Here is a 144179-nt window from a genome sequence, read left to right as displayed (position 1 = left end):
ACCTGATCTTAAGAACACTACTGGTGAGTTCAACTCATCCAGGGGCCTGGGGGCGATCCGCACAGTGGAAATGCTGGAAGACTGGCCATATGGCACACACTGGTTTAAAACATGTCCCGTAAAATGGGTTCCGTGATCACTATGAAGCTCGAGAGGGGTACCCCAAGTAGAACTTATCTGTTCTACTGCTGAGGCAGGGGCTCATCTCTATGGGAATGCAACCCAAGATGAAGACCAAAACATATTTGAATCCATGTGTGGAAGGTAGCTGGATAAAATCCATCTGCCAAGCCTCGAATGACCCACTTGGGAGGTTAGAAAGGCCAAGAGCTGGTGCTCACGGGCTCTCCAGGATTGAATTTAAGATGTGGGGACCGACAGAACAGCATTTTGGCCACTTTACCTCACCACTATTGTTTCATAAAAGTTGTTGTCTTTTTTGTAGCCCAGTGTTTTAATTCACTTACAGTAGTTAATAATGGAAGCTTCATGGAGTCTAGTAGGATAGGTGTTTTATTTGACCTGCAGCAGACTTTCACATTATCACTGAACCAGCAGCCATTATTTTGCCTGTTTTTAAAGAAATATAAAGTACTGTTCTTGTTTCATCTTCCCGAGTCTCGAATCCCAAACAAATTAACAATGAGATCAATTTTTGTGCTGGATGCAAAAGCCATGTGCTCACATCTCCAGAGCAGTGTTTCTGTAGTCTGAAAATTAAGGAGGGAGCAGCTAAGTTTGAAACAGAATCAGTCAACACCAGAACCACCTCCACCCTGGCCCACAGACACATTCCTGTCCAGATCATGAACCTTCTGCACGTGTGGGTACTGCTCAGCCCTGTGGCAGGCCATGAAGGCATTGGGGACCTCTGACCTCCTCTTCCTCCTCTTGCACTGAGTCATGCCACCCCTGGGCCCTGCAGCAACCAAGCTCCCCACCTTCCTGCCTTCTCCTGGAGACATGGCCTGGCAGACAGGAGGAGTTCATTGCAGGGGACACTGATATTCTCTCCCTTTGAGCTTGTGAGTTGCTCCTTAATTATTTCAATGCAGATGGGAGATGAAAGAGATTCTTTATCATTTCCTCTCTCTATCTCATATGTTCATGGGAATTCCCTTTTCTGTTTGCAGTTGGACTTGGAATGTTAAATTTGAAGCAACCAAAAATGTTAATTCCAGAGCAATAGAAAAGAGTGCCTGCATATCTTGTACGGTCTCCATGGAAGGCTTTGTGTTACGTAATGGTACCAGGAGAAAAAAAATCAAATTATAGGACATCTGATATACACCACTTCAGTAAACACCCAGCTCGAGTTCACGTAGATGTGAAAAACAACAAACGTGAGGCAAGAAGAAACATTCAGATGTCTCTTTCAGTCCTTACCATAAACTTAGGGGAAATCAAGATGTGCCATGTACTACTGTGCTGCATGGGACCCACAGCACCAGAGGTGCCAAAGTGTCCCACACAACAGCCTCTCTTGAGCCTCTGCCCAACCACATCCGCCCCACAGGAGCAAACCCAACAAACTCCTCACGGGGCTTCCAGCCTCAGCCCTGCCTGCTCCACAGCACATCCTGAGCTTTCCAGGAAGCTCTCTTGGGTTAACGTCAGTGCAGGAGGAAGCATTCCTGACCATGACGTCCCCACATCTTCATCTAGCACTGCTTCCTAGTGAATTAAGGTTTTCTCAGGGAATGAGTGGACACAGGCTAAGGCCCCACTCAGATCAGCATCCAGAGGCTTCCACCCAGTGTGAATGGCTCAGGCTGAGGGAAAGATCTCACATGTAGTTACCACGATGCCCCTGTAAAATATCTATTATTTCTCCATTTTACAGATAAGGAAATTAAAGCTTAGAGTGTTAGTGATTTTCAAAAACAAAATGACGATGTTTAAAAACTGGACGATGAAGCCACCTTGCACATTCAAAGCTCACAATTCGGGAACGAACAGAACAGATAAGGTAAGTTGGAGTGGATCGAGTGTCTTCTTTCTGGGGGAGGAGGAAATGGTTCTTCACTTGCTGTTGTAGGCTGTGCCAACATGACATCATCAGAACAGAGCTCCCTGCCACGGGGCTGTCAGATGAGCTCAGCACAGTGTGGGCAGCCTTGGTTCTGCCCACGAAAGAGGAGAGAGTGGGCCAGGAGCACAGCTGGTAACTCTGTGTGTGGAAGAGGTCCCTAGTAGTGGTCCCAATCCTTGCATAGATTAGCTCACTACACCCTTCAGCCACCTGTGAGGTCCTTTCTGTTATCCTGAAGTGCATTTGACTCATGAGGTAAGTGACATACTGTGTGTCTCAGTCACTTGTCCAAGCCACACAGCTGGTTCGTGGCAGAGAAGGGTTGGACCCATGCATTTTGGCTCCTAAGTTGTTGTCTTAACTGGAGGAGGGTGGAAAGCAGTGGTGGACGCTGCTCCCGCCCTCACGGGAAGACAAAACTAACCTCCATGAAACATTTGCTGTCCAAGTCATTTTGTGCTAAACCATGGAGCAGGATTTGAGTGATTAGGAGTCTTCAACAGAGTAAGTGAAATGCCAATAAATTATGTTTGTCTTTTAAAATATAAAATAAAAAAATCTGTATTGATTTATGATGCCTTCCTAAAATGTTGTGAAACCGATGAAGGATACCCTCAATCCATGCATTTTTAACGCATCCTGACCATCACATTCCCTCAGCGTGGGCCATGGCCGAATTCTTGAGCCCATATAGAGCCTTACTGGCCACCTAAATGTTTAATACAGGATAGAGTATTGAGTTCTTGAGTCCATATAGTTTTGGATACAGGATAATGTATTGAATTCTTGAGCCCATATAGGGCCTCACTGGTTACCTAAATGCTTAATACAGGATAAAGTAAAGAGAAAGACTTGAGAGATACACAAAAATTCTGAGGACATAAGCTCTTTTCAGACAGGAATGCAGAGACCTGCTGTGGAATCACGTGTGCCACCTTCTTCCCACGGTTGTCCCACCTAGTCTCCAAAGAGCCCAGAGCACAGTGAGATACCCTGTGCTCAGATCTTAGAAGAACTTACCAGGCATCGGACAACATGATGAAACACAGGGAAAGAGACACCTGATTCATGTTGCATTCAAATAATAGAATACTACGTAGATTTTGAAAACAATGCTTTATGGATTTATCAATATAATTAGAAAATGTTCACAATATAATATAAAAAAAGATTCATAAAGTATATAATAACCTCTTAAAAATATGTCTGTATCAATACAAGAATTTCTTTTTTTTGAAAGGGAAGGGAATTCTCCAAAATTTTAAGAATTATTATTCCTGAGTTAATAGATGGTTTTAATTTCTTCTGTGTACTTTTCTTAATGTTACATGTTTTCCCTAAATGAGATACTATTGTTTGCTGTAAAAAATATTTAACAAAATACTTTGTTCTTATTTTCTTAGTAATACCAAGACGTGATAGCATCACTGAAGACTCATGATATGCTAGTTACAAATATCTGAGCATTTTATGCATTACCCTTGTGTAATGTTATAATATAAGCCACTCGACCTCCAAGAAATATATATGTAGGCAAGAGACCTGTGTGGAATCTGAGGCCCACAGAGCTTAAATAACACATTCAACATTCTACAGGGTTAAGTGGTATGAAGTGTGTTTAATTTTCTCTGGTCATTAAAAATAATGTTCATATAGATTATTTGAAGACCTGCAGTATTGCTCATGATAACAAGTTAATCAAAAGAAGAGAATATTAAGCCAAATATGCAAATTCCACTCTTATATATGTATAAATAATACCAAGCAATTCTACTTCTATCTATAAATATGCAGAGAAAAATTCAAAGGAAAAGGTAATGACGGGTACATTTATTGTCATTATTGTAACTCATTTTATCGAGATTTCCTTTAATGAAGAGTTATTATTTATCTGAGTTCTTATATGTACCAGCTCTGGGTCTTGGAATGAGTCACTTAACCTCTCTTTGTCACTGTCCTCATTTGTCAAACAGAGATTACCATAACACCCATTGCACAGGGCTGTTGAGGTGTTAAATAAAATAATATAAGAACACATCAAGAATAATGCCTGACAAGCCGCAAGTCCTCTATGGACATTAGATGCTAAATTAATCTCAAACCTTATCGCTACACATTAAACATAACATTTCTTTGAAAATACTCCTTCATGTGACAAACATTCAAGACACAGTTCCAAGGTCCTGGGCAAGTAGAAGCTGATTTCCACAGCCTGCTCTGCCTCACATCTGCCAGCAATTGTAGTCTAGTCTATTATTGGATGCATCCGGATTACAAATAAAATTTGATTTTTCTGAGTCATAAGCTGCTTGGTGACGTCTCAATTGATTTCAAAAACACTAAATACCCCAGTGCTTGTGTATATGGCATAATAAATAATGTCAATGACATATTCCAGCATCTAACTTTTTATTCTGTTGTGTGTTATGGAAAAATAAAGATCAGCATTCTTAGGTGAGTCCTGAATCAACAGCAAATCACAGAAATATAGACATAGGGACTGAACACAGCATGTATGTCCTTATATTTCTAGAACAATGTTTCCACAGTATGGAATGTCAGTGAATGACTGAATGGGTAAGAGAACAAGCCTTGCCCCACCCCGCGATGTGCACATTCATGCCAGGGATTTCTTTCCAGATGCTTAACTCACTTACCCTTCTTCCCAGCACTCGTGGGTACAGGAGACCTCAGAACTGCTCAGAACTGTAGCAGTTCATAAAAAGCCCCAGGGAGCCACCTCACCTACCACTTCTCCGGAGACACCAGAACAGCCCCGCCTGCCTGTCACTGGCCTGTGACCTCCGGCTACCGGGTGCTGGGGAGCCCGCCTGGGAGGCAGGATGCTGCTGCTGGAGATGGTCCTCTTCTCTGGCCTCTGGGCATGTGAGTAGCCCCCAGTCATTTCAGTCTACAGGAGAGACAGAAGTCACTCTTCATTATGGCCTCATTACATATCGTTTGCTCATGGGGATTTCTCTTCTTTGCTTGCAGGTGGACTTGGGCGGTTGGAACAACCTGAAATGTCAATTTCCAGAGCAACCGGCGAGAGTGTCCAAATACCTTGTAAGGTGTCCGTCCAAAACTTTGAAAGTGCAGTTGTACACTGGTACTGGCAGAAACCAAATCAAGGTTTAGAACACCTAATGTACATTTCGACAACCACTGCTCAAGGTCACTTAGGTGGGATGAGGAACAAACTCGAGGCAAGTAAAAATTCTCGTACTTCCACTGCGACCTTGAAAATACGTTTCTTAGAGAAAGAAGATGAGGCCACATATTACTGTGCCTGTTGGGTTGAGCACAGCATTAGAATTGCTGAAATAAGCTACACAAGAACCTCTGCATGTCTGTGCCAACCCACATCCTTGTCACTGTGGGCAACCACAGCGGGCAGCTCCACAGGGCACCGGCCCGGGCATCCCCTCCCTGCAGCACTTCTGGAACTTTGCAGGAAGAGTCTCCGCTTCTGCTTCCACAGCGAGCCCCACGTGGTGGCAGCAATTACGGTCCAAATTAAGGACTATATTTGACACTATTTCCTACTAAATTAGTCTGTCTTGAAACTCTGACAATATGGGGTGGATGGGTCAGAGCAAAACCCATTTGTCCATCAGTTCACTGCACAGACAGTGATTTCCAGAGATTGAGTGCTTTTGAATGGAGGCAGGGCGGGTGTGCACACCAGGGGAGGGTGTGCATGCAACATAAGTGTTTCCCGTTGTTACTTTTCATCAGCATTGGAGGTTTTCAGAGGTAGAATGATCTGTCAAATGTAATAATCTCATGACTTTTATTAGCACCCTGAGGCCATCCTGAAGAAATCCAGAGACCCTAAAGCTCTAAGTAAACCATCAGCTACTTGCGGCACTTGAGAGACAGAAGTACGAGTCTTCTGTCCCAGGGGAAGAGGCTGCGGTCACTCCACACTCAGGGCTCCATCGGAACCGAGCCCCTGGGCACAGTTGGTGACGCCAATGCAGCACAGGTGCCTTCATGACCTTATTCTCCAGGTTTCTGCCAAAAACACCCCCCAATCCTGAGTAAGATGCGATCACATGGTTGGAAAGAAAGATAATTCATGCCCCCTGCATCTGTAGAGGAAACAAGTGTGATATTCCTCACAGATGAATATAATAAAAAATAATTATTGAGGATTATTTTGTTTATTCTGTGATTCATAGGTGAGTGGTAGGGAACTTTCAGAGAATTGTGAAACAAAATGTAAAATGTAAAACCACAGAACTCTTTTCCCACCTCCACTGTCCACTTCCAAACAAGGAGGAGATTAATGAGGGAAAATGCTCGCTTTGGAAATGGTCCTAACGCCGCTGCCTTTAGTAACACGATGTCTTACCACCTACTTGCCACACGTGCGGTTTACATAGAGCTCTTGAAATAACCGCCACGTGCTCACTCTCCATGTCTCCCTTCCAAGGATCAGGTGTAGCACGAGGAGCAGAGATGCTGCTGAACGCCGCATGAGGGGACCCCGGGGGCTCCACAGCAGCGTCACCCTGGGGTGTGTGTCCCAGTCCCATCCCGACTCCTGACCCTGGTGCTCCACAGTGGGATGTCCCCAGTGCCTGAGTCTCAGCAGTCCTGCCTCTCACCTAACGCGTACATAGGAGCACAGGTGAGAAGAGGATCGTCACAGGGAGAAAATTCTGGGAACATCAACGCTTTCCTGACAGGTGTGAATAGAAAGAGGGGACTCAGCTTCACACGATATCCGTGCTAAGTCCTTTCCACAGATTATTTCATTTCATCTGCAGAGCAGTGCAGAGTCCACTGCGGTGGCCACACAGGGTCAGATCTCAGGAGGAGAAGCCACCTCGACGTTTCCACACACCCCTGGGATATTCACGGGGATGCAGAGCTGGTGACATACTGAAGTGATGAGCAGGAGGGACAGGGATACCTTACCTGTGTGGCTGTAAAGGGATGAAATGCCATGCAGCCATTAGTACAATGTTTTCTGAAAAATTATAAGTAAAATTGAAAATATTTACCACACATTAGCAGGGACACAGAACTGGTTTACACAGTAAACTCTCAAATCCATAAAGGTATACAGAAGAACAAATAGTAGGAAATTCTCCAAAGTTGACAGAGTGGTTGTCTCTGGAAGGATGGATCGTTTTAATTACTTCTTGTCACTTTTACAGATTTCACACATTTTAGTGAAAAACTACTATCAATTCAAAAGACACATATGCAAAACAGATTCAATATTTTATTGATTCACCCTTTTAATAATGAAACCTCTTATCTAACAACACATACTTGAATAAGGCACACAAAATAATTTTGTATGTTTATTTTCCCACGTAATCGTATTACTACTCTCTAGCTTTCAGAAAAGAATAAATAAATGAATAAATAAAACTCAGAGCCATAACTAGCCTTAATGGCAGCAGTGATTACCATGGAGCAAAGGGTCACACCCTGCTACCAGGTCAGTGACCACGGGTGCATTAACACACCGCCCTGCCCACTCACTCACACCCGGTGCCGGCTGCTGCTGCAGTGCAGGGGACAGTGCAGTAGCTGCCACTTGAAGCCAAAATATTTATTTTTTGGCCCTTTATAGGAAGCATTTGTCAATCACTGTCCTAGATGATGTACTTATGAGAGACATGTAATTTTATGTTTCCTAATTTCTCTGTTTTCTCAGGGATCGTTTCCTATATATCTACCCTCTCCATATTCACTGTGTGACTTTGGATCAATTACTTCACATATCATTGATCCATTTTCCTCATTCAAAAATAGAGAACATCATATTTACCTGAACTGTTGCAAAGAGTAATCTAAATAACACATGAAAAATTCTTCCGAGTGCTTGGAGCATGCCTACTGCTCAATAAATGGAGGCATTTCATTGATTACAAGGGTTATTATTGCACATTACAAAATAAACTCATGTCGAATAATACTTTAAGTCCTCGGGACTTGCTGTCTGGTTTGTGAACCAGCAGCACCTGCTTCACCTAGGAGCTTGTCAGAAATGCAGGAAAGCAAGCCTCAGCTTGACCTGCTGAGTCACAGTCCCATTCACAGGATCCCCAGGTCCTACTTTCTGGTCTGGGGAGCAGGGGTCCACATGCCAGGCTGCTCAAGAGACCAGCCCCACAGGCCAGGACAAGTGCAACTGACCCTGTTTCCACAGTGTCCTCTCTCATTTCTAGATGGGAACACAGAGTTGATATTTGGTCTCTCTGAGGCTGAAATGAATGGTGACCTCCGAATTAATTAAAAAACAATGTACCTCACTGTCCAAACATATGTACTTTTGCTATCATTGATAAATTTTGTTATCAAATAAGAACACATTTTCAGTCGTTATTTTATGTACTGAGAAATACAGGCCTTATTTCAGTATCTTAGATAGAGATTTTGATCCATAGCCAATCCACAGGGAGAGAAATTTTTGCATCGATCACAAAAGACAGGACCTCATATCGCTAGGGCAATGCTGCTGTGTAAAACAAAAGAGGAGAGATCAGAAGGGGAGGGAAGTAAGTTAATTGCCACCCTGTCCAACCACCCACACCTCACCCTTCACAGGAAGAGCTCTTCCTAACCAGTGCCCTGTCACCACATCTGCAGGGCACTCCTGGGGAGTGGGGGATGGGCAGAAACTGCATTTCAGACACACCCGCTCTGCACTCCACAGGGAAGAGTGTACTGGAGTCCCCCTGACTCACCCATTCTTTCCATGGCACCGGCTCGGGCCATGCTGCCTCCTGCCACCTACATCTCTTAACCACTGGTGTCCTCACTTTCCTGCTTCTCCTTGGGGACACAGCCTGACAGACAGGAGCTGTCAGCACCAGGAGCATTTACTTCTCCCTCTGGCATTGAGAGTTGCTCCTCTGTCCCTTCAGTCTGAACCACAGACGGAGAAATTCTTTAATGCTTTCCCTTTATATGCCAGGTGCTCATGAGCATTTTCTTTGTTCACAGTCATTCTCAGGGAGTTAAAGTTTAAAATATCGATTTCCAGGGAAAAAGACGAAGATGCTTTTTTATCTTGTAAAATATCCAGCCAAGACTTTGAAAATAAAGCCATACACTGGGATGCTGACACCAAAGTCAGATTTGGGCTCATCTGATATATGTTTCCTTGACAGTGACACCTGTCATCGGGTGCTGTGGCTGACGGTGATGTCCACCCTTCCCCCCGAACCGCAAGACTAAATTTCATGAAGACGAAGAAGCGAACACTTACTCCTGTTCCACTGAGACATCTGGGCGTTGAGACCTCACTTTCCTGTCTTTCTCTTGCGACACAGCAGGATGTCACTGTGGGAAGCACTCATCTGGGCTCACAGCTGCTCCCCAACTATTTCAACTCTTGAAGAGAGAGCAAAGGAATCCTTTAATGCCGCATCTTTATATATCAGATGTTCATACAGATTCCTCTTCTTTGCTTACAGTTGGTTTGGGACAGTTAAGGTTGGAGCTACCTGAAATATTCACTTCTGGATAAGAATATGTGGTGATCTCGAGCCACTTATACTGGTTGAAGCACGACCTGACACATTTTCCTCAACAATGTCACCTGCTCAAGTTCAGGTAGGTGCTGGGGCCAAAAATGATGTTCCCAGTTCCACTGTGACCTTGAAGAGGGAATGTGGGTATTTATGTGCTTGCTGGAACCCCAGCTGGAGGGGCGCCAAGACTAGTCACACAGAAGCCCCTCTCAGGTGTGTCCCTACCACATCCGGCCCAGCATGAGCACCAGCCCTCAGCCCGGTTCCCAGGTTGTCCTCCACCTCCCAGCACCCGCCCCCTCAGCTTCAAAAGGCCTGGATTACCTTCACGCATCAGGATCTTCTGAGATCAATCATGTGCCGTTTTCATGTCCGGAGACTTCCTGGAGGTTTAGATGGCTCAGAGTCCAGGAGGCATCACTGAGCAGCAGGACACGTGCTGGTACGTCACGCATCTCACACAGTTGTCACAACACTTTTGTAAAGTACTGCTCATTTCTCACACTTTCATATGATTAATTTGAGTGATGAAATTGCGTTTTAAACCCAAAGACCCCTGCATCTTCAACTTTGCCCTGTCCCCCTGAAGCAGTTCTGTGTCATTCTTGTAGGGGGTGAATGTGGTAGGGGCTCAAGCCCTTTGCTCTGGAGAGGAAGACACTGAGCATTTCACACCCAGGGGTCCTGTTACAGCTCAAAGCACACAGTCCTTTTGCACAGTCCTCAGATCCTCTGTGGAGGGGAGAGACCCCCACCAGCATGTTCTTCCTTGCGATTCTGCCTGTGAGCCTGCCTGATGGCCCAGTGGCCATTTATTCAGTGCCTCGTGCTCCTTATCGGGCAGTGTGGTGAATGCTATACATGTGACTCATCTCATCCTGGTGACAATCCTTTGCCATTGGTGCTCTCATGATTTTCATTTTATAGATGAGGATGCAGAGGTATAGAGATTTTATTACTTTGTGTTCACAGAGCTACAAAATTTGGTGGGAACTTTTCTGGCTCAATATCTGAACCACACTACTATCCTGCCTCTGAAGCACAGGAAGAAAAATGTTACATAATATGTGGTCCCTACAGCTAAAGAGAAAACTGGTATGAAGATGAAACTAGAAAGTCTTAGTGAAATAAGAAGGGCTGAGTTCAGACTAGTGGGAGAATGGAAACCCTTGGGGACCACACATACAGGGAATTTCCCACCATCTTTTAGGCTTTTTCTTCAGGAACCCCAGCAGGCTCTTGCATGAAATGTCATGGAGAATCCAGAGAAAGCTCCCTCCTTGCCACTGGCCAAAGGAGGGGAACAGAAGCCCCTGCTGAGACTCACCCAGACCCATCCCAGCCCCTCTCCACTTCAGAAGAGAAGACTTAGTCTGCACTAAGGAGAGGGCCCTGGTAGAATCTTATCACAGGTGTAGGGGGAGAAAGGAGGCCCCCACCTAAACTCTGCCCACACCCACCTCTCCGAGCTCCACAAGGGCCAGGCTTTAATCTGCAGAAGGTGGGTATCCAACCACAGCCCGGGGGCACTATTACATGCCTGTGGCAGCTGAGGGAGGGCACGAGGAGAGAAAGTGCAAAGCCATGACCTCAAGCCCAGTTCCACTCTGCCTGTTTAAGACAGAAGTGTAATGAAAACAGCGGAGCACGTCCCCCTTCCCCACCTCTCACCACCATGCTAACAAGCCTGCAGTAAACACAGCAGTGGGATACAGCTAAGAGAGCTTCAGGAGAGACAGGCTCTCCGGGGAGCACAACAAAGGGAAGACTCAAAGGCAAGTGGGGAGACAAGAACCGGGTATGGCTGAGACCCCCGAAGTCTCTGATGCCCTGAGAAAACCAAACTCCTATCCTGATAACTTAGTCTAAGGAAAGTAGAAAAGTCTAGTCAGGCTTGTTCTTCTGCTCCCATATTTTGTGGGACTGGCCATATAAAATGAAAGCAATCTGTGGAATCCCAAGTGATCTGCTGCCCAACATGGCGGTGAACCGGGGGTTCTTGCCAAGAGTCACAACATGGCAAGGAAGTGACTACAGAATATCCCTGCTGTCATCTTAAGCAATGAAGATGGAGCATGCAATTGAATGCAATGGTCTTATGGTATCTACGTGAAACAAATCAGAATTAGAATTATGGGCAGAGACCACCACATGAGGAGTACAACCAGCATTTAATAGTCGTTGTCTCTGGATGGTGGGACAAAGAGTGACTGTTTTCTCTCCTGCTTGTGTTTCTTTATATCCCTGTAGAGGATGTGCTCATTTTGTAACAGGAAATAACAATGACTTTTGTGCTTAAGGTGTATGAAGACACCCTGAGGACACAGTATCTGTGAGGTTCCCATTTAATGGTAACAATCAAAGGTAAGAGAGGCTGAAATAATTTTTCCCTGGCTGAGTCACATAATGTATAAAGCAGGGTCATACCTAGGTAGGCTCCCTTCCTAGCCTGTGCCTGTGGTTTCCAGTGAAGTGCAGTGATGGGTAGCGATCTCACAACCCTTTCCCAGGAGGCATGACACATGCAGACTTTAGGGTCCCTCTCTCTCTGTTTTAGACCAATAAGAAACTTTAGACCTTTAACATGAAAATGGCTTCATGACACCAACATCTTCAGATGGTTAGAACCACACAGTAATGAGAAAAATGTGCTGATAAACTGAGTTGGAAAACCAATTTACACAGGATGTGCGGAAGCGGGTCCTGTTCTATGCAGTCTGCAGGGCTCAGCTCTGTGCTCAGTCTGCCACCTCGTCACTCCTCACACCTCAGAGCTGCTCAGTGATCGCCGTGCTCGGCACCTCTCTGGACAGGTGCTGGCAGAGGCTGCTCCTGCTGCTGGTCACTGTGGTGGCCACCATGCAGACTCACAAGTGGCTTTAGCCAAAGGACATCACACCACATCCAGGTGGAAGAAAGCCATGTGGTCACTCAAAGTCAGCTGACAAATTCCACCATGACCTTGAATTCCTCAGGAAGAAAAAGTAATCTTCAGACCCCAGTCTCGTCATTATAGAAAACAAATGCATAATATCTTAATGGAACTCAAAATTTCACAAGTTTGAAAAGTTTCAAAATTTTTGCTTCTTTGTCCCCCAGAACAGGTGGAGACATTCTCATAACACAACCTGTAACATTCATCACCAAGAAAAAACGAAATACAGCATTTCGTGAATGCCAAATACAAACAGCTTACAGAAGAAGGTATATGTACGCTGGTACCACTAGAGCAAGAACAACCTATAAAATGAATTCTGTGTAGTTCCTCAGATGAAAGTGTTGTCTAGGAACAAGGGATTAGGAAGCACACGAAGCAAGGAAACCAAAGATCAACTTGTCCTGGAGTCTCAGGGTACACTGAGGGGCTGGGGAAGACACCAGGATGTACGGCTGCACCTGCTGGTGTACACTGCATCAGAATTTGCCACTGAACTGAACAAAACCCCTTCCTTTCCAGTCTGACCTGTGCAAGCATGCACCTCCTTACTATTTCCCAGAGGGACCTGACTACTGTGCACACAGCACGTTCTCCTGCACAAATGTCCTGAGCATGGTCTGAGCAAGAACTTCGGGGCCCAACCTGTGCTGCTGCTTTCAGTGGGGAACTTTCCTGTCTGTGTGCATCCCTCTGGGGGCTGGGCTGGCTTCAGTGTCCCAGATTGTTTCTGCTTCCATATCTATGGGAAGCTTCCTGGGAACAAAGTCATGTGGAAGTCAGAATCGTTGGTTGACTTGAATGAATGAATTACAGAAAATACAAGGCCTTTTGTGTGACATGTTCCTGGGTTGCAAATTCCTGCTGGGCCACTTACTGACAGTGTGATCTGGGAAAGTTGCTTTTTCAATCTGCTTATCCAACTTTAGGTGGGGATAGGATGTACGATCACATGGAGTTGCTGAGGACTGAATGAGGTTTCATATATGAAAATTCAACAAATGAGTTTTCCTTTCCCATTATAACTAAGTCACTTTAGCCAGCTCAGTGAAAACAATGATGCTTAGGAACGCGTTTTCATCTTTTTTTCACATTTCTAAAACTTTTTAAATTTATTATTTATTTATTTATTTATTTTAATTTATCAGTATAGAATGTAGCTGATTTTTGTGTCCCTTTACCCAATTCCTACTTTTCCCCTCCCCCTCCTGCCCCCACCCATCTGCCTCGTACCTGTTCATTTATCTTCACAAGTTCAAGGAGTTGTTATAATTGTGTCTTCTTTCCCCCCACCCCACTATTTATTTATTTGTATAGTTATTTATTTATTTTTATTAGCTCCCACAAATAAGTGAGAACACACAGTATTTCTATTTCTGTGCCTGTCTTATTTCACTTAATATAACTTCCTCTGTCCATCCGTGTTGCTGCAAATGGTAGTATTTCATTATTTTTTTATAGCAGAGTAGTATTCCATTGTGTAGATAGACGTTTTCCGTATCTGCTCATCTGGTGATGGGCAGTTAGGCTGGTTCCATCTCTTGGCTATTGTAAATACTGCTGCTACAAGTTTTCCTTTGACACGATGATTTCCATTCCTCTGGTTATATACCCAGCAGTGGAATACTAGGTGATATGGTAGATCTATCTGTAAATGTTTAAGGAACCCCCATAACATTTTCCGTAAAGGCTGCACCCTCTGGCAGTCCCACCAACACTGTAGGAGGATTCCGTTTTTTCTGCATCCTCACCAGCATTTATCATTCTCAGTACTTTGGATTTTAGCCATCCAAACTGGAGTGAGATGGTATCTCAAAGTGGTTTTGATTTGCATTTCATGAATGCTGAGTAATGTTTAGCATTTTTTCATGTGTCTGTTGGCCATTTGTGTACTTTCCTTTGAGAAATGACTCTTCAGCTCTTTTATCCATTTTTAAATTGGGTAACAGTTTTTTCTGCTGTTAAGTTGTTTGACTTCCTTGTATATTCTGGATATTAATCCTCGGTCAGATGTATATTTTGTAAATATTTTCTCCCATTATGTTGGTTGTATTTTCACTCTTTTAATTGTGTCTTTTGCTGTGCAGAGTTTATTTAGTTGGATATAATCCCATTTGTTTATTTTTCCTTTGTCGGCCTGTGCTTTTGGGGTCATATTCATAAAGTCTGTACCCAGTCTTACTTCCTGGAGTGTTTCCCATATGTTTTCTTGAAGGAGCTCTACTGTTTCAGGACATATATTTAATTCCTCAATCCATTTTGAGCTGATTTTGATATATTGTGAGAGGGACAGATCTAGTTTCATTCTCCTAGATATGAATGTCTAATTTTCCCAGCACCATTTACTGAAGAGACAGTCTCTTCCCCAGTGTGTAGACTTGGTACTTTTGTCAAAGATAAGATGACTGTAGGTGTATGGGTTGATTTCTGGATTCTCTATTCTGTTCCCTTGGTCTGTGTGTCTGTTTTTATGCCAGTACCATGCTGTTTTGGTTACTATAGCTTTGTAGTATAGTTTAAAAGCCAGATAATGTTATGACTCTGGCTTTATTGTTTTTGCTCCGTATTCTTTTGGCCATTTGTGGTCTTTCATTATGACATATGAATGTTAGGTTTGTTTTTTCCAATTCTGAGAAAAAAGTCTTTGTAATTTCCATGGGGATTGCATTGAATTTGTTGATCACTTTGGATAGTGTGGACATTTTCATAATGCTAATTCTTCCAATCCAAGAGAATGGGATATCTTTCCATCTTCTTGTGTCCTCTTTGATTTCTGTGAACTGTGGTTTGTATTTCTCATCATAGAGATTTTTCACATCCTTGGTTAAGTTTGTTCCTAGGTATTTTATGTTTTTGGTGACTACTGTAAACGGTCTAGCTTCCTTCATTTCTTTTTCTGCTAGTTCATTGTTGGAGTATAGAAATTCTAGTGATTTTTGCATGTTGATTTTGTTTTCTGCAAGTTTGCTGAAATCATTTATCAGCTCTAAGAGTTTTTTGGTAGAGGCTTTAGGCTGTTTGATATATAGGATCCTATCATCTGCAAAAAGGGACAGTTCGACTTCAACTTTTCCATTCCGGATGCCCTTTATTTCCTTCTCTTCTCTGATTGCTCTGGCTAGTACTTCCAACACTGTGTTGAACAGGAGTGGTGAGAGTGGGCATCCTTGTCTAGTTCATGTTCTTAAGGAAAAACTTTCAAAGTTTCCCCATTCAGGATGATATTGGCAGTGGGTTTGTCATATATGGCTTTAATTGTGTTGAAGTACTTTCCTTTCATACCCAGTTTATAGAGAGTCTTTATCATAAGTGAATGCTCAATTTTGTCAAATGATTTTTCAGTGTCTATAGAGATGATCATATGGTATTTTTCTTTTATTTTGTGGATGTGGTATATCACATTTATGGTTTTGCATACATTGAACCAACCTTGCATCCTAGGGATGATTCCCACTTGACATGGTGTATTATTTTGTGTATGTGCTGCTGTATTCTAATAGCTAGTATTTCATTGAGGATTTTTGCATCTATATTAAGCAAAGATATTGGCCTGTGGTTTTCTTTTGTGTTTTATTTTTGTTTTTGGTAACAGGGTGATGTTTGCCTCATGGAATGAGTTTGGGAGAATGGCCTCTGTTTCACTTTCTTGGAATAGTTTGCACAGAATTGGCATTAATTCTTATTTAAGGTTTCATAGAAATCTGCACTGAAGCCATCGGGTCCTGGGCTTTCTTTACTGGGAGACAGCTGATAATAGCTTTAAACGCTTTGACTGTTATTGGTCTGTTCAGATTTTCTGTGTCTTTTTGGCTCAGTTGTGTCTGTCCCAAAATTTATCCATTTCCTCCAAGCTATCAAATTTGTTGGCCTAAAGTTGTTTATAGTACTCTCTAATGATTCCGTGTATTTCTGAGGTATTGTCTGTAATAGCACCTTTTTCATTTCTAATTTTTGTTATTTGTATCTTCTCTTTTCTTTTTTTAGTTAGCCTTGCTTATGGCTTGTCAATTTTATTTCTTTTCTCAAAAAATCAACTGTTTGTTTCATTGATCTGTTGTATAATTTTGGGGAGATTCTATTTCATTTAGTTCTGTACTGATCTTAATTATTTCTTTCTATCTATTAACTTTGGGCTTGGATTATTCTTGTGGTTCTAGTTCTTTAAGGTGAAGTGTTAAGGTTGTTTACTTATCATCTTTCCATTCTTCTGAAGTAAGCATTTATTGCAAAAAATTTCCCCCTCAGTACTGCTTTTGCACTATCCCACAGGATTTGGATTGATGTGTCATTATTTTCATTAGTTTCAATATATTTTTTGATTTCCCGTTTAATTTAGTCTTGGACCCATATGTCATTGAATAGAATATTGTTTAATTTCCATGTGTTTGTATTGTTTCCAGAGTTTCATTTGTTATTGATTTCTAGTTTTAATCCATTGTGGTCTGAAAAAAATACATAGAATAATTCCAGTTCTTTAAAATTTGTTGAGACTTGATTTGTGACCTAACATGTAGTCTATCCTGGAGAATGTTAGATGTGCTGATGAAAAGAATGAATATTATGTGCTCGTTGGATGAGATGTTCTGTAGATATCTCCCAATTCCAATTCTTCCAAAATGTTTCTCTGTTGATGTTTTGCCTAGATGATCTGTCCAATGGTGATGGTTTTCAGGTTCCCTACGATTATGGTATTAGTATCTATCTCTTTGTTTAGGTCTAATAATGTTTGATATATAGATCTGGCTGCTCCAATTTTGGGTGCATATATATTTATGATTGTTATATCTTCTTGTTGGATAGATCCTTTTATCATTGTATAGTGGCCTTCTTTATCTCTTTCTATGGTTTTTGGTTGAAAGTCTATTTTACATGGTATGAGAACAGCTACTTCAGCTCATTTTTCATTTCTATTTGCATGGTATATCTTTTTCCATCCTTTCACTCTTAGTCAAGGTGTGTCTGTACAGGTGACATGAGTAACTGGAAGGCAGCATATTGTTGGGTCATCTTGTTAATCCAGTCAGTCAGTCTGTGTATTTTGCGTGGGGAATTTAATCTACCTACATAAAGAGTTACTATTGAAAGGTGTTGATTTACTCCCAGCATTTCCTTAAGTTTTGTTTGGAAGTTTTAAATATCTTTGTTCCTTTCTTTCTGATTGAATGTTTGTCTTCTGTGGTTGTTGGTTTCTTGGGATGGTAGATAAACTTTTTTCCTCTTTATTGTCAGCATTTTTATTTTACTGGTGGGTTTTGTTCTTTCTCATGTATTCATGGTAGTGATGTTTGTTTTTCAGGTACCAGACCCAGTACTCCCTTGAGAATTTCTTATGAGACTGGTCACGTGGTAGTGAGCTCCTGCCATTTTTGTCTGTGTGGGAAACATACTATTTGTCATGCTGGGTAAAGTATTCTTGGCTGGCAATTTTTGTCTTTTAGTATTTAGAATATATCATAACATTCTCTTCTGGCTTTTAGGGTTTCTGATGAAAAGTCTGCTGTTTGTCTCATAGGGGCTCTCTTATAGGTGAGGACACTTCTCTCTTGCAGCTTTTAAGGTTCTCTCTTCGCCTTTGAGTTTTGCCAGTATGACTATAACATGTCTTGGAGAGGACCTTTTTGGGTTGAATATGTTTGGGGATCTTTGAGCTTTCTGAATTTGAAGATCTGTCTTTCTCCATAAACCTCGAAAGTTTTTTGCTGTTATTTCATTGAGCACGTTTTCAATGCCATTTCCTTTTTCTAACCCCTCTGGAATACCTGTGATTTGGATATTTGAGTGCTTAAGGTTGTTTGTTGTATCTCTTAGATTTTCTTCAAGTTTATAAATTCTTTTTTTTCTTTCTTTCTGTCTTCTTTCTTTTCTTTCTTTCCTTCTTTCTTTCTTTCCTTCCTTCCTTCTTTTCTATTCTTCCTTTTTATTCTTCTGCCTGTGTTATTTCAAACAGCCCATCTTCAAGGTCAGAAATTCTCTCTTCTAGCCTGCTGGTTTAGCTCTCTGTTGTGTTTTTTATTTCATTGAATGAATCCTTCAGCTCCACAAGCTATGCTACATTTTTTTTCAGGGCATTGATTTCTTTGTATATTTTCTCTTTCAGGTCCTGTATACTTTGTCTCATTTGGTTGTCTTTTCTAACTGAGTGTTCTTTTATCTCATTTAGTTTCTTTAGAATTGTTGCTCAAAATTCCTTGTCAGTCATCTCAAAGACTTCCTGTTCTATAGGATCTAGAACCTGAGAGTTATTATATTCCTTTGGTGGTGTCATACTTTCTTGGTTTTTCATATTTCTAATATACCTCTGTTGGCGTATAATCATTGTGGTAGAGGTTATCACAGTCTACTTGTTCCACCCTGGTGTCTGCAGCCATATCAGGGAGTTTTGTTGACACTTAACTGTCGGTTGCTGCCTTGGGGCCAGCGGGTCATTGGGTGGGCCGTAGTGGGGAAGGGACTCTCCTGGACTGGTGGCACGGAAGAAACTCATTTTTAAAAATTGCATCTTATTTTGTCCTCCAAATAACAGTAAAGCATAGCTTTAATTCTGAAAAACTAAGAATTATGAATGGGAAAAGAGTGGAGTGTAATGAACCAAGTGGAATTTTTTTCCTACAAAATTTTGCTTCACTAACTACATAGTATAACAGCATCACAGTATCTAAAACAATAACTACATAGTTGTTAATATTTTTCAAACTGTGAACTTTGGGCAAACTACCGATCTATAAAATGTACATACTACTACAGAAGGTTGTGAATTATTATCTGACTTGTTACTATATCAAGTAATAACACTTTTCTCCCAATACTCATGATAGCCGTAGATAATTACAGCTGTTACAAAATATGAAAAATGTATACCTTGGGGGCCAAAAAACAAGGTCAAATATAGGTGTGTTGGAAGGAGTAAGTAAAGGAAAGATGGAAGGGGATTGCTTCCAAGGGGGAGTTAACACTGAATTATTGTGAACTGGGTGTTTCAATGAGGTCTTCTGGGATCTGATGCATATTTTACAACAGAAAGCTCTGGCGTATAGTGCTGGTGTAAACCACACTGTGACAGCACTCACAGGAAGAGGCTTTCATTGGTTCTAAAACAAACCTCTCCCTCCCCCCATCCTTGCCTTCACAGAGCAAGGGCTGCTGCTACATCTTTGGTCCTAATTCACGTTCTCTCATAGGGTCTGTTCTGACTACTCACGGGCAATGTCAACCCCATGGCTTTTTCTTGTGTCTGTGGCTTGGGTTTGTAGGTGGACTTTCCACCTTTCTTGTCCTTTCATTATGCTTCTGTCCAGAGTCAACTCTTTAGTGCCTCTGATTTCTCTTTCTTGTTTTTCAGGTGGAGACACCAAAATGAGACTATCTCAGTATCAACTCTCCTTTACCCGAAGTCCCAACAGAACAGTGCACATAAGCTGCAAGCACTCCGGCGTTCCCCTCAAGAATGCCATTGTGCACTGGTACCAAGAAAAATAAGGGGAGCCTCTGAAATGAATCTTCTATGGCTCATCCAAGAATTACAAGCATGAGAAGCCCAATTCCTGCTTGGAGACAGATAAGAAAGATGATGGTATCTTATACCTGATAATTAATAATGTTGCTCAGTCAGATGAAGCCACATACTATTGTGCTTGCTGGGATCTCACAGTGTCACAGAGCCAGAAGGGACCTTTAAGAAAACCTCCCCAACACCTCCAATGGCTTATACTCATCTGACCACAACAGACTCTCTAATGCTCTTATTCTAGGAGTAGGCTTAGGCACAGGATGGGCCTTGGGACAGTGTCCCTACTTCAAATGAGAAAGCTGGGGCGCAGAGACAGCAAGTGACTTGTCCTGAGCTGGGTAACCACAGAGACAGGGCCACACTCCTGCATTTCGTATTCTCAGTCCAGTGCTTCTTCCTGTCTTGCTGCGGTCAGTGTTGAACCTCTTCTTCTAGCAAAGTTGCATTTCTTACCAAAGGAGCTGTCACAGCTGTGTGTTATCTTCATAAGTGATTCCCCCAGAACCCAAGCAGGTCTGACATATAGGGCAAGTGTGTGAAGACCACAGTGTTGAGAAGGGGATAAAGTCCGCAGGGCATGGACTCCACCGGCCAAACCAGGGCCCACATTTCCTTCTCTTCACTCTGAAACCTGGTGTCAGTCATAACTGCATGGCCGTGCACTTGGTTCAAGTTCGGCAGCACTGCCCCACTTTCTGCCTTGTTAGAAAGATGCAGGATGTCTTCATATCCAAGATCTTACCAAACACACTGAAAATAACAAGAACAGCAGTAAGAACAGTTTCTATACCATTACATTATAACTAAATACCTCTCCTTTTGGTGTCTAATAAGTGGTCAAAACAAAATTATTGATTCCAATGCCAACATTCATTGACCCCAATCCCAACTAATTCTCATCCTGATCTCCACAACATGTATTACTTTTATCCCCAAATTCTCTTATCTCAGTAAGTGGCAATGGTATTTTAGTCACATCTCACAATGGCAAGGATGTTTTGTTGAGCAAATTATGCTTTCTTGACCATCCCCTGACTCTTCTGATAAAGAGAGAAGCAGATATGAGGAATCCCAGCTATTCCTGAGTGTCCTGTGATCTGAAAGGAGACATGAGAGCCTGGAACTGTGGTGTCACTTGCCAGAAAGTCAACCACAAACCAGTCCCATCTCTGCATGACACTCCTGAGACTGGAGTTGGCTGTCAAGACCAAGCCCCAACCAAACCTGAGGCTCCTACACAGACAACTCCCACTCCTCTATCTAAAAGGAAGGAGGTTTAGAAATTCTTTATGTTCCCACTGGCATGTGCAGGGTAACAGACAAGCCCATGACGCCAACAACCACCTAATTGTAATTCTGAAGAGCACAGCCCAAATGCTCCCATGGACACTATAATGTCCCATGCAGTGTAACTCAAGGACAAATGGAAAAGGTAAATCATGGGATTCAGTAAGTAGACCCAGTGCTCACAGATTCTTTTGCTGGGTGGGTGCACTGACTGTTCGTTACTTTTCAGAATATGCAAATCAACCTTTTCATCTACTTTTTATTTAGGTTGATATTTCCTGTGATTCTCACAAAGCAATACCCAATATTTTATATTTGGCCATTTGAGATACAGATCCTCTATACTTCAAAAGTTAATAGAAAAAAAGAATTAAAAGATAATACAAATCTTACCATGAACTTTCAAAGTTCCCTTGTATAGACCTGGAAAAGACCTGGAAAATGTGTCCCTGTCAGAGATATCTGCCCAACTTCACCCCATCAGAGTGAAGTGGCTGATCAAACTGGGCTCAGGATCTTGCAATCCTGAACTCAAATCCCAGTTCCCTGACTCTAAGTTTCCCATTTGACTTCACATAGTAATCACCGTTTACAGGTGAGGCTGAAGGAGAGACATGTATGAATGGTGCCTGACTCATCACAGACTCTATAATCATGAGTTGTCTTTCCTTTCACTACCAGAGAGTGCAGGCATGGCTCTCACTCCTTGAGCAGGGAGAAAGGAAGGGGAAAGGAGGTTTGGAACTGAGGGAACACCACTAATTCCCCAAGAGAGATTCTTGCACATAGAAGGGCCTCCATGCATACCTGTTCAGAAAAGACAAGCATTTCTTGTTTGCCAGAAAGAAACAAGTGCTTCAGCAGGAGTGTCTGCCTATGGATGCTGTATAAACTGAGAAGCGTCTGTAGTGTACACAGTGGTATGTTAAGCACCCAAAGTGCGAAAGAAGCCTGAGAGACCAGAAGGTCTTCAATTCAGAATGAAGATCAATGGCAAAATCCCTGAAGAGAAGAACATGCTTGAGAGTGAAGTTACCCAGCTTCTTCCACACACTTCTGTGTTTTTATACACAAGTAAACTCCAATCTTTGAAAAGATCCATCTGAGACAGGAGGTGCTCAGGCTCCCCGGGCTTCAGTTACAGGACACACATCTGGGTTTCCAGCCACTCCCCAAAGCTTCCGGCCCCTCCTCTAAGCCCTCCCCTGAGGAAGGTCACTGTTGCCAATTAGACCTATATTCAGCACCAAGGTGGGGAAAATGAGACCACAAGGGGCTGGCTCATGCAAAACCACTGGCTGGTTATGCTCAGTAGAGAGGGGTTGTGTAACCCTGGTGGCTGAATGACCTTCTGCTAGGGGTGCTAGCACTAGAGAGCACAGAATATTCCTAAATATGTCTGACGCATTTGATAAGATTTGACCAATGAACACGCTCCACAAAGAGACCAACTGAGCATGTGTAAGACTGTGTTACAGGACTGGGAACCATCCCCTTAACTGAATATTCATTAGACAGCAAAAAGATAAAAACCAAATCCTAGCAGAAGGTAGGGTTGCTGCTCACTTTCCTGGGGTCAGTGCATACTTTGCAGGCCAAATCTGTATCTCTTATTCATTATAGTAAATGTGTTCTCACTTTCTACTGTGACTCTGCTCTCGATTTCTTTCCTTGGTAGAATCAAGAACCTAGTAAGTGTCATGAAAGTCATCTACAGTGTATATTGAGAAGTTAAAATAAAAAATAAATAAATAAAAGTAAATAAATAAATAAGTTAAAAACAAAGAAGAACCTGGTAAGAGGATGGGCTGGGTTGAGGCCCCAACTATGAAGCCCCACAGACTCTTCCTCCAACATCACATGGTAGCATAAAGGAACACATCTCGTATCTAAGTCATGACGTATATGAAATCAAGATTATTCCAGACTGAAAGTTAGTGGTTCATTGAAGAAGAAAGTAGTTTTTATGTCTAGCACATGAAATATAATATGTTTATTTTGCTTCAGACAATGGTGTTCATTTTTCTTATTGGGAGTCTGTAATTGTTCATGTACAAAATTTCATTAAAAGCTATCCAAATTTGTAGAAGATAAAACAATGTGAAAGAAATGTATAAATTATTATTTTGTTTCAAGATGGCAACTAAACCCTGAAATGAAAAATGTGATGTATCTTCACACCTTTTGATCATCTAACACATTTGGTTGGTCAGCTATGAAAATTACCAACATCAAACTTGAAAATGTTGTGGAAAAGTTCAAGCAATTCAGGTGAAACTTCTACTTCACCTCACTTGACTTGGTTGCTATTTTTATATATGTTTATTAATCCCTTACCCTGTTTGAAGTAGGATTTAAATTGCCCCAGTTGTAATCTCAGCAGATGGTGTGTGTCTGTGTGTGTCTGTGTGTGTTTGTGTGTGTCGTGTGTGTGACAGAAAGCAGGGTTAGAAGCAAAATTACTAATCTTTACACACAAGAATGAGATGTTTCCATTCTTAGGAAGTGAATTCTCCATGTCTGAATTTTTGCATCAACAATAAGAGAAAATTACTCATTTTTTGAGCACCTACTGTGTCTCAGGCTCTATGCTAGATACTTTGCAAAAGTCCCGAGAACTAGTCCATCTTAAAATTGAGGAAGCCAAGGGTCCGAGAAGTGTTTTTGCCCAAGGACACAGCACCAGGGGTGGAAGAACTGAATCGGAACTGGGTCTTTCTGATTTTGAAGAGTCTTTTCATTCATCTCCAACCTCTTGAGATGGTAAGATGATTTATTTAATAAGAATCTTTTTGAAACCCTAATAAACTAGTTAATGTTTATTGTGCCAGCCTCTCTGCACATCTGCACTGTCACTGCAGCAGCGTAGTCCTTGGTCACCTGTCGAGTGCTTGATGGGCGTCATCTGTGAAACGTGTCTGCTGCTCCAGAATCGCTCCTCGGGGCAGCGCCCTTCCCTCTGCTCACACGTTCATCTTATCACAGTGCCTGTGAGATGTCACTCTGCTCCCTAAAGCCTTTCGTAAGACCTCATTGCTGACTCTTCTTTCAAGAATGTTTAATTGAAAATACTGTAAAAAGTAAAAGTTCCCTATATTTCTACTATTTGAAAATTGACATAGTAAGTGAAACCATCCATTCCACACTCCTCAACCCAGTGGATGCAATTATTGTCCTGCATGTTCTTTCTAGCACATGTGTTGCTTTTAAATTTAAAATTTAAATTAAATTTTAATCTACTTGGAACCTGTTTTATATGGTATAACGTAAAGGGCTTTTGTTTTCCCTATAGATAATCAATAGTCCCAATGACAGTTTTTAAATAACCTATCATTTTCCTACAATTGAAAAATGATGCATTGTATTTTAAATATGCACAAATACCTGGAACATTTTCTATAGGATTTCTGTTTCGTTTATCTGTTGCATTATTTTTATATTATTATATTATGTTCATAGATTTGTAGTAAGTAGCAAGATCCAATATGCCAAGCGTCTGTTTGCTATCATTTTCAAAAAAATCTTTTTCAATTATCTCATTTTTATTCACCCTTAAGACAGAATGTAAAATAAACTTATCTAGCCCATTTCCGACCCTCATACCCCAGAAAAAAAATGTTGTAGAAATTCTGATTGAATTGCAGTGAACTTATATATAAACTTAGGAGGGTGTTACCTCTTAACAACAGTAGTTTTTCCTTCATGAGTATATGTCTCTCCATTGATTGAAGTTTTATTTTAGACCTTTAGTAAAACCTTACTTATAATTTGTCACTTATTCAATTCTTAAATTTTCTGTAAATTTAATAAAAATTTTATAATTCATTACTCACTCTTTTGCATTTGATTAGCTAAATCTCTCACAGTTCTTCAAATATAGGCAACTCTTAAGGCTTCTGGGGACTTCCTGTCAAGATGGCAGGCTAGACGGTCCCCAGCATCACTCTCTCCCACAAAGCAACAAATTTACAACTATAAAAAAGCAACGACAGCCAAGCTAGAACCATTAGAGCTCAGGGGAAGAGGAGGAGAGACCTACGGAGCTCATGAAGGTGGGAGATGCCACAATGAGAGAAACAGAGAACTGCTTCAAACATTTCGTATCCTGGCTGCTTCCAGGCTGGAGCTGGTGAGCACACAGAGCAGGAGCCAGCAAAAGCCGCAGCTGTGCCCTCCAGATGAAGTTGCCTGGAGGTGGCAGGGGAGAAGAGGGCCTTGGTGGCCCCCAGGTCAGCAAGACCACTAATCAGGTTCTTGTGGACTCACATAGGAACAAGGGGCCACAATAACTGAAAAAAAGGAGCCACTCAGAGGCTGGTGGGTCATTGCAAGGGACCAGAGCATGGCCCGTCCCATGGGAAGTGTTTTGAGCATGGGCCTTGGGACGATGGGCCACTGGGTGAACACTGTGGCACAGCAAGGAGAGCTGATCTGCCCCCCCAATTGGCACAGAACCCTTCAGAGGAGACTGGACAGGAATACAGAATTGCATGGGGGACAGATTGATGAAAAGACTCAGGCCCAGATCAGAGTTTCCACACAACCCAGGTGTACTGACCTCACAAGAGCTGGAAGGACATGTAAAGTCAACCCCTAAAACCTGAGCTGCACAAAAAGCATTTCCTAGGAAATCAGCAGCAAAGCAGCAATTTAGCTCAACCACAGAGCTCAAGCACTTTTCCCCACAGTAAGTTCACCCAGTTTAGAAGTGAGCAAAGGACAACAAATTAGTTCCAGTGCAGACTTTAAGTGGTGGGAAGAGCAAATAACCCAAAACCAAACTGAAAGAAAAAACAAAGTACTTGCAACCAAAGACAAAGTTTGATATTCTCTAGTAAAGGTCTCATTTCACCAAAGATCACCTATAACACCTAGAAGGACCAGAAGTGCCCTGGGCTACCAAGACAGAAAGGGGCGAGGGCCGGGGGCCTCAGCCTGGCACCCCAACACCTACAACCAGTCCTGAGGGTCGGGGCCTAAGGCCTTGCCCACACCCCCTGACATGCACAACCACCCCAATGACGAACTCCGAGCCACTGCAGGAAGCACCCCAGGCTCTCCCAAGCGAGGGCAGTGGGAGGCTTCAGGCTTCAGCCACGCCCCCTTACACACACAACGAGCCCAGTGACTACTACTGAGCCACTGCAGGAAGCACCCCTGTCTCTCCTGAGCTGGGGTGGCAGGGGTGAGGGCCTTTGCCACACCCCTCTGACATCTGAACTCAGCCCGGCAATGACCAAGCCACCACTGGAAGCCCCCAGTCTCCCTGGTAGGAATGAGGGGGGTTCCACAGACCTCAATCCCACACCTCCTTCTTCATCCCAACTGCTCCACAACTTTATAAAACGTAAAAAATATATATATACATTAATTTTTAAAAAAGTAAAATCTATGAAAAAATGTTTAAAAAAAAGTCTTCTAGTCATTCTCCTCTTGATCATGGAATAAGGATAAACAGAGGACAAAGCATCAGCAAGGGCTCCAGTGGGCATCAATCACATCCACAGTGGGTGCAAAGGGCACTCGACAGCTCCAAGTAGTAATAACTTGGAATTCTCAGTTTAAATAAAATCTTTCCAAACATAATCTTCATCTAGTCCTCTTGTCTCCTCCAGTGTGGTTGGTGACTGGAGGATCTGTGAATGCATATTTGCCACTGTGACCACATCCATGCTGTCTTCCTTGGGACAGAGACAACATCGGCTCATGGGACTTAGGCTGGGACAGGGTGGGTCTGGAGTGGACAGAGGGTCAGCAGAGCCTGTGCTCCTTGGTTTTTGCGGCTGAACACCTCATCTGATTCTGGCAATTTCTATTTTCCCTGCTCCCAGATGAGTGACATAAGATTGCAGAACAGACTTCAAGAGGTTTCTTCCTCCAACATTTCACAGAACTGGAGTTTTTTGTTTTCTTTTTTTTTTTTTTTTGTTGTTGTTTACACAAGGATTTCATGGAAGGTAGGATTCTGCAAAGTTCTTCTGCTATTCCAGGAAAATAATAAGGCATCCCAGAACTTCTTTTCTCGTTTGGCATCGCCATGGTCGAGAATCACGTTACCAAATGATAAGAAGTGGCTTTATTAAAAATGAAAACTTTGATTCTCTGTTCTCAAGTATGTCTGTGTTGGCACATTTGCATTTTCAGTTACTAAAGAGCTTTCTTCTTTCACAAATATATTCTCAAATTGCTAAGAGAGAGGCCCTGGTGTTTGTGAGAACAGAAGGTCCTTTCCTTTGATGCAATTTCTGAACAGTTTCAACACAATTGAACACCTGGAAAGGAAAAAAAAAAAAAAGAAAAGAAAAAAAGAAAGAAAGAAACACAAGACTTGATTCTCTGAATACTTTTCTTCGTAATTTGGAAAAATAGCTGGTTGAACAGTTGAGACGACTCTCCTCTTTTCCTTTTCTTCCCATTTCTGTTCTCTCTTGGTGCTTTTCAATAATGACTGCCTTAGTGGAAAACAATTTATGAAGTCAATTCATAAGGAAAAATTATAAACTATCAGATGCCACAAAACCTGTATTTAAGGACTTCCAGAGGAACCCAGAGGATCAAATGGCCAGTACGAAGTTGTTACCCTGCTAGTCACATGATGATTGGAACAGGCTGAGATTTTTGTAGAAGCCGTGACCAGTGTGATAACAATGTCTGGATCAAGATATTTGGAGATGGCACTAAGCTCACAGTAACTCCTCCCGGTGAGTAACTTTTTCTATTTCTACTGTACTATTGAAAACCTGATAGATACTTTCTAGAAAAAAGACAATTTACTACCAACCTTGTCTGTCATTGCCACATTCTTGGCCTCAGTATGTGAATAGCAATTTTGTAGGTACAGGCACAGGACATGGAAAGAACACTACTTTGTAAATGCTTTCTCCCTTCCCTGGCTGTAAGCAGATTAAAATGCTATGTTTAGAGCACACACACATACACAAAGAATAGACTCAGGCTAGAAATTAAAATGACTTCGGGATCATGTCAGTGAACCACTGGCATAAGTTATCGGTCCAAGGTACTTTTTTGTAGAAGGACTTTTGAGTGAGAGGCATCAAAATGAACTTTGTTAATTACCTCTTCACTATATTTTAGGATATAACTTAGTGCTTTCTCCCTAAAACCTGCAAACCCTCCCTCTATTATTTGTTTTATTATTATCTCATCCCTAACAACAGTGCAAAAATATTTCTTATAGTCAATTACTGTAGAATCTCAATACATTCTACTTGTCATTGACCTAGCTTCTTAGAGGGCAGGCTGAGATCAGTCAACATTTCTGCTACTGTGACTTTTGTTACGTTGCCTGCTCATGGGCCAGTTTCATGGAATTCCCATGTCCAACGAGACATTTCAGCTTCAACGTCAGTGAAGAGAGTCTTGATGGTTTACATCCTCATTTATTCATTCTTCTTTCAGCAAATATTTATTAAAGACAATTTTGTGCTGGATGCTGAAGATAAAAGAGTAAGCGAGACACAGTTTCCACACCCAAAAGCTTCCAGTCTAAAGGATAAATCTTCTAGATTTTGGCTTGATTCAGTTTGTGTTCTTCAGTCTGTGGCTACCAGACAAGCAGGAGGTCTTGGGTCCATTAGCTCATTTCCTTCCTTAATCTGTGTAGTAGTTATTGCTTATAAAATCCATATATTGTGTTTAGTGGAAGAATTTGATGTAATTGCCCTTTATCATCCCATTAAAGAGAAAATTAATATCAGGTAATAATTATCAAGAGCCAGACACCATGCTGAACAGTTTCAGTCCCTTGTCTCCATCCTCAAAAGCCCTAAGCGGGAGATCCTCATGGCCATTTCACAGATGAGGAAACTGAGGCTGACAGAAGTTCGGTGACTTTCCTAAAGTCATATGAGTAGTAACTGTGGCAAAGTTTGGGATCCAGTCGAGACCTGTCTATTCCAAAGTGCATGATCGGGACCAATATGTGATTTTAGAAATATAAAATCATGTCTTTTTATTAGGAACATTTCCTCTTTTGTATCTGAACTTTTAAATACACTCTTTAATTGACTATTTCTTACTAATAGCTCACTACTAAAGTGTGGGAACAATGCTTCTGCTGCTAATCTTGGCATTGAAATTACATCTCTCCCTCCAAAAAACATCGTGGAAGTCATATTAAATATGTATTTATTAAATACTCAAAATATAATCTTGAGATATTTCTACAGAACTTGATAGTTATTTTGACACCATTCCACTGAATTTTCTTTTTGTATTGGTTTCAAATTTGCTAGAAATGTTGACGATGGTCAAGGAGATTTACCAAACTCTTAGGGTATATTCAAGTCACAAAGAACAGTCTGTCAGCAGTAAATGGCTTCAGAAATCAACGTTAACAATTCATATTTCATAACAACTCATCTGGTCTACTCTCAATGGGAACTGGATTCTGAAAAAAGTTACTTCAGAACCAATCCAGATACCCATTCCTCCATACACATAAATCACAAAATACCTCTAAATAATATTGAGTATAAATTTAGTCAATGTTCAAACATAAAATTTCTATTAGTTTCTCTTTGAAAAGTAAGGAAATATTAATTAATTCTAAATTACAACTCTAGACAAAGAAGTGACTTTATATAAAAAATACATAAGGAGGAGATTTACAAGGTTCAGGAAAAACCATGAGAAAAGATAAGATCAGACTCTCCAGTGTACGTGACACAGGAAGGGAACAGACATACCCCAGGCTGATCAGGCAGAGTGAAATCAGTTCTTATATTACTGATTACGTGCAGATCTAGTCTGATTTTATTTGAGATTTGTCTTTCTTTAATGTCAGCGCGGCCAATTTTCTTGTACTTACATAAATATTGAAAACATATTGGCACAATTTTAAAATAAGCAAGAGGGAGATTTCTTTTAGTGAATCAATGTCATGGGATTTATTCCAAAATTATAGACATGCTCAGTTATGAATGTGCACTTTCAGGATTAGCCTGTGGATACAGGAACCAATGTGTTCAAGTGTTCTCCTTCCCAGAACAGTAAAATATGTAGAACATTGTGAGGCTTAATTGCATAAAATGTCACCGTATACACACACATTCCTAAGCCTATAACTCCCGAGAAGTGAAACTTCATCAAGAATTCATGAAAACAAATTTATTTCTGCCAGCAATGTTGTATGAAAACCTAATCCAGGGCAGGATGATATTACTAACACCTACACTCTTTCTCTTACTTTCACATTTGCCCCTAAGCTAATTTTATTTTATTTTATTTTAAAAATTTTTTTATTGGTTATTCATGGGTAGAAAGCTGACTGTCACCACTCGTGCCCAAGATCCATACTGGCAGCATGTCCATTACCACACATTGTGTTATACCCCATATCCCCCACCCAATTAATCCCCAATCTCCCACTCTATCGCCTTTCCCCCTACTCCACTTTGTATTCCTAGGTCTGTTCTCTCCCTCTGCAAGTCCAATGCACCACTGTGGTCTTTCTTTCCTTCCTGCTTTCTGTCTTTGCTCCCACTTATGAGTGAGGACATGAGGTATTTTTCCTGCATGAGGGAGATTTTTATAAAGTCTTTTCAGATAGTGGGCAATACAAGGCCGCAGAATCAAAGTGTTTGGTCCTGGCACAAAGCTCATTGTTACAGGTAAATTTTCTTTAAATTCTCCAGTGTATTATAGGGAGGAGAGGCAGGTAGGCAAGTGCTGCAGGCTCTGGTGCAGGTGCTGAAATCTCCGGTGCAGGTACTGGCTTGGAAGTCTTGGAATTGCTCCTGGTTTGGTCCCTAGCCATGGGGGTATCTCCAAAGAGTTCAGGAGACGGGCCCAGGTCCTGGGAGGTAGTGCTATTCCTGACCTTGCACGGGAGACATGCAAGGAGTCTAGAGCAACTTTAGATCCTAAAGAAAGGAGACAGGTGGTCCTGTCAGCATCTTTCTGTTGAAAGGCTTGTAAGCAACTTTAGGTCATATATCTTACTTATTTGACTTTTAAAATAACCAATGGAAAAAATGAAAAAACAAACAAACAAAAAAACTCATCTTCTAGACTCATCATTTGGTCACAGAAGGATTAAATAGTTGGTAATTTGGCCATAAGTAATCAATATCAAATGGCAAAATATTTCTCTGTGTAACCATATTCAAGAATGACACAAGCTGCCCTCATTTGTTTTTAAAAAAATCCAGTCCCATAAGTTTCTTTATTCCTCATGAGCCTTAAGGATGTGGTTTTGCCTGGATGAGGGTCAGATTTACTGAAATGGACGTTTTCAGAGAATTTTCACAAAGGTGATAATATTAAAAAATAGCACTGAAAAAAATGAAAGGGATAGTATATTATGGGCTTTTTAGCATTGGATATTATTTGAAGAAATGAACTCATAAAAGGAAAAGTGACTTTTCTTTCCCCTTTTGACCAACTGATAGTGTGTATTTTGGCAATAAAGTTAATAAAGGTGGCACAGATATAACTCACAAGTTCTCCGAGAAGTGAATTTTTGGGAAGTGCAGTGCAGGAAAAGGGAAGGACTTTGATCCTGAAATAAGACTTCTGGGGTACCACTTTCTGTGTACGTGTTCTTTAGCAAGAAAATTTAGAATCACCAATTATTGAATAGCCAATATTAAATATAGTTGGAAACTTGTTATAAACCTGAAATACATATTTAATTATTAAATAGCTATAACTATTTATTTGATAAAAGAGAAGACAAGAAATAGAGAACACTAAAATAAATATACATATGTAGATTTGAAATATTTACTTTCAATTGAACAGTAGCTGATATTTGTTAACTTTATATACAATTCACAGTGCTGCAACTTAATAAAATACAAACAACTTAGGGAATTTGCCTCGAATATATTATTCGGTTATGTAAATGAATGTACATAAATGAATTGGACAGGTTCATTTATTTTTAAGAAATGTGAAAAAATACATCATGAAAAAAATTTTAACCATGAAAGTCACTCTTAAAAATAATTTTAAAAAACCAAAACAAACATGCAACGTAACGATCCAGAATATAGGTACTAACCATATATAATCAAATGCACTATTTAATGTTTAGTCAACTAATACATTGGGAAGTTATGAAGGTTCAAGATTTATTTTATCCTCATAAGAATGAAACTAAAAAATCTAGTCAAGAAAAAGAAACAAGAGACAATAAACAGTGCGGTACCATGTAGAAAATTTCCTTCATCATGTGATTTTCAATTTCTGGAGTACAATAAGTGAGAAGTATTCACATGAAGAAACACAAGTTTCTAAGATGAAAATTAGATTTGCTAATGTATTGACTATAGACTAAAATTATATTATTATAAAATACTATGGAAATATTAACCTTATCTTTTGTAACATGCTTTTAAAATTACAAACAATGTATACATTTAGAGAAATATACAGTATCTTACTATTATAATAAATAAAATACTATCTGCACTAAAAGCAACATACATAAAATTAAAATAAGCACATTATGACATAAGTATATTTATAGCATGCTCAAAAATTAATAATATATGCTTACTGATTTTGTATCAAAATCAGGAGTTTTGCTGCATAGGCAGAAATCATGAATAATTTTTTTCCTTTTCTTCTCAAATGTGAAATTCAATTTCTATCTTAAGAAATTGCCTGTTGAATTATTAAACTAACTTCAAAGTAGCCCCCCAAATATTAGCAATGCATTTGAGTTTCAATTGCAAATCTAATTAGAAAGCATTCTAACATTTATAGTTTCAGTATTAGATTAAAATAAACATATAAGCAATTCACATTCCAGATTCAAGTGACATGCCTTTTTACAAAGGCATATGATGATTTGTTTATATTATATATTATGTAATATTTGTTATATATTATTATAAAGGCATACGAGGCTTCATTATATATTTTGACATTATATGTGCAAAAAACACTGGACCTATAACTTTTTGGGGGGGAGCTGTAACTTTTAACATTATACTAATTATATTTAAACTTTATTCAGTAGATTAAGACAAAGGGAATACGGAGCTGCAAAACAGTTAAATGCATACGGGGTAGATACAAATTTTTGGAGAGACACTGAGAGTTGAACTATGGATATACTGATATGTATAGACCTTCTCACTGATGGAGTAAATCCACATTAAAGCAAATATGAAAAATACACCCCTACTGTATACTTAGTTGTGCTTAAACTTCAAAGGAAATTCCAAAATAAAATGTGCCTTAGGTGAATGTTTTTTAAAGCAAAACATAATTTTGATAAGTGTATGACTTGGTAGGAGTAACACAAGAGCATTTCTGAAAATAATAACACTTTTTAAGAGAAGTTTTGGAAATGTTGCTATTTTGCTTCTAAATCCAAGACATTGTGAAAAATTTGGAGGTACAGCTTTAAATACTGCCCCACCCAAAACCTGGAATGGTCCAGATGTGAAAGTGAGATGTTATGTCAAGTTAAAAATTAACTTGGAAAACCCCATGAAATTCAGAACTGCGAAGGAGATCCACGTTTGAAGCTAAAAGTTCAACCCAACAGATTAAAAGCACACAGGAAAGCAGATTCCCATTGAAACAAGTGACTGCATACTGTTAAAAATAAAAATGAAAAACTTCTTCCTGACATTTATTCATATGGGAAATACGACAAGTGTGGTGCATTCCAGAAGCCGGTACATGAAAAGGGGGGATGCACAGAGTTGTGCACCATGAGGACATGAGTTGTTTGGCCAAAGAGCATAAGTTACAAAGGACGGGGAAGGGATGCACTTTGGAAGGGGCCAAAGATTGTCGTCTGCAGAGAGATCATCCAAGTTACCTGGCCTCCTTCCCTCTTCTCCTGCCACCCACCTGGAAACCATGCTCCAGTAAAAAAAAAAAAAAAAATAAGACAAAAACACATTTAAAAAGAATGTGTTCATGAATGTTGGAAATCTTGGCATGAGGCAGTTAAAAGTCATGCACCATCACAGCATGTGGAGAAAGAGCAAGTCCTGGTTTTGATCCAGGCTCTGAAACTCAATAGCTGTGACTTCTGGAAGTTACTTAAACTCTTGATTCTCTTCTCACATCTATAAAATAAGGACAATAATAAACAACCTTGCAACCTATTGGAGATGAAAGGCCATGGCAGGTGCTAATCCAATGGCAACTTTTCCTCCTATTGCTGTGCATGGTGTTGTTTGCAACAATCCAGGGTATTTACATTTGTCTAAGAATTCCATTTAACTGATATTCCGTTTTTCCCCACAGGTAAAACCCCTGGTGGAGACATTTTCCCCAAGCCCACTATTTTTCTTCCGTCAATTGCTGAAACAAACCTCCATAAGGCTGGAACATATCTTTGTCTTCTTGAGAATTTTTTCCCTGACGTTATTAAAGTGTATTGGAAAGAAAAAAATGGCAATACAATTCTGGAATCTCAGCAGGGAAATACCATGAAGACTAACAACACGTACATGAAATTGAGCTGGCTGACAGTGACTGAAAAGTCACTAGATAAAGAACACAAATGCATCGTCAAACACGAGAATAATAAAGGAGGAGTTGATCAAGAGATTCTGTTTCCTGCAATAAAGAAAGGTATGTGTATATAAATGTAAGTGGAACCTCCCAGGAAACTTATCTGAATGGGAATGCCCCACCTTTTTCCTGCCAAGTAATAATAAAAAACAAATATAAATCTTTCTTAAATGTTGTTACTTTAATGGTAGCATCAATGCTCTGCTATTTCCCATAGAATTAAAATGGTATGGGTGTTGGAGAAAAAAAAAGGAAAAATTTACTTAAGCTTCCTCAGCTCCAGTTTCATCATTCAAAATATTAAGGTCACATGATGTTTTTTAGAACTTTTATATGGATTAAATGACACAAAATACGGGAAGCATCTAGCAGCTTATCACACAGTAAATGTTCAGGAAGGTTTCCACTTTTCGTGACTTTGCTTGGTCAGGAAGTAAGCACAACTGTATGTCTTGCAGAAATGTTCCACCAAGCAGGCAGCATCAACACTCCCTTTAATCTTGCTGTACACAAAGTTTAAGTACAAACAATGAGGTCTTTTTGTCAAAATGGTATTCACATGAAGGAACCAGAGCACGACTCAACGAAAAATGAAATAACCTTGGCTGCTGCAGTTTTATGGCAGCCTTGGGTTTTTCAGATTTTTATTTCATGTATCACTGTAAGTAAAGTTTCATGATTGAAGATGGGGTGAGGCTAATGTGCACACACACACTTCATCCTTCCTAGTGGATGTCTTCATTGTCATTGGTAAACGCAGCTCACCAAACTTCTAGTGGACAAGCCAGGCCTGCGTGGAAATGCGCAGGAATGCACTGCGATGAGCAGTCAAGACAGCACCCTCTTTTCCTAATCAACGAGGGTCACCGGGGTTCAGGCATGATGTCCAAAGCAGTCCCTTTGCTGCAGATGCTGCACGTGTCCAGGCCAAAGGCCCCAGAGTGGTCATGAGAAGGAATCATTTTGTATTCCTCCCTGGAGCCGACAAGCCCTCTTTAACCGGTGGGAACAGGCACATCGCAAAACGCAGGAAGGCCTTTGCCTCCCACCAGCCCCCATCTCTCCTGACGTCTGTATCCTCTCAGAGCCTTAGTTTCTGTGATGATTGAATGAGGTTTGGAGCATTGCCTTGACTTTCTCCCGGGGCTGTGATGGAGAGAAGTGGAAATGATGTCAGTGACAGTGCGTGCTTTCAAATACATGGAGTGGCCGCCTTTATTCACGCAGTCATTGTACTTATTTATATCCTCTCTTAAGTTCAACTAATACAACTATGATAGTGCCCCTTTGTTCTGTTTAATTGCTGAGAAGCGCAGGGTGCACAGACACCAAAGCACGTGCCCTGCAGACCCGCCACTCTCATGAGCCCAGTTAGGGTCCGACGTCTCCAGTGACAGGGACAGTAACAGTGCAGTAAGTTCCACAGCAGTGAGGGGCACACAGGACGGAAGTCCAGTCTTACAGTGGGCTTCACCCATCACTAGACACTAAATCCTAGCACAAGCGTCCTTCGTGGCTTCTCATGGCGACAGAGCCCAGGAGGACACTTCTGTTGATGTTACTCAGCAGCAAACTCTCAATGCCATGTCCTCGAAGTGTCCCCTCCCCCCTTTTTGATCAATGTTAAAAATATACATGGGAACATATCATTTTCAAGTGAAATAAAACTAATCTGGTCCAAGTTTTCAACCAACTTTGACTGAGAGACAGAACTTACGATACACACATAGATTTCCTGATGAGGAGTTGCTCGTTCAATGCACGGTGATATTTTTATGTACCTTTTAATGAACAAAGTCACTATAAGAAAAAGAAGGAGACTTTTAAGACCCGTCGAAGTCAGTTGTTGAAGACATTTGAATATCTGAACATGATTAAACTAATATTTTCATTCTTCAAACTTACCCTAAAACCTATTTTTTAGAGCAGATCAAGAAAAGGAAAAGAAAAGAAAAGGACTCGTTGAGTGTATAAAATTGCACACCAGAACCATATACATGTGGACAAGAACACATCCAGGAGAAGAAAATTGTGACTCTGTTTTCTTCCATCTATTTAAAAACATTTTGTCTTTGTATGTATGTTTACCTTTCTTTTCTTTTCTTCTTTTTTTTTTTTAATACATCATAGTGAAGTACAACTCTCATCTCAGGTTTTATTCAGAGAAACATAAATGTGACTGGGCCTGTCCTGTTCCCAGAACGAGTGGCACTGAGATGCTGAGCTCCTATAATAAAAAAGGCCACTAGCTAGGAATAATTAAGTTATCTGGAAAAGAGGGTTTTTTTTTTTTGTTTTTTTTTTTTTTTACTTTTTACGTGTCCACAATGTTGGAACTACGTTGTCTCTCTGTGAATTACTTTTTTATTTGTATAGATTATTTTTACAAAGTACTTTCCACATGCCCTATCTCACTTAATCCCCTACAGCTATCCTTTGGATACCAGCTCTGCCATTCACTGCTGTGACTCTCAGCAAGTTACCTCTGTTTTCTAAACTTTATTTCCTCTTTTCTATCATGGGCCCCGCATCCCACAGCTCACTGAAGTGTTATTTGACAGTGTTATAGAATCAGACCAATTATTTCTGGAATTGTGGGGGCTCATATTGTTAATGACTGTCTCGCTGTCAGAACATTTTATGTCTGTGTATATATACACACACATACATATGCACACACACATACGCACACACACACGCACCCGGTCAAATAACAGGCATGAACAACTGCCTAATACTTGCTCTCATTTCTTCTAGATCCTAAAAAGCCTTGTTTGGAAGGTGAAAATGGTAAGTATTTGTGCTTTTTCCCCTCCTGATCATCTTAACTATCTGAACTTCCCTGGCTTCAGGTAGAAAATAGACTGGCTTGCGGTAGCAGGATGGACTGAGTGCCATTGTATTAATCCTTCATTTCCTAGGAGTCACATTAGCTCAGTCAACTGCTGGTCTTGGTCTGAGATGACTGTAAATCAGAGGCTGCAGTGATGGGCTCTGAACTATCTCAGCAATGGGCTTGTTGATTCAACTCATGGATTTATCCGTATGTCTTCTGTTTCTGTAACTGGGGAAAGCATGATACCAAGAAGCTTCCAGATCATTTGTTTATGTTTTAGTCTTTGGTCCTTGCTGGCAGCTAATAACAGGAACTAGTGCCTACCGAGTGCTCTTTATGCGGAGGCTGTGGGCTGTGCTCCGTGTGGTTTTCTTGTTGAAACCTCACGATGTTCCCAGGAAGTGGGGCAATGTTGTTCACCCATTCCACACACGAGGGCAATGAGGGAAAATTAAGTCCCTGACACATGCCACCCATTCAGATCTGGGGTTTCAAATGAGGCCTTCTGATGAAGATTTCACACAGCAAGTTCTCTAGTCTTCCTCTGTGATGTAGTCACGGAGCAAGAAATTCTGCAGCTGAGGCACCAGGACATGAAGGACACATGGGGGGGAGGGGGGAGGGAGTGGGTTCTGACTTCCACAGACCGGCCCTCACCCTAGTTCTCTCAGTGACTAGTTGCATGAACATGGGTAAGTGACTTGCATTCTGTGAGTGGTACTTTTCTCAAATGCCAGTGAGAAGAATTACACCAAACTCGTGTTTGTTGAAGAGATAAGGGCACAGATGTGACATGTCTAGCACTGGGAATCTCATTTAGCAGGCACAGAATAAGCACTAGGTTCTGGCCCTTTCTCTCCACACGTGCACAGAGAACACGACTAGAAGCATGGGCTCCAGCCCTGCTGACCCTTCCTCTATTCCAGTATGCAGGGAGCTCTGGACCTCAGCTGCCACACAGGTGAGGACTGGAGGTAACATCTCGTCCCACCAAAGGCAGGGAGTTAGGAATCTTTCTACACCACGGACTAATGCTTCTGGAGTTTTGACACTGTGAGGACAGAACATGTAAAATGGAAATTTCCACAGGAAGTGACTTGGCCCCACGGCTCACCATGTAGCCACTGTGGCCCACCCGGGTATTTAAGTACTCCTTGACATCACGTGGGTCTTGCAAAACTTCAACTGGTGTTAAGTGCAATTACCCAATAACATCAAAGCCACAATGACACACTTAGGAAATACAGGTGAGTGTGTCACAACCACCTAACATCTCAGGGAATTTGGATTAACCCCATTCTCCCATTTTCTATAAAGCCCTCTTTACTAAAACCTCCTACCCACCCTGCTGCAAACACGACCAAATTCCCATGCACTGTACCCTTCCTAGAGGTCTCATTGCACGCACAGTGTGCGATGGCGTGGATGCTTCTAAATCAGCAACTCAACTTTGTATTTAGGCTTAACCTTTTGACGTCTGGTATGTTTATTGCACACGATGATGTAGAATTACAGAGCAGCTCCATGTGTTCTTTAGCATCTTGTTGCTGGGGCTGAAAGCTGGGCTCTGACACTGAATGCACGTCATGAGCCGAATTCCTTCTCTCTGTCCTCAGTTTCTTTGTTAATGGGAATGAAAATAATCTCCCTCTTTCCATCTCTCTCATAGCTTGTTATAAAGATTAAATAAGATAAAAACTTTACAAGCAAAGCTGTCAGAATAGTGTTTGCTATTTAGTTAGCGGTAATAAGTATTGATGTTATTATTACTTAGAACATTTTTGGGGTGAAGAAATTCTAGAATCTAATTATCACAACACTTTTTTCTTCATTGGACTCATTCATTAAAAACCCAACCTTATTCTTCTATACTTTGGAATGTTCTAAGTGAATTGAGCAGAGGTTAATCAACTTGACCTGTGAGCTGAACTGACTTGTCTTGCTCTGGTGCTGGTGGCAAATGCTTACTTTTGGGTTTTGGTGGTGGTGGGATATCACTTCAATGTAGATCATGAGAAATAAATATTTGTGATCCCTTCCCGATTAATGTGTCTTACCCTGTCCAAAGAACAGGTGAAAGTAGCTGAACGACTTTTCTCAGAAGCACTGGGGCAGCAGCTCACCGGCACCTCTGTCTACTACACCTACCTGCTCCTGCTCCTCAACAGCGTGGTCTACTTTGCCTTTGCCGCCTTCTGTCTGTTTAGAAGAACAGCTGTCTGTGGTGATGGGAAGAGTTCCTAACAGACGGTTGCAGAAAGGGGACATCTTTTCTGCATCATGTATTGTCCCTGACACAGTAGCCCACAGCAGCCATTAGCACCCCTCTCTCCAGTCTCCCCCAGCTCCTCCAGCCAGCCCGAGTCGTGGCAGCTGCAATGTAGACAGCGCACAGCCTCCAGCCGTACTCCAGTGCCCTCGCGCAGACAGCAGCGTGCAAACCTGCCCTTCGCACACCCTGGAGTGGCCTGATTGCTGTTCGAATTCTGTGCTTTGTTTTTCATAAGCACAATAATAAACAAACGAGCAAACAAACCCCAAAGTCTACTTTTGTTCATGTGTACCTAAACTTGATGAAATTGAATGGAAAGTTCAAGGTAACAAATAGCATGCCCACTGGGCCATGACATTCGGTGTTGGTTGTAATCATGGTCTGCTACCACATGCAGTGCAACTTCTGATCCTTTCCGATACAGTGGTTATGGAGCACTTGCTGCAAACACATGTTACTTCTCTTTTAAAGGTCAGATTCATTTCGTTTGGGACATTTCAATGGCAACAGGACAACGTCTACAGTGACTTGCACTGTGTGTGCTCAGCTCTATGCTAGTGTTCCACAAACAACGTGTTTCCTGGTCCTCACGACATTCCCATGAAAGCTGCATGCACCAGACAGGCAGCGCGATGGGGGAGCTAGGCACATAGGACTCTGGACCGAGTGCCAGAGTTCGATTCACGGGTCTGGTATTAGTATCTGAGTTGCCTCTGACAAGTTACTTGAACTCTGTGTGCCATAATTTCTTCATGTAAATTGAAGGTGCAGTGTCCTTTCTCCTGGAGTTGTTCTATGGATTAGATGAGTTAATAATGCTTGATACATGCGAGTCCTCAGCTGCACTGATATGTGCTCTTGATAGCTCTACTTTAGAAATAGTAGATACAGCCCCACACACACACATATGAAAGCACTAACAATGATTGCTATTCTTCTCTGCAGAGAGGTTAGGTGGGATGGAACAGGGATTCAGTGAGTTTCTACCATGCACTATGCAATCCATGAACCCTCTCAGAGTTCCTCAAGGTGGATACAATCAGGGTCCACAGTTTATAGATGGGAAAGATTAAGCTACCCACTCAAGGTCATGATTTCTTTTTAGATAATTTATTATACATAAATGTGGGGTACAACATTGATTTTCAGTAATTGTGTAGAATGCGTGGTGGTTCGATCAGTATAGTTAGCTTATTCATCATTACAGCAAGCAATCATTCTTTGTGTCCATTGACCAATTCCTCATTAGCCCCTTCCCGCCCCCCGTACCCTCCCCTTTTCCACCTCTCGTTTTCTAAAAGTTCAATGTATTAATGACTGTGATTGTTGTTTGCATGTTTCTTTTTCTGTGGAAGGTCACGGTTTTTTAAGTAATGGTCATAATTTAAAGCCAGGTATCTCTGAACCCACAGCCCCCTTTTCTTTTTACCCAGTATCATGTGTCTTCCACCCATCCACTTTCAACTGGCAAAAACAAAACAAATGAAAACACGCATTGCTTCTCTTCTCCTCCAAGCGGGCAGTGAGGATTTTCTGCTATGTTTTCTCCTCATTTAGACACCAGGCCACTGGTTCGTTACTAATTTCCCATTTCTCTTTCCCCTTCAGATAAAACTATGACCTACTCTGGTTTGCCCGTGACTGCTCCCCTTGCTATAAACAGTATAAATGCTCTGCCTCACTTTGTGATTGTGTGTCTCAGATCTGCACTGCTCTTCTCAGGGGCTGCCGATGAAGTGGACTGCGAGTCTCAGATGTAGCAGGCCTGTTAAAGGTGCTTTTGGGTGTGTACACCATTCTGATGCCCCAGCTCCTTCCACAGTCTGAGAGGGCCCAGAGTACCCCAGAATCACCTTGTGCAAGTATCCGGTATATCCAGGTGTACGTCTGAGGTAGGCACTAGGTTATACCTGCTTTTTGGTGCAGTGCGTTTCCACTACAGAGGGAAGCCCCAAGTATGTTGGGAGGAATTCTGGACCAGAATCCTCACTTCACAGCTGGTTAGAGCCCTGGCTACGGGGTTTGGCTCTAACGAGCTGTGTCATTTGTTGCTGACCACCCCACATTCCCTGAGTTTATCTATCCTTAGGAGAACGTGTTCAAACTAAATAATTTTGTATTTCTATCAGAAGTCGCAAGTTCAGTGATTGACATCCTAAGGAAGTACTAACAGCGATCACTTGTACAGTGCTCACTGTGCACCAGGCACCAGACTAGTACGTGTTAACTCATTTAATTTTGACGAGGACCCTATGGGACATGTACAGTTATCTCTGTCCTACAGATGGGGAAACTGAGGCACAGAGGGCTAAGACAATTCCCCATAACTACACAGGTACTAAGAAATAGGGCTGGGATTTGAACCCAAGCAGCCAGGCTTCAGAGCTCTTAACTTCTACATTATTTGCTCCTAGAGTGGGAACAGGTTACTTTCAGTTTCAATTAAAACAGAAAAATTTCCTTCCTTATTAAATTAAGGGCTGGGGAAGAGATTTGCCTCTTGACCGGTCCATATTTCTTCTCCTTCTCCTACGCTGTTCATACAATTAGAGGGTTCCAGGCCAACCAGTCACACTAGTGCTCATGCTGGGAAGGTTTCGAGACACTGGTCTCCCATCCACCACTAGGACCTCTGGGATTAAAGTCCACAGCACCTGCATACAAAATACATATCACAAGAACAGACGACATCCATACGTGTGCAATGGAAAAATTAGGCAAAGATTTACACAGTCCCACAGAAAACTCTCAGGTCCCATAGTCATTACAGAGCTAGAGAACTCCATTTGCTTCTAAGTATTAAAAAGGGAAACTTCAAGGAAACCGTTGTCAAAATTTTCCCGATTACAAATTCTCATGACTGTTTTGGGTTCTTTTCCTCCCAGATTAAATTTGGAGGCTTTTGGTCTAGGAAGCAGGCCATAACTAAGCAATACTTGATTTGCCCCATGATATTAACCAAAGTCCTGTATAACTGGAGATTCTGAGCCATAAGAGATGAACAGAGATACTGCCCCAAGATGATACCATCAGTCAAAAGGGTGGAAACTCAGCATTTCTGTTAGCCGTGAGCACATCTCTGAGTAGATGCTGGGTTTCCATCGTGTTCTGTTAGGCAATTTCTGTTTGTTTGAATGGTGATCACTGTGCACCTGACTGAGCACTGGGACCTCTGCTAGGCAGTCTGCGTCCTTTCCCTGTAAGGCTCCCAATGCGCCATGGGCACTTCACTCACTTCGGTGACAAGAAAACCAGGTCTCAGAGAGGCGAAAAGACACGCTGAATGTCAACCACCCGGAGTGCGCATGACTACAGCCCTGTAGGACTTAAGACCGGCGGCCCTATCTGTTCTGTTGGTGGCACTCCTCCTGGAGGACTTTAACAGTCATGGAGACCCGGACTTTGTCACAGGCCAGGCATGGGGACTTCAAAACTCCTCGGTAGTTCTAAGGTGCAGCGTGGGTTGAGGCCCACAAGTTACAGAAACAGCTTCTGAGCCACAGCCTTGCTGTCTCAGACCACAAGCCGGGGGAGCCACCAGAGCACAACACACGTGTGGACCTGCAGCACCTGGAAAGTCTTTTTGTCATTTCACCCATCAGTTACGTAAGGAAACACAAGGTGTCTACTAAGATTGATGTGCAAGGATGTTCAGTCACTACAGCACCACATACAGCAGGACCAAAGTAACCCAAATGGCCAATAAGAAATTCTTAAAATAAAGGATGTCATATGATAGGCCAATATGCATCTTGCAAAAAGGTAGATTCTTTAAAGAAATGGAAAATGATCAGGACATGGTGTTAAAAAATAATATGCATAGCATGATCCTGCTAACATTGTTAGATAATATATGCACATGGCTCAAAAATAAAAACACAAGTTTTCATGTACATATAAATGTACGTATACAAATATATGTGCATTTGTCTATGTTCTCATTTTCCCTCTTATGCTAAGACTGTACACCATACACGTCACGTGCTTCTCTTTCCATGTGTAAGTGCTGGAGCTCTTTTCGTGTCAGCGTACCGGGACATTTGGATGACAACAAGGTAGTTCTCTGGTGACCAACAAGATTTAATCCGTTCCCTGCAACAGACCCTTGGTTATTTCCAATATGCTGCTATTATGAAGAGCCCTGACATGAGAGCTTTGTATGACTTGAATGCGTGGTATTGGCAATTCTGACGGGCGAGGCAGTTCACCCTGTGCACTGGCCCCAGTCGTCTCTTCTCCCCCACAGGTGGGAACGCTGAGTGTGCACCATGCTGGGATCTGGCTGATGTGACAGGTGAGAAGCAGGGCCTCAATGAGGTTTTCCTGAAGACAGGCATGCTGCCACATGTTTAAGGCCTGTCTATATTTCTTCTTCTGTGCAATATTTGCTCACGCCTTTGACTGTTTTTCTGAGTAATGATACTAAAACATGGCACTCGTTTTGTGTGTCTGTGTATTTCTGCAGCCAAAGTTATAAAACAAAATATTCCATATATGATAGGTGGGTTCAAAAATGACTGCATTTTTCTATTTTCTCTAATAAACCTATTTAAAGTAAAAACTTATACATTAGAATTAAAACAATGTTATTTAACATTGGGAAGGATTATTTTCTTATTTAAAATCAGCTTCAGTTTCTGTGAAACAGATTCTCCTGGAAACCAAGTGAAGGATCCCGTGCCTTGACAAACATGGTTCATTCGTGGAAAACGCTCAAGGGCAAACCAGCCTCTACTGGTTGGGGCTGTGTGTGGGGTTGCTAGGGTGTTGGAAGAGAAAATAAGGTCAGTAAAATGAAGACCAAGCAGTCTCAAGAAAGATTAAATTTAATTTAGATCTGTTCCTTGATTCTTCTGAATATATCAGAGCTCTTTAGGCCATATACCTGGCCCCCTTGTTAGAGATCTGGACCTGTATCTGCACTAGGAAATCACAGAAGCAAAGAGGAAACTTTCAAATGTCTACTAGCTGTGTGCGACTTATGTCACTGCCTGGGGCACCAGCTAGCGTTTCCTGCGGTTTCAAACTTCTTAGCAACGTCCTTCCCCAGCTCGCCCTGGGCTGCCCTGAACGGCAGTCGTGCAGAGGGAGCGCAGTGGTGGAGGAGCCGGAGTGGGTGCTGGGAGGGCACAGTGCGGCTGATGGTGTTCAATTTTCTCAGGCTTCTTTTGTTTATATGCTGACAAATGTGGTTAACTCACGGAAAATACTAAGTCAAACCTGCCCCTACTGGTTGGGGCTGTGCACAGGGTGGCTAGGGTGTTACAAGGGAAAATAAGGACAGTTAAACCACAGCTAACTTTGCTCACTTCAAAAGGCCACAGCTAATGGGAAGGAAATCTCCATCTCCACACGTATGAGATGCTCTCAAACTTCATCTTTGTCCTGAGGGCAGGTTGGGCCCCCGGCATCTGATATTCAAAGTTCATTGGCTGCTGTGTGAGTTGGGAATGTGATGCCCAGGACTACTGGGACCCTGCACCTTCGGTCCAGTCCTACAACCCTGTTCTGAAGGACAGAGCAGAGAACGATGCCACACAGCACTGAGATGATCCCTAACGAGTGTCTGTGCTTTCAGGTGGTGTGTGATTACAGAAGTTAGTACCTTCGGTTTCATTTCTCAGTGTAGCAGGGCGACACAAGCCCCATGACTGTGAACCTATTAGCCTAGGTTGCTTCTGGGACTCAGAGATACAGATGCCCTGAGTTCAACCATGGAACTGAATGTCACGCACTGAATCCCTCTGCAGAGACAAAATGACTTCAGAGCCCACCGGAGCTTGGCTTAAGAGACGACACTAACGTCAGACAGAAGTGTGATTGGGGTCCATTAGAAGAGGGCTGTACAGCAACGTGAGCACAAAGAGCGAAGCTCCCCATCCCTGCCGCACTCCACATGGTGGGGAGCTGGTACCCAGGCCCTTGGGCTCCGTCTCTCAGTCCCTGGGGGAAGCGTGTCTCCATCACTGAGATAATCACTTCAGGCTTCCACAGCTGGAATTCCACGGCACATTCTAATCACATACCTCATCCCCCTTGGTCTGTGCTCTGAGAGCCCCTTCTGCACCAGCCCTGGCTTCCTATGAGGGAGAGACTTGTTTCTTAAGATAAATAAATAACCCGAACCTTGGCTTAGGGCATTGTCTGTAGGCTTGGTATAGGGACGACTCCACTCCTGAGACAGAACACTCTCACTAGAAACTCCACTGAGTTCCTGAGGTTTCGGTCCCAAGGCCAGAACCCAGAGATCGTCTTTGTCCCTTCTCTGCCATGAAAAGCTCCTCCTGGTGAGACCCCAGCCTCCCAGCAAGGCCGCCAGTTGCACCGCTGAGGTCTGGCCCACTCTTAGAACAAGCACAGATGGGTTGATCTGAGCTACACAGACAGTCACTGTCCCCCACACCAGCATCGTCACCACTATACTCAATTAAAGTTTTCTTAAATGACACAGAGACCAATGAGAGAAATCTAATAGACATCTTGCCTTCCAGGAGCATTAAGGAGAATATATGTTTTGGACAAAGTAGCTCATGATACAATTTAGTTCCTTTTAATTCAAATAAGCTAGAGAGGAAGGCAAAACGACAGCAATGATTTCATAGTGTGGATTCAATAAGAGTCTTCAGCGTATTTCAGAAGCACATTGCTAAGGCAGACACCATTTCATGACACAAATAACGCAAAATGTCTGGTGACATTTTACATGTATTCACAATCTCTCACGTGCCCCTTTCATAACTCCAACACTTTAGACCGAATGCATGACACAGAAGAAGAAAAATTAATCATTTTGATATGTTGGATTTTATTACTTTTTACAATTGTCCAAACGGCACATGTGCATGAGTTAAAAACCACAAGGGAAATGTAGGGTGTTAAAAAAGAAATACGAAAGAAATCTGAGACATAAAACAAAAAAAGTGTTTTGCCTACTACAAAACTGTTATTTCAGTATGTTAATGAGTCTCTTGATGAGGAACCCAGCACAGACGTTCCTTCAGCTGCTCTGGGACAGAGCGGAGCAGTGTCATCACTGGGCAGTGTCCCGATCTCCCCAGCCCCAGGCAGGCGGCCGAGCCATGTGAACGCGGTGCCCTGTCCGCGAGGTCCCGCGTAAACACATGCTGGCTCAGCTGCCCAGTGCAGTCAGCAGCGGCGTCCCCATGGCCAGGCGTCTTCCCCTGGGATGACTCTCAGGGAGGCTCTTCACACTTAGGGAGAGACAGAGGCAGGTGGGCTGCAGCGTGAACACAGAAAGCCCCGCACAGGTTCCCAGGCGCCTGCGCTGAGGGCGGCGGGCAGGGCGGCTCCTCCCGAGGGCTCCGGCAGGGGGCGCAGTGGCGCTCGCGTCCCCGGACGCCGGGCAGGGCGGTGGCAGAGCGCAGGCTGGTGCATGCGCAGGCTCCTTCCCGCAGGACCTCAGCCGCCTCTGTCTGGGCTTCCTGCCACTGGAAAGCCACCAACTGTGTTTCCTTCTTGGTTGGACAATTAGACCGAGTGGCTGCCGCTACAGTTCATGTCTCTGCCTCTATTTACGAGGTGGAAGTGGCTCCTTTGACAGTTTGAAGGGACATAACGAGGGGCTCTGCCCAGAGCTCCCTGTAATTCCACTGCCATGTGCGGCAGCTTCCACATGCGCAGCTTCCCCGGTCACCCCCAGCCCCTCGAGCGACAGGCGACGCAGCGCTAGACCGCCCCGCACCAGACGGGCCCAGTGCTGCCACTTGTCCCCCGTGTGACTCTGCACAAGTCACATGGCCACTCTGTGCCTCTGTGGCCTCGAGTGTAAAAGGAGGCATCTGCTCGCGCTGTCCCTGGAACATGCGCAGGTGACTCCCTGCAACTAGGACAGTGACTGGCACACATGTCCCGCCTATGTAAACAAACGTGACTCATCCTGTTCTAGAAATGTGGGTCTCTGAGGTATTTCTCATATTTACAAATTTATATCTACAGAGAATATGTTAAGAAATTTACATTAATTAAACTGACTGGTAAATTCATGAGAATAACACAAATCTGAGTATGTACTTACACGCACATTCTGCTAATTTGATTCTGAATCTACTCAGAGAAGATCCTACTTTGTGGCCAGTTTCACTTCCAAACACTTACTTTAACAGAAGTGGCGCTCAAAGCTCTAAAAGTGGTTTTTCACCGTCCTGTTTCTCTTCAGCTTCTTCCTCAGATCCTACACCAGGGGAAGAGGCAGGAGAAAAAGCATGTCACTCCATTAAAGGGACACACGTGTCATTCAGATGACAACACACATGCATAAAAGTTTAAATGAAAGATGCAAATGTTTAATTCTCAGGAGATTTAAGTTAACAACAGCGCACTTAAAGCTTTACTTTATTTCATATAGGAGGAAAACTTAAAAAACAATCTCTCACTTGCACAAATCTGTCAACATGGCTTTTACTTGTGCACGAGGAAAAGTGTTCACACAGACCAGTAGTTGTCACCCTTGGCTGGTCCTCCTCCCCCTCTCGGCTGACAAGCTTGTATGTATGGTTGAAGGGTAAATAATGCTGAGCTTTGGGACAAAGAATTTAATCTAGGTATTTCTAGAAATTGCTATGCCAGGTGAGAGAGCAGTTTCCTAAGGCTATGAGTGCTGTGCCTGACAGTCACCCTTGTGTCACTTCCAGTGACCACTGTCCAGCAGTGCTGCGTCAAGGTCCAGTGAGCCTTATATGATTCCTACACGCACCCCAGTCAGCCTACTCTGGATTCTTTCCTTAGGAACCATCTCAAAAGAAATAATATTTATGGTTCATTAGGTAAAGTCTCTCTAAAAAGTAGAAAAGAAAGCTAACTATCTGGAACTTTAAAAAGATTAAATGATTATTACATTTCCATGAATTAGTAAATGGATGCCTCTACTTACAATCAGGTTTGTAGGTAGCTTATAACAACACGGAAAGTGCACCTGCTGTAAGGTAAAAGCAAATATGTAATGAATAAACTTTATGTACCGCAAGATCACGTTTGATAAAATTTAAAAGCCAAATGTATAGGTGCAAGTGACAAAGAGTGAGAAGAAAATAACCATGTGACTTTTATATATATTTCTGGATATTCCAAATTTGGTATAAGGTACTTTAATTGACTTTACAACTTTTACATTTTATTTTTTCAAAGCACGATGTAAATAATATAGGCAGGATGGGCACAATGATGTAAAATCACACACACACACACACACAAACAACCAGAAGGAAACAAACTACACTGTCAACGCAATATTGCCTAATAGTTTGAAGGAAAGGTGATTTTTAATCTTTGTTTGTTGCATCTTTTTATAAAAAGCATGTGTTACTTTCACAGCCAGGGAAGGGAAATAAAAAGGGAGCTGTGAGAAGACCAAGCAGGCAGGTTAGGGATTTAATAAATTCACACATAAAAGACGCAGCGTGCCTCAACTGCTGCTTTGCTCTTGTTAGATACACTTTCAGGAGGACATTTTTATCTTATGAGCATGTCTGCCTGGATCACAGCCAAGAACACTTCTGGTAAAGGAGGAAGAAAGCTGAGACTCCATCTTAAGAATCTTAAGAAAAGACTGTCCCTCATCTCAGCCTCATAAATGTCACACAGTAAAGGTTGAATTTGTGGTGAAATAAATACATAAGGGTGCAGTGTAGGAAGAATTTGCTTTCCAGACTATTAAGCTGCTGCAAGTCACAGAGACGTGGGTGGCTGAACTGCTTTCTCACTTTGAAAGAGTCTGGGGAGGACACTCACAGCAAGTCTTCCTGCTCCCAGGTTCACTTTCCACCTGCCAGGCCAATGGCATTTGAGCCGCAATGAATTGATGTTGTAAGACTGGCCCAAAAGTGCGAATCTTACTTGTCGGGAAGGCTCATCTCACAAAGACCAGGAGACAGAGATCGTTGCAATCAAGCAAGAGGTTTTTATTCCAGCATGCTGGGGTCGCCCCATCTTCAGGACAGAAGCGGCCCTGAGCTCTTAACACAAGCACTTTTTATTCAGTTTGGTAGGCAGACTTTGGCAACAGGAGGAGTTGTACACAGCTTATTGGTCATTTGAGGTGACTTTTAATTTCGTTGGTGGCCTTCAGTGGGGTGGTATACAGACGAAGAACTGGGGAATTGACCAATAGCCCACCCGTTTTGTGGTTAGACCCTTCCTGGAACTGGGTGAACTTTGGGCTCTTTGGAAAGTCCCTTCCCGCCAGCAATGGAAAGTCCTTATCTTCTGGTAACGGAAAGTCTCAAGCACCTGGTAGTGGAAAGTCCTAAGTACCTGGTATTGTTTACCCCAAAAGGTTGGGGGTTATCTCTTCCTCTACATTCCCCCCTTTTTCTTGTGTGTATTTCAATCATGAAATACTGTTTCCTGTTGGTTTAATTCCTGATATTGTTGCCTTAACATCATAATTTGAACAGTACCAACACGTTCTCTAACAAAAGCTAGCAAGCGTTTCAAAATGCAGGGACCGAAGGTCAGAAGCAACACCAAAATGACTAGCGGTCCTAGTTGGGTAGACATGAGGGTCGTGAGCCACAGAGAGCAGTTGAACCATGACTCAAACCATCCCTGATTTTGTTCTCTTTCTTTTTTTCTTTTGGCTAGGCCTTCCCTAATTTTGGCCATGGAGTCTTTAATTACCTCTGAGTGATCAATGTATAAACAACATTCTTCTCTTAGTGCAGTGCAGAGTCCCCCCTGCTGATGGAACAAGAGGTCAAGTCCCCTTCTATTTTGTAGGACCACCTCAGAAAGAGAGGTGAGAGACTCTTGTAATTTAGTAATTGAATTTTCTATTTCTTTAATATCAGCATCTATGGCTGCCTGTAAACTTTGGTAATTCTGACGTTGAATAGCCAGAGCTGAAGCTCCTGTTGCTGTCCCAGCTGTTCCCAATCCTAAGCCTAAGGATAGAAAGTGTGATACTTAGGGGCTCCCTTCTTTTCAGTAGTTCCCGTTATTTTCATCCCAGTGTGATAATAGTTCTTCATAGGGATGTTAAACAAGCCGAGGCAACAATTGAACCAAGACACAGAAATCCTGGGTCTCATCTAGGGCCTGTACGCTAACAAAGGGCATGACCCCAGTAGCGCAGGCCCACCATCTTTCTGGAGGGGGCAACAGATATGTGTCACCAGACCACTTGGTCAAGTTAAAAGTCTGGTTGCACAGCTGGCTGTGTGAGGAAGGGATTTTTCCCACACATGTTCCTTGCCCCGCAATAGCTGACAGAGTGAGTTTGACCTGTTGTTGCTGCCAACGACAGTTGGAGGCATCAGTTGTAGTATTAATTTCATTTCTGAAGGCTATTCCTTCATAATATGGAGGAGCAACATTATAACAAAGCCAGCAAGAGCAGGTAGCATTGGGGTTGGTACTAATTAAGACCTTGAAGGCTTCAGAGATTAAGCGGAATAACCCAGGTTGTTTTTGAGGCCTAGGTTCAGGGGGCTGAGTTATTTTCTTTGGTGCTGTAGCCTCTGTCCCTACAGTGGGGACTGAGGACTCTGGTTGGGTACCTGGGGGTGCTAGGGTAGTCTTTGGTTTGACCACTGGAGCTATGTATTCATTTGGGCCTATGGCGGTATACTGGGTTTCTATTTTGAGCTTGATGATGAACAACAGTCCATCATCATACCTCTCTTTATAGAACCTTAGTCCCCACGTAAACCCTGTTTCCCATCCAGTGATTTTCTTTCCTGAATCCGTGAAGGACACTCGGATGGGGCGGTACCATCCCTTGCAGGCAGGGACATTTTTCTAATTTGGATTTCCTTGGCTCCCTGTCTTTTGGTGGGTATAATTAGCAGTTACCTTTATATAATCCCAGGATGATGAGGGACCCCAATGCATGTCCCCCGAGGTCTCGCAGCCCCAGTTCTTACAGAAATAATCTCCTTTCCCTCCACATCTGTGGTTAAGTGCCCTGTTATGGTGGAACCCAGGGCACACATAGAATTTGAGAGTGCTCAGCATACTTCTCCGATCTCTAGTAGAGCAACCCCCCCCATGGATCGAGCCCGAGCCACCCCTGTGGGGAGGGGATAGAAGGGGGTTTGTGAGCATCAAAGTATCCTTCTAAATCCCAGTCGGCTGGGGCTCCCATGGATAATTTGCACACATCGGGAAACAGGTCAGGCCACCATGACCACGAGGTGACTATGGATGAGTTCCAGATCTTATCCCCTACTCCATTTATAACATACCAAGTTAACTTTTGAGGGGTAAGTGGGCTGGAAGATCCCAAGCTCTGGGGAAAGACTTCCAGGCACAGAAGGAGTTAAAGAATTTTCATCTTATAACACCTAAGGTGTCCGAACAATGTTAAGTTTGAAGGTGTGCTCCTTGGAACTCTGGACTCTCCAGGTGGCGTCTTTTGATCTTTGGCCCTCAGCTAGTGGTGCAGGCTTTACGTGCGAGGCGTGGATCCAAACGGTGATCCCGTCTACTTTTACGGCCATTGGTGTTGTCAGGAGCACCAGGTAAGGTCCATTCCTGCGGAGTTGCAGAGTCTGGGAGTGATGTCGTCTTATGTAGACCGTGTCCCCGACCTGAAACTGGTGAGAAAGTTCAGGGGTCCCAGGTTCATAGGCCTTCCTTCTATATTGCTTGCAGTCCTTTTAACCTGGCATATAAGTCTCTGTTACTGTGGCAGGTGGGTTCAAAGGCATCCCCCAGTAAAGTCTAGTGGGCAGGGGTACCATAGAGAATTTCAAAGGGGGGTCAGGTTGAACTGGGAGGGGGTGGTCCTAGCTCTAAACAGGGCCAAGGGAAGGAGCACCACCCAGTCCACGCCAGTCTCCATGGTTAATTTAGTCAGGGTCTCTTTTAGAGTTCTGTTCATCCTTTCCACCTGTCCTGAACTCTGGGGTCTGTAGATACAATGTAATTTCCAATTGACCCCTAGGTATCTGGCCACACCCTGGCTTACCTTGGCAATGAAGGCGGGTCCATTGTCGGACCCGATTACCTTGGGCACCCCGAAGCGTGGGAAGATTTCTTCCAGGATTTTCTTGACCACGACGGTGGCAGTTTCCTGCTTTGTTGGGAATGCTTCTACCCATCCAGAGAAGGCATGTACAAAAACTAGGAGGTACTTGTAACCATATTTACCTGGCTTGATCTCTGTAAAGTCCACTTCCCAATATACCCCAGGTCTTTCTCCCCTGGGTCTTTTGCCAGGTCCTGTGGTATTCTTACAAGCATTTACATTTTGACATGGCACACACTTATAAACTATCTGTTCTGCTAATTGTTTTAGCCCTGTGATGTGATATTTTGTCCTTAGGGCAGTCTGGACCAATTTAGAGTACTTAACTTGGGCCCCTCTAGCTTTGTGATGCTAACTAGCAGAAGAGAAGTGGACCTGTTGGCTGCCGCCCTTGCTTCAGAATCGGCCAAGTTGTTTCCCCTTTCGATGGGGGAATCCCCTTTCTGGTGGCCTGGGCAGTGTATAATACTCACTTTTAGCAGTCGGTGAAGTGCCTCTAGCAGGGCTATGATCTCTGCCTTGTTTTTTATTTCTTTTCCTCCAGAGGTTTACAGACCCCGTTGCTGACAGATAGCGCCATGCACATGGGCAGTGGCAAAGGCATACCTGCTGTCTGTATAGATGTTGATTCTTTTGCCCTCTCCTAGTTCAAGGGCTTTTGTGAGGGCGATGAGTTCTGCCTACTGGGTGGACGTTCCTGCAGGTAAGGCCTGTGCCCATATCAGGTTCTGGCCATCTACTATAGCAGCTCCTGCCTTTCGTACGCCTTCCTCCAGGAAACTGCTGCCATCAGTGAACCAGGTGGCTTCGGTGTCCATCAGAGGCTGATCTGACAAGTCTTTCCATCATCCATGTGCCTCAGCAAGCGCTTGTTGGCAGTCATGGATAGGAGGGTCAAGGTCAGGGTCTGGGAGCAACGTGGCTGGATTTAAGCTCGTGGGGGAACGAAAGTAACCCGGTCTGAATTCAGTAACAGAGTCTGATAGTGAGTCATGCGAGCATTTGTGAGCCAGCGGTCGGGGGGCTGGTGGACAATACTCTCTAAAGCATGAGGTGCCGAGATTACCAAACTCTGTCCCATAGTCAACTTGTTAGCATCTTTTACCAGAACTGCTACTGCCGCTATGATCCTTAGACAAGCTGGCCACCCCGAGGCTACTGGGCCTAGTCTTTTAGACAGATATGCTACAGGCTTTTTCCAGGGGCCCAGTTTTGAGTTATGACCCCCTTTGCAACCCCCTTATTTTCTGCCACATACAGGTGGAAGGGCTTGGTTACGTCGGAGAGCCCCAGAGCCGGTGCGGACATCAAGGCTGTCTTGATGTTGTTAAAAGCCTGTTGTTCTTCTTTTCCCCACTTGAAGGGCTGACTGTTCTTAGTGAGGGGATATAACAGGGCTGCCATCTCAGCAAAACCAGGTATCCATCGGTGGCAGAACCCGGCAGTACCTAAAACTTCCCTGACTTGTCTTGGGTTAGCGAATGGTGCAATGTGGAACACTGTCTCTTTTCTGGCCTCAGATAACCATCTCTTCCCATTTTTAAGAAGGTACTCCAGGTAACTGACCTGTCACTTGCAGATCTGAGACTTTTTGGCAGAAGCTCGATAGCCCAGTTCTCCCAACTCTGTAAGGAGATGCTTTGTTCCTTCCAGACACAGTTCTTCATCGGCTGCTGCCAGGAGGAGGTCATCTACATACTGCAACAGAGTTCCCTGGGGGTTAGAGGCCGGGAACATAGCCAAGTCTTGGTGGAGGGCCTCGTCAAAGATGGTGGGCGAGTTTTTGAATCCTTGGGGCAGGCGGGTTCATGTGAGTTGCCCTGCTAGGCCAGTCTCTGGATCTTTCCATTTGAAGGCAAAGTAATCTTGACTTTTACAGCCAGCGGTAAACAGAAGAATGCATCTTTGAGATCCAGTACTGCGTACCAGGTTCTGTCTGGGGGTAGAGAGCTTAAAAGATTATAGGGGCTAGGGGTTTTGGAGTGGAGGTTGGCCACCCACTTGTTTACCTCTCAGAGGTCTTGGACTGGTCGGTAGTCATTAGTCCCAGGTTTTTGGACCGGTAGCAATGGCGTGTTCCAGGCTTATTGGCACTTCTGTGGGATCCCCAGCTGGAGCAAATGGGCAATGTGGGTTCGGATGCCTTTGTGTGCCTCTCGGGACATTGGGTATTGTCAGACAGCTATAGGACTGGCCTGAGCCTTCAGCTCTATGTGGACGAGGGGCTGGTTTTTAGCCTTCCCTATCCCTGCAGTTTCTGCCCACACCTGGGTGTAGTTTTCTAACCACCAGTCCATCTGTCCGGTCTCCCGCCCTTGTTTTTCAAACAATTGGTATTCATCTTCCAGCCTGAGAGTTAGTACCTGGAGAGGCTTTCCTTTTCGATTTAACACCCGAGCTCCCTCAGGGTCAAAATGAATTTGAGCACCCATTTTGGTGAGGAGGCCTCTTCCCAGTAATGGGTAGGAGCACTCAGGAATGACAATGAACGAGTGGGATACCCAGCCCACGCCTAGGTCTACCATTCTTCAGGTAGTCCATGGGTACTGTCTGTTCCCTGTAGCTCCTTGCACCTACAATTTTTTATTCAAGAGGGGTCCATTTGTTTGCAGTAACACTGAATGCTGAGAACCAGTATCTACCAAGAACTGAGTGGGCTTCCCTTCCACTGTTAGGGTTACCCTGGGTTTGGGGAGGGGGTCCAAACCCCATCCCCTCTAATCACTGTCTTCCTGCAGGGCCAAGACTTTGGGGCCTGAGGCTATTTCATTTTCTTGGGGCATTCTCGAGCCCAGTGTCCTTTCTCCTTGCAGTATGCACACTGATCTTTTGCTAGGGGTTCCTTCTTGCTGCCCGGTACTGTCTTACTAGGTTCCCTAGTTTCCCTGACTACAGTGGCGAGAATTTTGTGAAGATTTCTTTCTTGGCGCTTTTCTCTCTTTATTTCTTTAGCCTCCTGCTCTTTCTGCTTTCTGTCTTCTTTTTCTTCCTGTGACTCTCTATTATGATAAACCTTTTCAGCCACCTGCACTAATTCCCTCAATGACTTATCTTGTAACCCTTCAAACCTCTGCAGTTTCTTCCTGATGTCTCTACTAGACTGGTCAATAAAAGCAAGTGTCACTGGAGCCTTGTGCTCCTCACTACTAAGATCATACGGGATAAACTGACGGAATGCCTCCATGAGTCTCTCCAGAAATGCTGATGGAGACTCATTCGGCCCCTGGATTGCCTCTCTTACCTTAGTCAAATTGGCGGGGCGTTTTGCTGCCCCTCAGAGACCTGCCATTAGAGCCTGGTGATAGACCTTCAGGTTCTCCCTACCTTCTGCCGAGTTGAAATCCCAGTTCGGTCTGGTCAATGCAAATCCTGCATCTATGACATCAGGGAGGAGTGTAGGTCGCCCTTCATCTCCTGCAACATTCTTTCAAGCCTCCAGGAGGATTCGTTGTTTGTCCTCGGTGGTGAACAGGACCTGGAGGAGCTGCTGGCAGTCATCCCAGGTGGGCTGATGAGTAAAGAGGAGGGATTCTACAAGGTTAGTGAGACCCTGGGGGTTTTCAGAAAAAGGGGATTATGAGATTTCCAATTGTAAAGATCAGAAGAGTAGAAAGGCCAGTACTGTAAGGGCTGGTTGCCCTCTTCATCAGGAGGGCCATAAGCCTGCAGGGAAAGATAGGAATTGCCTCTGGAGGGGCTGCTCACCTACTACGCGTCCCCTGCACAGGTCCCTCCCTTGTTCCTTGTGGGTCCTCCGGCGGAGTTGACAGGCAGGCTACCTGTTGGTGGAGGGAGGGAGGATAAGGAGAAGGAGGGTCTAGGAGAAACAAGTCCGATTCGGTGGGAGGTAGGCCCTCTGGTTTCTTTCCCATCTCTTTAAGAGCAAACACGGCCGATGGACCTGTTAGGAGAACAAAGGGACCGACCTACGGAGGAGGGTCCTTGACCAGATCTTCCCAGATGATGATATAAGGGACCTGGTCTGGGTGACTTTTAGAATTGAAACCAAAAATTTTTCTCTTTACTACGGTGATCAGCGGCAGAGAGAAGAAGCCTTCGGCGGGCCACCCGAGTTGGAAAGTCGGCCACTCCGAGGAACAAAGCCTTGCCCACTTATCCTTTTTCACCTGTACATACAGATTATGTGCCCTGGCCTTCACATCAGTCCAGTATTTCAGAGTCAGATTTAAAGGGGTCGAGACAGTCTGCCCCATGTTGCCCCAGAACGTCATCAGTGCCAACACACACACAACCAGACAAACAAAAACCAAAACACTGACGCACCCCTGCCACAGGCGCCACAACCTGATTATCAGAGAACTCAGAAGGGGTCTCCTTCCTAGAGATCTCCCATGAAGGTGAACCCATTCATCTCCAAGAACAGACAAACAAAAACCAAAACACTGACGCACCCCTGCCACAGGCGCCACAACCTGATTATCAGAGAACTCAGAAGGGGTCTCCTTCCTAGAGATCTCCCATGAAGCTCAACCCGTTCATCTCCCACATAGGAATCTGAAGCGTCCTCCAGTATTCCTGTGACCGCAGCATACCGGTACGTCTACCTGCCTCTATGGAAGACCACAGACTGGTGACTCTGTCTCGGAGCCTCCAAAAAACCAAAACCAGACCGACGACCCCATCCCGGAGCCACCAAAAAGCCGAAGCCAGATTAAGGCAGACAACAAAGACACAAAGAAAGACACAGCAGACAGACAGACAAGAGCGGTACCTACTCGAGCGATCCTCCATTCTCTAGTCTCTGGTCCCAGAGCGAGCTGTTTCAGGGCCAATGCACCAAAATGTAAGACTGGCCCAAAAGTGCAAATCCTACTTGTTAGGAAGACTCATCTCCCAAAGTCCAGGAGACAGAGATCGTTGCAATCAAGCAAGAGGTTTTTATTCCAGCATCCTGGGGTCGCCCCATCTTCAGGACAGAAGCGGCCCCGAGCTCTTAACACAAGCACTTTTTATTCAGTTTGGTAGGCAGACTTTGGCAACAGGATGAGTTGTACACAGCTTATTGGTCATCTGAGATGATTTTAATTTCGTTGGTGGCCTTCAGTGGGGTGGTACACAGACGAGGAACTGGGGAATTGACCAATAGCCCACCCCTTTTGTGGTTAGGCCCTTCCTGGAACTGGGTGAACTTTGGGCTCTTTGGAAAGTCCCTTCCCGCTGGCAATGGAAAGACCTTATCTTCTGGTAACGGAAAGTCTCAAGCACCTGGTAGCGGAAAGTCCTAAGTACCTGGTATTGTTTACCCCAAAAGGTTGGGGGTTATCTCTACCTCTACAATGAGTCTTGGAATTATGTGGTAATCCTAAATAAAGGTAAATTCATTTTTTAAAAGTTAATTCTTAGGAAAAACATAACAAAATTCATTCCTTACGTACTTTAAAAGGAACTTTTTCTGTGGTATAGTGAAGAGGTCAATAAAGCCTCTCCCTAAAAAGCACTCATAAAACTTGGCAAAATGGACAAAACTAGGCATTTCACCTCTCTGGAAGTGGCTAAAGGCAGACTACAATGGGAGCAGTGTTTATGTTTGAAAAACTGCAGAATGCAGGCACCCACATGGTGCTCTTGCCTGGAGCTGCTCCCACTCCTCCCCACCTCCCACCTCCCAGCTCCATGGCTTGTGGTTCTCTAGGGGTGGGGCACATTTAGGTGAGAAGAAGAGCCAGCTGCTCTGCTGGACTGAGGTTGTGGTCATTGCTGCAGCAAGCATTTGCCTGGCTGAGGCTGAGGGCATGCACAGAGGAGAACCAAGAAAGCCCAAGCTAGCCAAACACACTGAGCTGTGAGCACGAGCAGAGAGGGCATGAAAGGACACAGTCAGAAGTAAAAGCTGGGGAAGACCTGAAAATGGCCTGACTATGAATGTGTTAACCAGCCCATGTTCATATCCCCTAGGCACAGGATGGAAGCCTTAATCCAGTGTTTCAGTACAACCTCTGTGCAATCACTGGCTACCACTAAGCTCTGTAGACACAAGGTGACTTGTATGAAGCTAGGCTTAGAAAGAAAAGCAAGACTTAAAAAGAAAAAAACAATGAAACAAAAAACGGAAGACAGAAGCAGCCACACATCCCAGGGAGTCTAGATTTTGCAGATGTAGCACCATTTATTAAACAAATAAACAAATAGCAACAGTAGCCACCTTTTGAGAAAAAACATTAGAATCTAGAGTGGCTACAATATAGTTTCAGCAAAATACTCTCCAACTAAAAGTATGACATGCAAAGGAAGTGTGACCATTCTCACGGAACAACAACAAACGGTCAAAACAATCTGTCTCCAAATATTGTATTTAGCAGACAAAAGCATCAAAGCAGCTCTTATAAACATGTTCAAAGAACTATAGCTAGCCAATTTTAAAATTTTAAGGTAAATATGACAAAAATAAATCAATTACTACAGATTCTCAAAAAGGAAACAGAAATTACAAAAAGGGACAGAAATTTAAAAAAAGAAATTCTGGATTAGAAAAGCATAATTATAATGAAATTTTCACTAGAGGGGATCAAGAAAATATTCAAGATGGCAGAAGAAAAAAAATCCAGTCTGAAACAGAGAGAAAGAGGGAGAAGCAAAATTGATTAGAGCCCAGAGGCCTGTGAGATAACATCAAGCATAACAACATACATGTAATGAGGGTCCCAGAAGAAGGGAAGAGAAAAGAGTCAGGAAAATGTTGAAGAAATTATGGCCACGATTCCCCAAATTTGTTGAGAAATATCAATCTACACATTTAATTAGCTGAACGAACACAGACTAGGATATATACGAAGAGATCTAAATGTACATCATCATTAACCTGCTAGAAGCCGAGGAATGCACGACAATGAAAACATATCAAAACTCATGAGATGTCACGAAAGCAAAGCCTAGAAGAAAACATATGGCTTTAAATGCATCTATCAGCCACGATGAAAAGTCTCAAGTCCATCATGTAAGGGCACCTGAAGAAAGTAGAAAAAGAAGAGCCAGCTAATCCCAATATAAACAGAGTAAAGGAAGTAAGAGCTGACTTGGCACATTGATGGTCAACTGATTTTGGAAGAATGTGCCAAAGTCTTTTCAATGGGGGAAAGGTTGTGTTTTCAACAACAGGTGCTGGGACAACTGGATTTCCAAAAGCAAGAGAATGAATGTAACTTGTGTTTCAAAAGACGGTATGAAGAAGTGAAAAGACGAACTGGGAGGAAACAATTGCAAACCATATATCCGATAAAGAATTTTTTTCTAGAATGTTTAATGAACACTTACTACTTAATAAATAACAAAAGAAAACAACTAAAAATGGCAAAAGATGAAATAGACGTGTCTCCATGGAAGACATATGAACGTAACATAAAAAAAAAAATCTGTCATTAGGGACATACACATTAAAATGACAATGAGATACCACTTGAAACCCGTGAGACTGGCTGGCTATAATCAAAAATACTGATAATTCCAAGCGTTGGTGAGTATATGAAGAAACTGAAACCCTTATATGTTGTTGGACAGAATGTGAAGTACTCGTTGAGTATCCCTTATCCAAAATGCATGGGACCAGAAGTATTTCAGATTTTGGATCTCCTTAAATTTTGGAATATGTGCAGAATACATGCCAGTTGAACGTTCCTAATCTGAAAACATGAAATCCAAAATGCTCCAATGAGTATTTCTCTAAAGCACCATGTCAGCACTCAAAATGTCTTAAATTTTGGATTTTTGTGGTGATTTCCTAAAAAGTTAAACAAGGACTAGCAGGGATTAACTGCAAATGGGTTTGAAAGAAGTTTTCTGTGTGATGAATATGTTCTAAAATTATATTGTGATGTTAGATGAAAAATTATGACAAAAAATTATGAAATAATACATCCAGGATAGATGAATTTTATGGTATGCAAATTATACCTCACTCAAGCTTTTTTGAAAAGTGCATGTTATTCAATATACCTGGTAATGATTTTTGAAAACTTTTCAAAATTTTAATTAAAAGATGGGAAAAACTGCATTTCAAATCTATTCACTCACAAAGGTGATGACATGATTGATCATCTCAAGAACACTATGGAGAGATCAAAGGGTCTCTAATAACAACTACACAGGGCTGTGGAGCAGGCACATTAAATTAGAATTTAATGCCTTCACCCAGACTTGCTTAGAACAGAAGACATTATGCAACTGAGCTATTCCTCATTGTCAGTCAGTCTTGCCCTGATGTGCGAGGTGAAGAATTACACTTTCCTCACATCATAATGGGTCACATATAATAGCTTCAACCCAGTCATCTGAGGGAGGATCGTGCTTCCTTGGATGTGGTCAGATCAACAAGAAAGTCTACAAACTACCTTTAAAAGGACACCTAATAAAATGTGTGAATTTCCCAAGTCCCTGTGATACAAAAATTCAAGTTGTTTCTTTACAAGGAAAAATGCTAACATTTTTATTTATGGTGCCTCCTATTTCTTTATCTCTTTTCCTCCACTCATTCAACAGTTATAAATCTAACATGTGCTAGGTATTGTATTAGGTGCTGGGAGAAAAAGACAGAAAAGGCAAGTTGGGCCTTTTCAGATGCCCTCCTGTGTACCAGGGGTAGGTCAGTGCTATATCAGGGCAACAGCAGCTTATAATTTCAGGTACCAGAAGTCTGCTGAATTGTTAGCTACTGGCATCACAAGAAAACTTTGCTCTAGAGTTGAGTCGTCTTTTTTGATGAACAGTAATGTTTAAATTTTTAATTCTTTCCTAAATGGAAGATTCAGACGATGCAAACACAATACAGTAAAGTAAGCCATTGTGCACACTCCTCCTCTGCATTATGTCCTACACAAAGCAGCTGCCCAACGTTCTTGTTTAGCTCATAACCCAATGACGTGGTAATGCTCCATAGCTCCACTAGGTGGTGGTAGAAGTCACAGATAAGAAGCCAGCAAGTCCATGAGGGAAGCTGGAGGCTGCCTGAGGTGGCATATTCCTCACGTTTTTATCATCCAGCTGTCCTGAACTTCTAATTAAGAAAATACATTAGGACTGAGAAATTTTGTTAGTCTTGGAAAGAGAAACAGAAAAGCATAAATTATAATATGAACTTCCTCTTTTAAAGAAAAGACATAAAACATTTGAATGCGGGAATCCTCACAATGAGATAGAGAAGTTTAATACTTCACTCTAGTCTCTACTTTCTTAGAAACAGATTTTCTGCGAATCCACCTGTGCATTTCATCTGGCTCCATGTGTTCTGTGTTTTACGCAGCTTTTAGACCCAACACCAGTAGTCCAGGATGTCAAGTTGCTTGGAGTTCCTCTAGGACAGTGACGTTTTACAGTGCTGGGCCTACTGTCAGTCATGTGGCTCTTTCTGCCTGGAATCTGTTTTATTACAGTGTGTGTTTGTGTGTATGTGTTTAAAATATTTACCATGCTTAACACTGGGAATACAATAATGTAGTCTCTCACTCAACTCTATGGGTTGAATGTGTCCCCCAAAGTTCATGTATTAATCCCCACTGTAACAATGTTGAGGGTGGGAAATCCTATTCAAGTAATTGAAAGGTGGGGTCTTGAAGAGATGATTAGACTGTGAGGATCATGCCCTAGTGAATGGATCAATCCATTCATGGAGTAATAAGTCGATGACTGAATGGGTGGTAATGGGCTTGGTTCTGATGGCTTTATGAGGAGAGTGAGTGAGCTGCTTAGCTCTCTCTTGCTCAGCCATTCCCGCCATGTGACATTCTGCATCGCTGTTGTCACCACCAAGGCCCTCATCAGATGTGCCAGTAACATGAGTGTGGACTTCCCAGCCTCCAAAACTGTAAGAAATACATTTTATTTCTTTATACACTCTCAGTTTCAGGTATGCTGTTCTAAGCAACAGGAAATGGACTAAAACACTCAAGTTTAGATCCCAGTGGTGGAAAGAGAGCAGGTCAGTGCTGAGACAGTGCAGGTGAGACTGGATGATTGGGTTGTGAAAGAGGTCCCTAAGATCGTGCAAAACACCCTAACTAAGACGAGCAAAGCGACGGGGTGGGGAGGAGTGGAGGGGTAGAAGCCTTTGGAATATGTGAGTGGAGACTCGGATCGCAGAGGGGATGATGTTTGGAACAGAAACAGCAATGTGCACAATGGCTTGAAGGCCTCACAGCACAGCATTTTAAGAAAAGCCATGAATAGAACACAGGAAGCAGCAACAAGGCAAGAGGTCGGACAACTGGTTAGAAGTGGTCACAGAGATACTTTTTGCCAGGCTGAGGATCTATTCATTCTCAATCCTTTATTCCTCTGAAGGCCTTTGATCAGGGGTCTGACAGAATCAATTCTACTTTCTGTAAATACAGAAAGGCCATGTCAGTTAGTAGTTAAGAACACGGACTCTGACCCTGAAGCCTGGGTTCGAACCCCAGCTCCACCACATACTATTTCTGTGGTGTTGGGCAAAGTGTGTCACTTCTCTGTGCCTCGATTTGTTCATCCCTACAGCAGCGACAATAAGAATTAAGACTGGTCACGAGGAGAAATGAGTGTATTCTAGTGACGCCTTAGAGCAACACCTGGCACTTACAACAGTGTTAGCAATTGTTTAAATCATTTTTAAAAATAATTTTTTGTGGCAAAATATTCTTAACATAAAATGGACCATTTTAACCATTTTTCATGTACCATTTAGTAGAATTAAGTACATCCACATGGTTGTGCAACCATCACCACCCTCCACCTCCGGAATGTCCCCAGCCCCTGGAGACCACCGTTCGACATCTTCTCCATGAATTTGGCTTCTCTAGGTGCCTCGTGTAGGTGGAATCATACAAAGTTGTCCTGTCATGTCTGGCATATTTTACTTCCCATAATGTGTTCAAGGTTCATACATGTTGTAGCATGTGTCGGCACAGCTTCTGAAGGCTGAATAATATCCCATGGGATATATATGTGAGGGGACTTCAAAAGGTTATGGAAAAATAGAATTAAAAAATACAAGAATCCTTCCACAAACTTTTTGAAGCATCCTCGTAAATCACAGTTTGTTTATGCATTCGCCTGCCGATGGCCATCTGGGTTGTTTGCACCTTTTGTGTATTGTGAATAACACTGCCATGAGCACAGGTGTAACAACAATCAGTTCCAGTCCCTGCTTTCATTTCTTTTGGATGCATATATACCCAGAGTTGGAATTGTTGAGTCATACGCTAGTTCTATGTTTAATTTTTTGACAAAAGGCCACACTGTTTTCTCCAGAGGCTGTACCATTTTACCTTCCCACCGGCAATGCACAAGCGGTCCAATTCCTCCACTTCCTTACCAACACTTGTTATCTCCTGGTTTGTTCTTTCCATATAATAGTCATCACATGGGTTAGAAGTGGGATCTCATTGTGGTTTTGATTTACATTTTCCTAATGATCACTGATGTTAAGCATCTTTTCGTGCGCTTCTTGGCCATTTGTATATCTTTTTGGATAAAGTCTATTCAAGACATTTGCGCACTATTAATCGGGTTGTCTGTATTTTTATTGCTGAGTGCAACTGCTATTTCTAACAGAGCACTCTGGTGACTGGTTAGTGGAAGGCAAAACTAGAGGCAGGGAGACAGAGCCTGTTACAGAGATTGAAGCAAGGAAGGCTGAACTGAGGTTGGAACTTACAGGAAGTGAGAGATTCAAATGAGATCGTGGAGGCAGACATAAAGGAGGGAGAATCTCAGCAGCTTTGAGAATGACACAATGTGAGCTGTAAGAAAGGGACACAATCTGCAGTGAGGCTCTGGCTTGCGACGTGGTCAAGTGGGAGGATGGTGCTGCTATTCTTAGACGCAGGAAATCCTACAGTAAGGCTGGTTTAGGGATGACAGGTGACACAGAAGTAGTCAGGACCCACCACTTTGTCTGTCCGTCTACTAAGATGTGGATCACAAATCACAGTGTCTGTGCCCCTCTACTATACATATGCTTCCATCTCTGAGTCTCACCGCTGGTCTCAGATAAGGCTGTGTCTTAGTTATTTTCCTATTCTGAATGCCTGGTATGTTAAATGTTTGCTAAGTGTATTGAGAAATAGAGGGGGAAGGGAGAGGGACAGAGGAAGAGTTTTTGCACGAGGAACAAAAACACAAATGACATTCAAATGTTTTACCTGCTTCAAATTCAGGAGGGGAATAAAACTGGCCATCAGAAAGAACATGAGGTATAAGTGCCACCCTCTCTGAAGCATCCTGAACTATCAGGAGTCCTGGAAGAGGAGAAATTCAGATGCCAGAAATGATTTCACCATTCTGGAAGCTTCTTGGCAAGATGAAGTACCATTAAATGGTATTATCATTATACTACAAACTTCCTAGATAAAAGTGATATTCAAAAATGTTTCGAAAAAAAAGATTATGGTTTCGTTAATAAATTATGAAGCAATACTGTAAGGAAAAATCACCAAGTAGTTTAAAACATTGCTTCGTGTTATTCATGGGATTCCTTAACTCAGTATTTACAGCATCTTTCCCTTTGGAATACCTACCTCCCTACAAAAGTGAACAACATCAAAACCAAAACACGAAGTGAAATAAAAAACCCACTCAGTTCTGTGGACTGCATCTGGTTAGAGAAATGCCAGATTATGCATAAGACGTAAGTGGCCTTTTATACATACAGAAAGAGTAATTAAGATGTTGAAGAATTATTTATGTGATAAAAAGGACTTCAGTGAGAAGAAGTCTACTAAAGAAAAAAGTGAAGGGAAGAGAAGGAAGCGTGATGTGAAGATCAGGAGCACGGACAGGTGAAGAGAAGGGCCACTGACACCTGCGTTCCTTGGCTAATGGCTGAGTTAACGTTAGATAACGTGGGAAGAAGCACCAGGCCAGGGAGCAGGGCCAGGGACACGCGTAACAGATGCCTCTGACAGTGAAGACGAGTGCTGTCTTAACACGGTTTTCATTAATCATGTCTTCTGCTTTATTTATTACTTTGAATTTGATTTAATCACATGGCCTTTCAAGCCTCGGTCATATTAACAGTTGTCATGTTTTCAATAAAGTTCAGATATTTATATACACTGTAAAAAACATACCTCCATGAACTTTACCTATCTCCTGCCCACGACATGTGTTCATAAGGGAACACAGGGCGCAGGACAGAAGACACATCCCAGTCTGACTAATATGGTTTTAAATTCTACTCTTGAATTCTACTTCTTCTCTTCAGGATTTCTTCTCTGTAAATGAGACTTTCCAAAATAAAGCAAATAGGAAGGCTATTTTTCATCCTGATATTTTTGAGGTTGTAATCATGCTTGACTTTCGTAAAATACAAGATTTTTTTCTGTAAGATAAAAGATTTTTTTTTAAAATTTTATTTTGACGATATACATTGTGGCTGATTATTGCTCCCCATCACCAAAAACTCCCTCCCTTCTGCCTCTCCCCTTCCCCCCCAACAATGTCCTTTCTGTTTGCTAGTCATATCAACTTCAAGCAATTGTGGTTGTTATATCTTCTTCCCCCGCACCCAGTTTGTGTGTGTGTGTGGGGGGAGAATTTATATATTAATTTTTAGCTCCGACCAATAAGTGAGAACATGTGGTACTTATCTTTCTGTGCCTGACTTGTTTCACTTAATATAATTCTCTCAAGGTCCATCCATGTAGTTGCAAATGGCAGTATTTCATTCGTTTTTATAGCTGAGTAGTATTCCATTGTGTAGATGTACCACATTTTCTGTATCCACTCATCTGATGATGGACATTTGGGCTGGTTCCAACTCTTGGCTATTGTAAAGAGTGCTGCGATGAACATTGGGGAACAGGTATACCTTCGACTTGATGATTTCCATTCCTCTGGGTATATTCCCAACAGTGGGATAGCTGGGTCGTATGGTAGATCTATCTGCAATTATTTGAGGAACCTCCATACCATTTTCCATAGAGGCTGCACCATTTTCCAGTCCCACCAACAATGTATGAGAGTCCCTTTTTCTCTGCAACCTCGCCAGCATTTATCGTTCAGAGTCTTTTGGATTTTAGCCATCCTAACTGGGGTTAGATGGTATCCCAATGTGGTTTTGATTTGCATTTCCCGGATGCTGAGTGATGTTGAGCATTTTTTCATATGTCTGTTGGCCATTTGTATATCTTCCTTAGAGAAATGCCTACTTAGCTCTTTTGCCCAGTTTTTAATTGGGTTGCTTGTTTTCTTCTTGTAAAGTAGTTTGAGTTCCTTATATATTCTGGATATTAATCCTTTGTCACATGTATATTTTGCAAATATTTTCTCCCACTCTGTTGGTTGTCTTTTAACTCTGTTAATTGTTTCTTTTGCTGTGCAGAAGCTTTTTAGTTTGTTATAATCCCATTTGTTTATTTTTCCTTTGGTTGCCTGTGCTTTTGGGGTCGTATTCATGAAGTCTGTGTCTAGTCCTATTTCCTGAACTGTTTCTCCTATGTTTTCTTTAAGAAGTTTTATTGTTTCAGGGTGTATATTTAAATCCTTAATCCATTTTGAGTTGATTTTAGTATACGGTGAGAGGTATGGATCTAGTTTCATTCTCCTGCATATGGATATCCAGTTCTCCCAGCACCATTTGCTGAAGAGGCAGTCCCTTCCCCAGTGAATAGGCTTGGTGCCTTTGTCAAAGATCAGATGGCAGTAAGTGTGTGAGTTGATTTCTGGATTCACTATTCTATTCCATTGGTCAGTGTGTCTGTTTTTATGCCAGTACCATACTGTTTTGGTTATTATAGCTTTGTAGTACAGCTTAAAGTCAGGTAGTGTTATGCCTCCAGATTTATTTTTTTTGCTCAGCATTGCTTTGGCTATGCGTGGTCTTGTATTGTTCAATATAAATGAATGGATAGTTTTTTCAATTTCTGAGAAAAATGTGATTGGAATTTTGATGGGGATTGTATTGAATTTGTACATCACTTTGGGTAGTATGGACATTTTCACTATGTTGATTCTTCCAATCCAAGAGCATGGGATAGCTTTCCATCTTCTTGTATCCCTCTCTAATTTCTCTCAGCATTGGTTTGTAGTTCTCATTATAGAGATTGTTCACCTCCTTGGTTAACTCAATTCCTAAGTATTTTATTTTCTTGGTGGCTATTGTAAATGGGCAGGCTTACTTGATTTCTCGTTCTGCATGTTCACTATTGGAGAAAAGAAATGCTACTGATTTTTGTGTGTTGATTTTGTATCCTGCTACTGTGCTGAAATCATTTATCAATTCCAAGAGTTTTTTTGTAGAGGTTTTAGGCTGTTCGATATATAGGATCATGTCATCTGCAAACAGGGACAGTTTGACTTCATCTCTTCCAATCTGGATGCCCTTTATTTCCTTCTCTTCTCTGATAGCTCTGGCTAGTACTTCCAACACTATGTTGAATAGGAGTGGTGAGAGTGGGCATGCTTGTCTAGTTCCTGTTCTTAAAGGAAAAGCTTTCAGCTTTCCCCATTCAGGATGATATTGGCAGTGGGTTTGGCATATATGGCTTTAATTATGTTGAGATACTTTCCTTCTATACCTCTCTTATAGAGGGTCTTTGTCATGAATGAGTGCTGAACTTTATCAAATGCTTTTTCAGCATCTATAGAGATGATCATATGGTCCTTGTGTTTGAGTTTATTAATATGGTGTATCACATTTATTGATTTGCATATGTTGAACCAGCCTTGCATCCCTGGGATGAATGCCACTTGATCGTGATGAATAATTTTATGTATGTGTTGCTGTATTCTGTTTGCTAGTATTTTAGTGAGGATTTTTGCATCTATATTCATCAAGGATATCGGCCTGTAGTTTTCTTTTGGTTATATCTTTACCTGGTTTTGGTATCAGGATGGAGTCCAGATAGTATTGGATACAGGATAATGTATTGAATTCTTGAGCCCATATAGGGCCTCACTGGTTACCTAAATGCTTAATACAGGATAAAGTAAAGAGAAAGACTTGAGAGATACACAAAAATTCTGAGGACATAAGCTCTTTTCAGACAGGAATGCAGAGACCTGCTGTGGAATCACATGTGCCACCTTCTTCCCATGGTTGTCCCACCTAGTCTCCAAAGAGCCCAGAGCACAGTGAGATATCCTGTGCTCAGATCTTAGAAGAACTTACCAGGCATTGGACAACATGATGAAACACAGGGAAAGAGACACCTTATTCATGTTGCATTGAAATGATAGAATACTACATAGACTTTGAAAACAATGCTTTATGGATTTAACAATATAATTAGAAAATGTTCACAATATAATATTAAAAAAGATTCATAAAGTATATAATAACCTCTTAAAACTATGTCTGTATCAATACAAGAATTTCTTTTTTTGAAAGGGAAAGGAATTCTCCAAAATTTTAAGAATTATTATTCCTGAGGAAATAGATGGTTTTAATTTCTTCTGTGTACTTTTCTTAATGTTACATGTTTTCCCTAAATGAGATACTATTGTTTGCTGTAAAAAATATTTAACAAAATACTTTGTTCTTATTTTCTTAGTAATACCAAGACGTGATAGCATCACTGAAGACTCATGATGTGCTAGGTACAAATATCTGAGCATTTTCTGCATTACCCTTGTGTAATGTGATAATATAAGCCACTCGACCTCCAAGAAATATATATGTAGGCAAGAGACCTGTGTGGAATCTGAGGCCCACAAAGCTTAAATAACATACTCAACATTCTACAGGGTTAAGTGGTATGAAGTGTGTTTAATTTTCTCTGGTCATTAAAAATAATGTTCATATAGATTATTTGAAGACCTGCAGTATTGCTCATGATAACAAGTTAATCAAAAGAAGGGAATATTAAGCCAAATATGCAAATTCCACTCTTATATATGTATAAATAATACCAAGCAATTCTACTTCTATGTATAAATATGCAGAGAAAAATTCAAAGGAAAAGGTAATGATGGGTACATTTATTGTCATTATTGTAACTCATTTTACTGAGATTTTCTTTAATGAAGAGTTATTATTTATCTGAGTTCTTATATGTACCAGCTCTGGGTCTTGGAATGAGTCATTAACCTCTCTTTGTCACTGTCCTCATTTGTCAAACAGAGATTACCATAACACCCATTGCACAGGGCTGTTGAGGTGTTAAATAAAATAATATAAGAACGCATCAAGAATAATGCCTGACAAGCAGCAAGTCCTCTATGGACATTAGATGCTAAATTAATCTTAAATCTTATCGCTACACATTAAACATAACATTTCTTTGAAAATACTACTTCATGTGACAAACATTCAAGACACAGTTCCAAGGTCCTGGGCAAGTAGAAGCTGATTTCCACAGCCTGCTCTGCCTCACATCTGCCAGCCAGCAATTGTAGTCTAGTCTATTCTTGGATGCATCCGGATTACAAATAAAATTTGATTTTTCTGAGTCATAAGCTGATTGGTGACATCTCAATTGATTTCAAAAACACTAAATACCCCAGTGCTTGTGTATATGGCATATTAAATAATGTCAATGAGATATTCCAGCATCTAACTGTTTTTTCTGTTGTGTGTTATTGAAAAATAAAGATCAGCATTCTTAGGTGAGTCCTGAATCAACAGCAAATCACAGAAATATAGACATAGGGACTGAACACAGCAGGTATGTCCTTATATTTCCAGAACAATGTTTCCACAGTACGGAATGTCAGTGAATGACTGAATGGGTAAGAGAACAAGCCCTGCCCCACCCCGCGATGTGCACATTCATGCCAGGGATTTCTTTCCAGATGCTTAACCCACTTACCCATCTGCCCAGCACTCGTGGGTACAGGAGACCTCAGAACTGCTCAGAATTGTAGCAGTTCATAAAAAGCCCCAGGGAGCCACCTCACCCACCACTTCTCCGGAGACACCAGAACAGCCCCCCCTGCCTGTCACTGGCTTGTGACCTCCGGCTACCGGGTGCTGGGGAGCCTGCCTGGGAGGCAGGATGCTGCTGCTGGAGATGGTCCTCTTCTCTGGCCTCTGGGCATGTGAGTAGCCCCCAGTCATTTCAGTCTACAGGAGAGACAGAAGTCACTCTTCATTATGGCCTCATTACATATCGTTTGCTCATGGGGATTTCTCTTCTTTGCTTGCAGGTGGACTTGGGCGGTTGGAACAACCTGAAATGTCAATTTCCAGAGCAACCGATGAGAGTGTCCAAATACCTTGTAAGGTGTCCGTCCAAAACTTTGAAAGTGCAGTTGTACACTGGTACCGGGAGAAACCAAATCAAGGTTTAGAACACCTAATGTACATTTCGACAACCACTGCTCAAGGTCACTTAGGTGGGAAGAGGAACAAACTCGAGGCAAGTAAAAATTCTCGTACTTCCACTGCGACCTTGAAAATACATTTCTTAGAGAAAGAAGATGAGGCCACATATTACTGTGCCTGTTGGGTTAAGCACAGTATTAGAATTGCTGAAATAAGCTACACAAGAACCTCTGCATGTCTGTGCCAACCCACATCCTTGTCACTGTGGTCAACCACAGCGGGCAGCTCCACAGGGCACCGGCCCAGGCCTCCCCTCCCTGCAGCACTTCTGGAACTTTGCAGGAAGAGTCTCCGCTTCTGGTGCCACAGTGAGCCCCACATGGTGGCAGCAATTATGGTCCAAATTAAGGACTATATTTGACACTATTTCCTACTAAATTAGTCTGTCTTGAAACTCTGACAATATGGGGTGGATGGGTCAGAGCAAAACCCATTTGTCCATCAGTTCACTGCACAGACAGTGATTTCCAGAGATTGAGTGCTTTTGAATGGAGGCAGGGCAGGTGTGCACAGCAGGGGAGGGTGTGCATGCCACATAAGTGTTTCCCGTTGTTATTTTTCATCAGCATTGGAGGTTTTCAGAGGTAGAATGATCTGTCAAATGTAATAATCTCATGACTTTTATTAGCACCCTGAGGCCATCCTGAAGAAATCCAGAGACCATAAAGCTCTAAGTAAACCATGAGCTACTTGCGGCACTTGAGAGACAGAAGTAGGAGTCTTCTGTCCCAGGGGAAGAGGGTGCGGTCACTCCACACTCAGGGCTCCATCGGAACAGAGCTCCTGGGCACAGTTGGTGACGCCAATGCAGCACAGGTGCCTTCATGACCTTATTCTCCAGGATTCTGCCAAAAACACCCCCCAATCCTGAGTAAGATACGATGAGATGGTTGAAAAGAAAGATAATTCATGCTCCCTGCATCTGTAGAGGAAACAAGTGTGATATTCCTCACAGACGAATACAATAAAAAATAATTATTGAGGATTATTTTATTTATTCTGTGATTCATAGGTGAGTGGTAGGGAACTTTCAGAGAATTGTGAAACAAAATGTAAAATGTAAAACCACGAAACTCTTTTCCCACCTCCATTGGCCACTTCCAAACAAGGAGGAGATTAATGAGGGAAAATGCTCGCTTTGGAAATGGTCCTGACGCCGCTGCCTTTAGTAACACGATGTCTTACCACCTACTTGCCACACGTGCGGTTTACATAGAGCTCTTGCAATAACTGCCACGTGCTCACTCTCCATGTCTCCCTTCCAAGGATCAGGTGTAGCACGAGGAGCAGAGATGCTGCTGAAAGCCGCATTAGGGGACCCTGGGGGCTCCACAGCAGCGTCACCCTGGGGTGTGTGTCCCAGTCCCATCCCGACTCCTGGCCCTGGTGCTCCACAGTGGGATGTCCCCAGTGCCTGAGTCTCAGCAGTCCTGCCTCTCACCTAACGCGTACATAGGAGCACAGGTGAGAAGAGGATCGTCACAGGGAGAAAATTCTGGGAACATCAACGCTTTCCTGACAGGTGTGAATAGAAAGAGGGGCTCAGCTTCACACGATATCCGTGCTAAGTCCTTTCCACACATTATTTCATTTCATCTGCAGAGCAGTGCAGAGTCCACTGCGGTGGCCACACAGGGTCAGATCTCAGGAGGAGAAGCCACCTCGACTTTTCCACACACCCCTGGGATATTCACGGGGATGCAGAGCTGGTGACATACTGAAGTGATGAGCAGGAGGGACAGGGATACCTTACCTGTGTGGCTGTAAAGGGATGAAATGCCATGCAGCCATTAGTACAATGTTTACTGAAAAATTATAAGTAAAATTGAAAATATTTACCACCCATTAGCAGGGACACAGAACTGATTTACACAGTAAACTCTCAAATCCATAAAGGTATACAGAAGAACCAATAGTAGGAAATTCTCCAAAGTTGACAGAGTGGTTGTCTCTGGAAGGATGGATAGTTTTAATTATTTCTTGTCACTTTTACAGATTTTACACATTTTAGTGAAAAGCTACTATCATTTCAAAAGACACATATGCAAAACAGATTCAATATTTTATTGATTCACCCTTTTAATAATGAAACCTCTTATCTAACAACACATACTTGCATAAGGCACAGAAAATTATTTTGTATGTATATTTTACCACGTAATCGTATTACTACTCTATAGCTTTCAGAAAAGAATAAATCAATGAATAAATGAAACTCAGAGCCATAACTAGCCTTAATGGCAGCAGTGATTACCACGGAGCAAAGGGTCACACCCTGCGCACAGGCCAGCGGCCACGGGTCCATGAACACACCGCCCTGCCCACTCACTCACACCCGGTGCCGGCTGCTGCTGCAGTGCAGGGGGCAGTGCAGTAGCTGCCACTTGAAGCCAAAATATTTATTTTTTGGCCCTTTATAGGAAGCATTTGTCAATCACTGTCCTAGAGTGATGTACTTATGAGAGACATGTAATTTTATGTTTCCTAATTTCTCTGTTTTCTCAGGGATCCTTTGCTATATATCTACCCTCTCCATATTCACTGTGTGACTTTGGATCAATTACTTCACATATCATTGATCCATTTTCCTCATTCAAAAATAGAGAACATCATATTTACCTGAACTGTTGCAAAGAGTAATCTAAATAACACATGAAAAATTCTTCCGAGTGCTTGGAGCATGCCTAATGCTCAATAAATGGAGGCATTTCATTGATTACAAGGGTTATTATTGCACATTACAAAATAAAATCATGTCGAATAATACTTTAAGTCCTCGGGACTTGCTGTCTGGTTTGTGAACCAGCAGCACCTGCTTCATGTAGGAGCTTGTCAGAAATGCAGGAAAGCAAGCCTCAGCTTGACCTGCTGAGTCACAGTCCCATTCACAGGATCCCCAGGTCACTCCTGCCTACTTTCTGGTCTGGGGAGCAGGGGTCCACATGCCAGGCTGCTCAAGAGACCAGCCCCACAGGCCAGGACAAGTGCAACTGACCCTGTTTCCACAGTGTCCTCTCTCATTTCTAGATGGGAACACAGAGTTGATATTTGGTCTCTCTGAGGCTGAAATGAATGGTGACCTCCGAATTAATTAAAAAACAGTGTATCTCACTGTCCAAACATATGTACTTTTGCTATCATTGATAAATTTTGTTATCAAATAAGAACACATTTTCAGTGGTTATTTTATGTACAGAAAAATACAGGCCTTATTTCAGTATCTTAGATAGAGTTTTTGATCCATAGCCAATCTACAGGGAGAGTAATTTTTGCATCGATCACAAAAGACAGGACCTCATATCGCTAGGGCAATGCTGCTGCTGTAAAACAAAAGAGAAGAGATCAGAAGGGGAGGGAGGTAAGTTAATTGCCACCCTGTCCATCCACCCACACGTCACCCTTCACAGGAAGAGCTCTTCCCAACCAGTGTCCTGTCACCACATCTGCAGGGCACTCCTGGGGAGTGGGGGATGGGTAGAAACTGCATTTGAGACACACCCGCTCTGCAATCCACAGGGAAGAGTGTCGTGGAGTCCCCCTGACTCACCCATTCTTTCCATGGCACCGGCTCAGGCCATGCTGCCTCCTGCCACCTACATCTCTTAACCACTGGTGTTCTCACTTTCCTGCTTCTTCTTGGGGACACAGCCTGGCAGACAGGAGCTGTCAGCACCAGAAGCATTTACTTCTCCCTCTGGCATTGAGGGTTGCTCCTCTGTCCCTTCAGTCTGTACCACAGATGGAGAAATTCTTTAATGCTTTCCCTTTATATACCAGGTGCTCATGAGCACTTTCTTCATTCACAGTCATTCTCAGGGAGTTAAAGTTTAAAATATCGATTTCCAGGAAAAAAAACAAAGATGCTTTATTACCTTGTAAAATATCCAGCCAAGTCTTCGAAAATGAAGTCATACACTTGGATGCTGACACCAAAGTCAGATTTGGGCTCATCTGATATATGTTTCCTTGACAGTGACACCTGTCATCAGGTGCTGTGGCTGACAGTTATGTCCACCCTTCCACCCGAACCACAAGACTAAATTTCATGAAGACGAAAAGCGAACACTTACTCCTGTTCCACTGAGACATCTGGGCGTTGAGACCTCACTTTCCTGTCTTTCTCTTGGGACACAGCAGGATGTCACTGTGGGAAGCACTCATCTGGGCTCACAGCTGCTCCCCAACTATTTCAGCTCTTGAAGAGAGAGCAAAGGAATCCTTTAATGCTGCATCTTTATATATCAGATGTTCATACAGATTCCTCTTCTTTGCTTACAGTTGGTTTGGGACAGTTAAGGTTGGAGCTACCTGAAATATTCATTTCTGGATAAGAATATGCGGTGATCTCGAGCCACTTATACTGGTTGAAGCACGACCTGACACATTTTCCTCAACAATGTCACCTGCTCAAGTTCAGGTAGGTGCTGGGGCCAAAAATGATGTTCCCAGTTCCACTGTGACCTTGAAGAGGGAATGTGGGTATTTATGTGCTTGCTGGAACCACAGCTGGAGGGGCGCCAAGACAACTCACACAGAAGCCCCTCTCAGGTGTGTCCCTACCACATCCGGCCCAGCATGAGCACCAGCCCTCAGCCCGGTTCCCAGGTTGTCCTCCACCTCCCAGCACCCGACCCCTCAGCTTCAAAAGGCCTGGATTACCTTCACGCATCAGGATCTTCCGAGATCAGTCATGTGCCGTTTTCATGTCCGGAGACTTCCTGGAGGTTTAGATGGCTCAGAGTCCAGGAGGCATCACTGAGCAGCAGGACACGTGCTGGTACGTCATGCATCTCACACAGTTGTCACAACACTTTTGTAATGTACTGCTCATTTCTCACACTTTCATAGGATTAATTTGAGAGATGAAATTACGTTTTAAACCCAAAGAGCCCTGCTTCTTCAACTTTGCCCTGTCCCCCTGAAGCAGTTCTGTGTCATTCTTGTAGGGGGTGAGTGTGGGAGGGGCTCAAGCCCTTTGCTCTGGAGAGGAAGACACTGAGCATTTCACACCCAGGGGTCCTGTTACAGCTCAAACCACACAAACCTTTTGCACAGTCCTCAGATCCTCTGTGGAGGGGAGAGACCCCCACCAGCATGCTCTTCCTTGCGATTCTGCCTGTGAGCCTGTCTGATGGCCCAGTGGCCATTTATTCAGTGCCTCGTGCTCCTTTTCGGGCAGTGTGGTGAATGCTATACATGTGACTCATCTCATCCTGGTGACAATCCTTTGCCATTGGTGCTCTCATGATTTTCATTTTATAGATGAGGATGCAGAGGTATAGAGATGTTATTACTTCGTGGTCACTGAGCTACAAAATGGGGTGGGGAAGGGTCTACTTTTCTGGCTCAATGTCTGTCCTTTTAACCACCCTACTATCCTGCCTCTGAAGCACAGGAAGAAAAATGGTACATAATATGTGGTCCCTACAGCTAAAGAGAAAACTGGTATGAAGATGAAACTAGAAAGTCTTAGTGAAATAAGAAGGGCTGAGTTCAGACTAGTTGGAGAATGGAAACCCTTGGGGACCACACATGTAGGGAATTTCCCACCATCTTTTAGGCTTTTTCTTCAGGAACCCCAGCAGTCTCTTGCGGGAAATGTCATGGAGAATCCAGAGAAAGCTCCCTCCTTGCCACTGGCCAAAGGAGGGGAACAGAAGCCCCTGCTGAGACTCGCCCAGACCCATCCCAGCCCCTCTCCACTTCAGAAGAGAAGACTTAGTCTGCACTAAGGAGAGGGCCCTTGTGGAATCTTATCCCAGGTGTAGGGGGAGAAAGGAGGCCCCCACCTAAACTCTGCCCACACCCGCCTCTCCGAGCTCCACAAGGGCCAGGCTTTAATCTGCAGAAGGTGGGTATCCAACCACAGCCCGGGGGCACTAGTACATGCCTGTGCCAGCTGAGGGAGGGCACGAGGAGAGAAAGTGCAAGGCCATGACCTCAAGCCCAGTTCCACTCTGCCAGTTTAAGACAGAAGTGTAATGAAAACAGCGGAGCACGTCCCCCTTCCCCACCTCTCACCACCATGCTAACAAGCCTGCAGTAAACACAGCAGTGGGATACAGCTAAGAGAGCTTCAGGAGAGACGCTCTCCGGGGAGCCCAACAAAGGGAAGACTCAAAGGCAAGTGGGGAGACAAGAACGGGGTATGGCTGAGACCCCCGAAGTCTCTGATGCCCTGAGAAAACCAAACTCCTATCCTGATAACTTAGTCTAAGGAAAGTAGAAAAGTCTAGTCAGGCTTGTTCTTCTGCTTCCATATTTTGTGGGACTGGCCATATAAAATGAAAGCAATCTGTGGAATCCCAAGTGATCTGCTGCCCAACATGGTCGTGAACCGGGGGTTCTTGCCAAGAGTCACAACATGGCAAGGAAGTGACTACAGAATGTCACTGGTGTCATCGTAAGCAATGAAGACGGAGCACGCAATTGAATGCAATGGTCTTATGGTATCTACATGAAACAAATCAGAATTATGGGCAGAGACCACCACATGAGGAATACAACCAGCAGTTAATAGTCGTTGTCTCTGGATGGTGGGACAAAGAGTGACTGTTTCTCCTGCTTGTGTTTCTTTGTATCCCTGTAGAGGATGTGCTCATTTTGTAATAGGAGATAACAACGACTTTTGTATTTAAGGTGCATGAAGACACCCTGAGGACACAGTATCTGTGAGGTTCCCATTTAATGGTAACAATCAAAGGTAAGAGAAACTGAAATAATTTTTCCCTGGCTGGGTCACATAATGTATAAAGCAGGGTCACACCTAGGTAGGCTCCCTTCCTAGCCTGTGCCTGTGGTTTCCAGTGAAGTGCAGTGATGGGCAAGTGATGTCACAACACTTTCCCAGGTGGCATGACACATGCAGACTTTAGGGTCCCTCTCTCTCTGTTTTAGACCAATAAGAAACTTTAGACCTTTAACATGAAAATGGCTTCATGACACCAACATCTTCAGATGGTTAGCACCACACATAATGAGAGAAATGTGGTGATAAACTGAGTTGGAAAACCAATTTACACAGGATGTGCAGAAGCGGGTCCTGTTCTATGCAGTCTGCAGGGCTCAGCTCTGTGCTCAGTCTGCCACCTCGTCACTCCTCACACCTCAGGCCTTCTCCGTGATCGCCGTGCTCGGCACCTCTCTGGACAGGTGCTGGCAGAGGCTGCTCCTGCTGCTGGTCACTGTGGTGGCCACCATGCCTCACAAGTGGCTTTAGCCAAAGGACATCACACCACATCCAGGTGGAAGAAAGCCATGTGGTCATTCAAAGTAAGCTGGCAAATTCCACCATGACCTTGAATTCCTCAGGAAGAAAAAGTAATCTTCAGACCCCAGTCTTGTCATTAATAGTAAAGAAATGCATAATATCTTAATGGAACTCAAAATTTCACAAGTTTGAAAAATTTCAAAATTTTTGCTTTTTTACCCCACAGAACAGGTGGAGACATTCTCATAGCACAACCTGTAACATTCATCACCAAGGAAAAAGGAAATACAGCGTTTCATGAATGCCAAAGAAAAACAGCTTACAGAAGAATGTATATGTACGCTGGTACCACTAGAGACAGACCAGCCTCTAAAACGAATTCTGCGTAGTTCCTCAGATGAAAGTGTTGTCTAGGAACAAGGGATTAGGAAGGACATGAAGCAAGGAAACCAAAGATCAACTTGTCCTGTAGCCTCAGGGTACACTGAGGGGCTGGGGAAGACACCGGGATGTACGGCTGCACCTGCTGGTGTACACTGCATCAGAATTTGCCACTGAACTGAACAAAACCCCTTCCTTTCCAGTCTGACCTGTGCAAGCATGCACCTCCTTACTATTTCCCAGAGGGACCTGACTACTGTGCACACAGCAAGTTCTCCTGCACAAATGTCCTGAGCATGGTCTGAGCAAGAGCTTCGGGGCCCAACCTGTGCTGCTGCTTTCAGTGGGGAACTTTCCTGTCTGTGTGCATCCCTCTGGGGGCTGGGCTGGCTTCAGTGTCCCAGATTGTTCCTGCTTCCATATCTATGGGAAGCTTCCTGGGAACAAAGTCATGTGGAAGTCAGAATCGTTGGTTGACTTGAATGAATGAATTATAGAAAATACAAGGCCTTTTGTGTGACATGTTCCTGGGTTGCAAATTCCTGCTGGGCCACTTACTGACAGTGTGATCTGGGAAAATTGCTTTTTCAATCTGCTTATCCAACTTTAGGTGGGGATAGGATGTACGATCACATGGAGTCGCTGAGGACTGAATGAGGTTTCATATATGAAAGTTCAACAAATGAGTTTTCCTTTCCCATTATAACTAAGTCACTTTAGCCAGCTCAGCGAAAATAATGATGCTTAGGAACGCGTTTTCATTTTTTTTTCACATTTCTAAAATTTTTAAAATTTATTATTTATTTATTTATTTATTTTAATTTATCAATATACAATGTAGTTGATTTTTGTGTCCCTTTACCCAATTCCTACTTTTCCCCTCCCCCGCCTCCCCCCACCCATCAGCCTCGTACCTGTTCACTTATCTTCACAAGTTCAAAGAATTGTTGTAATTGTGTCTTCTTCCCCCCCACCCCACTATTTGGTTATTTGTATATTTATTTATTTATTTATTTTTATTAGCTCCCACAAATAAGTGAGAACACACAGCATTTCTATTTTGGGGGCCTGTCTTATTTCACTTAATATAACTTCCTCTCTCCATCCGTGTTGCTGCGAATGGTAGTATTTCATTATTTTTTTATAGCAGAGTAGTATTCCATTGTGTAGATATACGTTTTCCGTATCCGCTCATCTGGTGATGGGCATTTAGACTGGTTCCATCTCTTGGCTATTGTAAATACTGCTGCTACAAGTTTTCCTTTGACACGATGATTTCGACTCCTCTGGTTATATACCCAGCAGTGGAATACTAGGTGATATGGTAGATCTATCTGTAAATGTTTAAGGAATCCCCATAACATTTTCCCTAAAGGCTGCACCCTTTGGCAGTCCCACCAACAGTGTAGGAGGATTCCGTTTTTTCTGCATCCTCGCCAGCATTTATCATTCTCAATACTTTGTATATTAGCCATCCTAACTGGAGTGAGATGGTATCTCAAAGTGGTTTTGATTTGCATTTCATGAATGCTGAGTAATGTTTAGCATTTTTTCATGTGTCTGTTGGCCATTTGTTTATCTTCCTTTGAGAAATGACTCTTCAGCTCTTTTATCCATTTTTAAATTGGGTAACATTTTTTTCTGCTGTTAAGTTGTTTGACTTCCTTGTATATTCTGGATATTAATCCTCGATCAGATGTATATTTTGTAAATATTTTCTCCCACTATGTTGGTTGTCTTTTCACTCTTTTAATTGTTTCTTTTGCTGTGCAGTCTATTTAGTTTGATATAATTCCATTTGTTTATTTTTCCTTTGTCGGCCTGTGCTTTTGGGGTCATATTCATAAAGTCTGTACCCAGTCTTACTTCCTGGAGTGTTTCCCATATGTTTTCTTGAAGGAGCTCTACTGTTTCAGGACATATATTTAATTCCTCAATCCATTTTGAGCTGATTTTGATATACTGTGAGAGGGACAGATCTACTTTCATTCTCCTACATATGAATGTCTAATATTCCCAGCACCATTTACTGAAGAGACAGTCTCTTCCCCAGTGTGTAGACTTGGTACTTTTGTCAAAGTTAAGATGACTGTAGGTGTATGGCTTGATTTCTGGATTCTCTATTCTGTTCCCTTGGTCTGTGTGTCTGTTTTTATGCCAGTACCATGCTGTTTTGGTTACTATAGCTTTGTAGTATAGTTTAAAAGCCAGATAATATTATGACTCTGGCTTTTTTGTTTTTGCTCAGTATTCTTTTGGCTATTTGTGGTCTTTTGTTATTACATATGAATGTTAGGTTTGTTTTTTCCATTTCTGAGAAAAATGTCTTTGTAATTTCCATGGGGATTGCATTGAATTTGTTGATCACTTTGGATAGTGTGGACATTTTCATAATGCTAATTCTTCCAATCCAAGAGCATGGGATATCTTTCCATCTTCTTGTGTTCTCTTTAATTTCTCTGAACTGTGGTTTGTAGTTCTCGTCATAGAGATTTTTCACATCCTTGGTTAAGTTTATTCCTAGGTATTTTATGTTTTTGGTGACTACTGTAAACGGTCTAGCTTCCTTCATTTCATTTTCTGCTAGTTCATTGTTGGAATATAGAAATTCTAGTGACTTTTGCATGTTGATTTTGTTTTCTGCAAGTTTGCTGAAATCATTTATCAGCTCTAAGAGTTTTTTGGTAGAGGCTTTAGGCTGTTTGATATATAGGATCATATCACCTGCAAAAAGGTTCAGTTTGACTTCAACTTTTCCATTCCGGATGCCCTTTATTTCCTTCTCTTCTCTGATTGCTCTGGCTAGTACTTCCAACACTGTATTGAATAGGAGTGATGAGAGTAGGCATCCTTGTCTAGTTCCTGTTCGTAAGGAAAAGCTTTCAACTTTTCCCCATTCAAGATGATATTGGCAGTGGGTTTGTCATATATGGCTTTAATTGTGTTGAAGTACTTTCCTTTTATACCCAATTTATAGAGAGTCTTTATCATGAATGAATGTTGAGTTTTGTCATATGATTTTTCAGTGTCTATAGAGATGATCATATGGTATTTTTTTTTGTTTGATTTTGTGGATGTGGTATATCACATTTGTTGTTTTGCATATGTTGAACCAACCTCACATCCCTGGGATGATTCCCACTTGATCATGGTGTATAGTTTTGTGTATGTGCTGCTGTATTCTATTAGCTAGTATTTCATTGAGGATTTTTGCATCTATATTCATCAAAGATATTGGTCTGTGGTTTTCTTTTTTGTTGTATCTTTGTTTTTGGTAACAAGGTGATGTTTGCCTAACAGAATGAGTTTGGGAGAATGGCCTCTGTTTCACTTTCTTGGAATAGTTTGTACAGAATTAGCAATCATTCTTCTTTCAAGGTTTCATAGAATTCTGCACTGAAGCCATCTGGTCCTGGGCTTTTCTTTATTGGGAGACTGCTGATAATAGCTTCACATGTGTTGCCTGTTATTGGTCTGTTCAGATTTTCTGTGTCTTCTTGGCTCAGTCTCAGTAGTTTGTGTCTGTCCCCAAATTTATCCATTTTCTCCAGGCTATCAAATTTGTTGGTCTATAGTTGTTTACAGTACTCTCTAATGATTCCTTGTATTTCTGAGGTATTGGTTGCAATATCACCTTTTTCATTTCTAATTTTTGTTTTTCGTATCTTGTCTTCTTTTTTGAGTTAGCCTTGCTTATGTTTTGTCAATTTTATTTATTTTCTCAAAAAATCAACTTTTTGTTTCATTGATCTGTTGTATAATTTTTGGGGATTTCTATTTCATTTAGTTCTGTTTTGATCTTAATTATTTCTTTCTAGCTACTAAATTTGGGATTGGATTACTCTTGTTTTTCTAGTTCTTTAAGGTGAAGTGTTAACGTTGTTTACTTACCATCTTTCCATTCTTCTGAAGTAAGTATTTATTGCAATAAATTTCTCCCTTAGTACTGCTTTTGTACTCTCCCACAGGTTTTGGTTTGATGTGTCATTATTTTCATTAGTTTCAATATATTTTTTGATTTCCCGTTTAATTTATTCTTGGACCCATATGCGATTGAATAGAATATTGTTTGATTTCCATGTGTTTGTATATTTTCCAGAGTTTCATTTGTTATTGATTTCTAGTTTTAATCCATTGTGGTCTGAAAAAAATACATAGAATAATTCCAATTTTTAAAAATTAATTGAGACTTGATTTGTGACCTAACATGTAGTCTATCCTGGAGAATGTTAGATGTGCTGATGAAAAGAATGAATATTATGTGCTCGTTGGATGAGATGTTCTGTAGATATCTCCCAATTCCAATTGGTCCAATATGTTTCTCTGTTGGTTTTTTGCCTAGATGATCTGTCCAATTTTGATAGTATGGTTTTCAAGTCCCCTACTATTATGATATTAGTATCTATCTCTTTCTTTAGGTCCAATAATGTTTAATATATAAATCTGGCTTCTCCATATATATATGTATATCTGGATGCATATATATTTATGATTGTTATATCTTCTTGTTGGATAGATCCTTTTATCATTGTATAGTGGCCTTCTTTATCTCTTTCTATGGTTTTTGGTTGAAAGTCTATTTTACATGATATGAGAACAGCTACTTCAGCTCATTTTTCATTTCTATTTGCATGGTATATCTTTTTCCATCCTTTCACTCTTAGTCAAGGTGTGTCTTTACAGGTAAGGTGAATATCTGGAAGGCAGCATATTGTGGGGTCCATCTTGTTAATCCAGTTTTGAGTGGGGAATTTAATCCTTCTACATAAAGAGTTATTATTGAAAGGTGTTGATTTACTCCCAGCATTCTATTAAGTTTTGTTTGGAAGTTTTAAATACCTTTGTTCCTTTATTTCTGATTTAATGTTTGTCTTCTGTGTTTGTTGGTTTCTTGGGATGGTAGATAAACTTTTTTCCTCCTTATTGTTAGCATTTATATTTTACTGGTGGGTTTTTTTCTTTCTGTTGTATTCATGGTAGCGATGGTTGTTTTTCATGTACCAGACCCAGTACTCCCTTGAGAATTTCTTATGAGACTGGTCATGTGGTAGTGAGCTCCTGCAGTTTTTGTCTGTCTGGGAAATATGCTATTTGTCCTTCATTTTTGAAGGATAGTCTTGCTGGGTAAAGTATTCTTGGCTGGCAATTTTTGTGGTTTAGTATTTAGAATATATCATAACATTCTCTTCTGGCTTTTAGGGTTTCTGATGAAAAGTCTGATGTTAGTCTGATAGGGGCTCCCTTATAGGTGAGGACACTTCTCTCTTGCAGCTTTTAAGGTTCTCTCTTTGCCTGTGAGTTTTGCCAGTTTGACTATAACATGTCCTGGAGAGGACCTTTCTGGGTTGAATATGTTTGGGGATCTTTGAGCTTTTGAATCTGAAGATCTGTCTTTCTCCCTATACCTGGGAAGTTTTCTGCTATTATTTGATTGAGTATGTTTTCAATGCTATTTCCTTTTTCTGCCCCCTCTGGAATACCCATGATGTGGATATTTGAGTGCTTAAGGTTGTCTGTTGTATCTCTTAGATTTTCTTCAAGTTTTTAAATTCTTTTTCTTTCTTTCTCTCTTCTTCCTTCCTTCCTCCACCCCCCCTTTCTCTCCCTCTCTCTTTCTTTCTTCTACCTGTGTTTGCTAGCTTAGCTCTCTGTTGTGTTATTTCATTGAACGAATCTTTCAGCTCCACAAGCTATGCTACATTCTTTTTCAGGGCATTGATTTCTTTGTATATTTTCTCTCTCAGGTCCTGTATACTTTGTCTCATTTGGTTGTGTTGTCTAACTGAGTTTTCTTGTATATCATTTAGTTTCTTTAGAATTGTTGCTCAAAATTCCTTGTCAGTCATCTCAAAGACTTCCTGTTCTATAGGATCTAGAACCTGAGAGTTATTATATTCTTTTGGTGGTGTCATACTTTCTTTGTTTTTCATATTTCTAATATAGCTTTGTTGGTGTTTAGTCATTGTGGTAGATGCTATCACAGTCTACTTGTTCCACCCTGGTGTCTGCAGTCATATCAGGGAGTTCTGTTGACACTCAGCTGCCTATTACTGCCTTGGGGCCTGTGTGTCATTGGGTTGGCCCTATTGAGGAAGGGACTCTCCTGGCCTGGATCCCATGGAGGCTACCAGTCCAGTGCTGCTGCCTCAGAGCCTGGATGTTGGCAGGTCAGGCCTCTCGGTGGCAGGGAAGAAACTCATTTTTAAAAATTGCATCTTATTTTCTCCGCCAAATAACAGTAAAGCATAGCTTTAATTCTGAAAAACTAAGAATTATGAATGGGAAAAGAGTGGAGTGTAATGAACCAAAAGGATTTTTTTCCTACAAAATTTTGCTTCACTAACTACAGAGTATAACAGCATCACAGTATCTACAATAATAACTACATTGTTTTTACTATTTCTCAAAGTGTGAACTTTGGGCAAACTACTGATCTATAAAGTGTACATACTACTAGAAAAGGTTGTGAATTATTATCTGACTTGTTACTATATAAAGTAATGACAGTTTTCTCCCAATACACATGATAGCCATAAACACCTACAGCTGTTACAAAATATGAAAAATGTATGCCTTGGGGGTTAACAAGAAGGTTAAATATAGATTTGTTGGAAGGAGTAAGTAAAGGAAAGATGGAAGGGGATTGCTCTCAAGGGGGAGTCAACACTGAATTATTGTGAACTGGGTGTTTCAATGAGGTCTTCTGGGATCTGATGCATATTTTACAACAGAAAGCTCTGGTGTATAGTGCTGGTGTAAACCACACTGTGACAGCACTCACAGGGAGGGACTTTCATTGGTTCTAAAACAAACCTCTCCGTCCCCCCATCCTTGCCTTCACAGAGCAAGGGCTGCTGCTACATCTTTGGTCCTAATTCACGTTCTCTCATAGGGTCTGTTCTGACTACTCACTGACAATGTCAGCCCCATGGCTTTTTCTTGTGTCTGTGGCTTGGGTTTGTAGGTGGACTTTCCTCCTTTCTTGTCCTTTCATTACGCTTCTGTCCAGAGTCAACTTTTTAGTGCCTCTGATTTCTCTTTCTTGTTTTTCAGGTGGAGACACCAAAATGAGACTATCTCAGTATCAACTCTCCTTTACCCGAAGTCCCAACAGAACAGTGCACATAAGCTGCAAGCTCTCCGGCGTTCCCATCAAGAATGCCATTGTGCACTGGTACCAAGAAAAAGAAGGGGAGCCTCTGAAACGAATCTTCTATGGCTCATCCAAGAATTACAAGCATGAGAAGCCCAATTCCCGCTTGGAGACAGATAAGAAAGACGATGGTATCTTCTACCTGATAATTAATAATGTTGCTCAGTCAGATGAAGCCACATACTATTGTGCTTGCTGGGATCTCACAGTGTCACAGAGCCAGAAGGGACCTGTAAGAAAACCTCCCTGACACCCCCAACTGCCTCAGAGTCGTGTGACCACAACAGACTCTCTAATGCTCTTATTCTAGGAATAGGATTCGGCACAGGACGGGCCTTGGGACAGCGTCCCCACTTCAAACGAGAAAGCTGGGGCGCAGAGACAGCAAGTGACTTGTCCTGAGCTGGGTAACCACAGAGACAGGGCCACACTCCTGCATTTCATATTCTCAGTCCAGTGCCTCTTCTTGTCTTGCTGCGGTCAGTGTTGAACCTCTTCTAGCAAAGTCGCATTTCTCACAAAAGGAGCTGTCACAGCTGTGCCTTATCTTCATAACTGATTCCCCCGGAACCCAAGCAGGTCTGACATATAGGGCAAGTGTGTGACGACCACAGTGTTGAGAAGGGGATAAAGTCAGCAGGGCATGGACTCCACCTGCCAAACCAGGGCCCACATTTCCTTCCATTCACTCTGAAACCTGGGGTCAGTCGTAACTGCATGGCCGTGCACTTGGTTCAAGTTCGGCAGCGCAAGCCCATTTTGTGCCTTGTTAGAAAGATGCAGGACGTCTTCATATCTAAGATCTTACAAACTACACTGAAAATAACAAGAACAACAGTAAGAACAGTGTCTATACCATTACATTATAACTAAATACCTCTCCTTTTGGTGTCTAGTAAGTGGTCAAAACAAAATTATTGATTTCAATGCCAACGTTCATTGACCTCAATCCCAACTAATTCTCATCCCGATCTCCACAACATGTATTACATTTATCCCCAAATTCTCTTATCTCAGTAAGTGGCAATGGTACTTTTGTAACATCTCACAATGGCAAGGATGTTTTGTTGAGCAAATGATGTTTTCTTGACCTTCCCCTGACTCCTCTGATAATGAGAGAAGCAGATATGAGGAATCCCAGCTATTCCTGAGTGTCCTGTGATCTGAAAGGAGACATGAGAGCCTGGAACTGTGGTGTCACTTGCCAGAAAGTCAACCACAAACCAGTCCCATCTCTGCATGACACTCCTGAGACTGGAGTTGGCTGTCAAGACCAAGCCCCAACCAAACCTGAGGCTCCTACACAGACAACTCCCACTCCTCTCTCTAAAAGGTTGGAAGGTTAGAAATTCTTTATGTTCCCACTGTCATGTCCAGGGTAACAGACAAGCCAATGACACCAACAACCACCTAACTATAATTCTGAAGAGCACAGCCAGAATGCTCCCATGGACACAATAATGTCCTACCCAGTGTAACTCAAGGACAAATGAAAAAGGTAAATCATGGGATTCAGTAAGTAGACCCAGTTCTCACAGATTCTTTTGCTGGGTGGGTGCACTGACTGTCCATTTCTTTTCAGAATATGCAAATCAACCCTTTCATCTACTTTTTTTAGGCTGATATTTCCTGTGATTCTCACAAAGCAATACCCAATATTTTATATTTCGCCATTTGAGATACAGATCCTCTATACTTCAAAAGTTAATAGAAAAAAAGAATTAAAAGATAATACAAATCTTTCCCTGAACTTTCAAAGTTCCCTTGTGTAGACCTGGAAAAGACCTGGAAACTGTGTCCCTGACAGAGACATCTGCCCAACTTCACCCCATCAGAGTGAAGTGCCTGATCAAACTGGGCTCAGGATCTTGCAACCCTGAACTCAAATCCCAGTTCCCTGACTCTTAGTTTCCCACTTGACTTCACATAGTAATCACCGTTTACAGGTGAGGCTGAAGGAGAGACAAGTTTGAATGGTGCCTGACTCATCATAGACTCTATAATCATGAGTTGTCTTTCCTTTCACTACCAGAGAGTGCAGGCATGGCTCTCACTCCTTGAGCAGGGAGAAAGGAAGGGGAAAGGAGGTTTGAAACTGAGGGAACACCACTAATTCCCCAAGAGAGATTCTTGCACATGGAAGGGCCTCCATGCATACCTGTTCAGAAAAGACAAGCATTTCTTGTTTGCCAGAAAGAAACAAGTGCTTCAGCAGGCGTGTCTGCCTATGGATGCTGTATAAACTGAGAAGCGTCTGCAGTGTACACAGTAGTATGTTAAGCACCCAAAGTGCGAAAGAAGCCTGAGAGACCAGAAGGTCTTCAATTCAGAATGAAGATCAACGGCAAAATCCCTGAAGAGAAGAACCTGCTTGAGAGTGAAGTTACCCAGCTTCTTCCACACACTTCTGTGTTTTCATAAACAAGTAAATTCCAAACTTTGAAAAGATCCATCTGAGACAGGAGGTGCTCAGTTTCCCTGGGCTCGGGTTACAGGACACACCTGTTGGTTTCCAGCCACTCCCCAAAGCTTCCGGCCCCTCCTCTAAGCCCTCCCCTGAGGAAGGTCACTGTTGCCAATTAGACCTACGTTCAGCACCAAGGTGGGGAAAATGAGACCACAAGGGGCTGGCTCATGCAAAACCACTGGCTGGTTATGCTCAGTAGAGAGGGGTTGTGTAACCCTGGTGGCTGAATGACCTTCTGCTAGGGGTGCTAGCACTAGAGAGCACAGAATATTCCTAAATATGTCTGATGCATTTGATAAGATTTGACCAATGAACACGCTCCACAAAGAGACCAACTGAGCATGTGTAAGACTGTGTTACAGGACTGGGAACCATCCCCTTAACTGAATATTCATTAGACTGCAAAAAGATAAAAACCAAATCCTAGCAGAAGGTAGGGTTGCTGCTCACTTTCCTGGGGTCAGTGCATACTTTTCAGGCCAAATCTGTATCTCTTATTCATTATAGTAAATGTGTTCTCACTTTCTACTGTGACTCTGCTCTCGATTTCTTTCCTTGGTAGAATCAAGAACCTGGGAAGTGTCATGAAAGTCATCTACAATGTATATTGACAAGTTAAAATAAAAAATAAATAAATAAAAGTAAATAAATAAATAAGTTAAAAACAAAGAAGAACCTGGTAAGAGGATGGGCTGGGTTGAGGCCCCAACTATGAAACCCCACAGACTCTTCCTCCAACATCACATGGTAGCATAAAGAAACACATCTCGTATCTAAGTCATGACGTATATGAAATCAAGATTATTCCAGACTGAAAGTTAGTGGTTCATTGAAGAAGAAAGTAGTTTTTATGTCTAGCACATGAAATATAATATGTTTATTTTGCTTCAGACAATGGTTTGTTCATTTTTCTTATTGGGAGTCTGTAATTGTTCATGTACAAAATTTCATTAAAAGCTATCAAAATTTGTAGAAGATAAAACAATGTGAAAGAAATGTATAAATTATTATTTTGTTTCAAGATGGCAACTAAACCCTGAAATGAAAAATGTGATGTATCTTCACACCTTTTGATCATCTAACACATTTGGTTGGTCAGCTATGAAAATTACCAACATCAAACTTGAAAATGTAGTGGAAAAGTTCAAGCAATTCAGGTGAAACTTCTACTTCACCTCACTTGACTTGGTTGCTATTTTTATATATGTTTATTAATCCCTTACCCTGTTTGAAGTAGGATTTAAATTGCCCCAGTTGTAATCTCAGCAGATGGTGGGTGTCTGTGTGTGTCTGTGTGTGTCTGTGTGTGTCGTGTGTGTGACATAAAGCAGGGTTAGAAGCAAAATTACTAATCTTTACACACAAGAATGAGATGTTTCCATTCTTAGGAAGTGAATTCTCCATGTCTGAATTTTTGCATCAACAATAAGAGAAAATTACTCATTTTTTGAGCACCTACTGTGTCTCAGGCTCTATGCTAGATACTTTGCAAAAGTCCCGAGAACTAGTCCATCTTAAAGTTGAGGAAGCCAAGGGTCCGAGAAGTGTTTTTGCCCAAGGACACAGCACCAGGGGTGGAAGAACTGAATCGGAACTGGGTCTTTCTGATTTTGAAGAGTCTTTTCATTCATCTCCAACCTCTTGAGATGGTAAGATGATTTATTTAATAAGAATCCTTTTGAAACCCTAATAAATTAGTTAATGTTTATTGTGCCAGCCTCTCTGCACATCTGCACTGTCACTGCAGCAGCGTAGTCCTTGGTCACCTGTTGAGTGCTTGATGGGCGTCATCTGTGAAACGTGTCTGCTGCTCCAGAATCGCTCCTCGGGGCAGCGCCCTTCCCTCTGCTCACACGTTCATCTTATCACAGCGCATGTGAGATGTCACTCTGCTCCCTAAAGCCTTTCGTAAGTCCTCATTGTTGACTCTTCTTTCAAGAATGTTTAATTGAAAATACTGTAAAAAGTAAAAGTTCCCTATATTTCTACTATTTGAAAATTGACATAGTAAGTGAAACCATCCATGACCCTCTTCCATTCCACACTCCTCTACCCAGTCGATGCAATTATTGTCCTGCATGTTCTTTCTAGCACATGTGTTGCTTTTAAATTTAAAATTTAAATTAAATTTTAATCTACTTGGAACCTGTTTTATATGGTATAACGTAAAGGGCTTTTGTTTTCCCTATAGATAATCAATAGTCCCAATGACAGTTTTTAAATAACCTATCATTTTCCTACAATTGAAAAATGATGCATTGTATTTTAAATATGCACAAATACCTGGAACATTTTCTATAGGATTTCTGTTTCGTTTATCTGTTGCATTATTTTTATATTATTATATTATGTTCATAGATTTGTAGTAAGTAGCAAGATCCAATATGCCAAGCGTCTGCTTGCTATCATTTTCAAAAAAATCTTTTTCAATTATCTCATTTTTATTCACCCTTAAGACAGAATGTAAAATAAATTTATCTAGCCCATTTCCGACCCTCATACCCCAGAAAAAAAATGTTGTAGAAATTCTGATTGAATTGCAGTGAACTTATATATAAACTTAGGAGGGTGTTACCTCTTAACAACAGTAGTTTTTCCTTCATGAGTATATGTCTCTCCATTGATTGAAGTTTTATTTTAGACCTTTAGTAAAACCTTACTTATAATTTGTCACTTATTCAATTCTTAAATTTTCTGTAAATTTAATAAAAATTTTATAATTCATTACTCACTCTTTTGCATTTGATTAGCTAAATCTCTCACAGTTCTTCAAATATAGGCAACTCTTAAGGCTTCTGGGGACTTCCTGTCAAGATGGCAGGCTAGACGGTCCCCAGCATCACTCTCTCCCACAAAGCAACAAATTTACAACTATAAAAAAGCAACGACAGCCAAGCTAGAACCATTAGAGCTCAGGGGAAGAGGAGGAGAGACCTACGGAGCTCATGAAGGTGGGAGATGCCACAATGAGAGAAACAGAGAACTGCTTCAAACATTTCGTATCCTGGCTGCTTCCAGGCTGGAGCTGGTGAGCACACAGAGCAGGAGCCAGCAAAAGCCGCAGCTGTGCCCTCCAGATGAAGTTGCCTGGAGGTGGCAGGGGAGAAGAGGGCCTTGGTGGCCCCCAGGTCAGCAAGACCACTAATCAGGTTCTTGTGGACTCACATAGGAACAAGGGGCCACAATAACTGAAAAAAAGGAGCCACTCAGAGGCTGGTGGGTCATTGCAAGGGACCAGAGCATTGCCCGTCCCATGGGAGGGGTTTGGAGCATGGGCCATGGGAAGATGGGCCACTGGGTGAACACTGGGGCACAGCAAGGAGAGCTGATCTGCCCCCCCAATTGGCACAGAACCCTTCAAAGGAGACTGGACAGGAATACAGAATTGCATGGAGGACAGATTGATGAAAAGACTCAGGCCCAGATCAGGGTTTCCACACAACCCAGGTGTACTGACCTCACAAGAGCTGGAAGGACATGTAAAGTCAACCCTTAAAACCTGAGCTGCACAAAAAGCATTTCCTAGGAAATCAGCAGCAAAGCCACAATTTAGCTCAACCACAGAGCTCAAGCACTGTTCCCCACAGTAAGTTCACCCAGTTTAGAAGTGAGCAAAGGACAACAAATTAGTTCCAGTGCAGAGTTTAAGTGGTGGGAAGAGCAAATAACCCAAAACACAACTGAAAGAAAAAACAAAGTACTTGCAACCAAAGACAAAGTTTGATATTCTCTAGTAAAGGTCTCATTTCACCAAAGATCACCTATAACACCTAGAAGGACCAGAAGTGCCCTGGGCTACCAAGCCAGAAAGGGGCGAGGGCCGGGGGCCTCAGCCTGGCACCCCAACACCTACAACCAGTCCTGAGGGTCGGGGCCTAAGGCCTTGCCCACACCCCCTGACATGCACAACCACCCCAATGACGAACTCCGAGCCACTGCAGGAAGCTCCCCAGGCTCTCCCAAGCGAGGGCAGTGGGAGGCTTCAGGCTTCAGTCACGCCCCCCGACACACACAAACAGCCCAGTGACTACTACTGAGCCACTGCAGGAAGCACCCCTGGCTCTCCTGAGCTGGGGTGGCGGGGGTGAGGGCCTTTGCCACACCCCTCTGACATCTGCACCCAGACTGGTAATGACCAAGCCACCGCTGCAAGCTCCCAGCCTCCCCCGTGGGAATGAGGGGTTGACCCAGACCTCAATCCCACTCCTCCTCCTTCCTCTCACCTGCTCCACAACAACTTCATAAAACGTAAAAAAAATATATATATATTAATGTTTAAAAAAGTAAAAACTATGAAGAATGGTTAAAAAAAAGGCTTCTAGTCATTCTCCTCTTGATCGTGGAATAAGGATAAACAGAGGACAAAGCATCAGCAAGGGCTCCAGTGGGCATCAATCACATCCACAGTGGGTGCAAAGGGCACTCGACAGCTCCAAGTAGTAATAACTTGGAATTCTCAGTTTAAATAAAATCTTTCCAAACATAATCTTCATCTAGTCCTCTTGTCTCCTCCAGTGTGGTTGGTGACTGGAGCATCTGTGAATGCATATTTGCCACTGTGACCACATCCATGCTGTCTTCCTTGGGACAGAGACAACATCGGCTCATGGGACTTAGGCTGGGACAGGGTGAGTCTGGAGTAGACAGAGGGTCAGCAGAGCCTGTGCTCCTTGGTTTTTGCGGCTGAACACTTCATCTGATTCTGGCAATTTCTATTTTCCCTGCTCCCAGATGAGTGACATAAGATTGCAGAACAGACTTCAAGAGGTTTCTTCCTCCAACATTTCACAGAACTGGAGTTTTTTGTTTTCTTTTTTTTGTTGTTGTTGTTGTTTACACAAGGATTTCATGGAAGGTAGGATTCTGCAAAGTTCTTCTGCTATTCCAGGAAAATAATAAGGCATCCCAGAACTTCTTTTCTTGTTTGGCATCGCCATGGTCGAGAATCACGTTACCAAATGATAAGAAGTGGCTTTATTAAAAATGAAAACTTTGATTCTCTGTTCTCAAGTATGTCTATGTTGGCACGTTTGCATTTTCAGTTACTAAAGAGCTTTCTTCTTTCACAAATATATTCTCAAATTGCTAAGAGAGAGGCCCTGGTGTTCGTGAGAACAGAAGGTCCTTTCCTTTGATGCAATTTCTGAACAGTTTCAACACAATTGAACACCTGGAAAGGAAAAAAAAAAAAAAAAGAAAAGAAAAAAAGAAAGAAAGAAACACAAGACTTGATTCTCTGAATACTTTTCTTCGTAATTTGGAAAAATAGCTGGTTGAACAGTTGAGATGACTCTCCTCTTTTCCTTTTCTTCCCATTTCTGTTCTCTCTTGGTGCTTTTCAATAATGACTGCCTTAGTGGAAAACAATTTATGAAGTCAATTCATAAGGAAAAATTATAAACTATCAGATGCCACAAAACCTGTATTTAAGGACTTCCAGAGGAACCCAGAGGATCAAATGGCCAGTACGAAGTTGTTACCCTGCTAGTCACATGATGACTGGAGCAGGCTGAGATTTTTGTAGAAGCCGTGACCAGTGTGATAACAATGTCTGGATCAAGATATTTGGAGATGGCACTAAGCTCACAGTAACACCTCCCGGTGAGTAACTTTTTCTATTTCTACTGTACTATTGAAAACCTGATAGATACTTTCTAGAAAAAAGACAATTTACTACCAACCTTGTCTGTCATTGCCACATTCTTGGCCTCAGTATGTGAACAGCAATTTTGTAGGTACAGGCACAGGACACGGAAACAACACTACTTTGTAAATGCTTTCTCCCTTCCCTGGCTGTAAGCAGATTAAAATGCTACGTTTAGAGCACACACACATACACAAGGAATAGACTCAGGCTAGAAATTAAAATGACTTCGGGATCATGTCAGTGAACCACTGGCATAAGTTATCGGTCCAAGGTACTTTTTCGTAGAAGGACTTTTGAGTGAGAGGCATCAAAATGAACTTTGTTAATTACCTCTTCACTATATTTTGGGATATAACTTAGTGCTTTCTCCCTAAAACCTGAAAACCCTCCCTCTATTATTTGTTTTATTATTATCTCATCCCTAACAACAGTGCAAAAATATTTTTTATAGTCAATTACTGTAGAATCTCAATACATTCTACTTCTCATTGACCTAGCTTCTTAGAGGGCAGGCTGAGATCAGTCAACATTTCTGCTATTGTGACTTTTGTTACGTTGCCTGCTCATGGGCCAGTTTCATGGAATTCCCATGTCCAACGAGACATTTTAGCTTCAATGTCAGTGAAGAGAGTCTTGATGGTTTACATCCTCATTTATTCATTCTTCTTTCAGCAAATATTTATTAAAGACAATTTTGTGCTGGATGCTGAAGATAAAAGAGTAAGTGAGACACAGTTTCCACACTCGAAAGCTTCCAGTCTAAAGGATAAATCTTCTAGATTTTGGCTTGATTCAGTTTGTGTTCTTCAGTCTGTGGCTACCAGACAAGCAGGAGGTCTTGGGTCCATTAGCTCATTTCCTTCCTTAATTTGTGTAGTAGTTATTGCTTATAAAATCCATACATTGTGTTTAGTGGAAGAATTTGATGTAATTGCCCTTTATCATCCCATTAAAGAGAAAATTAATATCAGGTAATAATTATCAAGAGCCAGACACCATGCTGAACAGTTTCAGTGCCTTGTCTCCATCTCAAAAGCCCTAAGCAGGAGATCCTCATGGCCTTTTCACAGATGAGGAAACTGAGGCTGACAGAAGTTTGGTGACATTCCTAAAGTCATATGAGTAGTAACTGTGGCAAAGTTGGGATCCAGTCGAGACCTGTCTATTCCAAAGTGCATGATCGGGACCAATATGTGATTTTAGAAATATAATATCATGTCTTTTTATTAGGAACATTTCCTCTTTTGTATCTGAACTTTTAAATACACTCTTTAATTGACTATTTATTACTAATAGCTCACTACTAAAGTGTGGGAACAATGCTTCTGCTGCTAATCATGGCATTGAAGTTACATCTCTCCCTCCAAAAAACATCGTGGAAGTCATATTTAATATGTATTTATTAAATACTCAAAATATAATCTTAAGATATTTCTATAGAACTTGATAGTTATTTTGACACCATTCCACTGAATTTTCTTTTTGCATTGGTTTCAAATTTGCTAGAAATGTTGACGATGGTCAAGGAGATTTACCAAACTCTTAGAGTATATTCAAGTCACAAAGAACAGTCTGTCAGCAGTAAATAGCTTAAGAAATCACCATTAAGAATTCATATTCCATAACAACTCATCTGCTCTAATGTCAATGGTAATGGGATTCTGAGAAAAGTTACTTTAGAATCAATCTAGATACCCATTCCTCCATACACATACGTAACAAAATACCTGTAAAGAATATTGAATATAAATTTACTAAATGTTCAAACGTAAAAATTCTGTTAGTTTCTCTTTGAAAAGTAAGGAAATATTAATTAATTCTAAATTACAACTCTAGACAAAGAAGTGACTTTATATAAAAAATACATAAGGTTCAGGAAAAACCATGAGAAAAGATAAGATCAGACTCTCCAGTGTACGTAATGCAGGAAGGGAACAGACATACCCCAGGCTGCTCAGGCAGAGTGAAATCAGTTCTTACATTACTGATTACGTGCAGATCTAGTCTGATTTTATTTGAGATTTGTCTTTCTTTAATGTCAGCAGGGCCAATTTTCTTGTACTTACATAAATATTGAAAACATACTGGCACAATTTTAAAACAAGCATGAGGGAGATTTCTTTTAGTGAATCAATGTCATGGGATTTATTCCAAAATTATAGACATGCTCAGTTATGAATGTGCACTTTCAGGATTAGCCTGTGGATACAGGAACCAACGTGTTCAAGAGTTCTCCTTCCCAGAACAGTAAAATATGTAGAACATTGTGAGGCTTAATTGCATAAAATGTCACCATATACACACACATTCATAAGCCTATAACTCCCGAGAAGTGAAACTTCATCAAGAATTCATGAAAACAAATTTATTTCTGCCAGCAATGTTGTATGAAAACCTAATCCAGGGCAGGATGATATTACTAACACCTACACTCTTTTTCTTACTTTCACATTTGCCCCTAAGCTAATTTTATTTTATTTTACTTTATTTTTTTATTGGTTATTCATGGGTAGAAAGCTGACTGTCACCACTCGTGTCCAAGATGTGATGGCCAGATCCATACTGGCAGCATGCCCATTACCACACATTGTGATTATACCCCATGTCCCCCACCCAATTAATCCCCAACCTCCCATTCTATTGCATTTCCCCCTCTCCACTTTGGATCCCTAGGTCTGTTCTTTCCCTCTGCAAGTGCAATGCACCACTGTGGTCTTTCTTTCCTCCCTTCTTTCTGTCTTTGCTCCCACTTATAAGTGAGCACATGCAGTTATTTTCCTGCATGAGGGAGATTTTTATAAAGTCTTTTCAGATAGTGGGCAATGCAAGGCAGCAGAATGAAAGCGTTTGGTCCTGGCACAAAGCTCATTGTTACAGGTAAATTTTCTTTAAATTCTCCAGTGTATTATAGGGAGGAGAGGCAGGTAGGCAAGTGCTGCAGGCTCCGATGCAGGTGCTGAAATCTCTGGTGCAGGTACTGGCTTGGAAGTCTTGGAATTGCTCCTGGTTTGGTCCCTAGCCATGGTGGGAACTCCAGATAGTTCAGGAGATGGTCCCAGGTCCTGGGAGGCAGTGCTATTCCTTACCTTGCATGGGAGACGTGCAAGGAGTCTAGAGCAACTATAGATCCTAAAGAAAGGAGGCAGGAGGTCCCCTCAGCATCTCTCTGTTGAAAGGCTTGTAAGCAACTTTAGGTCATGTATCTTATTTGACTTTTAAAATAACCAATGGAAAAAATAAAAAAAAAACTTTCTAAATGTCATTTTCTCACAGAAAGGTTAAATGTTTGGTATTTGGCCATAAGTAATCAATATCAAATGTCAAAATATTTCTCTGTGTGACCATACTCAAGACTGACACAAGCTGCCCTCATTTGTTTTTTTTTAAAATCCAGTCCCCTAAGTTTCTTCATTTCTCATTAGCCTTAAGGATGTGGTTTTGCCTGGATGAGGGAGACCACCTCATGAGGACGGTCCTAGCCGTTCAGATTTACTGAAGGGGACGTTTTCAGAGAATTTTCACAAAGTTGATAACATTAAAAACTAGCACTGAAAAAAATGAAAGGGATAGTATATTATGGGCTTTTTAGCGGTGGATATTATATGAAGAGATGAACTCATAAACTGAAAAGTGACTTTTCATTCCCCTTTTTTCCTACTGACAGTGTGTATTTTGGCAATCAAGTTAATAAAGGTGGCACAGATGCAACTCACAAGTCCTCTGAGAAGTGAATTATTGGGAATTGCAGTGCAGGAAAAGGCAAGGACTTTGATTCTGAAATAAGACTTCTGGGATACCACTTTCTGTGTACCTGTCCTTTAGCAAGAAAATTTTGAATCACCAATTATTGAATCGCCAATATTAAATATAGTTGGAAACTTGTTATAAACCTGAAATACATATTTAATTATTAAATAGCTATAACTATTTAATTGATAAAAGAGAAAACAAGAAATAGAGAACACTAAAATAAATATACATATGAAGATTTGAAATATTTACTTTCAAATGAAAAGTAGTTGATCTTTGTTAAGTTTATATACAATTCACAGTGCTGCAACTTAATAAAATACAAACAACTTAGGCAATTTGGCTCGAATATATTATTTGATTATGTAAATGAATGTACGTAAATGAATTGGACAGGTTCATTTACTTTTAAAAAATGTAAAAAAATGCATCATGATAAAAATTTGGACCATGAAAGTCACGATCCAGAATATAGGTACTAACCACATCTAATCAAATGCACTATTTAATGGTTAGTCAACTAATACATTGAGAAGTTATGAAGGTTCAGGATTTATTTTATCCCCACAAGAATGAAACTTAAAAAATCTAGCCAAGAAAAAGAAATAAGAGACAATAAACAGTGCGGTACCATGCAGAAAATTTCCAAGTTCATCCATTTGATTTTCAATTTCTTTAGTACAATAAGTCAGAAGTATTCACATGAAGAAACACAAGTTTCTAAGATGAAAATTACATTAGTCAATGTATTAACTACAGACTAAAATTATATTATTATAATATACTATGGAAATATTACCCCTATCTTTTATAACATGCTTTTAAAATTAAAAACAATGTACACAGTTAGAGAAATATACAGTATCTTACTATTATAATAAGTAAAATACTATCTGCACTAAAAGCAACATACATAAAATTAAAATAAGCACATTATGACATAAGTATATTTATAGCATGCTCAAAAAATTTATAATATATGCTTACTGATTTTGTATCAAAATCAGGAGTTTTGCTGCATAGGCAGAAATCATCTAGAATTTTTTTCCTTTTCTTCTCAAATGAGAAATTCAATTTTTATCTTAAGAAATTGCCTGTTCAGTTATTAAACTAACTTCAACATAGCCCCCCCAAATATTAGCGATGCATTTGAGTTTCAATTGCAAATCTAATAAGAAAGTCTTCTAACATTTATAGTTTCAGTATTTGATTAAAATAAACGTATAATCAATTCACATTCCAGATTCAAGTGACATGCCTTTTTACAAAGGCATATGATGCTTTGTTTATATTATGTATTATGTAATATTTGTTATATATTATATATTATTATAAAGGCATACGATGCTTCATTATATATTTTGACATTATATGTGTAGGAAACACTGGACCTATAACTTTTTTGGGGGGAGCTGTAACTTTTAACATTATACTAATTATATTTAAACTTTATTCAGTAGATTAAGACAAAGGGAATACGGAGCTGCAAAACAGTTAAATGCATACGGGGTAGATACAAATTTTTGGAGAGACACTGAGAGTTGAACTATGGATATACTGATATGTATAGACCTTCTCACTGATGGAGTAAATCCACATTAAAGCAAATATGAAAAATACACCCCTGCTGTATACTTAGTTGTGCTTAAACTTCAAAGGAAATTCCAAAATAAAATGTGCCTTCGGTGAACGTTTTTTAAAGCAAAACATAATTTTGATAAGTGTATGACTTGGTAGGAGTAACACAAGAGCATTTCTGAAAATAATAACACTTTTTAAGAGAAGTTTTGGAAATGTTGCTATTTTGCTTCTAAATCCAAGACATTGTGAACAATTTGGAGGTACAGCTTTAAATACTGCCCCACCCAAAACCTGGAGTGGTCCAGATGTGAAAGTGAGATGTTATGTCAAGTTAAAAATTAACGTGGAAAACCCCATGAACTTCAGAACTGGGAAGGAGAACCACGTTTAAAGCTAAAAGTTCAACCCAGCAGATTAAAGGCACACAGGAAAGCAGATTCCCATTTAAAGAAGCAACTGCATACTGTTAAAAATAAAAGTGAAAAACTTCTTCCTGACATTTATTCATATGGGAAATATGACAACTGTGGTGCATTCCAGAAGCCGGTACATGAAAAGGGGGGATGCACAGAGTTGTGCACCATGAGGACGTGAGTTGTTTGGCCAAAGAGCATAAGTTACAAAGGACGGGGAAGGGATGCACTTTGGAAGGGGCCAAAGATCGTCGTCTGCAGAGAGATCATCCAAGTTACCTGGCCTCCTTCCCTCTTCTCCTGCCACCCACCTGGAAACCATGCTCCAGTAAAAAATAAAAGAAAGAAAGAAAGACAAAAACACATTTAAAAAGAATGTGTTCATGAATGTTGGAAATCTTGGCATGAGGCAGTTAAAAGTCATGCACCATCACAGCATGTGGAGAAAGAGCAAGTCCTGGTTTTGATCCAGGCTCTGAAACTCAATAGCTGTGACTTCTGGAAGTTACTTAAACTCTTGATTCTCTTCTCACATCTGTAAAATAAGGACAATAATAAACAACCTTGCAACCTATTGGGGATGAAAGGCCATGGCAGGTGCTAATCCAATGGCAACTTTTCCTCCTATTGCTGTGCACGGTGTTGTTTGCAACAATCCAGGGTATTTGCATTTCTCTAAGAATTCCATTTAACTGATATTCCGTTTTTCCCCACAGGTAAAACCCCTGCTGGAGACATTTTCCCCAAGCCCACTATTTTTCTTCCGTCAATTGCTGAAACAAACCTCCATAAGGCTGGAACACATCTTTGTCTTCTGGAGAATTTTTTCCCTGACGTTATTAAAGTGTATTGGAAAGAAAAAAATGGCAATACAATTCTGGAATCTCAGCAGGGAAATACCATGAAGACTAACAACACGTACATGAAATTGAGCTGGCTGACAGTGACTGAAAAGTCACTAGATAAAGAACACAAATGCATCGTCAAACACGTGAATAATAAAGGAGGAGTTGATCAAGAGATTCTGTTTCCTGCAACAAACAAAGGTATGTGTATATAAATGTAAGTAGAACCTCCCAGGAAACTTATCTGAGTGGGAATGCCCCACCTTTTTCCTGCCAAGTAATAATGGAAAAGAAATATAAATCTTTCTTAAATGTTGTTACATTTAATGGTAGCATCAATGCTCTGCTATTTCCCATAGAATTAAAATGGTATGGGTGTTGGAGAAAAAAAAAGGAAAAGTTTACTTAAGCTTTCTCAGCTCCAGTTTCATCATTCAAAATATTAAGGTCACATGATGTTTTTTAGAACTTTTATATGGATTAAATGACACAAAATACGGGGAAGCATCTAGCAGCTTATCACACAGTAAATGTTCAGGAAGGTTTCCACTTTTCGTGAATTTACTTGGTCAGGAAGTAAGCACAACTGTATGTCTTGCGGAAAGGTCCCACCAAGCAGGCAGCATCAACACTCCCTTTAATCTTGCTGTACACAAAGTTTAAGTACAAACAATGAGGTCTTTTTATCAAAATGGGATTTATATGGAGGAGCCAGAGCACGACTCAACGAAAAATGAAATAACTTTGGCTACTGCAGTTTTATGGCAGCCTTGGGTTTTTCAGATTTTTATTTCATGTATCACTGTAAGTAAAGTTTCATGATTAAAGATGGGGTGGGGCTAATGTGCACACACACACTTCATCCTTCCTAGTGGATGTCTTCATTGTCATTGGTAAACGCAGCTCAACAAACTTCTAGTGGACTAGCCAGGCCTGCATGGAAATGCGCAGGAATGCACTGCGATGAGCAGTCAAGACAGCACCCTCTTTTCCTAATCAACGAGGGTCAGCGGGGTTCAGGCATGATGTCCAAAGCAGTCCCTTTGCTGCAGATGCTGCACGTGTCCAGGCCAAAGGCCCCAGAGTGGTCATGAGAAGGAATCATTTTGTATTCCTCCCTGGAGCCGACAAGCCCTCTTTAACCGGTGGGAACAGACACATCGCAAAACGCAGGAAGGCCTTTGCCTCCCACCAGCCCCCATCTCTCCTGACGTCTGTATCCTCTCAGGGCCTTAGTTTCTGTGATGACCGAATGAGGTTTGGAGCATTGCCTTGACTTTCTCCCGGGGCTGTGATGGAGAGAAATGGAAATGATATCAGTGACAGTGCGTGCTTTCAAATACATGGAGTGGCCGCCTTTATTCACGCAGTCATTGTACTTATTTATATCCTCTCTTAATTCAAGTAATACAACTATGATAGTGCCCCTTTGTTCTGTTTAATTGCTGAGAAGCGCAGGGTGCACAGATACCAAAGCACGTGCCCTGCAGACCCGCCACTCTCATGCGCCCAGTTAGGGTCCGATGTCTCCAGTGACAGGGACAGTAACAGTGCAGTAAGTTCCACAGCAGTGAGGGGCACACAGGACGGAAGTCCAGTCTTACAGTGGGCTTCACCCAACACTAGACACTAAATCCTAGGACAAGCGTCCTTCGTGGCTTCTCATGGCGACAGAGCTCAGGAGGACACTTCTGTTAATGTTACTTGAGAGCTAACTCTCAATGCCATTCCGTTGAAGCTTCCCCTCCCCCCTTTTTGATCAATGTTAAAAATGTAACATGGGAACATATCATTTTCAAGTGAAATAAAACTAATCTGGTCCAAGTTTTCAACCAACCTTGACTGAGAGACAGAACTTATGATACACACATAGATTTCCTGATGAGGAGTTGCTCGTTCAATGCACGGTGATATTTTTATGTACCTTTTAATGAACAAAGTCACTATAAGAAAAAGAAGGAGACTTTTAAGACCCGTCGAAGTCAGTTGTTGAAGATAGTTGAACATCTGAACATGATTAAACCAATATTTTCATTCTTCAAACTTACCCTAAAACCTATTTTTTAGAGCAGATCAAAAAAAGAAAAAGAAAAGAACTCGTTGAGTGTATAAAATTGCACACCAGAACCATATACATATGGACAAGAACACATCCAGGAGAAGAAAATTGTGACTCTGTTTTCTTCTATCTGTTTAAAAACATTTTGTCTTTGTATGTATGTTGGCCTTTTTTTTTTTTTTTATACATCATAGGGAAGTACAACTCTCATCTCAGGTTTTATTCAGAGAAACATAAATGTGACTGGGCCTGTCCTGTTCCCAGAACGACTGGCACTGAGATGCTGAGCTCCTGTAATAAAAAAGGCCATTAGCTAGGAATAATTATGTTATCTGGAAAAGAGGGGATTTTTTGTGTGTGTGTCCACAATGTTGGAATTACGTTGTCTCTCTGTAAATTACTTTTTTATTTCTGTAGATCATTTTACAAAGTACTTTCCACATGCCCTATCTCACTTAATCCCTTACAGCTATCCTTTGGATACCAGCTCTGCCATTCACTGCTGCGACTCTCAGCTAGTTACCTCTGTTCTCTAAACTTTATTTCCTCTTTTCTATCATGGGCCACGCATCCCACAGCTCACTGAAGTGTTCTTTGACAAGAGAACACGTGTGAAGCATTTTACATAGTGCCTGGCACAGGAATGATCACTCAGTAGATATGAGCTTTCATTCATATTGCTGTTGTTATGTTCACAGACACCAAACCTCCAGAAAATCAAGTGCACGAATTGGAGATATTGGAGACACGCACGACTTCGAATGGTATGACTGGTTTCTTCTGCTTAGATAAGGAAATTCTCAAAACCAGACTTCATCAAACATCTAAGATTCTGTTGTGGATTCTAGGATTGGATGGATTCTTTTTGGTAGCAATAGTTCATGTGCAGTGTGTGCTGAAGACTGTAACGCAGCCACTTTTCTGTTTATTTTCCCATTGAACAGGTATTTATCAAACACCTATTTTGCAGTAGGCATTGTGGTGGGAGCTGTGAATACAGAAGGAAAACCGGATGGTCTTGGATATTACACTCGTTAGGATAAAAAAGAAAAAACAATGTATCCTTCATGAACTTCCACATCTTCCTGTACAGAAACATACAAATACGATATACGGAATTTTATAGAATCAGACCAATTATTTCTGGAATTGTGGGGGCTCATATTGTTAATGACTGTCTCGCTGTCAGAACATTTTATGTCTGTGTATATATACACACACATACATATGCACACACACATACGCATACACACACGCACCCAGTCAAATAACAGGCATGAACAACTGCCTAATACTTGCTCTCATTTCTTCTAGATACTAAAAAGCCTTGTTTGGAAGGTGAAAATGGTAAGTATTTGTGCTTTTTCCCCTCCTGATCATCTTAACTATCTGAACTTCCCTGGCTTCAGGTAGAAAACAGACTGGCTTGGGGTAGCAGGATGGACTGAGTGCCATTGTATTAATCCTTCATTTCCTAGGAGTCACATTAGCACAGTCAACTGCTGGTCTTGGTCTGAGATGACTGTAAATCAGAGGCTGCAGTGATGGGCTCTGAACTATCTCAGCAATGGGCTTGTTGATTCAACTCATGGATTTATCCGTATGTCTTCTGTTTCTGTAACTGGGGAAAGCATGATACCAAGAAGCTTCCAGATCATTTGTTTATGTTTTAGTCTTTGGGCCTTGCTGGCAGCTAATAACAGGAACTAGTGCCTACCGAGTGCTCTTTATGTGGAGGCTGTGGGCTGTGCTCCGTGTGGTTTTCTTGTCGAAACCTCACGATGTTCCCAGGAAGTGGGGCAATGTTGTTCACCCATTCCACACACGAGGGCAATGAGGGAAAATTAAGTCCCTGACACATGCCACCCATTCAGATCTGGGGTTTCAAATGAGGCCTTCTGATGAAGATTTCACACAGCAAGTTCTCTAGTCTTCCTCTGTGATGTAGTCACGGAGCAAGAAATTCTGCAGCTGAGGCACCAGGACATGAAGGACACATGGGGGGAGGGGGGAGGGAGTGGGTTCTGACTTCCACAGACCGGCCCCCAACCTAGTTCTCTCAGTGACTAGTTGCATGAACATGGGTAAGTGACTTGCATTCTGTGAGTGGTACTTTTCTCAAATGCCAGTGAGAAGAATTACACCAAACTCGTGTTTGTTGAAGAGATAAGGGCACAGATGTGACATGTCTAGCACTGGGAATCTCATTTAGCAGGCACAATAAGCACTAGGTTCTGGCCCTTTCTCTCCACACGTGCACAGAGAACACGACTAGAAGCATGGGCTCCAGCCCTGCTGACCCTTCCTCTATTCCAGTATGCAGGGAGCTCTGGACCTCAGCTGCCACACAGGTGAGGAGTGGAGGTAACATCTCATCCCACCAAAGGCAGGGAGTTAGGAATCTTTCTACACCACGGACTAATGCTTCTGGAGTTTTGACTCTGTGAAGACAGAACATGCAAAATGGAAATTTCCACAGGAAGTGATTTGGGCCCACGGCTCACCATGTAGCCACTGTGGCCCACCCGGGTATTTAAGTACTCCTTGACATCACGTGGGTCTTGCAAAACTTCAACTGGTGTGAAGTGCAATTACCCAATAACATCAAAGCCACAATGACAGACTTAGGAAATACAGGTGAGTGTGTCACAACCACCTAACATCTCAGGGAATTTGGATTCACCCCATTCTCCCATTTTCTATAAAGCCCTCTTTACTAAAACCTCCCACCCACCCTGCTGCAAACACGACCAAATTCCCATGCACTGTACACTTCCTAGAGGTCTCATTGGATGCACAGTGTGCGATGGCATGGATGCTTCTAAATCAGCAACTCAACTTTGTATTTAGGCTTAACCTTTTGACGTCTGGTATGTTTATTGCACACGAAGATGTAGAATTACAGAGCAGCTCCATAGGTTCTTTAGCATCTTGTTGCTGGGGCTGAAAGCTGGGCTCTGACACTGAATGCACGTCATGAGCCAAATTCCTTCTCTCTGTCCTCAGTTTCTTTGTTAATGGCAATGAAAATAATCTCCCTCTTTCCATCTCTCTCATAGCTTGTTATAAAGATTAAATAAGATAAAAACTTTACAAGCAAAGCTGTCAGAATAGTGTTTGCTATTTAGTTAGCGGTAATAAGTATTGATGTTATTATTACTTAGAACATTTTTGGGGTGAAGAAATTCTAGAATCTAATTATCACAACACTTTTTTCTTCATTGGACTCATTCATTAAAAACCCAACCTTATTCTTCTATACTTTGGAATGTTCTAAGTGAATTGAGCAGAGGTTAATCAACTTGACCTGTGAGCTGAACTGACTTGTCTTGCTCTGGTGCTGGTGGCAGATGTTTACTTTTGGGTTTTGGTGGTGGTGGGATATCACTTCAATGTAGATTATCAGAAATAAATATTTGTGATCCCTTCCCAATTAATGTGTCTTACCCTGTCCAAAGAACAGGTGAAACTAGCTGAACGACTTTTCTCAGAAGCACTGGGGCAGCAGCTCACCGGCACCTCTGTCTACTACACCTACCTGCTCCTGCTCCTCAACAGCGTGGTCTACTTTGCCTTTGCTGCCTTCTGTCTGTATAGAAGAACAGCTGTCTGTGGTGATGGGAAGAGTTCCTAACAGACGGTTGCAGAAAGGGGACATCTTTTCTGCATCATGTATTGTCCCTGACACAGTAACCCACAGCAGCCATTAGCACCTCTCTCTCCAGTCTCCCCCAGCTCCTCCAGCCAGCCCGAGTCGTGGCAGCTGCAGTGTAGACAGTGCACAGCCTCCAGCTGTACTCCAGTGCCCTCGCGCAGACAGCTGCGTGCAAACCTGCCCTTCGCACACCCTGGAGTGGCCTGATTGCTGTTCAAATTCTGTGCTTTGTTTTTCATAAGCACAATAATAAACAAACGAGCAAACAAACCCCAAAGTCTACTTTTGTTCATGTGTACCTAAACTTGATGAAATTGAATGGAAAGTTCAAGGTAACAAATAGCATGCCCACTGGGCCATGACATTCGGTGTTGGTTGTAATCATGGTCTGCTACCACATGCAGTGCAATTTCTGATCCTTTCCGATACAGTGGTTATGGAGCACTTGCTGCAAACACATGTTACTTCTCTTTTAAAGGTCAGATTCATTTCGTTTGGGACATTTTGATGGCAACAGGACAACGTCTACAGTGATTTGCACTGTGTTTGCTCAGCTCTATGCTAGTGTTTCACAAACAACGTGTTTCCTGGTCCTTACAACATTCCCATGAATGCTGCATGCACCAGACAGGCAGCACGATGGGGGAGCTAGGCACATAGGACTCTGGACCGAGTGCCAGAGTTCGATTCACGGGTCTGGTATTTAGTATCTGAGTTGCCTCTGACAAGTTACTTGAACTCTGTGTGCCATAATTTCTTCATGTAAATTGAAGGTGCAGTGTCCTTTCTCCTGGAGTTGTTCTATGGATTAGATGAGTTAATAATGCTTGATACATGCGAGTCCTCAGCTGCATTGATATGTGCTCTTGATAGCTCTACTTTAGAAATAGTAGATACAGACCCGCACACACACATATGAAAGCACTAACAATAATTGCTATTCTTCTCTGCAGAGAGGTTACGTGGGATGGAACAGGGATTCAGTGAGTTTCTACCATGCACTCTGCAATCCATGAACCCTCTCAGAGTTCCTGAAGGTGGATACAATCAGGGTCCACAGTTTATAGATGGGAAAGATTAAGCTACCCACTCAAGGTCATGATTTCTTCTTAGATAATTTATTATACATAAATGTGGGGTACAACATTGATTTTCAGTAATTGTGTAGAATGCGTGGTGGTTTGATCAGTATAGTTAGCTTATTCATCATTACAGCACACAATCATTCTTTGTGTCCATTGACCAATTCCTCATTAGCCCCTTCCCGCCCCCCATACCCTCCCCTTTTCCACCTCTAGTTTTCTAAAAATTCAATGTATTAATGACTGTGATTGTTGTTTGTATGTTTCTTTTTCTGTGGAAGGTCATGTTTTATTAAGTAATGGTCATAATTTAAAGCCAGGTCTCCCTCAACCCACAGCCCCCTTTTCCTTTTACCCAATATCATGTGTCTTCCACCCATCCACTTTCAACTGGCAAAAACAAAACAAATGAAAACACGCATTGCTTCTCTTCTCATCCAAGGGGGCAGTGAGGATTTTCTGCTATGTTTTCTCCTCATTTAGACACCAGGCCACTGGTTCGTTACTAATTTCCCATTTCTCTTTCCCCTTCGGATAAAACTATGACCTACTCTGGTTTGCCTGTGACTGCTCCCCTTGCTATAAACAGTATAAACGCTCTGCCTCGCTTTGTGAGTGTGTGTCTCAGATCTGCACTGCTCTTCCCAGGGGCTGCCGATGAAGTGGACTGCGAGTCTCAGACATAGCAGGCCTGTTAATGGTGCTTTCGGGTGTGTACACCATTCTGATGCCCCAGCTCCTTCCACAGTCTGAGAGGGCCCAGAGGTCCCCAGAATCACCTTGTGCAAGTATCCAGTATGTCCAGGTGGACGTCTGAGGTAGGCACTAGGTTATGCCTGCTTTTAGGTCCAGTGTGTTTCCCCTACAGAGGGAAGCCCCAAGTATGTTGGGAGGAATTCTGGACCAGAATCCAGACTTCATAGCTGGTTAGAGCCCTGGCGATGAGGTTTGGCTCTAAGGAGCTGTGTCATTTGTTGCTGACCACCCCACATTCCCTGAGTTTATCCATCCTTAGAAGAACGTGTTCAAACTAAATAATATTGCATTTCTATCAGAAGTCACAAGTTCAGTGATTGACATCCTAAGGAAGTAATAACAGCGATCACTTGTACAGTGCTCACTGTGCACCAGGCACCGGACTAGTACGCGTTAACTCATTTAATTTTCACGAGGACCCTATGGGACATGTACAGTTATCACTGTTCTACAGATGGGGAAACTGAGACACAGAGGATTAAGACAATTCCCCATAACTATACAGGTACTAAGAAATAGGGCTGGGATTTGAACCCAAGCAGCCTGGCTTCAGAGCTCTTAACTTCTACATTATTTGCTCCTAGAGTGGGAACAGGTTACTTTCAGTTTCCATTAAAACAGAAAAATTTCCTTCCTTAACAGGTTCAGGGCTGGGGAACAGATTTGCCTCTTGACCTGTCATATTTCTTCTCCTTCTCCTACACTGTTCATACAATTAGAGGGTTCCAGGCCAACCAGCCTCACCAGTGCTCATGCTGGGAAGGTTTCTATATACTGGTCTCCCATCCACCACTAGGACCTCTGGGATTAAAGTCCACAGCACCTGCATACAAAATACATATCCCAACAACAGACGACATCCGTACGTGTGCAATGGAAAAATTAGGCAAAGATTTACAGAGTCCCACAGAAAACTCTCAGGTCCCATAGTCATTACAGAGCTAGAGAACTCCATTTGCTTCTAAGTATTAAAAAGGGAAACTTCAAGGAAACCATTGTCAAAATTTTCCCGATTACAAATTCTCATGACTGTTTTGGGTTCTTTTCCTCCCAGATTAAATTTAGAGGCTTTTGGTCTAGGAAGCAGGCCATAACTAAGCAATACTTGATTTCCCCCATGATATTAACCAAAGTCCTGTATAACTGGAGATTCTGAGCCATAAGAGATGAACAGAGATACTGCCCCAAGATGATACCATCAGTCAAAGGTGGAAACTCAGCATTTCTGTTAGCCGTGAGCACATCTCTGAGTAGATGCTGGGTTTCCATTGTGTTCTGTTAGGCAATTTCTGTTTGTTTGAATGGTGATCACTGTGCACCTGACTGAGCACTGCGAACTCTCCTAGGCAGTCTGCGTCCTTTCCCTGTAAGGCTCCCAGTGCGCCACGGGCACTTCACTCACTTCGGTGACAAGAAAACCAGGTCTCAGAGAGGCGAAAAGACATGCTGAATGTCAACCACCCGGAGTGCACATGACTCCAGCCCTGTCGGACTTAAGACCGGCGGCCCTATCTGTTCTGTTGGTGGCACTCCTCCTGGAGGCCTTTAACAGTCATGGAGACCCGGACTCTGTCACAGGCCAGGCATGGGGACTTCAAAACTTCTCGGTAGTTCTAAGGTACAGCGTGGGTTGAGGCCCACAAGTTACAGAAACAGCTTCTGAGCCACAGCCTTGCTGTCTCAGACCACAAGCCGGGGGAGCCACCAGAGCACAACACACGTGTGGACCCGCAGCACCTGGAAAGTGTTTTTGCCATTTCATCCATCAGTTACCTAAGGAAACACAAGTTATCTACTAGATTGATGCGCTAGGATGTTCAGTCACTACAGCACCACATACAGCAGCCCCAAAGTAACCCAAATGGCCAATAAGAAATTCGTAAAATAAAGGATGTCATACAATAAGTCAATATGCATCTTGAAAAAAGGTAGATTCTTTAAAGAAATGGAAAATGATCAGGATATGGTGTTAAAAAATAATATGCATAGATACTCAAGATGGCGGCAGCTGTGCCAGCTGGCGCGGAGTCGCTGAGGTGGAAAAGGTGGCCACTGGGCCTCAGGCAGCCGGGAAACTTGTGGACCTTCCTCTGGCCATCTCTTAAGGGAGGACCGCTGCTGCTGGCCGGTCGTGTGGGGTGACCGCCACTTTGCCCCCGGCAGGAGAGGCTGCCTCATTTACAGGCAACAGCTTAGAAGTGTGGAGCAGGAAAAGAACTGTTTCTTAGCTGCAAAAGCTAGTCTCGAAACAGGTGACGCGGCGCCAGATCTGCTGTGGATGCAGACAGGATCCCGTAGGCCAGGGCCGCACTGAAGGCGGCCAGCTGCCCTACTCAGGATTCAAGGTTTCAGGCCGGCATTAAAGAAGATTCCTGGGAGTGCCCAAGCCATGCTGCGACTGAACAGCCCAAGGCGGCAGCGGCCGAGAACTGGGAAGGCAACAAACCAGAGACAAAGTGAGCGCCTGACCTGGCACAGCACTGTGAGTGACCCCTGGCACAGCTCTGTTCGGGGGGTGGATGCGCACCCGGCTCCTGTCTGCACCACCAGGCCACTCACCGCCCCGGTGCTGCCTCCATTTTCCCAGGTGCGGGCAGCCCCGCACAGCTCGGCCATCACTGAGCCCTCCCACTTGCTTGGCCTGGCGCGGGGCTTTCGGGAGCCTGCGGACCGGCCTCCTCTCCCTCTCCCTCCGTGGTTCTCTGGTGGGGCTTGTGGCGGGGGGCGTCCCCGGCCAGTGTCGGGAGGGCAAGGAAGTACGGGCAGGCCGACTGTCACTCCACCACACCCTGGACTCCGGCCCCAGGTAAACTCCCTGTTACTGGGAGGCAGATACCATCTCTGTGGCCACCAGTTTGGAAAAAAGCCTAACGAATTTCTGGTTGGGAATAGTGTGGTAGGAGAGTTCCCAGGTCCGCTTGAACCTGCCGGAGAGCAGGCTGCAGGTGGGCGCTAGACTCGGATTATACTGGGGGGATACAAAGGTGAACAAGACCCGAGAAAGATCTACATAGTTCTACAAAGGCACCCAGAGAGACCGGTCGTCTGTGCCTAGCAGAAACCTGGTAGACTTCCTGGGCGAGGCGGTGCCGAGCAGGGTCTTGAAGGCCCAGCTGATAGACGAGGGGTGCAGAAGACACGCCCCAGCACAGCACAGTGCGCACAGAGTGGTGAGACGCGCGGCCAGGGAGGCGGAGTCTCGACAGAAACCACACATCCGGTGGGGTCGCCACTGCACGATCTAACAGCCTGGGCCAGAGCACACAGAACAGGGAGAAGTCCTGCACAGGAAGTGAAAGCTCAACAGAGATCACACACCCTGTGGTACGTGATCCACCAGCCCAGCAGAGTCCAAGCTGACCAGAAAGGTGGCTCCCTGGAGAAGCCCAAGACCCGAGGCAACCACACACACAAGGCACTAGAGGCCAACTGAGCAGTCACGGAGGGAGCCATACGAAATTGGCAACCACAGCAACATCCTAGTTAGTCATTAGTCTCAAACCGGTGGACTGTGAAAACCCCTGCCACAATGAATGAACACCAAAAAAAAGTTACCAGAAATACAAAAAATCAAGAAAGTACACCACCAAAAGTTAATAAATCTCAAACTCTAGATCCTATAGAACAAGAAGCCCTTGAAATAACTGATAAGGAATTTCGAGTGATAATTCTAAGGAAACTGAATGAGATACAAGAAAACTCAGCTAGACATCATGATGAAATAAGGAAAAGTATACAGGATCTGAAAGAGGAAATGTACAAGGAAATCAATGTCCTGAAAATAAATGTAGCAGAACTTGCTGAACTGAAGAAGTTATTCAACGAAATAAAAAACACAACAGAGAGTTTAACCAGCAGGCTTGTCGAAGTTGAAGAGAGAACCTCTGAACTTGAAGATGGGCTGTTTGAAATAACACAAGCAGACAAAAAGAAAGAAAAAGGAATCAAGGACATTGAAGAAAATCTGAGAGAGATATCAGACAACCTTAAGCGATCAAATATCCGAGTCATGGGTATTCCAGAAGGGGAGGAAAATGGAGATTCCATTGAAAACATATTCAACAAAATAGTGGCAGAAAACTTCCCAGGTATAGGGAAAATCACAGATCTTCAGATCCAGGAAGCTCAACGATCTCCAAATGTATTCAACCCAAAAAGACCTTCTCCAAGACATGTCATAGTCAAATTGGCAAAACTCAGAGACAAAGAGAGAATCTTAAAAGCTGCAAGAGAGAAGCATCAAATCACCTATAAGGGAGCCCCAATCAGGCTAACATCAGACTTTTCATCACAAACCCTAAAAGCTAGAAAGGAATGGGATGATATTTTCAAAATACTAAAAGACAAAGATTGCCAGCCAAGAATACTCTACCCTGCAAGGCTATCCTTCCGAAATGAGGGGCAAATAGTATATTTCTCAGACATACAAAAACTGTGGGAGTTCACTACCACACGACCACCCTTACAAGAAATCCTTAAGGGAGTACTGGGTTTGGGTCCTGAAAAATAACTACCACTGCCATAAAAACCCAAGAAAAATCAATACCCACTAGTATAATAAAAATGGCATTCATGAAGAGAAAACAAGCAAACAAAAACGCTATCTACAACCTAAGGAACCAACAAACACAGAAAACAAACAGTAAATCAGAAAGCAAGGAACAAAAAACACCTAAAACAACCAAACAACCAATAAAATGCTAGGAATAAATCAACACCTATCAATAACAACTCTTAATGTAAAAGGCTTAAATTCCCCAATCAAAAGACACAGACTGGCTGAGTGGATCAAAAAGCAGGACCCAACTATTTGGGGCCTACAAGAGACCCACCTCACCCATAAAGATTCACACAGACTAAGAGTGAAAGGATGGAAAAAGATTTACCATGCAAACAGAAAAGAAAAACGAGCTGGAGTAGCTATTCTTATATCTGACAAAATAGACTTTAAACTAAAAACCATAAAAAGAGACAATGAGGGACACTACTTAATGATAAAAGGTCTGATCCATCAAGAAGACATAAGAATCATAAATATGTATGCACCCAATGTTGGAGCAGCCAGATTTATAAAACAAACTCTATTAGACGTAAAGAAGGAAATAGACACTAATACCATAATAGCAGGGGACCTGAACACCCCACTGTCAATATTAGACAGATCATCTAGGCAAAGAATCAGTAGAGAAACACAAGATCTAAACAAGACTCTAGACCAATTGGAATTGGCAGATATCTACAGAACATTCCACCCAACAACCTCAGAATATTCATTTTTCTCATCAGCACATGGATCATTCTCCAGGATAGATCACATATTAGGTCACAAATCAAGTCTCAATAAATTCAAAAAAATTGGAATTATCCCATGTATCGTCTCAGACCACAATGGATTAAAACTAGAAATTAATAACAAATGAAACTCTGGAAACTATACAAACACATGGAAATTAAACAGCATTCTACTTAATGACATATGGGTCCAAGACGAAATCAAGCAGGAAATAAAAAAATTTATTGAAACTAATGAAAACAATGATACATCATACCAAAACCTGTGGGATACTGCAAAAGCAGTATTGAGGGGAAAATTTATTGCATTAAATGCTCACTTCAGAAGAATAGAAAGATGGCAAGTGAACAACCTAACACTTCACCTTAAAGAACTGGAAAAACAAGAACTATCCAAACCTAAAGTTAGCAGGTGGAAAGAAATCATTAAGATCAGAGCAGAACTGAATGAAATTGAAAACCAAAAAACAATTCAAAAGATCAATGAATCAAAAAGTTGGTTTTTTGAAAAGATAAATAAAATTGACAAACCATTAGCATGGCTAACAAAAAAAAAGAAGAGAGAAGACTCAAATAACAAAAATTAGAAATGAAAAAGGCAATATTACAACTGATTCATCTGAAATACAAGGAATCATTCAAGACTACTATAAACAACTATACGCCAACAAATTTGAAAATCTGGAGGAAATGGATAAATTTCTGGACACACACAAGCTCCCAAAACTGAACCGTGAAGACGTAGAAAGTTTGAACAGACCAATAACAATAAAGGAGATTGAAGCTGTTATCAGAAGGCTCCCAACAAAGAAAAGCCCAGGACCAGATGGATTCACAGCAGAATGTTACCAAACATTCAAAGAGGAATTGACACCGATTCTTTACAAACTATTCCAAAAGATTGAAACGGACGCAAATGTCCCAAACTCATTCTATGAAGCAAACATCATCCTGATACCAAAACCAGGTAAAGATATAACCAAGAAAGAAAACTACAGGCCAATATCCTTGATGAATATAGATGCAAAAATCCTCACTAAAATACTAGCAAACAGAATACAGCAACACATACGTAAAATTATTCATCACAATCAAGTGGGATTCATCCCAGGGATGCAAGGTTGGTTCAACATACGCAAATCAATAAATGTGATACACCATATTAATGAACTCAAACACAATGACCACATGACCATCTCTATAGATGCTGAAAAAGCATTTGATAAAGTTCAGCACTCATTCATGACAAAGACCCTCTATAAGTTAGGTATAGAGGGAAAGTATCTCAACATAATTAAAGCCATATATGCCAAACCCACTGCCAATATCATCCTGAATGGGGAAAAGCTGAAAGCTTTTCCTTTAAGAACAGGAACGAGACAAGGATGCCCACTCTCACCACTCCTATTCAACATAGTGTTGGAAGTACTAGCCCTAGCAATCAGAGAAGGGAAGGAAATAAAGGGCATCCAGATTGGAAGAGATGAAGTCAAACTGTCCCTGTTTGCAGATGACATGATCCTATATATCAAACAGCCTAAAACCTCTACAAAAAAACTCTTGGAATTGATAAATGATTTCAGCACAGTAGCAGGATACAAAATCAACACACAAAAATCAGTAGCATTTCTTTTCTCCAATAGTGAACATGCAGAAAGAGAAATCAAGAAAGCCTGCCCATTTACAATAGCCACCAAAAAAATAAAACACTTAGGAATTGAGTTAACCAAGGAGGTGAAAAATCTCTATAATGAGAACTACAAACCCGTGCTGAGAGAAATTAGAGAGGATACAAGAAGATGGAAAGATATCCCATGCTCTTGGATTGGAAGAATCAACATAGTGAAAATGTCCATACTACCCAAAGTGATATACAAATTCAATGCAATCCCCATCAAAATTCCAAAGACATTTTTCTCAGAAATGGAAAAAGCTATCCAGACATTTATATGGAACAATAAAAGACCACGCATAGCCAAAGCAATGCTGAGCAAAAAAAATAAAGCTGGAGGCATAACACTACCTGACTTTAAGCTATACTACAAAGCTATAATAACCAAAACAGTATGGTACTGGCATAAAAACAGACACACTGACCAATGGAATAGAATAGAGAATCAAGAAATCAACCCACACACTTACTGCCAGCTGATCTTTGACAAAGGCACCAAGCTGTGGCGAAGGGACTGCCTCTTCAGCAAATGGTGCTGGGATAACTGGATATCCATATGCAGGAGAATGAAACTAGATCCATACCTCTCGCCGTATACTAAAATCAACTCAAAATGGATTAAGGATTTAAATATACACCCTGAAACAATAAAACTTCTTAAAGAAAACATAGGAGAAACACTTCAGGAAATAGGACTGGACACAGACTTCATGAATACAACCCCAAAAGCATGGGCAACGAAAGGAAAAATAAACGAATGGGATTATATCAAACTAAAAAGCTTCTGCACAGCAAAAGAAACAATTAAAAGATTTAAAAGACAACCAACAGAGTGGGAGAAAATATTTGCAAAATATATATCTGACAAAGGATTAATATCCAGAATATATAAGGAACTCAAACAACTTTACAAGAAGAAAACAAGCAACCCAATTAAACAATGGGCAAAAGAGCTAAATAGGCATTTCTCTAAGGAAGATATCCAAATGGCCAACAGACATATGAAAAAATGCTCAACATCACTCAGCATCCGGGAAGTGCAAATCAAAACCACATTGAGGTACCATCTAACCCCAGTTAGGATGGCTAAAATCCAAAAGACTATGAACAATAAATGCTGGCGAGGCTGCGGAGAAAAAGGAACTCTCATACATTGTTGGTGGGACTGGAAAATGGTGCAGCCTCTATGGAAAATGGTATGGAGGTTCCTCAAACAATTGCAGATAGATCTACCATATGACCCAGCTATCCCACTGTTGGGAATATGCCCAGAGGAATGGAAATGATGAAGTCGAAGGTATACCTGTTCCCCAATGTTTATCGCAGCACTCTTTACAATAGCCAAGAGTTGGAACCAGCCCAAACGCCCATCATCAGATGAGTGGATACGGAAAATGTGGTACATCTACACAATGGAATACTACTCAGCTATAAAAACGAATGAAATACTGCCATTTACAACAACATGGATGGACCTTGAGAGAATTATATTAAGTGAAACAAGTCAGGCACAGAAAGAGAAATACCACATGTTCTCACTTATTGGTGGGAGCTAAAAATTAATATATAAATTCACACACACACACACACACACACACACACACACACACACACACACAGAAAACCGGGGGGGGGGAAGAAGATATAACAACCACAATTATTTGAAGTTGATACGACAAGCAAATAGAAAGGACATTGTTGGGGGGGAGGGGGGAGGGAGAAGGGAGGGAGGTTTTGGTGATGGGGAGCAATAATCAGCCCAATGTATAACGACAAAATTAAATTAAAAAAAATAATAATAATAATAATAATAATAATAATAATATGCATAGCATGATCCTGCTAACAGTGTTAGATAATATATGCACATGGCTCAAAAATAAAAACACGTTTTCATGTACATATAAATGTACGTATACAAATATATGTGCATTTGTCTATGCTCTCATTTTCCATCTTATGCTAAGACTGTACACCATACACGTCACGTGCTTCTCTTTTCATGTGTAAGTGCTAGAGCTCTTTTCGTGTCAGCGTACTGGGACATTTGGATGACAACAAGGTAGTTCACTAGTGACCAGATGAGATTTAATCAATTCCCTGCAACAGACCCTTGGTCATTTCCAATATTCTGCTATTATGAAGAGCCGTGACATGAGAGCTTTGTATGACTTGAATGCGTGGTATTGGCAATTCTTACAGGTGAGGCAGCTCGCCCTCTGTACTGGCCCCAGTCGTCTCTTCTCCCCCACGGGTGGGAACGCTGAGTGTGCACCACGCTGGGATCTGGCTGATGTGACAGGTGAGAAGCAGGGCCTCACCGAGGTTTTCCTGAAGACAGGCATGCTGCCACATGTTTAAGGTCTGTCTATATTTCTTCTTCTGTGCAATATTTGCTCTCTCCTTTGACTGTTTTTCTGAGTAATGATACTAAAACTTGGCACTCATTTTGTGTGTCTGTGTATTTCTGCAGCAAAAGTTATAAAACAAAATATTCCATATATGATAGGTGGGTGAAAAAATGACTGCATTTTTCTATTTTCTCTAATAAATCTATTTGAAGTAAAAACTTATACATTAGAATTAAAACAATGTTATTTAACATTGGGAAGGATTTTTTCTTATTTAAAATCAGCTTCAGTTTCTGTGAAACAGATTCTCCTGGAAACCAAGTGAAGGTTCCCATGCCTTGACAAACATGGTTCATTCATGGAAAACGCTCAAGGTCAAACCAGCCTCTACTGGTTGGGGCTGTGTTTGGGGTTGCTAGGGTGTTGGAAGAGAAAATAAGGTCAGTAAAAAGAAGACCAACCAGACTCAAGAAAGATTAAATTTAATTTAGATCTGTTCCTTGATTCTTCTGAATATATCAGAGCTCTTTAGGCCATATACCTTGGCCCCCTTGTTAGAGATCTGGACCTGTTTCTGCACTAGGAAAGCACAGAAGCAAAGAGGAAACTTTCAAATGGCTACTAGCTGTGTGTGACTTGTGTCACTGCCTGGGGCACCAGCTAGCGTTTCCTGCGGTTTCAAACTTCTGAGCAACGTCCTTCCCCAGCTCGCCCTGGGCTGCCCTGAACGGCAGTCGTGCAGAGGGAGCGCAGTGGTGGAGGAGCCGGAGTGGGTGCTGGGAGGGCACAGTGCGGCTGATGGTGTTCAATTTTCTCAGGCTTCTTTTGTTTATATGCTGATAAATGTGGTTAACTCACGGAAAATACTAAGTCAAACCTGCCCCTACTGGTTGGGGCTGTGCACAGGGTGGCTAGGGTGTTACAAGGGAAAATAAGGACAGTTAAACCACAGCTAACTTTGCTCACTTCAAAAGGCCACAGCTAATGGGAAGGAAATCTCCATCTCCACACGTATGAGATGCTCTCAAACTTCATCTTTGTCCTGAGGGCAGGTTGGGCCCCCGGCATCTGATATTCAAAGTTCATTGGCTGCTGTGTGAGTTGGGAATGTGATGCCCAGGACTACTGGGACCCTGCACCTTCGGTCCAGTCCCACAACCCTGTTCTGAAGGACAGAGCAGAGAACGATGCCACACAGCACTGAGATGATCCCTAACGAGTGTCTGTGCTTTCAGGTGGTGTGTGATTACAGAAGTTAGTACCTTCGGTTTCATTTCTCAGTGTAGCAGGGCGACACAAGCCCCATGACTGTGAACCTATTAGCATAGGTTGCTTCTGGGACTCAGAGATACGGATGCCCTGAGTTCAACCATGGAACTGAATGTCACCCACTGAATCCCTCTGCAGAGACAAAATGACTTCAGAGCCCACCGGAGCTTGGCTTAAGAGACGACACTAACGTCAGACAGAAGTGTGATTGGGGTCCATTAGAAGAGGGCTGTACAGCAACGTGAGCACAAAGAGCGAAGCTCCCCATCCCTGCCGCACTCCACATGGTGGGGAGCTGGTACCCAGGCCCTTGGGCTCCGTCTCTCAGTCCCTGGGGGAAGCGTGTCTCCATCACTGAGATAATCACTTCAGGCTTCCACAGCTGGAATTCCACGGCACATTCTAATCACATACCTCATCCCCCTTGGTCTGTGCTCTGAGAGCCCCTTCTGCACCAGCCCTGGCTTCCTATGAGGGAGAGACTTGTTTCTTAAGATAAATAAATAACCCGAACCTTGGCTTAGCGCATTGTCTGTAGGCTTGGTATATGGACGACTCCACTCCTGAGACAGAACACTCTCACTAGAAACTCCACTGAGTTCCTGAGGTTTCGGTCCCAAGGCCAGAACCCAGAGATCGTCTTTGTCCCTTCTGTGCCATGAAAAGCTCCTCCTGGTGAGACCCCAGCCTCCCAGCAAGGCCGCCAGTTGCACCGCTGAGGTCTGGTCCACTCTTAGAACAAGCACAGATGGGTTGATCTGAGCTACACAGACAGTCACTGTCCCCCACACCAGCGTCGTCACCACGATACTCAATTAAAGTTTTCTTAAATGACGCAGAGACCAATGAGAGAAATCTAATAGACATCTTGCCTTCCAGGAGCATTAAGGTGAATATCTGTTTTGGACAAAGTAGCTCATGATACAATTTAGTTCCTTTTAATTCAAATAAGCTAGAGAGGAAAGCAAAACGACAGCAATGATTTCATAGTGTGGGTTCCATAAGAGTCTTCAGCGTATTTCAGAAGCACATTGCTAAGGCAGACACCATTTCATGACACAAATAACGCAAAATGTCTGGTGACATTTTACATGTATTCACAATCTCTCACGTGCCCCTTTCATAACTCCAACACTTTAGACCGAATGCATGACACAGAAGAAGAAAAATTAATCATTTTGATATGTTGGATTTTATTACTTTTTACAATTGTCCAAACGGCACATGTGCATGAGTTAAAAACCACAAGGGAAATGTAGGTTGTTAAAAAAGAAATACGAAAGAAATCTGAGACATAAAACAAAAAAAAGTGTTTTGCCTACTACAAAACTGTTATTTCAGTATGTTAATGAGTCTCTTGATGAGGAACCCAGCACAGACGTTCCTTCAGCTGCTCTGGGACAGAGCGGAGCAGTGTCACTCACTGAGCAGTGTCACTGGGCACTGTCACTCACTGGGCAGTGTCACTCACTGGGCAGTGTCACTCACTGGGCACTGTCACTCACTGGGCAGTGTCACTGGGCAGTGTCCCCATCTCCCCAGCCTCAGGCAGGCGGCCGAGCCATGTGAACGCGGTGCCCTGTCCGCGAGGTCCCGCGTAAACACATGCTGGCTCAGCTGCCCAGTGCAGTCAGCAGCGGCGTCCCCATGGCCAGGCGTCTTCCCCTGGGATGACTCTCAGGGAGGCTCTTCACACTTAGGGAGAGACAGAGGCAGGTGGGCTGCAGCGTGAACACAGAACGCCCCGCACACGTTCCCAGGCGCCTGCGCTGATTGCGGCGGGCAGGGCGGCTCCTCCCGAGGGCTCCGGCAGGGGGCGCAGTGGCGCTCGCGTCCCCGGACGCCGGGCAGGGCGGTGGCAGAGCGCAGGCTGGCGCATGCGCAGGCTCCATCCGGCAGGACCTCAGCCGCCTCTGTCCCGGCTTCCTGCCACTCACAAGCCACCAACTGTGTTTCCTTCATGGTTGGACAATTAGACCGAGTGGCTGCCGCTACAGTTCATGTCTCTGCCTCTGTTTACGAGGTGGAAGTGGCTCCTTTGACAGTTTGAAGGGACATAACGAGGGGCTCTGCCCAGAGCTCCCTGTACTCCTGCGTCCACGTGCGCAACTTCCCTGGTCACCCGCAGCCCCTCGAGCGACAGGCGACGCGGTGCTAGACCGCTCTGCACCAGACGGGCCCAGTGCTGCCACTTGTCCCTCCTGTGACTGTGCACAAGTCACACGGCCACTCTGTGCCTCTGTGGCCTCGGGTGTAAAAGGAGGCATCTGCACGCGCTGTCCCTGGAACATTCACAGGTGACTCCCTGCAACTAGGACAGTGACTGGCACACATGTCCCGCCTATGTAAACAAACGTGACTCATCCTGTTCTAGAAATGTGGGTCTCTGAGGTATTTCTCATATTTACAAATTTATATCTACAGAGAATATGTTAAGAAATTTACATTAATTAAACTGACTGGTAAATTCATGTGAATAACACAAATCTGAGTATGTATTTGATTCTGAATCTACTCAGAGAAGATCCTACTTTGTGGCCAGTTTCATTTCCAAACACTTACTTTAACAGAAGTGGCGCTCAAAGCTCTAAAAGTGGTTTTTCACCGTCCTGTTTCTCTTCAGCTTCTTCCTCAGATCCTACACCAGGGGAAGAGGCAGGAGAAAAAGCATGTCACTCCATTAAAGGGACAAACGTGTCATTCAGATGACAATACACATGCATAAAAGTTTAAATGAAAGATGCAAATGTTTAATCCTCAGAAGATTTAAGTTAACAACAGCGCATTTAAAGCTTTACTTTATTTCATATAGGATGAAAACTTAAAAAACAATCAATCACTTGCACAAATCTGTCAACATGGCTTTCACTTGTGCACGAGGAAAAGTGTTCACACAGACCAGTAGTTGTCACCCTTGGCTGGTCCTCCTCCCCCTCTCGGCTGACAAGCTTGTATGTATTGTTGAAGGGTAAATAATGCTGAGCTTTGGGACAAAGAATTTAATCTAGGTATTTCTAGAAATTGCTATGCCAGGTGAGAGAGCAGTGAGGGTTTCCTAAGGCTATGAATGCTGTGCCTGACGGTCACCCTTGTGCCACTGCCAGTGACCAGTGTCCAGCAGTGCTGGGTCAAGGTCCAGTGAGCCTTATATGATTCCTAAACGCACCCCAGTCAGCCTACTCTGGATTCTTTCCTTAGGAACCATCTCTAAAGAAATAATATTTATGGTTCATTAGGTAAAATCTCTCTAAAAAGTAGAAAAGAAAGCTAACTATCTGGAACTTTAAAAAGATTAAATGATTATTACATTTCCATGAATTAGTAAATGGATGCCTCCACTTACAATCACGTTTGTAGGTAGCTTATAACAACACGGAAAGTGCACCTGCCGTAAGGTAAAAGCAAATATGTAATGAAAAAAACTTTATGTTCCGCAAGATCAGGTTTGATAAAATTTAAAAGCCAAATGTATAGGTGCAAATGACAAAGAGTGAGAAGAAAATAACCATGTGACTTTTATATATATTTCTGGATATTCCAAATTTGGTATAAGGTACTTTAATTGACTTTACAATTTTTACATTTTATTTTTTCAAAGCACGATGTAAATAATATAGGCAGGATGGGCACAATGATGTAAAATCACACTGTCAACGCAATATTGCCTAATAGTTTGAAGGATAGGTGATTTTTAATCTTTGTTTGTTGCATCTTTTTATAAAAAGCATGTGTTACTTTCACAGCCAGGAAAGGGAAATAAAAAGGGAGCTGTGAGAAGACCAAGCAGGCAGGTTAGGGATTTAATAAATTCACACAAAAAAGACGCAGCCTGCCTCAACTGCTGCTTTGCTCTTGTTAGATACACTTTCAGGAGGACATTTTTATCTTATGAGCATGTCTGCCTGGATCACAGCCAAGAACACTTCTGGTAAAGGAGGAAGAAAGCTGAGACTCCATCTTAAGAATCTTAAGAAAAGACTGTCCCTCATCTCAGCCTCATAAATGTCACACAGTCCAGGTTGAATTTGTGGTGAAATAAATACATAAGGGTGCAGTGTAGGAAGAATTTGCTTTCCAGACTATTAAGCTGCTGCAAGTCACAGAGACGTGGGTGGCTGAACTGCTTTCTCACTTTGAAAGAGTCTGGGGAGGACAGTCACAGCAAGTCTTCCTGCTCCCAGGTTCACTTTCCACCTGCCAGGCCAATGGCATTTGAGCTGCAATGAATTGATGTTGTAAGACTGGCCCAAAAGTGCGAATCTTACTTGTTGGTAAGGCTCATCTCACAAAGACCAGGAGACAGAGATCGTTGCAATCAAGCAAGAGGTTTTTATTCCAGCCTGCTGGGGTCACCCCATCTTCAGAACAGAAGCGGCCCTGAGCTCTTAACACAAGCACTTTTTATTCAGTTTGGTAGGCAGACTTTGGCAACAGGATGAGTTGTACACAGCTTATTGGTCATCTGAGGTGACTTTTAATTTCGTTGGTGGCCTTCAGTGGGGTGGTACACAGACGAGGAACTGGGGAATTGACCAATAGCCCACCTGTTTTGTGGTTAGACCCTTCTTGGAAATGGGTGAGCTTTGGGCTCTTTGGAAAGTCCCTTCCCGCCGGCAATGGAAAGTCCTTATCTTCTGGTAATGGAAAGTCTCAAGCTCCTGGTAGCAGAAAGTCCTAAGTACCTGGTATTGTTTACCCCAAAAGGTTGGGGGTTATCTCTTCCTCTACATTCCCCCCTTTTTCTTGTGTGTATTTCAGTCATGAAATACTGTTTCCTGTTGGTTTAATTCCTGATATTATTGCCTTAATATCATAATTTGGACAGTACCAACACGTTCTCTAACAAAAGCTAGCAAGCGTTTCAAAATGCAGGGACCGAAGGTCAGAAGCAACACCAAAATGACTAGCGGTCCTAGTTGGGTAGACACGAGGGTCGTGAGCCACGGAGAGGAGTTGAACCATGACTCAAACCATCCCTGATTTTGTTCTCTTTCTTTTTTTCTTTTGGCTAGGCCTTCCCTAATTTTGGCCATGGAGTCTTTAATTACCTCTGAGTGATCAATGTAAAAACAACATTCTTCTCTCAGTGCAGCACAGAGTCCCCTCTGCTGAAGGAACAACAGGTCTAGTCCCCTTCTATTTTGTAGGACCACCTCAGATAGAGAGGTGAGGGACTCTTGTAATTTAGTAATTGAATTTTCTATTTCTTTAATATCAGCATCTATGGCTGCCTGTAAACTTTGGTAATTCTGATGTTGAATAGCCAGAGCTGAAGCTCCTGTTGCTGCCCCAGCTGTTCCCAATCCTAAGCCTAAAAGGATAGAAAGTGTGATACTTAGGGGCTCCCTTCTTTTCGGTAGTTCCCGTTATTTTCATCCCAGTGTGATAATAGTTCTTCATAGGGATGGTAAACAAGCCGAGGCAACAACTGAACCAAGACACAGAAATCCTGGGTCTCATCTAGGGCCTGTAAGCTAACAGAGGGCATGACCCCAGTAGCACAGTCCCACCATCTTTCTGGAGGGGGCAACAGATATGTTTCACCAGACCACTTGGTCAAGTTAAAAGTCTGGTTGCACAGCTGGCTGTGTGAGGAAGGGATTTTTCCCACACATGTTCCTTGCCCCGCAATAGCTGACAGAGTGAGTTTGACCTGTTGTTGCTGCCAACGACAGTTGGAGGCATCAGTTGTAGTATTAATTTCGTTTCTGAAGGCTATTCCTTCATAATATGGGGGAGCAACATTATAACAAAGCCAGCAAGAGCGGGTAGCATTGGCGTTGGTACTATTTAAGATCTTGAAGGCTTCAGAGATTAAGCAGAATAACCCAGGGTGTTTTTGAGGCCTAGGTTCAGGGGGCTCAGTTATTTTCTTTGGTGCTGTAGCCTCTGACCCTACAGTGGGGACTGAGGACTCTGGTTGGGTACCCAGGGGTGTTGCAGTAGTCTTTGGTTTGACCATTGGAGCTATGTATTCATTTGGGCCTATGGCGGTATACTGGGTTTCTATTTTGAGCTTGATGATGTACAACAGTCCATCATCATACCTCTCTTTATAGAACCTTAATCCCCACGTAAACCCTGTTTCCCATCCAGTGATTTTCTTTCCTGAATCCGTGAAGGACACTTGGATGGGGCGGTACCATCCCTTGCAGGCAGGGACATTTTTCTAATTTGGGTTTCCTTGGCTCCCGGTCTTTTGGTGGGTATAATTAGCAGTTACCTTTATATAATCCCAGGATGATGAGGGACCCCAATGCATGTCCCCCGAGGTCTCACAGCCCCAGTTCTTACAGAAATAATCTCTTTTCCCTCCACATCTGTGGTTAAGTACCCTGTTACGGTGGAACCCTGGACACACATAGAAGGTGAGAGCGCTCAGCCTACTTCTCCGATCTCTAGTAGAGCTACCCCCCCATGGATCAAGCCCGAGCCACACCGGTGGGGAGCGGGTAGAAGGGGGTTTGTGAGCATCAAAGTATCCTTCTAAATCCCAGTTGGCTGGGGCTCCCATGGATAATTTGCACACATCAGGAAACAGGTGAGGCCACCATGACCCCGAGGTGACTATGGATGAGTTCCAGATCTTATCCCCTACTCCATATATAACATACCAAGTTAACTTTTGAGGGGTATGTGGGCTGGAAGCTCCCAAGCTCTGGGGAAAGATCTCCAGGCACAGAAGGAGTAAAAGAACTTTCATCTTATAACACCTAAGGTGTCCGAACAATTTTCAGTTTTAAGGGGTGCTCCTTGGAACTCTGGACTCTCCAGGTGGAATCTTTTGATCTTTGGCCCTCAGCTAGTGGTGCAGGCTTTACGTGCGAGGCGTGGATCCAAGCGGTGATCCTGTCTACTTTTACGGCCATTGGTGTTGTCAGGAGCACCAGGTAAGCTCCCTTCCAGCAGAGTTCCTGAGTCTGGGAGTGATGTCATCTTATGTAGACCGTGTCCCCTACCTGAAACTGGTGAGAAACTTCAGGGGTCCCAGGTTCATAGGCGGCCACCAGCTGCATCCAGACTTCCTTCTACACTGCTTGCAGTCCTTTTAACCTGGCATATAAGTCACTGTTACTGTGGCAAGTGGGTTCAAAGGCACCCCCCAGTAAAGTCAAGGGGGCAGGGGTACCATAGAGAATTTCAAAGGGGGGTCAGGTTGAACCGGGAGGGGGTGGTCCTAGCTCTAAACAGGGCCAAGGGTAGGAGCACCACCCAGTCCATGCCAGTCTCCATGGTTAATTTAGTCAGGGTCTCCTTTGAGTTCTGTTCATCCTTTCCACCTGTCCTGAACTCTGGGGTCTGTAGATACAATGTAATTTCCAATTGACCCCTAGGTATCTGGCCACTCCCTGGCTTACCTTGGCAATGAAGGCGGGTCCATTGTCGGACCCGATTACCTTGGGCACCCCGAAGCGTGGGAAGATTTCTTCCAGGATTTTCTTGACCAGGATGGTGGCAGTTTCCTGCTTTGTTGGGAATGCTTCTACCCATCCAGAGAAGGCGTCTACAAAAACTAGGAGATACTTGTAACCATATTTACCTGGCTTGATCTCTGTGAAGTCCACTTCCCAATATACCCCAGGTCTTTCTCCCCTGGGTCTTTTGCCAGCTCCCATGGTATTCTTACAAGCATTTACCTTTTGACATGGCACACACTTATAAACTATCTGTTCTGCTAATTGTTTTAGCCCTATGATGTGATATTTTGTTTTTAGGGCAGTCTGGACAAATTTGTTTACTCCCAGATGAGTCCATTGTTGCATTTGTTTAATCATTTCGAGTGCTTATTCTTGTGGCAAGATAGGCTTGCCTGACACTGCATGCCAGCACCCTTTTTCCTGATTGAAGTGGTTATTAGAGTCCCTTGAGACCTCTGCTACGTCTTCAGCAGAGTACTTAAACTTGGGCTCCTCTAGCTTTGTGATGTTAACTAGCAGAAGAGAAGTGGACCTGTTGGCTGCCGCCCTTGCTTCAGAATCGGCCAAGTTGTTTCCCCTGGCGATGGGGGAATCCCCTTTCTCGTGGCCTGGGCAGTGTATAATACTCACTTTTAGCAGTCGGTGAAGTGCCTCTAGCAGGGCTATGATCTCTGCCTTATTTTATTTTCTTTTCCTCCAGAGGTTAACAGACCCCGTTGCTGATAGATAGCGCCATGCACATGGGCAGTGGCAAAGGCATACCTGCTGTCTGTATAGATGTTGATTCTTCTGCCCTCTCCTATTTCAAGGCTTTCGTGAGGGCAATGAGTTCTGTCTTCTGGGTGTTCTGATGTTCCTGCAGGTAAGGCCTGTGCCCATATCAGGTTCTGGCCATCTACTATAGCAGCTCCTGCCTTTTGCACTCCTTCCTCCAGGAAACTGCTGCCATCTGTGAACCAGGTGGCTTTGGTGTCCATCAGAGGCTTATCTGACAAGTCTTTCCACTATCCATGTGCCTCAGCAATCACTTGTTGGCAGTCATGGATAGGAGGGTCGAGGTCAGGGTCTGGGAGCAACGTGGCTGGATTTAAGCTCGCCGGGGGAGCAAAAGTAACTCAGTCTGAGTTCAGTAACAGAGTCTGATAGTGAGTCATGTGAGCATTTGTGAGCCAGCGGTCGAGGGGGCTGGCAGACAATACTCTCTAAGGCATGAGGTGCCGAGATTATCAAACTCTGTCCCATAGTCAACTTGTCAGCATCTTTTACCAGAACTGCTACCGCCGCTATGATCCTTAGACAAGCTGGCCACCCCAAGGCTACTGGGCCTAGATTTTTAGACAGATATGCTACAGGCCTTTTCCAGGGGCCCAGTTTTTGAGTTAGGACCCCCTTTGCAATCCCCTTATTTTCTGCCACATACAGGTGGAAGGGCTTGGTTACGTTGGAGAGCCCCAGAGCCGGTGCGGACATCAAGGCTGTCTTGATGTTGTTAAAAGCCTGTTGTTCTTCTTTTCCCCACTTGAAGGGCTGACTGTTCTTAGTGAGGAGATATAACAGGGCTGCCATCTCAGCAAAACTAGGTATCCATAGGCGGCAGATCCCGTCAGTACCTAAAAATTCCCTGACTTGTCTTGGGTTAGTGGGTGGTGGAATGTGGAACACTGTCTCTTTTCTGGCCTCAGATAACCATCTCTTCCCATTTTTAAGAAGGTACCCCAGGTAACAGACCTGTCGCTTGCAGATCTGAGACTTTTTCACAGAAGCTCAATAGCCCAGTACTCCCAACTCTGTAAGGAGATGCTTTGTTCCTTCCAGACACAGTTCTTCATCGGCTGCTGCCAAGAGGAGGTCATCTACATACTGCAACAGAGTTCCCTGGGGGTCAGAGGCCTGGAACATAGCCAAGTCTTGGTGGAGGGCCTCGTCAAAGATGGTGGGCAAGTTTTTGAATCCTTGAGGCAGGCGGGTCCATGTGAGTTGCCCTGCTAGGCCAGTCTCTGGATCTTTCCATTTGAAAGCAAAGTAATCTTTACATTTTACAGCCAGCGGTAAACAGAAGAATGAATCTTTGAGATCCAGTACCGCATACCAGGTCCTGTCTGGGGATAGAGAGCTTAAAAGATTATAGAGGTTAGGAGTTGTGGAGTGGAGGTTGGCCACCCACTTGTTTACCTCTCAGAGGTCTTGGACCGGTCGGTAGTCATTAGTCCCAGGTTTTTGGACCGGTAGCAAGGGCGTGTTCCAGGCTTATTGGCAATTCTATAGGATCCCCAGCTGGAGCAAATGGGCAATGTGGGGTCGGATGCCTTCGTATGCCTCTCGGGACATTGGGTATTGTCAGACAGCTATAGGACTGGCCTGAGCCTTCAGCTCTATGTGGACAAGGGGCTGGTTTTTAGCCTTCCCTATCCCTGCAGTTTCTGCCCACACCTGGGTGTAGTTTTCTAACCACCAGTCCATCTGTCCGGTCTCCCGCCCTTGTTTTTCAAACAATTGGTATTCATCTTCCAGCCTGAGAGTTAGTACCTGGAGAGGCTTTCCTTGTCGATCTAATACCTGAGCTCCCTCGGGGTCACAATGAATTTGAGCACCCATTTTGGTGAGGAGGCCTCTTCCCAGTAATGGGTAGGAGCACTCAGGAATGACAATGAATGAGTGGGATACCTGGCCCACGCCTAGGTCTACCGTTATTCAGGTAGTCCATGGGTACTGTCTGTTCCTTGTAGCCCCTTGCACCCACAATTTTTTATTCAAGAGGGGTGCATCTGTTTGCAGTAACACTGAATGCTGATCCCCAGTATCTACCAAGAACTGAGTGGGCTTCCCTTCCATTGTTAGGGTTACCCAGGGTTCGGGGAGGGGGTCCAAACCCCATCCCCTCTAATCACTGTCTTCCTGCAGGGCCAAGACTTTGGGGCCTGAGGCTTTTTCTTTTTCTTGGGGCATTCTCGAGCCCAGTGTCTTTTCTCCTTGCAGTTTGCACACTGATGTTTTGCTACGGGTTCCTTCTTGCTGCCCGGTACTGTCTTACTAGGTTCCCTAGTTTCCCTGACTACAGTGGCCAGAATTTTGTGAAGATTTCTTTCTTGGCGCTTTTCTCTCTTTATTTCTTTAGCCTCCTGCTTTTTCTGCTTTCCGTCTTCTTTTTCTTCCTGTGACTCTCTATTATGTTAAACCTTTTCAGCCACCTGCACTAATTCCCTCAATGACTTATCTTCTAACCCTTCAAAGCTCTGCAGTTTCTTCCTGATGTCTCTACTAGACTGGTCAATAAAAGCAACTGTCACTGTAGCCTTGTGCTCCTCACTACTAGGATCATACGGGGTAAACTGACGGAATGCCTCCATGAGTCTCTCCAGAAATGCTGATGGAGACTCATTGGGCCCCTGGATTGCCTCTCTTACCTTAGTCAAATTGGTGGGGCATTTTGCTGCCCCTCAGAGACCTGCCATTAGAGCCTGGTGATAGACCTTCAGGTTCTCCCTACCCTCTGCTGAGTTGAAATCCCAGTTTGGTCTGGTCAACGGGAATCCTGCATCTATGACATCAGGGAGGAGGGTAGGTTGCTCGTCGTCTCCTGGAACATTCTTTCAAGCCTCCAGGAGGATTCATTGTTTCTCCTCGGTGGTGAACAGTACCTGGAGGAGCTGCTGGCCATCATCCCAGGTGGGTTGATTAGTAAAGAGGAGGGATTCTACAAGGTTAGTGAGACACTGGGGGTTTTCAGAGGAAGGGGATTCTGAGATTTCCAGTTGTAAAAATTGGAAGAGGAGAAAGGCCAGTACTGTAAGGGCTGGTTGCCCTCTTCCTCAGGAGGGCCATAAGCCCACAGGGGGAAGATAGGAATTGCCTCTGGAGGGGCTGCTCACCTACTACCCGTCCCCTGCACAGGTCCCTCCCTTGTTCCTTGTGGGTCCTCCAGTGGAGTTGACCGGCAGGCTACCTGATTGCGGAGGGAGGGAGGATAAGGAGGAGGAGGGTCTAGGAGAAACAAGTCCGATTCGGTGGAAGGTAGGACCTCTGGTTTCTTTCCCATCTCTTTAAGAGCAAACACAGCCGATGGACCTGTTAGGAGAACAAAGGGATGGACCCACGGAGGAGGGTCCTTGACCAGATCTTCCCAGACGATGATATAAGGGACCTGGTCTGGGTGACTTTTAGAATTGAAACCAAAAACTTTTCTCTTTACCACCGTGATCAGTGGTGGAGAGAAGAAGCCTTCGGTGGGCCACCCGAGTTGGAAAGTCGGCCACTCCGAGGAACAAAGCCTTGCCCACTTATCCTTTTTCACCTGTACATACAGATTATGTGCCCTGGCCTTCACATCAGTCCAGTATTTCAGAGTCAGATGTAAAGGGGTCGAGACAGCCTGCCCCATGTCGCCCCAGAACGTCATCAGTGCCAACACACACACAACCAGACAAACAAAAACCAAAACACTGACGCACCCCTGCCACAGGACCACAACCTGATTATCAGAGAACTCGGGATGGGCCTAGTTGCTACAGATCTCCCATGGAGCTGAACCCATTCATCTCCCACATAGGAATCTGAAGCGTCCTCCAGGATTCCTGTGACCGCAGCATACCGGTACATCTACCTGCCGCTATGGAAGACCACAGACCGGTGACTCTGTCTCGGAGCCTCCGAAAAACCGAAACCAGACCGACGACCCCGTCCCGGAGCCACCAAAAAGCCAAAACCAGATTAAGGCAGACAACAAAGACACAAAGAAAGACACAGCAGACAGACAGACAACAGCGGTACCTGCTCGAGCGAGTCTCCATTCTCTAGTCTCTGGTCCCAGAGAGAGCCGTTTCAGGTCCAATGCACCAAAATGTAAGACTGGCCCAAAAGTGCAAATCTTACTTGTTAGGAAGACTCATCTCCCAAAGTCCAGGAGACAGAGATCGTTGCAATCAAGCAAGAGGTTTTTATTCCAGCATGCTGGGGTTGCTCCATGTTCAGGACAGAAGCGGCCCCGAGCTCTTAACACAAGCACGTTTTATTCAGTTTGGTAGGCAGACTTTGACAACAGGATGAGTTGTACACAGGTTATTGGTCATCTGAGATGATTTTAATTTCATTGGTGGCCTTCAGTGGGGTGGTACACAGACGAGGAACTGGGGAATTGACCAATAGCCCACCCCTTTTGCGGTTAGGCCCTTCCTGGAACTGGGTGAACTTTGGGCTCTTTGGAAAGTCCCTTCCCGCTGGCAACAGAAAGACCTTATCTTCTGGTAACGGAAAGTCTCAAGCACCTGGTATCGGAAGTTCCTAAGTACCTGGTATTGTTTACCCAAAATGGCTGGGGGTTATCTCTACCTCTGCCATGTGTCTTGGAATTATGTGGGAATCCTAAATAAAGCTAAATTCATTTTTTTAAAGTTAATTCTTAGGAAAAACATAACAACATGCATTCCTTACATACTTTAAAAGGAACTTTTTCTGTGGTATAGTGAGGAGGTCAATAAAGCCTCTCCCTAAAATGCACTCATAAAACTTGGTAAAATGGAAGAAACTAGGCATTTTGCCTCTCTGGAAGTGGCTAAAGGCAGACTACAATGGGAGCATGTTTATGTTTGAAAAACTGCAGAATGCAGGGACCCACATGGTGCTCTTTCCTGGAGCTGCTCCCGCTCCTCCCCCACCTCCCACCTCCCAGCTCCATGGCCTGCAGGTTCTCCAGGGGTGGGGCACATTTAGGTGAGAAGAAGAGCCAGCTGCTCTGCTGGACTGAGGTTGTGGTCATTGCTGCAGCAAGCATTTGCCTGTCAGAGGCTGAGGGCATGCACAGAGGAGAACCAAGAAAGCCCAAGCTAGCCAAACATGCTGAGTTGTGAGCACGAGCAGAGAGGCCATGAAAGGATACAGCCAGAAGTAAAAGCTGGGGAAGACCTGAAAATGGCCTGACTATGAATGTGTTAACCAGCCCATGTACATAGCCCCTAGGCACAGGATGGAAGCCTTAATCCAGTGTTTCAGTGCCACCTCTGTGCAATCACTGGCTACCACTAAGCTCTGTAGACACAAGGTGACTTGTATGAAGCTAGGCTTAGAAAGAAAAGCAAGAATTAAAAAGAAAAAAACAATGATACAAAAAACGGAAGACGGAAGCAGCCACACATCCCAGGGAGTCTAGATTTTGCAGATGTAGCACCATTTATTAAACAAATAAACAAATAGCAACAATAGAAACCTTTTGAGAAAAAACATTAGGATCCAGAGTGGCTACAGTATAGTTTCAGCAAAATACTCTCCAATGAAAAATATGACGTGCAAAGGAAAGTGTGACCATTGTCATGAAACAACAACAACAAACAGTCAAAACAATCTGTCTCCAAATATTGTATTTAGCAGACAAAAACATCAAAGTAGCTATTATAAATATGTTCAAAGAACTATAGTAAGCCAATTCTTAAATTTAAGGTAAATATGACAAAAATAAATCAATAAATACAGATTCTCAAAAAGGAAACAGAAATTACAAAAAGGGACAGAAATTTAAAAAAAGAAATTCTGGATTAGAAAAGCATAAGTATAATGAAATATTCACTAGAGGGGATCAAGAAAATATTCAAGATGGCAGAAGAAAAAAATCCACAAAGTTGAAGATAAATTGATAGCAACTATCCAATCTGAAAAACAGAGAGAAAGAGACAGAAGAAAAATTGATTAGAGCCCAGAGGCCTGTGAGATAACATCAAGCATAACAACATACATGTAATGAGGGTCCCAGAAGAAGGGAAGAGAAAAGAGTCAGGAAAGTGTTGAAGAAATTATGGCCACGATTCCCCAAATTTGTTGAGAAATATCAATCTACACATTTAATTAGCTGAACGAACACAGACTAGGATATATACGAAGAGATCTAAATGTACATCATCATTAACCTGCTAGAAGCCGAAGAATGCACGACAATGAAAACATATCAAAACTCATGAGATGTCACGAAAGCAAAGCCTAGAAGAAAACATATGGCTTTAAATGCATCTATCAGCCACGATGAAAAGTCTCAAGTCCATCATGTAAGGGCACCTGAAGAAAGTAGAAAAAGAAGAGCCAGCTAATCCCAATATAAACAGAGTAAAGGAAGTAAGAGCTGACTTGGCACATTGATGGTCAACTGATTTTGGAAGAATGTGCCAAAGTCTTTTCAATGGGGGAAAGGTTGTGTTTTCAACAACTGGTGCTGGGACAACTGGATATCCAAAAGCAAGAGAATGAATGTAACTTGTGTCCAAAAGACGGTATGAAGAAGTGAAAAGACGAACGGGGAGGAAATAATTGCAAACCATACAATTGATAAAGAATTTTTTTTCTAGAATGTATAATGAACACTTACTACTTAATAAATAACAAAAGAATACAACTAAAAAAAATGGCAAAAGATGAAATAGACGTGTCTCCAAGGAGACACGTATGAACGTAACGGGAACTTAAAAAAAAATCTGTCATTAGGGACATACAAATTAAAACGACAATGAGATACCACTTGAAACCCGTGAGACTGGCTGGCTATAATAAAAAATAATGATAACTCCAAGCGTTGATGAGTATATGAAGAAACTGAAACCCTTATATGTTGTTGGACAAAATGTAAAGTACATGATGAGTATCCCTTATCCAAAATGCATGGGACCTGGAGTATTTCAGATTTTGGATATCCTTGGATTTTGGAATATTTGCAGAATACATGCTGGTTGAACATTCCTAATCTGAAAATATGAAATCCAAAATGCTCCAATGAGTATTTCTTTTAAGCATCATGTCAGCACTCAAACAGTCTCAAATTTTGGAGTGTTTCAAATTTTGGATTTTTGGATTGGTGATTTCGTATAAAGTTAAACAAGAACTTGCCATATGACTCAGAAAATCCTCTCTCAGAAATCTATCCAAGAAGAACAAAAAGAACTTCCACACAAGACGTATGTAAATTTTCATAGCTGAATTATTCACAATAGCCAAAAAGTCGAAATGATCTAAATGTCCATCAGATGGTGAACAGGTGAACAAAATGTTGCAGATCCGCACAGTGGAATAGTACCCAGCATAGAAGGGACAAAGTAATGATACGTGGTACGACATGACTGGTCCTCAAAAACGTTATGCTAATATGTGATCTGTCCTGGAGAATGATCCATGTGCTGATGAGAAGAATGATATTCTGAGGTGGTTTGATGGAACGTTCTGTAGATATCTCCCAAGTCCAATTGGTCTAGAGTATATTAGGTCACAAATCAAGTCTCAACAAATTCAAAAAAATCGGAATTATCCCATGTATTTTCTCAGACCACAATGGATTAAAATTAGAAATCAATAACAAACGAAATTCTGCAAACTATACGAACACATGGAAATTAAACAGCATTCTACTTAATGACATATGCGTCCAAGAAGAAATCAAGCAGGAAATCAAAAAATTTATTGAAACTAATGAAAATAACGATACATCATACCAAAACCTGTGGGATACTGCAAAAGTAGTACTAAGGGGGAAATTTATTACATTAAATGCTCACCTCAGAAGAATGGAAAGATGGTGAGTGAACAACTGAACACTTCACCTTAAAGAACTAGAAAAACAAGAACAATCCAAAACTAAAGTTAGCAGATGTAAAGAAATCATTAAGATCAGAGCAGAACTCAATGAAATTGAAACCAAAAAAACAATACAAAAGATCAATGAATCAAAAAGTTGGTTTTTTGAAAAGATAAATAAAATTGACAAACCATTACATGACTAACAAAAAAAAGGAGAGAGAAGATTCAAATAACAAAAATTAGAAATGAAAAAGGTGATATTACAACTGATTCATCTGAAATACAAGGAATCATTTGAGACTACTATAAACAACTGTACGACAACAAATTTGAAAATCTGGAAGAAATGGATAAATTTCTGGACACACACAATCTCCCAAAACTGAGCCATGAAGACGTAGAAAATCTGATCATACCAATAACAATAAAGGAGATTGAAGCTGTTATCAGAAGGCTCCCAACAAAGAAAAGCCCAGGACCAGATGGATTCACAGCAAAATTTTACCAAACATTCGAAGAGGAATTGACACCGATTCTTTACAAACTATTCCAAAAGATTGAAACAGATGCAAATCTCCCAAACTCATTCTATGAAGCAAACATCATCCTGATACCAAAATCAAGTAAGGCTATAACCAAAAAAGAAAACAACAGGCTGATATCCTTGATGAATATAGATGCAAAAATCCTCACTAAAATACTAGCAAACAGAATACAGCAACACATAAGTAAAATTATTCACCACGATCAAGTGGGATTCATCCCAGGGATGCAAGGTTGGTTCAATAGAAGCAAATCAATAAACGTGATACACCATATTAATAAAATCAAACACAAGGACCATATGATCATCGCTATAGATGCTGAAAAAGCATTTGACAGAATTCAACATTCATTCATGACAAAGACTCTCTATAAGTTAGGTATAGATGGAAAGTATCTCAACATAATTAAAGCCATATATGATAAACCCACTGCCAATATCATCCTGAATGGGAAAAAGCTGAAAGCTTTTCCTTTAAGAACAGGAACTACACAAGGATGCCCACTCTCACCACTCCTATTCAATATAGTGTTGGAAGTACTAGCCAGAGCAATCAGAGAAGAGAAGGAAATAAATGGCATCCAGATTGGAACAGATGAAGTCAAACTGTCCCTGTTTGCAGATGACATGATCCTATATATTGAACAGTCTAAAGCCTCTACAAAAAAACTCTTGGAGTTGATAAATGATTTCAACACAGTAGCAGGATACAAAATCAACAAGCAAAAATCATTAGCATTTCTATTCTCCAATGGTGAACATGCAGAAAGGGAAATCAAGAAAGCTTGCCCATTTACAATAGCCAGCAAAAAAATAAAATATTTAGGAATTGAGTTAACCAAGGAGGTGAAAAATCTCTATAATGAGAACTACAAACCACTGCTGAGAGAAATTAGAGAGGATACAAGAAGATGGAAAGATATCCCATGCTCTTGGATTGGAAGAATCAACATAGTGAAAATGTCCATACTACCCAAAGTGCTATACAAATTCAATGCAATACCCATCAAAATTCCAAAGACATTTTTCTCAGATATGGAAAGAACTATCCAGACATTTATATGGAATAACAAAAGACCACGCATAGCCAAAGCAACGCTGAGCAAAAAAAAAAATAAAGTTGGAGGCATAACACTACTAAAAACAGACACAGTGATCAATGGAACAGAACAGAGAATCCAGATATTACCCCACACACCTACAGCCATCTGATCTTTGACAAAGGCACCAAACCTATACACTGGGGAGGAGACTGCCTCTTCAGCAAATGGTGCTGGGAGAACTGGATATCCATATGCAGGAGAATGAAACTAGACCCATACCTTTCACCATACACTAAAGTCAACAGAAAATGGATTAAAGAATTAAATATACACCCTGAAACAATAAAACTTCTTAGAAAACATAGGAGAAACACTTCAGGAAGTAGGACTGGGCACAGACTTCATGAATACGACCCCAAAAGCACGGGCAACCAAAGGAAAAATAAACAAATGGGATTATATAAAACTAAAGAGCTTCTGCACAGCAAAAGAAACAATTAACAGAGTTAAAAGACAACCAACAGAGTGGAAGAAAATATTAGCAAAATATACATCTGACAAAGGATTAATATCCAGAATATGCAAGGAACTCAAACAACTTTACAAGACAAAACCAAGCAACCCAATTAAAAAATGGGCAAAAGAGCTAAGTAGGCATTTCTCTAAGGAAGATATACAAATGGCCAACAGACACATGAAAAAAAGCTCCACATTACTCACCATTCTGGAAATGCAAATCAAAACTACACTGAGATACCATCTCACCTCAGTTAGGATGGCTAAAATCCAAAAGACTCTGAATGATAAATGCTGGCGAGGTTGCGGAGAAAAAGGAACTCTCATACGTTGTTTACGGGACTGCAAAATGTTGCAGCCTCTATGGAAAATGGTATGGAGGTTCCTCAAACAATTGCAGATAGATCTACCATATGACCCAGCTATCCCACTGCTGGGAATATACCCAGAGGAATGGAAATCATCAAGTCAAAGCTATACCTGTTTCAAAAAGAAAAACGAGCTGGAGTGGCTATTCTTATATCTGACAAAATAGACTTTAAACTGAAAACCATAAAAAGAGACAATGAGGGACACTACTTAATGATAAAAGGACTGATCCATCAAGAAGACATAACAATCATAAATACGTACGCACCCAATGTTGGAGCAGCCAGATTTATAAAACAAACTCTATTAGACCTAAAGAAGGAAATAGACACTAATACCATAATAGCAGGGGACCTGAACACTCCACTGTCAATATTAGACAGATCATCTAGGCAAAGAATCAGTAGAGAAACACAAGATCTAAACAAGACTCTAGAGCAATTGGAATTGGCAGATATCTACAGAACATTCCACCCAACAACCTCAGAATATTCATTCTTCTCATCAGCACATGGATCATTCTCCAGGATAGATCACATATTAGGTCACAAATCAAGTCTCAATAAATTCAAAAAAATTGGAATTATCCCATGTATCTTCTCAGACCACAATGGATTAAAACTAGAAATTAATAACAAACAAAACTCTGGAAACTAAACAAACACATGGAAATTAAACAGCATTCTACTTAATGACATATGGGTCCAAGAAGAAATCAAGCAGGAAATCAAAAAGCTTATTGAAACTAATGAAAACAATGATACATCATACCAAAACCTGTGGGATACTGCAAAAGCAGTATTGAGGGGAAAATTTATTGCATTAAATGCTCACTTCAGAAGAATGGAAAGATGGCAAGTGAACAACCTAACACTTCACCTTAAAGAACTAGAAAAACAAGAACAATCCAATCCTAAAGTTAGCAGACGGAAAGAAATCATTAAGATCAGAGCAGAACTGAATGAAATTGAAAACCAAAAAACAATTCAAAAGATCAACGAATCAAAAAGTTGGTTTTTTGAAAAGATAAATAAAATTGACAAACCATTAGCATGGCTAACAAAAAAAAGAAGAGAGAAGACTCAAATAACAAAAATTAGAAATGAAAAAGGCGATATTACAACTGATTCATCTGAAATACAAGGAATCATTCGAGACTACTATAAACAACTATACGCCAACAAATTTGAAAATCTGGAGGAAATGGATAAATTTCTGGACACACACAAGCTCCCAAAACTGAACCGTGAAGACGTAGAAAATTTGAACAGACCAATAACAATAAAGGAGATTGAAGCTGTTATCAGAAGGCTCCCAACAAAGAAAAGCCCAGGACCAGATGGATTCACAGCAGAATTTTACCAAACATTCAAAGAGGAATTGACACCGATTCTTTACAAACTATTCCAAAAGATTGAAACGGACGCAAATCTCCCAAACTCATTCTATGAAGCAAACATCATCCTGATACCAAAACCAGGTAAAGATATAACCAAAAAAGAAAACTACAGGCCGATATCCTTGATGAATATAGATGCAAAAATCCTCACTAAAATACTAGCAAACAGAATACAGCAACACATACGAAAAATTATTCATCATGATCAAGTGGGATTCATCCCAGGGATGCAAGGTTGGTTCAACATATGCAAATCAATAAATGTGATACACCATATTAATAAACTCAAACACAAGGACCATATGATCATCTCTATAGATGCTGAAAAAGCATTTGATAAAGTTCAGCACTCGTTCATGACAAAGACCCTCTATAAGTTAGGTATAGAGGGAAAGTATCTCAACATAATTAAAGCCATATATGCCAAACCCACTGCCAATATCATCCTGAATGGGGAAAAGCTGAAAGCTTTTCCTTTAAGAACAGGCACTAGACAAGGATGCCCACTCTCACCACTCCTATTCAACATAGTGTTGGAAGTACTAGCCAGAGCAATCAGAGAAGAGAAGGAAATAAAGGGCATCCAGATTGGAAAAGATGAAGTCAAACTGTCCCTGTTTGCAGATGACATGATCCTATATATCGAACAGCCTAAAACCTCTACAAAAAAACTGTTGGAACTGATAAATGATTTCAGCACAGTAGCAGGATACAAAATCAACACACAAAAATCAGTAGCATTTCTTTTCTCCAATAGTGAACATGCAGAAGGAGAAATCAAGAAAGCCTGCCCATTTACAATAGCCACCAAAAAAATAAAATACTTAGGAATTGAGTTAACCAAGGATGTGAAAAATCTCTATAATGAGAACTACAAACCACTGCTGAGAGAAATTAGAGAGGATACAAGAAGATGGAAAGATATTCCATGCTCTTGGATTGGAAGAATCAACATAGTGAAAATGTCCATACTACCCAAAGTGATATACAAATTCAATGCAATCCCCATCAAAATTCCAAAGACATTTTTCTCAGAAATGGAAAAAACGATTCAGACATTTATATGGAACAATAAAAGACCACGAATAGCCAAAACAATGTTGAGCAAAAAAAATAAAGCTGGAGGCATAACACTACCTGACTTTAAGCTATACTACAAAGCTATAATAACCAAAACAGTATGGTACTGGCATAAAAACAGACACACTGACCAATGGAATAGAATAGAGAATCCAGAAATCAACCCACACACTTACTGCCATCTGATCTTTGACAAAGGCACCAAGCCTATTCACTGGGGAAGGGACTGCCTCTTCAGCAAGTGGTGCTGGGATAACTGGATATCGATATGCAGGAGAATGAAACTAGATCCATACCTCTCACTGTATACTAAAATCAACTCAAAATGGATTAAGGATTTAAATATACACCCTGAGACAATAAAACTTCTTAAAGAAAACATAGGGGAAACACTTCAGGAAATAGGACTGGGCACAGACTTCATGAATACGACCCCCAAAGCACAGGCAACCAAAGGAAAAATAAACAAATGGGATTATATCAAACTAAAAAGCTTCTGCACAGCAAAAGAAACAATTAAAAGAGTTAAAAGACAACCAACAGAGTGGGAGAAAATATTTGCAAAATATACATCTGACAAAGGATTAATATCCAGAATATATAAGGAACTCAAACAACTTTACAAGAAGAAAACAAGCAACCCAATTAAAAAATGGGCAAAAGAGCTAAGTAGGCATTTCTCTAAGGAAGATATCCAAATGGCCAACAGACATATGAAAAAATGCTCAACATCACTCAGCATCCGGGAAATGCAAATCAAAACCACATTGAGATACCATCTAACCTCAGTTAGGATGGCTAAAATCCAAAAGACTATGAACGATAAATGCTGGCGAGGCTGCGGAGAAAAAGGAACTCTCATACATTGTTGGTGGGACTGCAAAATGGTGCAGCCTCTATGGAAAATGGTATGGAGGTTCCTTAAACAATTGCAAATAGATCTACCATACGACCCAGCCATCCCACTGTTGGGAATATACCCAGAGGAATGGAAATCATCAAGTCGAAGGTATACCTGTTCCCCAATGTTCATCGCAGCACTCTTTACAATAGCCAAGAGTTGGAACCAGCCCAAATGCCCATCATCAGATGAGTGGATACGGAAAATGTGGTACATCTACACAATGGAATACTACTCAGCTATAAAAACGAATGAAATACTGCCATTTGCAACAACATGGATGGACCTTGAGAGAATTATATTAAGTGAAACAAGTCAGGCACAGAAAGAGAAATACCACATGTTCTCACTTATTGGAGGGAGCTAAAAATTAATATATAAATTCACACACACACATACACACATACACACACCAACCGGGGGGGGGGGGAAGAAGATATAACAACCACAATTATTTGAAGTTGATACAACAAACAAACAGAAAGGACATTGTTCGGGGGGAGGGGGGGAGGGAGAAGGGAGGGAGGTTTTGGTGATGGGGAGCATTAATCAGCTACAATGTATATCTACAAAATAAAATTTAAAAAAAATAAAAAAATTAAAATTAAAATTTAAAAAAAAAAAAAAAAAAAAAAAAAGCTATACCTGTTTCCCAATGTTCATCACAGTACTCCTTACAATACCTAAGAGTTGGGACCAGCCCAAATGTCCATCATCGGATGAGTGGATATGGAAAATGTGGTATATCCACACAATGGAATTCTACTCTGCTATAAAAAAGAATGAAATACTGCCATTTGCAATGACATGGATGGACCTTGATAGAATTATATTAAGTGAAACAAGTCAGGCACAGAAAGAGAAATACCACACCTTCTCACTTATTGGTGGGAGCTAAAAATAAATAAATAAATACACACACACACACACACACACACACACACAAACACACACAAAAAGAAACCGGGGGTGGGGGGGAGAAGACATGACAATTACAATTCCTTGAAGTTGACACTACAAGTATACAGAAAGGACATTGTTGGGTGGGAGGGGGGAGAGGGAGGAGGCAAGGAGGTTTCGGTAATGGGCCACAATAATCAACCACATTGTATATCGACAAGATAAAATTTAAAAAAATAAAATAAAAGAAATAAAAGAAATAAATAAAAATGAAAAATAAAACCTTCTAAACAAAAGAAGGTGAATGTAAAACACTCCACATCATATGACTAGATTTATATTAAACACCCAGAAATGGTAAATTTATCAACATAGAAAGCAGTTTAGTGGTTACTCAGGACGAGCAGGGATTAACTGCAAATGGGCATAGAAGAAGCTTTTTGTGCGATGAAAATGTTCTAAAATTATATTGCGATGTTAGATGAAAAATTATTACAAAAAATTATGCAACAATACATCCACGATAGATGAATTTTATGGTATGCAAATTATACCTCACTCAAGCTTTTTTGAAAAGTGCATGTTATTCAATATCCCTGGTAATGATTTTTGAAAACTTTTCAAAATTTTAATTAACAGATGGGAAAAACTGCATTTCAAATCTATTCACTCACAAAGGTGATGCCATGATTGATCATCTCAAGAAGAACACTATGGAGAGATCAAAGGGTCTCTAATAACAACTACACAGGGCAGTGGAGTAGGCACATTAAATTAGAATTTTAATGCCTTCACCCAGACTTGCTTAGAACAGAAGACATTATGCAACTGAGCTATTCCTCATTGTCAGTCAGTCTTGCCCTGATGTGCGAGGTGAAGTATTACACTTTCCTCACATCATAATGGTTCACATATAATAGGTTCAACCCAGTCATCTGAGGGAGGATCGTGCTTCCTTGGACGTGGTCAGATCAACAAGAAAGTCTGCAAACGACCTTTATATCCTTTAAAAGGACACCTAATAAAATGTGTGAATTTCCCAAGTCCCTGTGATACAAAAATTCAAGTTGTTTCTTTACAAGGAAAAATGCTAACACTTTTATTTATGATGCCTCCTATTTATCTCGTCTTTTCCTCCACTCATTCAACAGTTATAAATCTAACATGTGCTAGGTATTGTATTAGGTGCTGGGAGAAAAAGACAAAAAAGGCAAGTTGGGCCTTTTCAGATGCCCTCCTGTGTACCAGGGGTAGGTCAGTGCTATATCAGGGCAACAGCAGCTTATAATTTCAGGTACCAGAAGTCTGCTGAATTGTTAGCTACTGGCATCACAAGAAAACTTTGCTCTAGAGTTGAGTCGTCTTTTTTGATGAACAGTAATGTTTAAATTTTTAATTCTTTCCTAAATGGAAGAATCAGACGATGCAAACACAATACAGTAAAGTAAGCCATTGTGCACACTCCTCCTCTGCATTATGTCCTACACAAAGCAGCTGCCCAATGTTCTTGTTTAGCTCATAACCCAATGACGTGGTAATGCTCCATAGCACCACTAGGTGGTGGTAGAAGTCACAGATAAAAAGCCAGCTGGTCCATGAGGGAAGCTGGAGGCTGCCTGAGGTGGCATATTCCTCACGTTTTTATCATCCAGCTGTCCTGAACTTCTAATTAAGAAAATACATTAGGACTGAGAAATTTTCTTAGTCTTAGAAAGAGAAACAGAAAAGCATAAATTATAATATGAACTTCCTCTTTTAAAGAAAAATGACATAAAACATTTGAATGCGGGAATCCTCACAATGAGATAGAGAAGTTTAATACTTCACACTAGTCTCTACTTTCTTAGAAACAGATTTTCTGCGAATCCACCTGTGCATTTCATCTGGCTCCATGTGTTCTGTGTTTTACGCAGCTTTTAGACCCAACACCAGTAGTCCAGGATGTCAAGTTGCTTGGAGTTCCTCTACGACAGTGATGTTTTACAGTGCTGGGTCTACTGTCAGTCATGTGGCTCTTTCTGCCTGGAATCTGTTTTATTACATTGTGTGTTTGTGTGTATGTGTTTAAAATATTTACCATGCTTAACACTGGGAATACAATAATGTAGTCTCTCACTCAACTCTATGGGTTGAGTGTGTCCCCCAAAGTTCATGTATTAATCCCCACTGTAACAATGTTGAGGGTGGGAAATCCTATTCAAGTAATTGAAAGGTGGGGTCTTGAAGAGATGATTAGACTGTGAGGATCATGCCCTAGTGAATGGATCAATCCATTCATGGAGTAATAAGTCGATGACTGAATGGGTGGTAATGGGCTTGGTTCTGATGGCTTTATGAGGAGAGTGAGTGAGCTGCTCAGCCCTCTCTTGCTCAGCCATTCCCACCATGTGACACTCTGCATCGCTGTAGTCACCACCAAGGCCCTCATCATATGTGCCCACAACATGAGTGTGGACTTCCCAGCCTCCAAAACTGTAAGAAATACGTTTTATTTCTTTATACACTCTCAGTTTCAGGTATGCTGTTCTAAGCAACAGGAAATGGACTAAAACACTCAAGTTTAGATCCCAGTGGTGGAAAGAGACCAGGTCAGTGCTGAGACAGTGCAGGTGACACTGGATGACTGGGTTGTGAAAGCGGTCCCTAAGATCATGCAAAACACCCTAACTAAGACTGGCAAAGCGACGGGGTGGGGAGGAGTGGAGGGGTAGAAGCCTTTGGAATATGTGAGTGGAGACTAGGATCGCAGAGGGGATGATGTTTGGAACAGAAA

At 42.1% G+C, this 144179-nt stretch overlaps 2 gene segments (V, D, J or C); both read left to right on the top strand.

The window, feature by feature from the left end:
* Positions 1 to 4875: 4875 nt before the first annotated feature.
* Positions 4876 to 39846, top strand: LOC134390936 (T-cell receptor gamma chain C region C10.5-like). The segment is given in 6 exon segments: positions 4876 to 4918; positions 5027 to 5340; positions 27907 to 27961; positions 34497 to 34826; positions 38993 to 39013; positions 39683 to 39846. Coding segments are annotated over 6 exon segments (927 nt in total).
* Positions 39847 to 53528: 13682 nt separating this feature from the next.
* Positions 53529 to 106249, top strand: LOC134390934 (T-cell receptor gamma chain C region C10.5-like). The segment is given in 7 exon segments: positions 53529 to 53562; positions 85754 to 85984; positions 93835 to 93921; positions 100428 to 100757; positions 102815 to 102831; positions 103941 to 103962; positions 106107 to 106249. Coding segments are annotated over 7 exon segments (864 nt in total).
* Positions 106250 to 144179: the final 37930 nt, after the last annotated feature.

The sequence above is a fragment of the Cynocephalus volans genome, chromosome 11 (assembly GCF_027409185.1).
Source record: "Cynocephalus volans isolate mCynVol1 chromosome 11, mCynVol1.pri, whole genome shotgun sequence".
NCBI lineage: Eukaryota > Metazoa > Chordata > Mammalia > Dermoptera > Cynocephalidae > Cynocephalus > Cynocephalus volans.
This window is presented reverse-complemented; position numbering and strand designations above follow the sequence as displayed.